General features: G+C 41.7%; 2 protein-coding genes across 3 annotated transcripts; both read right to left on the minus strand.

Moving 5' to 3' along the window:
• Positions 1–25,257: 25,257 nt before the first annotated feature.
• cpz (carboxypeptidase Z) lies at positions 25,258–99,579 on the minus strand. Of its 2 annotated transcripts, none has more exons than XM_059964885.1 (11): positions 99,406–99,579; positions 73,078–73,107; positions 71,990–72,364; positions 67,885–68,085; positions 66,484–66,680; positions 59,644–59,805; positions 30,720–30,875; positions 30,495–30,630; positions 29,212–29,351; positions 26,701–26,800; positions 25,258–25,925 (listed from the first exon to the last, which is right to left on the minus strand). In XM_059964885.1, exons 1-11 carry the CDS (start codon positions 99,491–99,493, stop codon positions 25,579–25,581), a joined length of 1,932 nt encoding a protein of 643 aa, XP_059820868.1. In that variant the 5' UTR covers positions 99,494–99,579; the 3' UTR covers positions 25,258–25,578. The 2 variants fall into 2 exon arrangements, with proteins under 2 accessions (XP_059820868.1, XP_059820866.1); XM_059964883.1 differs by having other exon boundaries at positions 67,885–68,088.
• Positions 99,580–100,268: 689 nt separating this feature from the next.
• Positions 100,269–107,707, minus strand: LOC132390803 (G-protein coupled receptor 26-like). Its single transcript, XM_059963349.1, has 3 exons — positions 107,040–107,707; positions 106,018–106,131; positions 100,269–100,737 (listed from the first exon to the last, which is right to left on the minus strand). Exons 1-3 carry the CDS (start codon positions 107,705–107,707, stop codon positions 100,503–100,505), a joined length of 1,017 nt encoding a protein of 338 aa, XP_059819332.1. The 3' UTR covers positions 100,269–100,502.
• Between the last annotated feature and the right edge of the window lie 26,770 nt (positions 107,708–134,477).

A 134,477-nucleotide genomic window follows, 5' to 3' on the forward strand; every position in this document is an offset into this window, starting at 1 on the left:
AGTCAACAGTATCATTTTGCGTGAAGCATCTAGAATAGATGATCACCTCTGCTTGTAACACAATGAAATCTTGAACGCCATCCTGAGCCTGTCAGTTTTACTTTACTTCTCCACCAATAAAAGCACAAAAATCATCATAGATATGCAGATTATTTGTCTTATGAAACTTTATATCTCCTTAATAATCCTCTGTATATCAATTCAATTTGTTTAATTGTCATTCAACCATACATGAATACCCATGAATGCAGCCACACAAATCAGCATTACTCCGGAGCCAAGATACAAAACACAGTACCAACAGTCACACACAGCACAAAGCACACATAGCACATACAAGATAGCAAACACATGTAATGTATCAGTAAAATACAGCCATGTAAAAAAAAGTCCAGTCCCTGCGTCCATGAATACTGCAAAAATCTGCAGTCAACCACAATACAGCTTGTCTTCTGCCAAGTGAACACGGGGGGGGGGGGGGTGGGGGGAGTTGGCGGCGGGCAGCACCGATTCCAGCCTGGACACAATGCCACACCGCCCACAGTGGAGCAAAGCCTGCCACCCAATTAGCAGTCACGATTCTAAAGTTTGCCTTACCCTGTCTCCTTTAAGTTAATATATTTTTTCCTAGGAGTTTCCTAATAGGGATTGTACAGCAGTGTAGTGGTTATCATAATGGTTTCCAGTGCTAGTTGTAAAATCAAGGTACAATTCCCACCAGTGTCTGAAAGGAACTTGTACATTCTCCCTGAGACCATTGGGTTTCCTCGCACCTTCCAAAGATGTATGGCTCAGGGTAGTGAGTTGAGGGAATGCCACGCTGGTACCAGAAACATGGCAACATTTGCCAGCTGCCCCAGCACATCCTCCGACTGCACTGGTTGTTGACGCAAACAATGCACTTCACTGCACGTTTCAATACTTCTGACGTACGTATGACAAATAAAGCTAATCTTTAGTTTTAACTTAATAAATTACTGTGAAATGTTCTGAAGTCTTATGGATATCCTACCCTGATTTTCACTGAACTATTATTCTGGATTAACGTTATTTACTCAATGTTTGATGCACTGTAGATAGGAAATCTAAACCAAATGCAGTCTCTGAGTGTGTAGACAAAATTCAACTCCCCTTTTTAAATTGATCTTATCTGTACTTCAAGTACAGTGCCATTAAACTTACATTTATACATACAATGGAAAGTGGTCATGAAAACTTAATAAGTCTGAATTGAATTGAACCACCTGTAAGTTCTGATGTGCACACACCTCCAATAGAAGGAGAGTTACATGTATTACATAGAGTCATAGAATAATATGAGAGGGAAACAGGACCTTTGGCCCATCTGGTCCATGCCACCCACTGTGTCCTCTCTGCTAGTCCCAGTTGTCCACATTCAGCCTATAACCCTTCAAGCCTTCCTCTCCATTTACCTGGGTAAAGAAACTGTCTCTCAGGTCTCTTTTAAATCTTCCCCCTCTTATCACATATCAAAGATATTGATCTTTGAAAAGATTAGTAATATTTAATTCCTCTTCACCCAGACCTGTTTTCAGTAACTTCAAACAATGGTTCCAATACACTCCCTATTCATTCCCCATAACGAGATATAACACATTCACATTTATGATGCAATTGTTATGATCATTCCAAGTCAAAACCTTTGCCAGCAAATACATGTAAATAAACTACTACTCCATTCCAAATGGCATTGAATTAAAATGACAAAAGTTACAGGGTCATTTTACAGGGCCAAACAGGCTGGAACATAAATGGAACATAAATAAAAGCTGGCAAAATGTATCGAAAGCTTGACCTAAAAACAGAGCAGCAGAGACAATTTAGCAGTAAACATTACTTTACTGATGGACCGCAAAATAATGAGCCACCAGGGGTAACCAAACACAAGACAACAGAAGTTAAACATAACAGGCAACAGGGTAAACTTAAGGCAGGAAGAGTGAAGGCTGAGAGCAACTGGTTGAGACTGGCTGGTTCAATGTGTGAACAAGGACTGTGGATGAAAACGGGGTTTAAATAGGTTGCAGGTGATGAGTCTGGAACAAGTAGCAGTTGAATCTTGACGAAGGGTCTTGGCCTGAAACATCAACAGTGCTTCTCCCTATGGATGCTGCGTGGCCTGCTGTGTTCCACCAGCATTTTGTGTGTGTTGTTGTTTGAATTTCCAGCATCTGCAGATTTCCTTGTGTTTGCAGTTGAAACCTATTAGGTGGGTGAAGTCTGGGAGATGCCTATATTTGCAGGCCTGGCAATGGAAAAATTTTGTTTTGAGGAGATAGAAAGCTTATTAGCTGGTGAGAAAGCTTAATCTAAAGAATTACAAATATACAACTGCAAGTTTATTTCTTACTAGATTGAGGTTTTTTAAACTTACAAGATTGAATAAATTTATCTTTGTATCTGGTGCTAACTGCATGCAAAGGCAATAGTGGCTGGATGTACTTGGCTCCAAAAATTCTCTTTGAGTAAAGTCAACCGAATCAATGATGGAATCTGAGTACAAATAACAACCAAATTGCTCATTTGATAATCTTTTCTTCTACTCTTCTCACACAGAGAAAAGGAAAGTTTTAAATATTGCTGTTAGACACAAGGTAATAATAATGACTGCTATATTTGCATAGCGCTTAATTTTCCTTTTTCCATTGCTGGTTTACGATCTCAGGTGCATGTTTTTTTTTAATTGTCTGGATGCTGCAGAAGTTGGCATGGTTTCAATCTAGTGTCTGATACACCTGTAACATGAGTATTTGTGAATGGTGTGAAAGATGGCAGCATGTGTGACGTTCTCACGGAATGTGGTGGGGGAAAGGAAGCCATAACGTCAAACATTGCTGGTCGCTCTGACAAATTAAATGTTAATAATGTAGCTCAAGTCAAGTATTCAGCACTTACAGAAGATCCATTGTTTAGCATGAAGGGTCACCTCATTTGTACATAGTGTAAATGTGGCATCAGTTACTTACAGATTATTATTAATTGATTTACTGTGTAGTGCCAACATTAAACTATTTTGTATTTCTAATCCTTGTAGATGTTAATGTTCACGGGGAATTGAATGGCACAAGAAAAGGTGTGAATTATATCTTTTTTTTGTGGCTTCTATAAACCACATTGTTCCAAAATAGCTGCCTTTTCTATTATGATTACGATATAAGAGGGAGAATGAGGAGGGCCGCATAGAGGAGGACAATCTCAAGATGAGGAGGGTGAGTGATGGTCAGTGAGGGACTTAACAGGAGGCCATTTCCATCAATGTTGGTAAGGGAGCAAACCTTCAACTTGTAAATCAGCAAGAAGCGACATGAGAGGAGAATCCACGTCAGAAATCAGGTCCTATCAGAATACAGCATGTGATACAATTACATATATACTGTACTTAAAAAGCAAGGCTACGTTGCCAGTGGATGCTAATGTCGAAGTCCAAAATATCTATTGCTGGCACTTTGCTTGGATTTTATGACTAAGAAGCCCATAGCCTTCTGAGGTGGTGAATTTTAAGATTCATAACTACATGAGGAATCTTCAGTTTCTCTAAGGATCTTTTACATATGTGGGCTCATGCTCTTTAACTGATATTACTCTTATCCCATGAATCAATCTGCTGTACTGGCTCACAGGTAGGGTATCCATCAGTGATTTTGACTGTTGTCCACCGTGTCCGACACTGACAGGAGACCTTAGCAGGAGAGTTTTTAAAGTGGAAAAGCCGTTGCACTGGGGCAGTTCCACACTCTCAACCGCAGAAGTCGCAGTCCAGTAGTACGATCAAATGTCACAAGCTGGAGTCTTCCTTGGTTGCAATGCCTTCTGTGCCTTGTCATACACTTCGCTCTCCGTGGAGCGTTGCAGAACCTCCTTCCTGCCCGTTGAGTCTCACTGTTGACCTCATTCACCCAGCCCACCAGAGCTGACTTCGCATGTGAGTCCCTGTCTCACTGGGATATGAGGCTGTTGGCTACCCTCACCTGGTTTCGTCCGCCTGTCGAAGCGGTGTATCGGGGTGTGGTTGCTGTCACATGCAAACGGCTACTTGGAGCCACAAGTGAGAGCTGAATGCCCAGAGGGCACCAGAGGTGAGTGAGTTGCCCTGGAATGGACATGACAAGTCCTTTCACCAGAAGTGCTTCCCCTCCCTAGACACTCCTGATATCCCCCCGTGGCTGGAATGAGGAAGTGAAGGAGGCTGGCATTGTCCACAAAGCAGCTGTTCATCCAGAAGGCTTGGCGTTGGACTGCAATATCACTAAGGAATGGAATAAATACCAAACTGGGCTGGGTGGATGGATGATGGAGAACAGAATGAGCATTGGCTACAAGTTCTGAGAAAGAAGAACAAGTGTATGACACCCCCACTTGCCACTCACTCCTGATGGGTCCCAGCAACCCAAGGAATATGGTGATGGACAGGCTGCAGGAATAACTTCATAACCCCTCTGAACACTGGTACTCAGCGCCACAATGGCAAATATCTGGGCTTGTATGGCAGAAGTCTGACCTGCCACCATATAATGCAGGAGGTGTACAGATTCTAACTGTACGGGCATGAAAGCTGAGTTATGATGCTTGGTTCAATGAGGGTTTTAATGCTGCTGGCTACCTCTGCCCTCTTGAAGAGTGTGGGCTTCAAATTCCATACAAGTTGTTGCTTGGTGTCCTCCTGCTCTGATGTGTACATTTGCTTGGACAGGCCTCAACTATACCAGGGATTTCACTGTGCATATCCAGCAGCTTCATAGTTCATGCTGTCTCTAATTGTTTGGTTGCAAATCCTCGGCAGAACTCTCGTGAGATTTTGCCTCCTTCAGAATTTGCAGATGGGCTATTATCTTCTGGCCTGACTACTGGCCATTCATGCCCAGTATCTTTCTGCTGCACTTTCAGCCTGCATCAGCCTCTAAAGTGCTTGTGTGTTTTCAGTCTCTGAGCTGTTAGCCATTGGTCTCAGATAAAGTGCCTTCTGGTTCTCTCTGAAAATGGAATTCAAATCGGTTTATTATTGTCACACGTACCAAGGACTAGTGGAAAGCTTGTCTTGCAAATCGTTCATGCAGATTGCTAGACAAGTGCTCGGTGCATTTCAGTAGAACAAGTAGAACAATGTCTTGTAAAAGTATTTTCCCCCAACCCTTTGTTCAAATAAATGAGAATTATAACCAGGGACTTTGATCAATTTAACTGAGAATTTTTATTTGTGAACCACACATTCCTTTTTCACAGTGAACCCCAAAAAACAGGGAAAATAGTGAAGCATGAAACACTAAAATTCCAAAACTGAAATGTCAGCATTTCAAAAGTACTCATCCCCATTTGCTCAGTACTTAGTTGAACCACCTCTCACCACTATCACAGCCAGTAGTCTTTTTGGATTAGTCTCTTTGCATAATGTGATGGAACCCATTCCTCTTTACAAAATTGCTCAAGTTGTGCTAGGTTAGCGGTGGTAGATCACAATCTACGTTAACAAATTTGGTGAGTTAGAAAGATAACATACAGTAGTGCACTTGAGGAAAGTTTGCATAGTAGTTTCAAAGGGGTTGAGTTATCAGCCTCACAATTTTGTTTTTTTTAGTTTTTAGTAATTTTAAGTAATTTTTTGACAGCTTTTGGGGTTTTTCTTTTGATTTGACATAATTCACAAAAATCCTACTTCAATATATTTTAAGTTCAGAAGATGAGACAGTAAAATGTGAAAATGGTTGTGGGGCTGAATATTTTTTCAAGGGGCTGTAAACAATAAAAGAGTGCAGAATACACTGCAATAGTCACAGAGAAGGTGCAGTACAGGTAGACAATAAGGGGCAAGCTCATGATGAGATAGGTTGTGAGGTCAAGATTCCATTTTATCAGATAAGATTCTAAAATCTTATAACAGTGCAATAGAACCTGATAGTGTGTGCTTTTATTGATTTCTCAAACTTCGAGTATTGCCTCCCCCACCTTCACCATTCCTCACCCCCCTGTCCCTCTCTCATGTTATTTCCTTACCTCCCTCTGGTGCTTTCCCCCCATCCACATTTTTCTTTCTGCCATGGCCTTCTGTCTCTTTCACCAATTAACTTCCTAGCTCTGCTTCATTCCCTCCCCCCAAGTTTCACCAATCACCTGGCATTGTTCTCTCCCCTCCCCCCACCTTTTAAATCTCCTCCTCAGCTTTTTCTTCTCCAGTCCTGCCGAAGGGTTTCAGCCCAAAACGCTGACTATACTCTTTTCCAAAGATGCTGCCTTGCCAGCTGAGTTTCTCCAGCATTTTGTGTGTGTTGCTTGGATTTCCAGCATCTGCAGATGTTATTTTATTTGTGATTGATTACTACTCTGCGAAGTCTCGTCCAGGGATGCCTACCCTAAAGTTTAAATCTTCCCTTTAACAGGAGTTCAGTGAAGCTCTCTCACTGCTGACCCATTGTGAACCCCGCTGCTCGCCAACTCTTTGAGCATGTGCTTACCCAGACCCACTATTACAGCCATGTATCCTTTCTGGGAACATGTCTTCACCGCCAGTTTATACCACACGTTTTCTAGAATCACTTTCAAGCTTTTGGATATGAACCCTATGTGGACCCCAGGTACTCACATTCCATTGACTGCTTCTCGCAGCCCATTCTACGCGCCATGCTTTCCACCATGAGGAGATACCTGGTGTCCCTATCCCAGTCACTTCCACAACTCCGGGATTCCCTCTCTGCAGCCTGTAATGGACTTGTACGTTTCTTTATCCTCTGCCGGATCCACGCTTTCAATTGCCGGCTCTTTGACTTCCTCACGTCCTGCAAGGATCAGAAGATTGACCCTCTATGAACCATGGAACCTGCTGACTCCAACGCCGGCTGGCCTGGATGTCTCCAGACCGTGACCACTTCTTCCAACCTCAATGGCCCCAACAGTCCAGAGCAGACCTGTAACCCGGACTCTGGCGCCAGCAATGCAGGTTCCAGCGACCTCGGACACCGCCAAAGTGCTGATCGCGCAACCTCCAACTCAGACTCCGACCTTAACCTCCAGACCGGGTCTTGACATGCTGCTGGTAAAATCCCCGTCTCCCCTTCCTCCACTGCCACTGCACAATACTGTCTCTCTCAGGTCCTGCCATCAGCTCCCGGGTCCTCTCACCCCTCCATCAGTGAACACTCCAAACCACTCTTCCCCTCAGACACTGCCAACCCCCTTCCCCCTTCCGATCCCGGCTCTCATCCATGCCAGGTTTTCACCATCCCCTCCAACCTTTCCTCTCTGAGACAGAACATTCCATCCTCAGTAAGGACCTTTGTCACCCTGCACCCACACTTCAGTGAGTTCCATGCCCACCACGACGCTGAGCTCTTCTTCTGCCACCTCCACCTCCGTGCCTACTTCTTGGGCAAGGACTCTCCAGTCCACACGATGACCCCTTCTCTCGTCTTCAACCCTCCTCTTCTTCCTGGACACCCTGACCTGGACCTTTTCATTGCCAACTGATGGGAAATAAACCGTCCAGACTTCAACACTCCTCTCTCCAATTCCAACCTCACTCCATTCGAACGTTTGACTCACCACTCCCTCTGTACCAATCCCAACCTCACCATCAATCCCGCAGATAAGTTAAGTAGTCTGGCGTACTGACCTGTACCTTGCTGAGGGCCAGTGCCAGCTCTCAAACACCTCCTCTTACTTGCCCCTCGACCAGGACCCCACTAAGAAACACCAGGCCATTGTGTCCCACAGTATCACCAACCATGACTCTGGGAATCTCTCATCCACTGCCTCTAACCTCATAGTTGTCACTCTGTGCCTCTGCCACCTCCCCCCCGCCATTTCCACCTCCCACCCAAAACCCATATACCTGCTTGTCCAGGTAGACCGATTGTTTCAGCTTGTTCCTGCCCCACTGAACTCATATCAGCATACCTCAACTCTGTTTTATCCTCCCTGCATCAGTCCCTTCCTAACTACATCCGTGCCACCTCACACACTTTTGATCTTCTCAGTGATTTCAGGTTCCCTGGGCCCCATCATCGTATTTTCACTATGGATGTCCAATCCCTATACACCTCCATCCCCCACCAGGAAGGCCTCAAAGCTCTCCCTTTCTATCTGTATACCAGACCTATCCAGTTCCCATCCACCACCACTCTCCACCTAAAAGAACTCATCCTCACTCTAAATAATTTCTCCTTTGGCTCCTCCCACTTTCTTCAAATAAAAGACATAGCCATGGACACTCGCATGGGCCCCAGCTATGCCTGCTTGTTTGTTGGCTATGTGGAACAGTCGATATTCCAAGCCTACACTGGTGACCGTCTTGCATATTTCCTGTGTTACATCAATGACTGTATTCATGCTGCTTCCTACTCGTGAAATTCATCCATTTCGCCTCCAATTTCCACCCTGCCCTCATTCACCTGGCCCATTTACGACACTTCCCTTTCTCGATTTCACTGTCTCTCTCTGGAGACAGCTTATCTACTGATGTCTATTATAAACCAACGGACTCTCACAGCTACCTGGACGATACCTCGTCCCACCCTGCTACTTGTAAAAATGCCATCCGCTTCTCTCAGTTCCTCGGTCTGTGCCGCATCTGCTCTCAGGATGAGGCTTTTAATTTTAGAATGGAGGTGATGTCCTCTTTTTTCAAAGAAAGGGGCTTCCATTCCTCCACCATCAATGCTGCCCTCAACTGTATTTCTTCCAGTTCACACACGTCTGCTCTTATCCCATCCTCCCGCCATGCTACCAGGGATAGGGTTCCTCTTGTCCTCACCTACCACCTCACCAGCCTCCGTGTACAGCACATAATTCTCTGAAATTTCTGCCACCACCAACGGGATCCCAACACCAAGCTTATCTTTTCCTCCCCACCGCTTCCTGTTTTCCGCAGGGATTGCTCCCTACGTGACTCTCTTGCCCATTCATCCCTCCCCACTGATCTCCATCCTGGCACTTAACCTTTCAAATGGAACAAGTGCTACATCTGCCCCTACACCTCCTCCCTCACTACCATTCAGGGCCCCAAACAGTCCTTCCAGGTGAGGCAACACTTCAGCTGTGAGTCTGTTGGGTTCATTTACTGTGTTTGGAGCTCCCAGTGTGGCCTCCTGTATATCAGTGAGACCCGACATAGACTGGGAGACTACTTTGCCAAGCACCTATGCTTGGTCCACTAGAAGAAGCAGGATCTCCCAGTGGCCACCCATTTTAATTCTATTTCTCAATCCCATTCCGATATGTCCATCCACTGCCTCTTCCACTGTCGGGATAAGGCCACACTTAGGTTGGAGGAACAACTCCTTATATTCTGTTTGGGTAGCCTCCAACACGACAGCTTGAACATTGATTTCTCAAACTTCCAGTAATGTCCCCAACACCATTTCCCATCCCCTTTTCCCTCCTTGATTTTTATCTCCTGGCCCGCTCATTGCCTCCCTGTGATGCTCCTCCCCCTCCCTCACCCCTTTTTTCTTTCTTCTTCCATGTTCTTCTGTATCTTTCACCGTCAACTTCCTAGCTCTTTGCTTCATCCCCCCCCCTCCTCCAGGTTTCACCTATTGCCTGGTGTTTCTCTCTCCCCTCCATCCACCTTTCAAATCTACTCCTCAGCTTTTTCTCCAGTCCTGCCAAAGGGTTACAGTCCAAAACATCAACTGTACTTTTTTCCATAGATGCTGCCTGGCCTGCTGAGTTCCTCTAGCATTTTGTGTGTGCTGTTCGGATTTCCAGCATCTGCAGATTTTCTCTAGCTTGTGCTTTCAGGCTTTTGTATGCTCTGTCTGATGGGAGTTTGCAGGTAAACCACATGCTGGGCTAAATGTCCCTCTGTGTCTGAAAAGAGAAAACCATGTGGGACTGTGATATGGGGTGGAAGGGAAAGTGAGAGGTACACGTTTACGTTGTCTGCAACTTGTAAAGCAGAAGCAGTTGTGGGTTAACAGGGAAGTGGGATTTGAGAATAAAGATTATGTCTGACGATATGACTCAGCCTACCACTTGGTCATGGGCTCTTAATTAGCCGCATCCATTCAGAGAGGCAGGCAACTCATTATTATTCTTAGCTGCTATCAACTAGTTTGGCCACACTTCATCCTAAGAGATGGAGGTGGATAGGGGTAGAGATAGGGGGATAGATAGGTAGACAGAGATATTGTAGATAGATAGGAGAGAGAGAGAAAGTGAAAGTAAATATGAAAATACAGTTCCAAGTATGTGAAGGTGTGATGGAGCACATGAATATTCATTTCAACTGCAAAAAGAAATATTGTTTGTAAGTGAATGATGAACATGGTGAATGGAACGTTATAATCCATAAGACATAGAAGCAGTATGAGGCCATTCAGCCAGTTGAGTATACTTTGCCATTTCATCATGGCTGATTTATTATCCCTCTCAACCCCATTCTTCTGCCTTCCCCACATAACCTTTGACGATGTTACTAATCAAGAATCTATCAACCACTGCTTTAAATACATTGCTTCAACAGCCGTCTGTGGCAATAATTTCTACAGATTTACCACCATGCTAAAGAAATTGGTTCTTATCTCTGTTCTAAAGGAATATCCTTCAATTCAGAGGCTGTGTCCTCTGGTCCTAGACTCCCCTGCTATCCAAAACATCCTTTTCACATCCACTCTATTTTGGCCTTTCAATATTCGATAGGTTCCCATGGGATCCCCTCGTTCTTCTAACCTCTGGCGAGTACACTCATTATCTGAGGCTCATGCTTCAGTCAGTGGGATATGGTATTTGACATTCCATGGAAATCAATGAACTGTATCCAGATTCCCAGGATCCAGTTCTGGCGCTTAACTCCACATCTCTCTGGTTAAATTTTCTTCAAATGGTGTTCACTTCATATGTACCTTGGCAACTAAGCTTCTCAGTACGGATCAGGAAGCAATGGATTCCACGTTTCTATCACAGTTTTGCATTGGAAAATGACTCCCAGGTCAAGGTCACTTGTAGAGTGACTGCCAACACCTGCAGGAGCCATAACACTGCAACTTGATGTAAACTGACTTTGGTTGATGTGAGTTAATTAATGGAACAGAGTCATTATAATGATTGATATACCATCCAATAAAAGAAACACTGTTAGTGATGGCTGCACACTGAAATCAAATCGGCAAACTTCACCAAGTTAACTCACTACTGGAGGAAATCGTGCAAGGAGGCTTAAGTAAGGGGTAAGGTGAATTGTTAATAGAACTTTTGTCCTCTTGATTCTGTGAAAGGTTATCTGAGGACATGCTAGCATCACACAACATGGAAATAGGGCCTTCAACCATACCCATCTCGTCCATGCGCCAACCCACGGTCATGCCATCTACACTAATTTTATTTTCCAATACTTGGTCCATGATTTTCCATTCCTTGCTAATTCAAGTGCTTGTCTAGATACATATTAAATTCTGCAGGAGTACATGACCTCAACATCTCCTGAGACAGTAAATTCAAATTCTAAATTGATCCTGTGTGAAAACATCCCTCTAAGTTTCAGCTCTTTGTAAAAATATTCCTCCCTAGTTCCATCTTGTGCCTTGCCTTAAATCCAAACATTCAAGTTTTTAGATTTCTCTCATTAGGGATAGTTTCACTTTCTACTCTATTTTATCACCCTCATAATTTTGTGTACCTCTGCATTAGGATGACCCCTCTGTCTTCTCTTCACCAAGGTAAACACACCCAACCTATCCACCTTTCCTTGTAACTGAGATCTTCCATCTCAGGCAACATCTTAGTGAATCTCCTCTACATGATCTCCATTGCATTCACATTCTTTCGAAAGTACAGTAACCAGAACTGCACACAGTAATCCAGTATGTGACCTAACCAGTATCGTTCAATGTTTGTATCCTAACCCCATGCTCTTACTCCATGTCCCTGATAATAAAGCAGTAATCCCTTATACCATTTTATCTATCTATTGTGGCATCTTCAGGGATCCTTGGACTTATACCCTAAGGTTCCTCTATCCCTCTGCTCATTCCACCAACGTCCTGTATCCTGTGACTACCCATTATTACACAATTGGTATGTCTCCTGGAAATTGCAATGCAGTTTCAACATTGGTTGAACTTACCACATTTAGACTTCAAAATCTCTCACTTTATTAATCACATGGCGGTTTCAGAGAATTAAAATTAGGATTGTTGTTTATTATATAAAGAATTTGGACATGAATGCACAAGGCATGGTTAGTAAGTTGGTGAATGATTATAAAATAGGTGGTATCATAGACAGTGAAACAGATTATCAAAATTTATAAGTGAATCTTGATCAGCTAGGCAAGTGGGTATACTTGTGAACTTAGCAGATGGATTTCATCCAGATAAGCGTGAAGTGTTGTATTTGAAAAGTCAAACCATTTTAGGACTTGGGCAGTGAATGGTCAGGGACTAGAGAATGTTAGTACCGAGGCACCAAGGGGTACAAAAACATAGTTCACTGAAAACAGTGTCACAGATAAACACAGTGGTGAAGAAGATGTTGCCATGTTGCAGTTGTACAAGAGGGTGAGACTTCGCATGAACTATTGTGTACAGATTTAGTTACCTTATTATAGGAAAGACACCATTAAACTGAAAAGAGTGCAGAGAAGGTTTACAAAGACTTAACAGATTAAGGAAAAGGGAAAGATTGGGCTTTGGAATACATGAGACGATAACAGCGGAGTATATAACTATGCGGAGTATTGACATAGTGAATGCACATAGCAGTTTTTGTCATGGTGAACGCTGTCAGAGTGAACGTTAGCAATGAGTGAACTCAGGTGCAGGGAAATGGCAAACTCCTATGTAGAGACAGGAATGAGAATTTATGCATAGGAATTCCAACAGATTGTCAGTGGCATGACTGGGAGACACCCTGAGAAAAATCACTCTTAACACAAGGACCCTGCGATGAGCGCTAATCGAGAGTCTACTATAAATGATCACAGAATGTGGAAAACCCGTGCCAGTAACAATTACCTTGACAACACTAAGTAGCAAGCACAGGTGCTCAAGAAGCCCAATGCTCTATGGCAGGCCACATGTCACTGGGCTTACAACTTTTCCTAGGGAAATAAAAAAAAAACTAGAGGACATAAGTTTAAGATGAGAGAAGGAAGATTTAAAAGGCAACTTGAGGGAAATCTCCATCAAGGGGATGGTTATATGTATTGGATGAGCTGTTAGAGAAACTGATATACCAGCAACCACTTGGATACGTACATGGATAGGAGAGTTTTAGAGGGAAGTGGACAAGCGGCACTGGCCTGGGCCAGCACTTTGGGCAGCATGTCGAGTTGTATTGAAGGGCTTGTTTTCATGCTGGTTTATTTTATGGCTCTACTTATTGATCATTTATGGTAGCTGTTCCAGATTATTAGAATTGTAACAAGTGCAACGAAGTCTTTTGAAGATCTACTTAGCTGTCGAAAATCATCTATTTTCAATGTGAACTCCTTTACAACAAACTCAATACAATAACAACAATATTCTTTCTTCTGTTTGAGAATTTCTGGCAGTCCCTGGATTCAGTTTTGATATTTTTTATACTTTAGTACATTTAGTTTGATTGACTTAATTCATTTTACTGGGTATTGTTAGACATAAACTCTTTATGTTTAAGATGATTTTGTCATTACACTTGAAGCAACTAAATAGATTATTATCACCCTTCAAACAGAAGGGTGGAAATAATTTTATCATTATGTGATTTTGCTTTTAGCTCTTCACTGAGGAATTCTTAGATAATTCTCCTAAGCCCTATTACAATTAATTACAATTAGATATTCTGCTTTTGATTGTCATGATAAAGAAGAGCCCATTATAGCTATGTCTTTGCAGAAATCAACATTTCAAATTTACCTCATGGCAAAGAAATATCTGATTAATTTGTCTTCAGAGGAGAACTATGGGTGGTACTACTGCTAAAGAAAGCAGGTTGTCAAGCTGTAAATCATAAAATTAATCCCCATGAGTAATTATTATTCTAATTCAAGCTGGTTCTGTCGACGTTGATCAAAAACTTGGATAGATGTGCTCCAATTTCACTTCCTGTCTGATGCTCATGAATGATGGTGCAATATGATCATTTTTATTCACTCTCCGATGGAAAGTGATTGAACTGACACTAGAAACATGAAGGTTAATATATTATAACAAGGATATAATCCACACAACAAAGCAAGGAGAGTTCTGTGTAAAGTAAGAATCAGGCTTTGACTTCTTAATGCTCATCACAATTGACAGTTCATTTAAAAATTATGGCTTCTTTCTTCTCACTGGCCCTTGCCAGTGATTTTTATCCTAAGTTTAAATTAAGATTAGAAGGAGCAATGTTGAGACAATTCCAGCAATTATTGTTGTCTTCCCACAACAAGAACTGAAACCATTCCCACATGCTTGATGACCTTTGTCTTGTAGGATCTGAGGCCTCTAGAAAGAATCAGTAATGCCCTCCCTTAACTTAATGGGATCAGAAGTTATTTCTTGGAAAGATACCGGGGTTAAAAAATGGTCCATTAACTTCCCTACAGACCACAAATGGCATTTGTGGAAATCTGAGCCGCAAGTGGAAATCTTGTGTCTCTGGTCCCAGAAAAGACCTGTGCTCACTCCTCATCCCCAGGCCCAACTTCAGCCTCAGCAAAACTGACTTGCTGCACTGGAATTCCTCCACTGTAAGCAGTAGGCCTGTAATTGTCACGATTGTGTTGGGTCTCCACAGTGGACTCTTCCAGCTTATATAGAAGGTCAGACTGTTGGTCAGTAATTCAATTAAAATGGCACGAAAACACAGTTGGAAAGTCATATCAAGGAGGCCCAACCAGTAAAATTGTCCTCTTGCCCACTGCATTGGAGTAGCATTTGCTAGGTTAAGTTCTTGTTCAGAAGCTGAGATTTAATATACTCAAAAACTATACGCACCAAACCTTTGCTAATAAAACAATTTAACAATGCACGAAGCTGTTTCAACACTTATAAAACTAGTTTGCATATGGATGCTATATAGTTTTGTATGAAATTATTTATCTTTCCATGTTAACCTCTAAGTAAAGGCTATTTAATTATCCTATGTAAGATAAACAATTAATATGATTACTATTGTTTCACTCCCCAGTGCTTATCCATTTGAGTTGCAATTAGATTTTGAAACTTAATCCAATTTTTCTTTATCCTGGAGATATATTGGTAAAGGTTATTGTGTGTATTCAAATTAGTCAGTAAAATCTGATTTTATTGTGCTTTTGCATGAGGTTTCAGAAAAAAAAGCAGATCGAAAACAGTCATGTGTCTCAGGCCATCGTCTTAAGCGGGAAATCTGATGCCAACTTACACTGACCAAATTAAAGCCTGGTTGTGGACCACCCTGGCTGAATCTTTGCACTTTAATCAGGCTCAAACATTTAGTCCAGTATCATTTTCACTTCTACCCTGTGTGTGTCCTTGATGCTGTTTCCAGATGCAGCAAGAGACATATTTCATTCTAAAGCATTTCACTTCAGCTTCATATAATTACATCTCCAACAGTTATCAGAAATAGTAGAATTAGAACTGTGTTGTTGAATTTGAGAAGAGAATTACAAATAATGAAAACACAATCATTAAATTAATATTTTTTAGAATTAACATATGAGCCTTGATTCCTATTTTCTATCTGAAAATCCTAACCAGACATTGTCACTGAACAATTATTTTTGAGTTCTAATACACTACAGATGTACATCTACTAGTTCTTTGTCTAGGAGGCATTTAAGGCTCTGATTGCTGTATTAAGTAGCCAATTGTAACTAATTAACTATGGCACAACATCAGTCTTTTTTACTGCTGTAACAAGCTTGTGAAGTCAACAGCTTGTCTCTTTATTGTATCTGATGTCTTCCAATTAACATAATTTCATCCCGAAGTAATCATGTCAAAGGACATTTAAAATTTAAAGCTTAAGCTACACAAATGGTAATATTTTATGCTAAATATATCATGTTCTACAATGATATAATAAAAAGAAGTTAAGAGCTATTTGCTACTGATGATTATATATTATGCATAAGATTTTCCTGACTTATAAAAATTACATTCCTTCTGGGTACCCTCCAACCTGATGATATGAATATTGATTTCTCCTTCTAGTGAACAAAACTCCTTCTCCCTCCTTCCTCTATTCCCCACACTAAACTTTTACTTCTTCTCACCTGCCTATTACTTCCTCCTGGGTCCCCTCCTCCTTGGCTTTCTCTGATTGTCCACTCTCCTCACCTATCAGATTCTTTCTCCTGTCCTTGATCTCTCACACCCACCTGGCTTCATCTATCACCTTCCTCTTTTCCCTCCCCTCCCCCCAACTTTTCTCTCAGTCTTGAAGAGGAATCTTGGCTCGAAATGTCAACTGTTCACTCTTTTCCACAGATGTTGGCTGACCTACTGAGTTCTTCCAGTGCTTTGCTTGTATTGTGCTGGTTTTCCAGCATCTGCAGATATTCTCATGTTTGTCATAAAATTTAATTTTATGATAGCCCCAGGCATTTGGGGGAAGTGCATGATGACCATACCTTATCTTCCAACCCATAAGAATATGCTGAAAGATAATATTACATTGGTTAATGGGTGAATATAAAGCTTCACCCCAGGCAAAGAACATCCCAGGCACTGTCGTGTTTCTCCTTTGAACCACCATAAATCCGTCTCCAGTCCATATCTGTTGGCAGAGAATGTTTCCATTAGATTCTAGTGGAATGGAAGTTTTGACTGAATGGTGAACATCAGAATGTAAGACATAGGCGCAGAAGTGGAGTCATTGGTCCCCATCCCTGCTCTATCACTAATATGATCATAGCTGATCCAATTGTGGCTTCAATATCACTTTTCTGCTCCATCCTCAACTCCGTTCACTCCCTACTCTCTGTTTTTTTTTTAATCTCTATCAACCTGTTTCTTCAAGATACCAGGACTGCTTCTTGATGTCTCTCTCAGGTATAGAATTTCAAAGGTTTATAGGCTAACTTTCCAAAAAATGAAATTCCTCCCCATCTCCATCTGAAATAGGTAAACCTTATTCTAAACTTGTCCTTTGCATTGGACAATGATGAAGTTGTACTTTCTTTTTATATTGCACTTTTCAGCAAATTATCCGTTGCTATCTAAGGACAAGAAAAAGATTCTTGCTGTGTGAGTATGATCTATCCTAGAGGGTTTCTCAGCAATGTAACAGAATATTTCCAATGATGCATCACTAGAAGTTAATATGAAGGAATTAAAATATAGAAGAAATTATTGAACTCAAATTGGTCAAGGACAGTAGAGGTAGACCATCCAGGTATTTTGCCATGTGCTTGAAGGAGGCTGCCATTTTGTAAAGCCGCTCTGTAACTTCCATCTTGTGAACTATTTGATGAAGTGATTCTTGTTCTGGGATACTCTAATCAGAGCAATTGAATGTGGACACAAGGAATTTCTGCTATTGATCTGCTAATCCTGAGATCATTCTCAGATAAGCTATTTATTGTGTACAATGCAGAAGTAATCTAGTTATCTCAGCCCAGGGTCTGAGTGACCTGGTTTGACTGATTTGAACCAGTGTGGAGTAGAACAACAAAGTTGTGTAGCCAGCCCTAGGACAAGATCCAATAGGAATCTGACACAGTTCAGTCAAATGACCTTGAGCCAACAAGATGAAAGCTCAACATTTGAACTGATGAGGAAAGAATTATAAGCATGAACGGCTTCTAATGCAAAGAGGCGAGAACTCTGGAGACTACCTATCACAAGGAAGAACCCCCATGCCAAGTGCTGGCAGAAGAAAGGATGATTGTCTGGTCATCGGGAGATTTCTATTTCGATGTTATAAATTGGAGAATTGGTCTGTGAGTATTGGTTACAGAAGGAACAATAGAATTAATGTTTTACGTTGTTGGCTTGGGGTCAACATAGTTACTTGAGACAATAAAGTGTGAGCTTTGATTAATTAAGAGTGGCATAGTGAGATGCCTAGCCTAGTTCAGTTGAAGAATAGTCAACGGTAACCAATTTACTTTCTCCAGATTCATCTTCATCTTTAAAAGGCAGCTATTGCTCAGAGCCACTCTACACATCTGACCTTTCAGTGAAGCAAACACTAACCATTCTTTCTAGCACACAAATAGGACAGTGACAATGAGCTTAACAGGATTCATCTGTGACAAAATAAGCAGCAGTTGCTGCGGATATTGTTTCTGATTATTCGATTTATAGCTCTCCAGTAAGAGTCACCACAGTATCCTTCCCCACCTCTTTGTTCACTGTTCATGCCAGAATGGAAGCAGTTTTGCAACTGGCTGAAGTTCCAGGTTTTGAGGATGAAAGGAGCTGCATAAGAACCTTGACTCTGCTTTCAATCAAGAAATTCTGATCACTCTTTATACAAACAAATTTTCTGTTATCTTCAGAAACTGCTTGTTTGAAATTATTAATTCCTCCAACAATCAATAATTCTCTTCTCATTAAATGACTTACTGAAGAGCAGTAACAGCATTTGAACTCTTCATAGGACTTCATTCCAAACAATTTTCCGGTCGACAGAAAATCTCTGAAATCACTTAGCAGTCAGTACCTCCTTAAGATGGGACCTATTTTCACTCTAATGAGAAGTGCCTGAAACAAGCATCATGTGGCACTAAAATACTTGAATGCTACTTTGAAGGTTTTGATGAAGGCCTGAAGTCGAAGGAGATAGGGACTCGACACCCACCAAGCATCAGCTGCACTAAGAAGGGAAGAAAATTACAGAATATATCAGTGCCTGGGATGTACAATCCAGATTTTATAGCAATGATGAAAAGTTCAATCACTAAAATATCCAGGATAAGAAAATTTCCTCTTAATCACTGCTTACTCTTTAGTACTACCTCCTCATATTTTACAAGACTTACGGTCATAACACCTGCTTGCACCCTTTAACCTCTATGGCTGTTAAACCACCATGCTTCCTTCATCTCTATATCAACCCAAATTGAACCCTTATACCAATGGCTCAGAGAAGTAAAATGGTGTGGAAGACAAGGAACAAAATGGAGGTGAAGGCAAGATCAGCCAGGATTTATTGAATGGCAATAAAGACTACTCCTCCTATCTCTTGCGATTATATCTCTGGCTCATGGATTACCTTGGCAGGCATGTCCTCATTACAAACTCTATTCTGGAGGTAGGTGACTGCACATAGCTCAAGGTCTCTTTCTTCCAGCCAAGTCCATTGCATTCTTTACAGGTATCTGCTGCAAACCTCCTCACTGCAAATTATTCATTACTTTGTTCCGTGATAGCGAACAGCAGGATGGATAGGGGCAGAACAAAGGGTTAGCCAGCCAAAAACTCTGAAAGAGACATCACACAGAACATCCAAAAACCTTATCCTCATTCATATGGAAGGAAGACGCACATTAGACAGAAGTGAACCAGTGGATATTATTCACCTGGGTTTTCAGAAGACCTTTGTCCAGTTGCCGCATGTGAGCCTGAGACACAAGAGCCCAAAGTGTTAAAGCAAGATATTAGCATGTTGTAAACAGGAAATCTGCAGATGCTGGCAATCTAGAGCAACACACACAAAATGCTGGAGGAATTCAGCAAGCCAGGCAGCATCTATGGAAAAAAGTACAGGCGACATTTCAGGCCAAAACCCTTCAGCAGGACCGCTCAAAACGTCAACTCTACTATTTTCCATCAATGCTGGCTGGCCTGCTGAACTCCTCCAGCATTTTGTGTGTGTTATTAGCATGTTGTGATGGAGCATGTTGAGTAAGTGCACTCCTCACACACACACAAACATTGCCTTGTCATTCTTCTGTTGTTGCATGAGGTGACTAAAGTGTGCACTTCAAAGGCTTCCCCATATATTCTCATAATGGGTTGGTGTATGATGCCTTTCCTGCTATACATGGTAGAATATTCCAGTTCTGCAGTAATAGAGATATATAAGTGTGTATATTTGGAGAAATTTGGAGCATTTGGAGAAGTACAGTCTACTCAAGGATAGTCAACATGACTTTGTGAAGGGAAGATCATGCCTCATGAGCCTGATTGAGTTTTTTGAAGAGGTAACAAAAGAAATTGATGAGGGTAGGGCAGTGGATGTGGTCTACATGGACTTTAACAAAGCATTTGACAAGGTCCCTCATGAGAGACTCATCCAGAAAATCATGAGGCATGGGATAAGTGGAACCTTGGCTGTTTGGATAAAAAATTGGCTTAAGGGAAGAAAGCAGAGGGTAGTTGTGAAAGGAAAGTATTCTGCCTGGAGGTCGGTGACTAGTGGAGTGCCACAGGGATCTGTCCTAGCATCCCTGCTATTTGTGATTTTTATAAATGACCTGGATGTAGAGGCGGAAGGATGTTTGAGTAAGTTTGTTGATGACACGAAGATTGGAGGAGTTGTGGATGGAGTTATAGGTGGTTGAAGGTTACAAGAGGACATAGGCAGGCTGCAGAGTTGGGTAGAAAAATGGCAGATGGAGTTCAATCCGGACAAGTGTGAGGTGATGTATTTTGGAAGGACAAACCAGAAGACTGAGTACAGGATTAATGGTCAATTACTTGAGTGTGGTTGAACAAAGGGACCCTGGGGTTCAAATCCATACATTCCTCAAGGTCGCTGCACAGGTTGATAGGGAAGCTAAGAAGGCCTATGGGATGCTAGGCTTCATTAATAGGGGGATTGAGTTCAAGAGTAGAGAGGTCATGTTGCAACTCTACAAATCTCGGGTGAGACCGCACTTAGAGTATTGTGTTCAATTCTGGTCACCTCATTTTAGGAAGGATGTGGAAGCTATGGAGAGAGTGCAGAGGAGATTCAACAGGATGTTGCCTGGTTTGGAGAACAAGTTATATGAAGCAAGGTTAGCAGAGCTGGGACTTTTCTCTTTGGAGTGTAGAAGAATGAGAGGGGACTTGATAGAGGTCTACAAGATTATGAGAGGCATAGATAGGGTGGATAGTCATTACCTGTTTCCCAGGGCACCAATAGCAAACACTAGAGGGCATATGTACAAAATTAAAGGAGGGAAGTTTAGGGGAGACTTCAGGGGTAAGTTTGTTACACAGAGAGTTGTGAGTGCCTGGAATGACTTGCCAGGGATGGTGGTGGAAGCTAAAACATTAGGGGTATTTAAGAGCCTCTTGGACAGGCACATGGATGAAAGAAAAATGGAGGGTTATGGGGTAGTGTGGGTTTAGTTCTTTTTTTTAAGGATTATATGGGTTGGCACAACATGGAGGGCTGAAGGGCCTGTACTGTGCTGTAGTGTTCTATGGCTCTATATGTTTTGTATACTGCATTTAGGGTAGGTACTTCTGTTTATTTTGTAATATGATTGTGGAATGCATCATATTCTAACTCCTGTGTAGTGTTAAGTTAACTTTGTGGGTATTAAAGATGGTATGTCCTGGTGCCTAAATGAGGCTGTTTGCTCTCAGTGGGAGAGAGCAACTGGAGCTGCCAAGAGTTCACACTAGACAAAATAGTGGGGAGCTATTATTGTGTTTTCTGCTAGATAACTTTTTGTAAATATTGGCAGTTTTCATTTACTATTTTCGCTCATTTCTGATAAATTTGATTTTTGATGCATCTAACGAACGTCCTTGCACTAACATGCTAAGTGACTCCTTTGGTCAAAACCGACTTATCTAACAATGGATAGGAGATGGCTGACTGACAGCAGTCAAAGAGTAGGGGTAAACCTTTTGTTAACCTTTCATTTCGGTAGTGTGTGGTACCGACTTCAAGCAGGCTTCAGTTATACCAGTGCTCAAGAAGAGAGGTAACCCGCCTCAATGACTATCGTCTAGTTACACTTATATTCATGGTGATGAAGTGTTTTGAGAGGCTGGTGATGAAACTTATCAGCTCCTGTCTGAGAGGCAACTTGGATCCAATTTGTCTACCGGCACATCAGGTCAACAGTGGATGCCATCTCATTGGCTCTTTACACAACCCTGGAACATCTGGACTGCAAAGACGCATACACAAGGATGCTCTTTATTGGCTACAGCTCAGCATTTAATGCCATCATCCTCTTATCTAATCAATAAACTCCAAAACCTTGGCCTCAATATCTCCTTGTACAAATGAAACAAAGGTGGTGATGAATCAGCGTACAGAAGGAAGAATGAAAATTTGGCTGAGTGGTGTCATAACAACCTTTCAGTCAACGTCAGAAAGAGTAAAGAATTTATCCTATACTTCAGGAGAGGGAAGCCAGAGGTCCATGAGCCAGTACTCATCAGAGGATCAGAGGCGAAGAGGGTTAGCAACTTGAAATTCCTTGGTGTTACTATTACAGAGGACTGTCCTGGACCCAGCATGTAAATGCAATTGTGAGGAAAGCAAACAATACCTCTACTTCCTTAGGTGTCTGTAGAGGATTGGTATGACATCAAAAACATCTATAAACTTTGATAGGTGTGCAGCAGACAATAATTTGGCTATATCATGGTCTGGTATGGAAGCACACATGCTTTGAATGGAAAATCCTACAAAAGGCAGTGGATTTGGCCCAGTACATCAAGGATAAAGCCCTCCCAACCATTGAACACATCTTCATGAAAGACTGTCATTGGAAAGCAGCATCCATCAACAAAGCCTCGTTCTCTTCTTGCTACTACCATCAGGTAGAAGGTACAGGAGCCTCAGGACTCACACCACCAACAGTTACTACCCAACAACCATCAGACTCTTGAACAATTACACTCAGTTGCCCATCCACTGAGATGATTCCACAACCAATGATCTCACTCTAAGGACTCTTTATTTTGTTATTTCATGTTCTTGTTATTTATTGCTATTTATTTATATGTGCATTTGCACAGTTTGTTGTCTTCTGCACTTTGGTTAATCTTTCATCGATCCTGTTATAGTTACTATTCAAAAGATTTGCTGAGCATGCCCACAGGAAAATGAATCTCAGGGTTGTATGAGGGACATATATGTACTTTGGATAATAAAATTTACTTTGAAGTTTTAACTTTTTCAGGATGGTTGCTGGTGACTAGTGAATTTCCGCAGATGATACAGAGATAGGTGAAGGAATAGATAAAGTGGCAGAGGTAGGGATTCTGCAAACTAACTTGGACAGTCTGGGAGAGTGGGCAAAGAAGAGGTAGTTGTAGTACAACACAGGAAGGATTGGGGTTTGGCACATTAGTAAAAAGAGTCAAGGCACAGAGAATGTTCTAATTGGTGAGAGAATTCGGAAACTTGAGGCTCTCAAAGCAGCTCTAAAGTCCTAGGTCAGATCCCCTTGAACTTGCAGCCTGCATCATTGGTAAGGAAGGCAAATGCAATGTCAGTATTCATTTTGAGAGGACTAGAATCTAACAGCTGGGATTGCTTTGGCTTTATAAGGCATTGGAAAGACTGCATTTGGAATATTGTGACAATTTTGGGACCCGTGTCTAAGAAAAAACCTGAAGGAGATTCACAAGAATGATCCCAGGATTGAAAGGCTTAATGTGTGATAAGTATTTGATTGCTCAGGGCCTGTATTTGATGGACTTAAGAAGGATTAAAGAGGATCTTATTGAAGCCTACTGAATATGAAAGCCCTGGATAGAGTGAACATGGAGAGGATGCTTCCATTAGAAGGAAAACTTGGGATCTGAGGGCACAAGCTCAAGACAAAAGGATGCCCTTTTAAAACTGGGGATATTTTTTAGCCGGAGGATGGAGAATCTGTGAAATTCATTGCCCAAATGGCTGTGGAAGTCATCTTTATCATATTTAATACAGAGATTGACAGCATTTTGATTAGTAAGGCAGTTAAGAGTTAAAGGGAGAAGGTGTGAGGATGGGGTTGAGAAAGTGGAGTTGACTTGATGGACTGAATGGCATAATTCTACTTCTTTGTTTATTAAGCAGTAAGGAAAAAGGTTGGTATAACTTAACTAAATTTACTCAGAACATGGTAAACTTTTTGTCCTGTGAGTTATTTTGATTCATTCAGCTGAATTGTGTACAGTGATGCAGCCTCCAGTACCGACTTCAACATCTTTGGCAGGCTGTTAGCGTGAGAATCAGAACAGTGTCACTGTTTGGTCTTACAGGTCTCCCTGATTCATTGCAGTGCTCCTATACTTAGCTCTTTCACAGATTCATACAAATGCCATGGTCCTGCTATTCCAGGACCATGGTCTTGTCTTCATGCGGAGACACCTGATATCCCATTTAGGATATGAACTTGATTTAGATGGCAAAGGCAAATGTAATAAGCGATTATTTCCCTCTAATTTTAATTAAGATTAATGTGTTATATCAATTTACATAATTTGAATTGCTTTTTAATAAATATTATTTCTTTTTTTAAAATGTTAATTATTTAAATCCACTTTAACTGTTTTAAATGCAACTGATAATCAAAGCCTTTAAAAACTATTGAAAAGGCCTTGGATTGCATGAGCCATTGTACAATCATCAATTATGCCTTAATGGGGGGTGATATTGATAATTTAAAGGAAGCAATTAGTTAGGATCCTCAAATGTTTCTGTTCAGTTTCACTTTGAACAATCAAAATTTTTGTCTAGTTTGGGACATCACCTCAGGATTTGCGACTTGAAGCCTAATTGCCGCTCATGGCCTGCTGAGCTTCCCGCAACCTGAACGGGTCCGAGAAGAGTTAGTGCAGTGACAACAATCCAACAGGAGTAGGGACAAGCATGAGGCATGAAACTCATCAAACAATGTTGCATTAATGGGAACTATTTTTTAAGAATATTGATCACTTAAAGAAAACAAGTAGTTAAAATCCTCCAATGCTTCCATTCAGTTTTACTTTAAATAATTAAAGATTTGTCAATAAACACTTTGTAATTAAAGCTATTCAAAATAAGAAAGCAATGTTACTAAGATGGTTGTTAGCCTTGAAAAGCTTAAAGTAATGTGATTTCTGGAGTAACATCGATAGTTTCATACAGCCAGTTTTTCTGTCTCTTAATGTTCCATTATATTGACTAAGCTTTTTTATTGTTTTTACATGGTTACAAAAATTATTGCTTATACTAAGTTGTAACACTATTTCTACATCTATTTTTGGGTGATTTAATCAGTTTCTCTTCCTACTGCAATTCATTCTTTTGGAAACTCTACCTTTAGTCAAAGCTGATAAGAACTATGGTGTATTATGGTGGAAGTTACTCAAGCAGAACAAGGTGATTATGGCTATTTATGCCATCCTTTATCTTATTATATTAATAAGAAAGTAATATAAGTTAAATATTTTGAGAGAAATATCTTTTAATAAAAAATTCTAAATGAAATATCTCCCAAAACCCTTTTATTTGATATAGACAATATGTTCTACAATATGCAAGCATACATTGGACATTATGATTCACAATGCACTAGTTTGCACTTATTACATAATACTGTGATCACAGATGCCCTCTTATGTTAGGAACACTGAATTACATTTGACTTCTCAGAATTAAATGATTAATGAAAGATGTTTGCAAAATTTATTTTGTTTCCCAGATCATATGGGGATTAAATTTGTTTTACTGAAGTAGAAATCACTGATGTATTTATTAATGCAAACTTGCTAGTGCAACCTCCATTTAATATAATACCCACATCAGAAGTTACATGTTTCTTAAAAGCCAGTCTGGTGAATTCTGTCCCAAAGAAGCAAAGAAGGACCACCACCAAGGCTTTCCTCCACGTGAATTTGAATATTCATCATCTTCATCTTCATGTCTCCTCTCAGTCCTCTCAAGATGATCTAACAAGTCCATTTCATCTATATCCTCTTCCAAATGTTCACTTTCAATATAGGGCTGCAGGCGACGCAGAACAAAGTCTACACGACCAGCTCCTTCCATCTTGGCAGGTAAATATACTTTCTTCAAAACCCGTGTGTGTCCTTGAGCATACGCACTTATATAGTATGTGCCTGGAGGGAGCAGTCTCCAGTACTCTCCATTGGCAACTGCAACCCAAAGGAAAAACACGTTTATGTGAATAATGCAAGTGAATATTTAGAAGTACTGAAGAGAAAATTCCCCAAATTGTATTTACATTGGGCTAAAATTTCCTGAAAAATGCTGCAATTTCACATCAGTCTGCTGGTATTTATTGGGGATTGTGAGCTCACTGGTGGGCTCTTCCAAAGGTTCCAAACTGTGCTCTGATATTCTTCCCAAGGACAGAAATGCTGGAGCAGCATCTTGCTGGGTTCCCCTGTTGTCATTGCCTCTGAGCTCAGCCAGACTACACCAGGGAGCAGATATAGAGGGCCCCATCATTTGAATGAAAAGCTCTTAGTAGAGACAGACAAATCTAAAGTGCTTCTTTTTTTTGAATTACATACATTTGCTTTAAAAGTGTTCAATAATTTTTTAAAATTATATTTTATGCTTAATCTTTCAGATGATGTTTCACAGTATTCAAAGTTTTTGAATGTGAATCAGAGACTAGGGTTGAGGCTCCACTATTGCCAATGTTTTTCTTATCCATTTTGTGGCTATGACTTGACTTGCACAAGTGATCAAATAACCACACACAAGATCTTACCAGAATGCAGGGCATTAACATCTTAGATGTAGGATTTATTGACTAATAAGCTGGTAACACAGTCCTACAAAAAATAATTTATACATTTTCTGTGTTAGAAGCAAGTGTGGGCACCTGAGTGGTATTTTTCAATATCAAAGTCAATGCAAACCAATGGAAACACTTTCCCAACAATTTGTTTCCATTTCTACCTGAAAGGATGTCATGACGGATCCCTCTAACTTTGATGCGTGCTCCTTTAATTTTCCTTCCTCTCTCATCCATTACAAGTCCTTTTATTCCTCGGTGCACCTGCAAGACCAACAAAGTACTGCAAATTAGTTTCTTCTCAGTAATAATAATTCTCATGTGTCGGGAAGTCCATGTGGTCAAGTTATAAATGGGCACCTGTTATGCTTTGTAACTTCAAAATGGTAAACTAATTCAAAGAAAATGCCGGAGTCTGGGCTTGCAGGTCTTCTACTTTAAGCAAGGTGTGCATGTGTCACGTGGTAGTGTGATTTCATAGGTAATTAACATTATTTTTACATATGACCCATAATTAATTATTTAAACTGACAAGAATGCTTAATCAACCAACATATATAAAGATTCCTCAAATATTATTGAAATATTAAATACATAACAACACCCACACAACATGACTGAGATATGGATGTTGGAAAACCAGGCCATAGCTTACACTCCAGTTTTGTACAACAGTGGACCACTGCAGAACCTTCAGTTCCATTTAAATTGAATTTATACGTATGAGTGTCTTTCGATTTCAACTTGCGGCACGGTCATTTTGTGTTGGCTGCTGTAGCTGATGTTTCACTTTCTCAACAACATATCTGACTGAGCCTAAATTAGAATTTTGGTCAAACTTCAAGCATTAATGAGTTTGGCGCAGATCTTTCGCAGAAGTACATTGTTATTTTTTGTGTTCGGGTTTTGGTGTTGCTGGTAAGGCCATTTCTACGTGCCCTTTCTTGGCTGGTAATGATCTATTTGAACCACTGAAGTTCTGCCACAGTGCTGTTAGGTATGGTATTCCAGGATTTAGAATCAGTAACAGAAGGATTGATGAATTTTCGAGTTAAGATGCCTAGTGGCATGGAGGGAGAACTGCTCCCTCCAGTTATCCTGCCCATCTTGGTGATAAAGGTCAGGGGTTTCAGAAGTGTTGTCAGAGTGGACAGCACAATAGTGTAACACTATTACAACACTGGTTCAATTCTGCTTCTGCCTGTAAGGAGTTTGTACTTCCCTCCGTGACCCTGTGGGTTTCCTCCAGGTGCTCTGGTTTCCTTCTACATTCCAAAGATGCATGGGTTAGTGGGCTAATTGATCACATAGTGTATTTGGACAGTGTGGGCCTGATGAGCCATGAAGAGTATGCTACCAAGATGGATCTCAAAATAAAAATTAAAAAATTAAAGTTTGATAAATACTGCAGTATGACAGTACTGAAGTAAGTAAGTGGGTAGGGTGGTGGATGAGATATTAATTATCCAAGCAAGTGATGGGTATTCCACCACGCTTTTGCCTTTTGCATTGAATATAGTGTTAAAGATTTGGGGTGCCAGGAGTAAGTCACTTGCTGAAGAATATTTGACCTCTGATCTTCTCTAGTAACCACTGAGTTTATATGGCTTGTTCAGCTGATAATCAATAGAAATCCTGACATTATTGATACTGGGGAATGTATTAATAAGTTGTCATTGAATGTAAAAGGGAGGTGATTATACTCCCTGTTATTGGAAGAGGTTATTGGCTGGTACTTCAGGAGCACAATGTTAACGTTTGCTCAACAGCATATGCCCAGCTATTATCTAGGTCTTGTTGCTTACAGACATGGATATATGCATTTTCTGAGGGCTTGCAACAGAATTGACCACAGTCAATCAGTGAACATTTCCACTTCTGACCTTATGATGGAAGGATGGTTATCAGTGTAGCAATGAAGACTTGGAATCAAGTTTTATATTAGAAGGGCAGAAACCCAGTCTAACTCAAGCAGCACACAATCCATAATTGTCTTTGGGTAGGCTCCATTAACCTTATTGGCAGGATCAGGATGATTACTATGCCTGCTACAATGGCAGCATTCTACCAAACAAGTAATATCTAGAGTCTCTAGTATTTCATTCAGGATCTCTGGATATATCCAATAACACCTTGGCACTTACTCCTCCTGTAGCTTTCTTTTCTTTTGTTTTCGTTAACTAATACACCTCACTATAATCAGTTTCGGTATGTATCTCTCTCCCAATACATTTCTTTTGTAAATTGAAAGGAAACTCCATGGAATTTCCAAATTGAAGTGTTTATTAAACTGACAACTTGAGGATCTTTCTAAATTATCAAAGACAATTCAACTGCTTTGCTAGTGCTGCTCAATGAATATTATAAAACCTCAGATCTGTTACCCTAGAATCTTTCCACAAAGCAATATGAAAAGCCATTAATAGACTTCCTTCTCAAACCCATTATTTCACCATGGCTAGAAATAAAGAGAAGATAGACAAGCAGAGCTTATAGGATATTATTATAAGTAAGTTAATATTGAAAAATAATATTTAAAAATAACTCACAAATAACACAGGTAAAGGTTAAAAGCAAATAAAAATGATTGTTTAGTTTTCATACAATGCTAAACTTTTGGCAAATAATCCCTCAGTATTTTTGCAGTATTCTCTAATTAAACTATAAAAAAGTACCATTTCCATGTAGGTCAAGAGGGCTTCCTTGTTTTCATTCCAAGCTGTAGGGAGATCCTCATCAGCAGGAAACTTCTCACAGCTGAGCTCCAGTGTAATCTCAAAACAGTTTGTGTGCAGGTAGCTAAAATCCTGCATCCCTGAAATTGTAAATTTAATATGACTGCTTTAAAGACTCATATCACACACAGAAGTTGCATCATTTTCTAAGAGTCCTATAACATTTACAGCGTGGCTACCCAGGAACAAAGGTTTTACAGATTAATTAGGTGTGAATTCAGATGCCAGAAGCTGAGGGTTAAATTCAGTAGGACAAGTATTTTGATCATCTAATTGTTGAAGTTTGGGGAGTCCAGAGTGGTAGAGCTTCAGGCGTACTTCGTTTGGCATTCGTCACCAAAAAAGGGTTTTGTAACTTGCCTTCTTTAACTGCGGTGACCTCCCAACAGCTATATCTGATGGGGTATTAGCAATAATTCTTTATTGGTACTGTTTTAAAATCACAGATACACTGGAAAGGGAACTGTTCCATTTTAACTGTTCTTTCACTATTAACTTGGGATGGTGAACATCTTCCACTGAACTTCTGCTTTATTAAGCATCTGAGAAAAATACTGTACTTTGCTTTTTATGATAGTCAAAGGTTTTTCTGAGGTCAAAAAGTGGCTGGGTAGAATGATTGTACTGCTCACTGCATTTCTTTTGGAGTTATCATGTAGTAGAGATCATATTCACTCAGCCTCTAGATGGACTCTGTGTTCTTTATTCCCCTGGAGAAATGACTAAGGCAGAAAAATAACTAGCTGCAGATATTCAAAATCTGAAATAAAAACAGAAAATGCTGAAGCCCTCAACAAGTCAGGAAAGAGAAACAAAGTTTTTTTTAGGTTGAAAATCATTTATCAGAACTAGGAAAGGAAGAAACCAAATGCTTTCAGTTGTTTTCTCTCCCAAGTTCAGGCGAAGGCTCAATATATGAGTTAACTCTGTTTCTTGTTCCACAGATAGTGCTTGATTTGCTTCATAATTGAGGGGGCCCATTGTTCTGTTAACAGAAACTAAAATTTTAATTGAAAATGGAATTTTCAGCTACCTAAATTGAAAGCAGAAAATAAGTGTGTTATTACTGGAGCAGATAAAACTGTGATACAACGAAATTCTAATCTTAAAATCTAAACAGTAATTGTGCTAATATAATTAACTGTCTAAGTTATTAATTCATAATGGAATGCCATAAACCTTTCTCATTCTGTTTTATACAAAGGCTTATGGAACTGTTCTACCTCCAGCAAAGCTGTACCACTGTGCTCCATTTATAATGCCTCCTTCTTCAGCAAAGTTCCCTCCACATCTATCTTTTGACGTATCTGACATAACAGGATGCAAATCTGCATAGGCCTTTGCCAACAACTTGAACATCTGAAATCATAAATTTTAAGATAATAATGAATAGATTAAATCAATTTAGTTATCATCAAAGAACGGCTCAAATGTGGTAAATAATGCACCTGATCATCTGGAGTGGGTGAAGAAAACTTGTCTTCTGGAAGTCTTGACATATCGAAAGGATAACTAGCCACTAAATCACCACCATGCAAACTTGCTGACAGAACAAAAGGTACTTTCTTCATCCATGTTAACACTGCTCGTGTTTCAGGTGCTACCTATACACATTACAAAGGAATAAAATCAGGCTTAATGCAAGATTTAAACATGTTTTTTCATTTCCATTAATATTACTCATAAATGGTCATAACTGCACATATTGGAAAGAAAATAACTGCCAGCCTGGAGGAAGAGGCATAGGCTTGGATCTTCAAGTCATAGAGTCATATAGTACAGAGGCTCTTCGGTCCATTAAGCACATGCCAACCACCAAGTAACCATCTATACTAATCACGTTTAATTAAGACTTTGTCTTTAAACTTCTATAGTTATAGTACTGATCTAGATGCCTCTTAAATGTTGTGACACAATTTGCCTCTTTAATCCTGCCATTCCAAATTTTAACCACTCTCTAAGTGAAAAAAATATTCCTTGCATCCCCTGTAAACTTCGTATTGCATTTGCTTTACCTAATCCTGTGCTAACTAGTCCAAGATGGCTCTGCTATGGGGAAAAGTTTACCATTGTCTTCATCATCTCTGATCTTCATAGTTTCGAAAGTCTCCATCAGGTGTCCCCTCAGCCTTGCCTGCTCGAAAGAAAACAAGCCCAGCCTCTCCATATAACTGAGAAACTCCATGCCAAGATACAAACTCTACATCCTTTCCACAGCAATCAGAAACTCTCCAGGCCGTAGAAACCAAAACTCTGTAAAATATCCTGATATGGCATCAACAATATTTTTTGTAAAGCCTGGGCAGAACCTCAGTGCTCTTATATTCAGTGCCCTGCTGATAAAGGTGAGCATCCCACGCATCTACTTTGCAATTCTGTTTGTCTATGCTGCCACTTACTGGAATCTTTGGACTTGCGCATCAAGTTTCCTCTTAATGCTCCCTAAGGCTTTACTAATCACTGTGTATGATGTACTTAGTTGACCTCCTAAGATTACTTTGCACTCATCAGAATAAAATTCCATTTACGTTGCTGTTAACATTGGATCAATATCTTTCAAAAGTCTTAGATTATCTTTCTCACTATCTCAACACCAACATTTTTGCTGCCTACAAACTTACTATCCATACTTTCCACATTGACACCTATGTTGTTCATACTTGTTCCTAATAGGAAGAGTCCCACCAGCATTCACTATGGTGCACCTCACTAACAACCCTTCCTCTCATCAGGTCAAGTTTGGATCTAATTTGCCATGGCTCTAACTTTTTGGACCAGTCTTCCAGGTGACACTTCAAAGTTCAAAGTAAATTTGTTATCAAAGTACATATGTATATGTCACCATATATAACATTGAGATTCGAGTTGTTGTGGGTATACATGGTAAATCCAAGAAACAATAGAAACCCTCAGCCAACAGGATGGACAAACAACCAATGTGGAAAATGCAGCAAACTGTGCAAAATCAAGATGTAAATACAGTACATATAATAATAAATATATAAGCAATAAATATCATGAAAGTGAGATGAAAAGTCCTTGAAATTAAGTTGTTAGGTTGTGGGAACATTTCAGTAAAGTTGAGTGAAGTTATCCCCTCTGGTTCCAGAGCCTGATGTTTGAGGGGTAATAACTGTTCCTGAACTTGATGGTGTGGGTCCTGAGGCTCCTGTACCTACTTCCTGAGAGCAGCGGTCAGAAGAGAGCATGGCCTGGATGGTGGGGTCCTCAATGATTGTTGTTGTTTTCCTGCGACAGCATGCTGAATAGATGTGCTCAGTGGTGGGGAAGGCTTTATTCAATGATGGATGGGGACGTATCCACTACTTTCTGTAGGATTTGCTGTTCAACAGCATTGGTGTTTTCATACCAGGCTGTGATGCAGCCAGTCATACTATTCTCTACTACACATCTGTAGAAGTTTGTCAAAATTTTAGGTGTCATACTATGTTGCTTCACAAACTTCTAAGAACATAGAGACACTGCTGTTCTTTCTTCGTAATTGTACTTAGGTGCTGAGCCCAGGACAGATCACACAAAATGATAACACTGTGGCAGCCCTCATACGCGGGACTCTAACTGCCATAGGGAGCTGCGGGCAGACTCGCGGTAGCGTGTTTGGAAGTACCCGCTTGGGACGGAACTTCCGGGGACAGACTGAGGTCATGTCCACCCCGTGGGTCACAGGGACCCATGGGAGAGGAGTTTTAAGCACACAATTTTGAATCTGTAAAGGCATTCTGAGTTGAGCTCTCTCTGCCTCTGTATTTCTTTAGTAACGTGTTGCGTGTGATGACATTGGTGACCCCGACATTCTAGACTGCATCTGGAGCCGGTGACTCAGCGACCAGCCATGAGTTCGAGCAACTCGCACAGCGCGGTCTCTCTGAAGCTCCCAATTTTCTGGGCCACTCAGCCCCACATTTGGTTTGAGCAGACCGAGGCCCAGCTCAGTATCAGAGACATTACAGCCAACACCATGCGGTATTACTACGTGGTCAGCGCACTCGACCAGGAGACGGCAGGATGGATCATCAGCTTCCTATGCCAGCCACCAACAAAGGACAGGTACACTAAGCTTAAGGCGCTCCTGATCCGTACCTTCGGACTCTCCCGCCGAGAACAGGCTGTGCGGCTCCTACACATGGACGGCTTGGGCGACAGCACACCATCCGGGCTCATGAATGATATGCTGGCGCTCATGGAGGGCCATAAGCCGTGCCTTTTATTTGAACAGTTGTTCCTCAAGCAAATGCCAGAGGACATTCACCTCCTCCTCGTGAGTGAGGATTTCAGCAACCCACAGATTTCAGCAACAGGGTCACAGCTAAAGCAGACGTCCTTTGGCAGAGCAAGAAACGTGGAGCAGCCTCCATTGGCCTAGCCACGATCATGCACCCCAAAGCACAGGCCCTGCAACCGGAGCTGTCGAGACCCACGGGGGAAAAAGATATAAGTTCGGAACACTGGTGTTTCTATCACCAAAGATGGGGCTCAGGCACGCGCTGCTGCCGTCCACCATGTGCTTTTCCGGGAAACGCCAGAGCCAGCTGTCACTAATGGCTAAGATGGCTGGCCACCGAGACAGCCTCCTGTACCTCTGGGACCGACACTCCAGGCAGTGTTTCCTGGTAGACACCGGGGCCGAAGTCAGCGTACTCCCCACCTCGAACATGGACACTTGTAACGTGGTCCCAGGCCCCAAACTCACAGCTGCAAATTGCACCAGTATTTGGACGTACTATCTCACTGCATTTCGGGTCCAGCCATTTCACTTGGACTTTCACGTTGGCAGCAGTGTCACAGCCACTACTAGGGGCAGATTTCCTATGAGCCAACTGCCTCCTAAAAGGCGGGGGTTTGGTCCACGCTGAGATGTTCCAGACTTTCCAGCTCGGAGGAACCAAACTATTGGCCCTCCAACTGGATTCCGTGACCCTCTCGGGTAACAAATTTGCCAGGGTGTTGCCTGAATTCCCCTCCACAGTCACTCCGCAGTTCTCCACGGCCGACCTCAAGCACGGAATGCAGCACCACATCCCCATGCAAGGACCGCTGCTGAACGCCCGAGCTCGCAGGCTCCCCCCCGACAAACTCCACCTTGCCAAGGAGGACTTCCATAAGATGGAAGAGGTGGGAATCGTACACTACTCAAACAGCCCGTGGGCATTCCCGCTGCACATAGTGCCCACATCTGCATGAGAATGGAGGTTCTGTGGAGACTACAGAAGGCTCAATGATGCCACAACCGCTGACAGATACCCGGTACCCCACATCCAGGACTTCATGACGAACCTATACGGAGTGACCATCTTCTCGAAAATCGATCTGGTCAGAGGATACCATCTGATCCCAGTGCACCTCAACGACGTGCCCAAGACAGCCCTTATCACCCCATTCAGCTTGTTCGAATTCCTGAGGATGCCTTTCAGTCTCAAGAATGCAGCCCAAACTTTCCAAAGGCTCATGGACTCGGTGGGACGTGGCCTGGATTTTGTTTTCATTTACTTGGACGATATCCTGGTGGCCAGCAGTTTGCACTGTTAGGGGTCACCCTAGTTTGGGAAAGGGCTCCAGAAAAGACCCTATGAACTGTGCTGCTATTAAGAGAGAGAGGGAGGCATCCAGTGCAATGAGAGAGAGAGAGAGAGAGAGAGAGAGAGAGAGAGAGAGAGAGAGAGAGAGAGAGAGAGAGAGAAACTGCTCGAAAGAATGATGCTATGGTTCCTCTGTTGATTGTTAACCTTTCTCCAAGGTCACATGCCTGCTTGTAGAGAATCTGCCGAAAGTGGTGGGCGGAGCAGGTTGATAGACAGTTGGTGTCCAATATGTGGAGATAAAAAGCAGATCCGCTGGGCCACAGACAGACACACCACGAGACATACACACTGTCGGACACTAACTGAGCTTTGTGCATCCACATGAAGGTGGGGTTTTGGAGGATCGATTCGGGTAAATTGATCCATGGCTCACAGTGATAAAAGGTGCAACTGATGGGGAATTATTTGTGTGTCCACCCTTGCCTGGGTGATAATTCCACCACTGAAGAACAGTCATATGTGCTATGGTTATAGTCAGTGACCACAACTGGATTTCTGAAGACAACGGTAAGATCAATGGCAATAGCTCACCTCTCACCTCCCTCTCTCTCTCCAACGTTACCCAACTACATACCATGAACTGAACTATCTTCATCATATCGTAAGACTGTACCTATTTACCCCTAGGATTGAAAGAGTCTAGTTTTGTTCCTATTTCCGTGTGTGTGTGGGTGTATATATATACGGAATATATTATATATATATAAAATTGCTAACCTGTTCAAAATATTTGCATTTATATTACTATATTGCTTAGTTACCAATAAAAACTAAGAATTTATAGTAATACCAGAGTCCAAAGTAGTTACCACTTCTGCTTGTTCTTTAATCCGGTCAAGGGGTACGTAACAAAATTGGGGGCTCATCCAGGATTATGAACAAAATTGTGTGGAGAGCTTGTTTGAATTGATTGGGGAAATTCCCTTATTTGATTTGGTTGTGTGGAAAAACAGCAAAAATTGGATGTTGATAAATTTCTGGAGGAGCCAACCTCTGAGGAATTAGAGGATGTCAGAAAGGGGGAGCTGTTGAGTATTGCAAAGAAGTTGAAACATACGAAGGTGAAATCGACAATGAGGATGTCACAGATGTAGAGGGTCATAGCCAATTATTTTGTATCTGAGGTGGTGTTTCAAGTAGAGGAGTTGGAGTTGTTTCCTGAAAGTAATCCTATCGGGGTTGAGACCCAGTTTCAGATGGAAAGATTAAGGCTTGAGACTGAAGAGAAGCAAAGGGAGTTTGAGTTATGAGTAAAATAGCCGGAGGCTGAAGAAGCAAAGGAACAGAGAGAAGAAGCAGAAAGACAGAGATAGTTTAAGAGGGAGATGTGGCAGCTGGGAGGTCCAGTGTGGGACCCTGGTGATTTTTATAGCTTGAAAGAGCTAGTTGTAATTGAAGAATTTAAGAAATGTGTTCCCGATGATGTAACGGCATTCCCAGATTAAACAGATGCCACTACCTTGTGGGAATCTGCTGGGTTAGCAGACAAAGTTGTTTTAACCCACAAGGTTGAGTTTACTCCGGATAGGAGTTGCCCAGAGAGTAGCTGGGCGGATCAGGGGAACCTGGAATTTGAAACTGGGACTGGTATTGAAAGCCTAGAAGAGGCAGCTGTCCCGTTTGCTTGTGTTCAGGTTGTTGAAGCACCTGTGAATTTCCAGCGTGTTGAATCTTGTGTTAAAACTCAGTTAAGGTCTGAGGTGTCAGAGGTGGTCAAAAAGGAATGCAGTTTTTTTTTATGTCAGATGGACTTGGTTCAATGAATAAAGGGTTAATCTTGGTGCCAGTGGAAATTGAGGATTCTCAGTCGTTAGTGTTAGACAGTGTTCTAAAAGTTGGTGATGTGAATTTTAAGGACAATAGTGAGAAAGGGGCTGTTTCTGGATTTTTAAATAAAGAACTTGTTAAGTTTGGGCTGGTTTCGGGACCTTTGACCCTGCTTGCAGGACAATGGTCTGTTGAAGAATGTGTAAACTTGTTAAGTTCTGTTTTAGAAGTTGGAAGTAAACCACTCCAAGGTTATGAAGCTGTTGTTCATGATTACAATGTAGAGGAAAAAGATTGTTGTGGTTCTGAGAAGCCAGCTGTCTGCATTACTAGGGAGAAGAATTGAAGTAAGGGTCAGAAAAACAGAATTGATGGATTGTTTGGGAACTTTCAGAATGTAAACATGGTCTTCACAAGCTTAATGATGGGATTGAGTTTGGTAAATATTAAATCGGCACCTAACCAGGGTGAAATTAAGTCAGCAGAACAGCTAACAAGCAAGCTTGTGGCTGCCAACCCACGCACTGATATTGACGCAGTTAGCAAAGACAGTGGTTTAATTTATGGAAGTTTGGCAGAGACTTTTCTACCTTTCATGCTACATCAGGATTTGGGAAGTAAAGCTGAGGAGAGGAAGAAGGATGAGAAAAGGTTGTCCTTGGTTAGGGATGGATTAATAGCAGAACAAAGTCAAGATTCTGATATTGCTGCATGAAAGGAGACAGCTCTCACAGAAGAGGAGGTTTAGAGAGAGTCAGTAGGGTATTACCTTAAGGACGGGGTGTTACTGAGGAAGTGGAGATCACCTACTGTGCCTACAAGTGAGGATTGGGCAACTGAACATCAAGTGGTGGTCCCGAAAGCTTACAGGGCTGTGATTTTAAATGTGGCTCATAGTATGTCTTTAGGTGGACACATTGAAGTGGAAAAGACAGTAAATGGAATTGTGAAGGAAGTCTACTGGCCTAATTTAAGGGAGGATGTTGTGAACTTGTGCAGGACTTGCCATGCCTGTTAGGGTGCAGGAAAACCTAATCAGGTGATACTAACAGTACCACTTAGGCAGATACCTATTTTTGGTGAACCATTTTCCAGGGTCATAGTGGATTGTGTAGGCCCATTGCCAAAGACTGCTGCTGGCTCCGTTAACCATCATGTGTGTTGCGTCTAGGTTCCATGGAAAGGTGCCCCTCTGGAACATCAAGGCAAAGACTGTAGTAAAAGCACTTATAAAATTTTCCACACTGGTAGGTTTATCCAACAAAATCTAATCTGACCAGGCTAACAACTCTACTTTGAAAACATTCCAGGGGATAGTTAAAGAGTTGAGAGCTAATCATATTGTGTCACCTTTGACCTTACTCAGTGAGCAATGGTCAGATCAGAATGTGAATATGATCAAGTGTTATCATGACCCCAATCCTGCACCAGTGAGTACTGTTATGACAACGGAGGAGATTGTAATCTCCGGAATTGAAATACCAGATCATTTTAATGAGCTCCCTGCAGTTTTCACAGGACGCCGAAAGTCTGATGTTTTGAAAAATATTGATGGGAAGATACAACATTTGCAGTCAAAACAGCAAAAACTACTGAAGAGCTTAATTAACAAGTATAAAGGTTTATTCCCTGACATTCTAAGGTCATGGACAGCTGCGCTGCATGATGTAATTGTAGATAAAGCTGATCCCATTAAACAGCATCCTTAAAGAATGAGCTTGGAGAAAAGCAAGTTAGTTGGAAAAGAAATTGAGTACATTCTAACAACCGGCATAATTAAACCAACCACTTTAGACTGGGCGTCACTGCGCGTGATTGTCCCTATGTTGGATGGGAGCATGAGATTCTGTACAGGAAAGTCAATGGCATCACAAAGACAGATGCTTATCCTATCCCGAGAGTAGATGATTGCATTGATAAAGTGGGGACAGCTAAGTACCTTACAAAAATTGACTTGCTGAAAGGATATTGGTGTGTTCCTCTGACTGAAAGGGCTAGAGAAATCTCAGCATTAGTCATACATTCAGGGTTGTATGAATATAATGTTTTACCTTTCGGAATGATAAATGCTCCCAGGACATTTCAAAGGATTATTGGCTTGGTAATTAGAGGTTTAGAAAACACAGGGGCTTATATCGATGATTTAGTGGTCTGGAGTGACATGTGGGAAGAGCACATTGTGGGTGTGGAAAAACTGTTCAAACGGCTGTCTGAGGCCAATCTAACAGTGAACCTCACTAAAAGTGTGTTTGGCCATGTTACTGTCATGTATCTGGGGTACGTAGTAGGTCAGGAGCAGCTGGCTCTTGTACAAGCCAAAGTACAGGCTATTGCTGAGGTTCCCATTCCGACTGACAAGAAAGCTTAGAGAAGGTTTTTAGGAACGGTGGGGTACTACCAAAAGTTCTGTAAAAAACTTTGCAGATATCACTCTCCCCCTTACAAAGGCTCCTGGGGAAGAATGAGAGATTTGTATGGACTGAACTTGGCCAGGAGGTGTTTAAACGACTAAAAACTATGCTGTGTCATCATCCCGTACTCAGAGCACCTGACTTTTCAAAACCATTCTCCATAGCAACAGACGCTAGTGACGAGGCTGCTGGAGCAGTATTATTGTGGTTGACATTGAGCACCCAGTGGCTTACTTCTCTAAGTAATTTAATGTGCACCAGAAAAACTATTGCACTGTGGAAAAAGAGTTACTGTCACTTATTCTGGCTTTGCAACACTTCAAAGTTTATATTTGTCCTGCCCAGAAGCCACTCATAGTTTACACAGATCATAGTCCATTAGTAATTCTGGCTAATATGAAAAATAAGAACAGAAGGTTGTTGAATTGGAGTCTGATATTGCAAGAATATGACCTAGAGATTAGTCATGTCAAAGGTACTGACATTATAGCTGATAGTTTATCTAGATGTTAAGTTTGAAATTGTACTCTGTTATCTGATGATACCTTATGTATTGTTTTAAACTCTGTAATACATATTTAACCTGAAATGTTTCCTTCATAAAAATTTCTTAAAAGGAGGGGGGTGTTAGGGGTCACCCTAGTTTTGGATAGGGGTCCAGAAGAGACCCTAAGAACTGTGCTGCTATTGAGAGAGAGAGGGAGGCGTCCAGCGCAATGAGAGAGAGAGAGAGAGAGAAACTGCTTGAAAGAATGATGTTATGGTTCCTCTGCTGATTGTTTACCTTTCTCCAAGGTCACATGCCTGCTTGTAGAGAGTCTGCAGAAAGCAGTGGGTGCAGCAGGTTGATGGACAGCTGGTGACCAACATGTGGAGATTAAAAAGCAGATCCACTGGGCCACAAACAGACACACCAACACACACCACGAGACACACACAGTGTTGGACACTGAACGAGCTTTGTGCACTCACAGTGTGAAAAGGTGCACCTGCCGGGGAATTATTTGTGTGTCCACCCGTGCCTGGGTGATAATTCCACCACTGAAGAATGGTCGTACGTGCTATGGCCATAGTTGGTGACCACTACAGGATTTCGGAAGACAACAGGAAAATCGACGGCAACAGCTCACCTCTCACCTCTCTCTCTCACTCCCTCTCTCTCTCTCTCTCTCTCTCTCTCCTCATTATTCAACTACATACCACGAACTGAACAGAACTCTCCTCATCATCGTAAGACTGTACCCGTTTACCCCTAGGTTTGAAAGAGCCTAGTTTTGTTCCTATTTCCACACACACACACACACACACACATCATTGCTAACCTGTTTGATATATTTGCATTTATATTCCTGTATTGCTTAGTTACTAATAAACACCATTAGTTTAGAGCAATACCAGACTCCACAAAGTGTTTTCCATTTCTGCTGGTTTTTTAACCAGGTCATGGGGTACGTGATAGCACCAAGAGCACGTGGCACATTTGTGCCGGCTCTGCCAACACCTGAGTGACTACAGACTGGCAATCAATCCGGAGAAGTGCCAGTTCGGGCCAACGGAGATCAACTTCTTGGGCCACAGAGTCAACTGACATGGCGCAGTTCCCCTACCGGACAAGGTCCAGGCCATCCGCCAGTTTCCCAAGCCCAGCCTGGTCAAGGGCCTGCAGGAGTTCGTAGGGATGGTCACCTTTTATCATTGGTTTGTGCCGGTGGCGGCCCGCATCATGAGACCCTCGTTCCGCCTGATGACCGGCAAGGGTAAGGAAGTGGCATGGGACGTGGAGTCCTCGGAGGCGTTTGAGCAGGCCAAGGAGGCACTGGCAAAGGTGGCCCTCCTAGTGCACCCGAGAGTCGATGTACCCACGGCACTCACAGTCGACACTTTCAACATGGCAGTCGGCGGAGTCCTGGAGCAGCTCGTCGAGGACCAGCGGCGACCACTCGCTTTCTTCAGCCGGCAACTACGGCCACCAGAGGTGAAGTACAGCGCCTTCGACAGAGAGTTGTTAGCGCTCTACCTGGCTGTCCGGCAGTTCCGGTACTTCCTCAAGGGAAGGGAGTTCACCGTGTATACGGACCACAAGCCCCTCACCCTCGCACTGGCCAAGGTATCGGACCCATGGTCAGCTCGGCAGCAGAGGCACCTGTCCTTTATTTCAGAATTTACCACATTGCAGGGAAGAGCAACGTCGTCGCCGACACACTGTCTCGCCCCCTGCCTCCACTCAGTAGGCATATCATCCTCAGAAATAGACTACGCAGCACTGGCGGAAGCACAACGGTTAGACCCCGATATTCTGGCCTACCGCACCGCCGTTTCGGGGATCCAGTTGGAGGAAGTCTCCATTGACCCGGCAGTGGATCGACTCCTGTGCGACGTGTCTACTGGCAAACCCCGATCTGTGGTACCAGCGGCATGAAGGTGCCAGGTATTCGACACGCTGCACGACCTGGCCCACCCGTCCATCCGGGTGTCCATCACGCTGGTAGCGGACAGATTCATCTGGCACAGTTTGCGCAAACAGGTCAGACACTGGGCCAGGACCTGCTACACTGCCAGACTGCCAAAGTCCAGCACCTCCAGCAGTTCCAGCTGACACAAAGGAGGTTCCAACACATCCACATGGACATCGTCGGCCCCTGCCAGTCTCCCGGGGTGCCAGCTATATCTTTACCATGGTAGACAGGTTCACCAGGTGGCTGGAAGCCACACCGCTTGCAGACACATCCACTGAGTCCTGCACCAGGATGCTCATTGTAAACTGGATCGCCAGGTTCAGCCTCCCAATGGACATCACCTCTGACAGAGGGGCACAGTTCATGTCTGGTTTGTGGACAACGCTGGCGCAGCCCCTGGGCACCCAGCTGCATCACACCACAGCGCACCATCCCCAGTCCAACGGTTTGGTAGAGCAATTCCACCGGCATCTCAAGTTGGCCTGATGGCACGACTCAGGGGCCCCAACTGGACAGATGAGCTTCCCTGGGTCCTACTGGGCATCCGCACAGCCCCCAAGGAGGACCTGGACACCTCCTCGGCAGAATTGGTCTACAGCGGCCCCCTGATGGTCCCAGGTGAGTTCGTACCAGAGGCCCAAGGTTCGGAAGAAACTCTAGCAGAAGTGCTAATGGGCTGCGGGACAAGGTAGGGACCCTGGCACTGGTCCCGACCTCTAGGCAAGGTCCCGCACCATCTTTCACCACTAAAGACCTCCGAGACTGTGAGTACATTTTTATTCGCAGGGGCATGCACAGGTCACCTCTATAGCAGCCGTATGAGGCACCCTTCAAGGTGATCCGGCACAACGGAACCACGTGTGTCTTGGAAGTGGGTGGCTGGGAAGAGACTTTTACAGTGGACCGCCTCAAACTGGCACACTTGGACGTTGAGCAACCAGTGAGGGTACCCGCACCGCGATGGCGAGGCCGGACACCCAGGCTACCACACAGACTGGGGGCTCCACTCCCCTGATGGACATTTCTGGGGGGGGGGGGGTGGTGTGGCAGCCCGCACATGTGGGACTTGAACCGCCATCAGGAGCTGTGGGCAGACACGCGGTAGTGCGTTTGGAACTACCCGCTCAGGGCTGACCTTCCGGGTCGCAGGAGCCCATGGGAGGGGAGATTTAAGCGCGTGATTTTGAATCAGCAAAGGCATTCTGAGTTCAGCCCTCTCTGCCTCTGTGTGTTTCTTTAGTAGCGCGTTGCGCGTGACTACAACACTAAGAAATTTAAGGTTGTTGACCCTCTCCATTTTCGATCCCCTGAAGAGGACTGGCTCATGGACCAAATTGACTTGTGTCTGCAAATCAGGAAATCGAAAATCCAATTGCACAAGCCAGTATTAAGGCCAGGACCTTGAAGCTTATTGATTAATTTTGAGGACATGATGGTATTGAAACCTGAGCTGTAGCCAATATCGAGCATATTGTTTTACGCATCTATGCTGTCCAGATGTTCCAGGGTTGAGTGACAAGCCAATGAAATGGCATCTGCTGTGGACCCAGTCACTTTTCAGGCAGGAGTTGATATATTTCATCACCAATCTCTCAGAGCATTTCATCACAGTGGGTGTAAGAGCTACCGGGTGATAGCCATTGAGGCATATACCATGTTCCTCTAGAGCAATAGTATAACTGAAGTCTGCTTGAAGCAGGTGGGCACCTCATATTGCCAAAGTGAAAGGCTACAGATATCAGTGAACACTCCAGCCAGCTGATCAGCACAGGTCTTTAGTACTCAGCCAGGTACCCCCTCCCCCCCTGAGCTGGATGCTTTTCATGGATTCACCCTCCTGAACAATGCTTCTTCATCAACCTCAGAGTCTGAAATAACAGACTCAACAGGGGCTGTGGGAATTTGAGAAAATTCCTGTATGTTTTGATAGTCAAAGTGAGCATAGAGGGCATTCTGTTCATTTGGAAGTGAAGCCTTGTTATCATCTATATCACATGTGAGATGGCTTTCTGGAAATTGTACCTTGACTTCTTGTACTGCAGTTTAGCTAGATCCGGATACCACTGATCTGGCTCTCAGCAGATTGTGGATCTCATGGTTCCACCAGAGCTTCTGTTTGGTGAAAACGGAATGATTTTGTGCAGAAACACTCATCTACAGCTGTTTATAAAAATCACCGTGTAGTGTCATATTTCAATGTCATTAGAAATGGGGATGGTGCCGGAGGATTGGCATATTGCACATGTGATTCCATTGTTTAAAAAGGGTTTTAAGAGTAAACCTAACAATAATAGGCCTGTCAGTTTGACGTCAGTGGTGGGTAAATTAATAGAAATTATTCTTAGAGATGGTATATATAATTTTCTGGATAGACAGGGTCTGATTAGGAACAGTCAACATGGATTTGTGCGTGGAAGGTCATGTTTGACAAATCTTATTGAATTTTTTGAAAGTTGAAATTGAGGAAAGTTGACGAGGGTAAAGCAGTGGATGTTGTTTATATGGACTTCAGTAAGGCCTTTGACAATGTTCCGCATGGAAGGTTAGTTAGGAAGGTTCAATCGTTAGGTATTAATATTGAAGTAGTAAAATGGATTCAACAGTGGCTGGATGGGAGATGCCAGAGAGTAGTGGTGGATAACTGTTTGTCAGGTTAGAGGCCGGTGACTAGTGGTGTGCCTCAGGGATCGGTACTGGGTCCAATGTTGTTTGTCATATACATTAATGATCTGGATGATGGGGTGGTAAATTGGATTAGTAAGTATGCAGATGATACTAAGGTAGGTGGTGTTGTGGATAATGAAGTAGATTTTCAAAGTTTGCGGAGAGATTTAGGCCAGTTAGAAGAGTGGGCTGAACGATGGCAGATGGAACTTAATGTTGATAAGTGTGAGGTGCTACATTTTGGTAGGAATAATCCAAATAGGACATACATGTTAAATGGTAGGGCATTGAAGAATGCAGTAGAACAGAGTGATCTAGGAATAATGGTGCATAGTTCCCTGAAGGTGGAATCTCATGTGGATAGGGTGATGAAGAAAGCTTTTGGTATGTTGGCCTTTATAGATCAGAGCATTGAGTATAGGAGTTGGCATGTAATGTTAAAATTGTACAAGGCATTGGTAAGGTCAAATTTGGAGTATTATGTACAGTTCTGGTCACCAAATTATAGGAAAGATGTTAACAAAAGAGAGAGTTCAGAGAAGATTTACTGGAATGTTACCTGGGTTTCAGCACCTAAGCTACAGGAAAGATTGAACAAGTTAGGTCTTTATTCTTTGGAGCGAAGAAGGTTGAAGGGGGACTTGATAGAGGAATTTAAAATTATGAGGGGGATAGATTGAGTTGATGTGGATAGGCTTTTTCCATTGAGAATAGGGCAGATTCATACAAGAGGACATGTGTTGAAAGTTAGGGGGCAAAAGTTTAAGGGTAACACGAGGGGGAATTTCTTTTCTCAGAGAGTGGTAGCTGTGTGGAATGAGCTTCCAGTAGAAGTAGTAGAGGCAGGGTCAGTATTGTCATTTAAAGTAAAATTGGATAGATATATGGACAGGAAAGGAATAGATGGTTATGGGCTGAGTGCAGGTCAGTGGGACTAGGTGAGAGTAAGCGTTCGGCACAGACTAGAAGGGCCAAGATGGCCTGCTTCCGTGCTGTAATTGTTATATGGTTATAGTCTTTCAGATCTCTAGTAAGTCCTTGAATTTGGCCCAGTCAACTGACTTAAAGGAATCCCATAGCCACTCATTTGCCTCCAACAATCACCTCTTTGTTGTCCCTAACTCTGGAGCATTGCTCTTTAACATCTGCCTGTATGCAGGTAATCATGGAATGGTAGGCTTTCCTAATGGTGGTATAACAGTGTTCAAGTCTGCTGGGACCCTTGATGTTGCAGGTTAAATGCTGATGATAAATGGGAATTTCTTCAAACAAGTCTGATTGAATTCCCTGACTATGATTTGAAATGCGTCAGGGTAGGCTGTTTCTTATCTGGTGATAAGAAACTTCAACCTTTTGAGTCCTGATTAATTGGACTTTGGCCATTTATAAACTGTGGTCAGGATTACACAGGAGAATCCTCTTGGTAAGTAGAATGGTTGGCAAATAATCATTAGATGTTCAAGTTTTGGGAAAGAAGGGTGCGACAAAAATGCCACATCTGAGCACCACAGGAATTTCATTGTGAAATGCAGATCCCACCTTTTACCTTCTGCAAGTCATCAGACCAGTCCATTCTGTGTATCCTGAAGCCCTTGTGTCATATCAACATATCCAACTTGTCCAGTGTGAGCCACGTCTCCATGAAACACAGTACACAACAATTGCTCATTTCCCTCCAATACAGAAATCTTGCCCTTTGGTCCCCAATCTTGTTCTCCAGCTAACAAGATGATGGATAGAGGAACTTACATTCCTTGGTGTGTCATTCTGGCTTGGGAGTCCTCCCCTCTTCCCTCTCTTCCAACCATTGTGATATATCTTTGTTTTCTTAAAGGTGCTGCATGTACCTGAATGTTTGAGAGTTACTTCCACTGTGTCTTTCAGAAGATTATGAAATCGCTAGTTCATTAAGATGGCTTAAGGTGAGTTGCTTAAAGGGAAAATACGGGCTGCAGATTGCAGTCAGAGAAGTTCAGCAGGGTATATTTAGAAGTTTTGTAAGTAGCCAGCAACATGTCGCCATTGTTCACCAGCACTGTCTTGGCTGAAAAGTAAACTTGCCAAATACTGAAGTCTGTGTAGACTATCTCAAGCACACTGTCTTTATCTGTAACTCATATAAAATGCTGCAGAAACTCAGCGGGCCAGGAAGCATCTATGGAAAAGAGTACAGTTGATGTTTCAGGCTGAGACCCTTTAGATGCTGCCTGACCTGCTGAGTTCCTCAAGCATTTTGTGTGTGTTGCTTGGATTTCCAGCATCTGCAGATTTTCTCTTGTCTTCATCTGTAAACTTGGTTACATCTTGTGTAGTGTTAAATCTATCAGTCAGGTTTGTTTCCATTACAAAAATGACACTCCTCTCCATGGACTCTGTCAACATCGCTAACTCCCTTGGGAATCAGCTAACATAATCAAAGATCCCTCCAACCCCAGTCATTTTTATCTCTTCCACTGGTCAAAAAATACAAAAAGTTGAAAATATACACCTCAAGGACAGCACACTTGTACAATAATACACTTGTACAATAAAACTGAACTCTTGATCTTATAACCTACCTGGTTATGACTTTGTACCTTACTGTCTACCGGCACTGTACTTTCTCTGTAACAGTAACACTATATTGTGCATTTTGTTATTGCTTTTCCCTTTTTACAACCTCAATGAACTAATGTTTTGAAATAATCTCTATAGAGTGCATTCAAAAAAAGTTTTTAATACTTGGTACATGTGACAATATGTACTGTACTACCAATGGAATAGATCGGTCAACAACTTCTGCCATTTGCACATATACAATAAGTCACAGGACTGCCAACCAGATGATCTCAAATAGCAGAATGTCAATAGGTTGAAAGTTAAAGTTTCAATGTATATTTACTACCAAAGTATGTATGCCGAATATAACATTGAGATTTGTCTTCTCCAGACAGCCACGAAACAAAGTAAACCATGGCAGACGTTCAAAAGAAAAGCATTCATGCAAATGGCAACAAGAACATCAAACACCACCCCCACAAGCAATAAACAAACTTAGGAAAGGGTTGAATAATTCTGGTCAAGCGAACATTGAAATGATCAGTGACAGTGGAAAGGAAATTAAAAAAAAAACAAAGTTCAATCAGAAAATATGGATGTTGCAATTCTCAGTTTCCCCTGAAGAGGTGGCACTGGGATTTCTCCAAACTATTGCAGTCTCAATGGTAAAAAGAAACTTCCTGAAAAACTTTCAAGAGATTAATACTGCTATCTCCAAGTCAGGTTAAAGTGTTGTGTGCAGGAGTTGACTTGTTGACTTCCTGCTCCTGTCCTTCTGGGACTTGCTGATTTTGCGAATGCATTTGAAGTAGCCTTAGAGGGTTGCTGCTGGAAGCTTCATGTACTATGGGCACTGCAGACGTGGTGCTTACATGGTAGAATGAGTAAAGACTTAATGCGTTGGGGGGAATCAAACTAACAGTATGATGGATGTTATAATGTCTCCAGACAAGTTTCATGACCCAGGCATTAGTGGCTATTCCTTATCCTCAAGTAACAACCTTTTGGCCTGGCACAGTAATACCAATTGGCTGATTAGTTCTAATTCCTAATCATTCCTAATTCACTGATATGCTGAAATGTTAGGACAGAAATGTTCCTTATGTTTCCAGCAGCAATCTGGAAAATGATAGAGATTGCAGCCACTATTACCTTCAATCCTGCTCATTGTTTGTGTATGGCATGAGTTTAGCAAATGGCAAAAGCTTGAGCATTTCCTTCAAGAAATGGGTTCCCCCACACTGCTTCACTCAGATAATTTGCATCAACCCACAGTGCTCCATGTTAATCTTTATCTGCTCGGCTCTTTATTTGCCCATTCAACACAACCTCCTTCTCTCTGTTGCTTCGCCGACCTAGCAATAATGAGGTATAAATTACAGAGAACAGAGATAAGAAGGAATTTTTTTAGCCAGGTGTTGAACTTGTGGAATTCATTGCCATGGGTGGCTGTGCAGGCTAGGTCATTGGGTATGTTCAAAGAAGAGGTTGATAGGGTCTTGATTAGTAAGGGTATCAAACATTACAGGGGGAAATCAAAAGAATGGGGTTGAGAGGGATAATAATCGAGAGAAAATTCAAAAATCTGACATGCAGAGTGACTTGAGAGTCCTCGTGCAGGATTTCAGAAAGACTAATTTGCAGTCGGTGATGAGGAAGCTAAATGCAATATTCACAATCATTTCAAGAGGACTAGGACATAAAGCAAAGATCCAATGTTGAGGCTTTATAAGGCACTGGTGAGGCCTCACTTGGAGTATTGAGAGCAGTTTTGTGACCCTTAAGAAAGGATGACTGACACTGGAGAGGATTCAAAGAAGGTACAGAAAAATGATTCCAGGATTGATGAGGAATGTTTGATCCTCTGGGCCTGTACTCACTGGAGTTTGGAAGAATGCGAGGGGATCTCATTGAAACATATCAAATATTGAAAGGCCTCAATAGAGTGCATGTGGAGAAGATGTTTCCTATGGTGGGAAAATCTAAGACCAGAAGCTACAGCCTCAGAATAGAAGGGTGTCCTTTAGGACAGCAATGAAGAGGAATTTCTTCTGCCAGAAAGTGATGAATCTATGGAATTTGTTGCCATGGGTAGCTATGGAGGCCAAGACATTGGGTATGTGTGGTAGATAGATTTTTGATTTGTCAGGGCAAGAAGGGATATATAGAGAAAAGGCAGGGGATTGGAGCTAAGAGGGCAATAGATCAGCCATGATGAAATGGCGGAGCAGATTCAATGGGCCAAATGGCCTAATTCTCCTCCTATATCCTATGTTCTTATATCAATTTCCTTTTGATAGCATGTGCTTCAACATTGTCCCTTCAAATTAGGAATCAATCTTGTTGACCCTTTCTGCACTATGCTCAGGCAAGTACATGCTTCAGTGAAAAATGTTGCCTGCATTTCCTAGTTTTAAAATAGAACATAGAATAGTACGACACAGTACAGGCCCTTCGGTCCATAATGTTTTGCTGACCCTTAAACCCTGCCTCCCATATAACCCCCACCTTAAATTCCTCCATATCCATCATTTTCTGTTTTTTATCTTATTTCTTATGCATGTTTTGTCTGTTGGACAATTCCCAGCATCTTACCATGAACAACAAATTACACAGGGCCAGTAGATGATGCACTGATAACTATCCTTATTAAGCCATTTCAATGCATCTCATCACTGACACTTGTTCTAGCCCTAATCCAGTCCCACCCTCCCCCATTACTTCTATGCTGCTTCTATTTGCTTCTATTACTTTCTAATGCTGATGTAGGGCTGCCAACCTGTTGTTTTACCTTCTTTCTTTTGATGCTGCCTAATCACCTGAAAATTCCAGTCTTTTTTGCATATAATCCTATTCTTCATTTTTTGCTAATTAACTAGTGCTTTTGCCATTTTAATATATTGTCCTCCATACTCTGATTATTACCAATTTATTTATTACCCTTTTACTTGTCACATCATCAAACACTTTTGGAAATCCAAGTACACCACAACAACAGCAAGTCTGTTATTACACCATTTACGATCTTCAGTAATTTTGACAAGCTTACTTCAGACAAAATTTGTCAATCTATAATTTCATCAAACGAAAGTATATTGAAAATACCTAATCATAAGTTGTTTTTTTAGATGTCACATAACCACTTTCTAAGTTTTAAACTGCAACATTGGCAGATGTCAAGATAAATTTGGGTAAATCCAGTCTTTATCTAGCGGCTCAGAGCATCAGTGTCAGAATCTTCCTGAAGGTCGGAAGAGAGAAAGGGACAGAGGGATTAAGGGATTAAGATGCATTAAGGGAGCATATTCTGGTAAGACCGTTTTTTTTGGCTGCGTAGCTGCGGTAAATGTCTGCATCAGATGCCGAAACTCAGCTGCAAATAAAAGGAAGGTATGGTCGAGCAGTGTGGCCATTGTCAAACTCTCATCATCATCACCATCAGCGATCGCTCGCAGTCGGGTATGATTCTTCCCCTGCTGGTTGAGCTGGTCACTTGTGGCTCTTGAGATGACTGAAGAGCCTGATCTGTGATCCACAAGTCCGCTTTCAGTGTTGGCAGGTGGAGGTCATTGAAGTGCTGGTGGATGTAGCTGACTGGGCCTTTTGCAATCTGTCCTTATGTTGAAGCTGCTTAGTCTGAGCGATAGACTGGAAGTATTCTTGGAGCTGTGCAATCCCCTCATTGACAGTCCTTCTCCAGCTTTTCCTGTCCTGTGCTGATTTTTCCCATCCATTCATGTTGATGTGGCATTTCCTCAGGTGGGTCTTGATATTGTCCTTGAACCCCTTTTTCTGCCCTCCTGGAGTGCACTTTGCATCCTTGAGTTGGTTGAACAGGAATTGTTTAGGAAGGTGGGAGTTCGGCACACGGATGATGTGGCTGACCCATCGCAATTGGTGTTGAGTCACGATTGTGGTGATGGAGTTAATGTTAGTTTCCTCTGGGATGCTGGAGTTAGTAGGCCTGTTCTTCCAGCTAACTCTCAGAATCCTTTGGAGGCTTGTTACATACACCTGTTAGGGTGCATTCTTCAAATACTTTATCAAGTTCAAGTTACCGCCTACTGGTAACCGTAGACTTCAGCCAGGAGCAGATGTCATCAGGTGGTTCCCAACCTTCACAGAGTGCTTCGACCCTTAACCACGACACTCCGGATCTGGTTGTTGGGCCAGCAGTGGTGGCCAAATCACTGCCCACCTGCTCTTGGCTTCCAGCTTCCCTCCTCTCGCTTACTTCAAATCCAACATGAGGCTCGTTCTGCCTCTTCCCTCATCCTACGAGCTGCTTGTGTTTTGCTCCTTTTGTCCAGGCCTAGAGCTGACAACAACCGCCATGCTGATTTGGCTGGGAAACCTCTGCAGCCGATCTTCACAGGGAACTACCATGCCTGCCATCCCTTGTCTTTGCACTCTTGCACTAAGGACTGGTACTTCAAGGCCTTTCTCTCGTGGGCCTCTTCCCAATCCTACCTCCCAAGGCACTGTCAGCTCAACCAGAATTATTTTCCAGTCTTCAGTTGACCACAATACAATGTCCAGGCGAAGGGTTGTGTGCACCACCTCCAGGAACTGCAACCTCCTTCCCACATTGACCCTCAACCCCAGGACCCGGCCGTTAGCAGCAGATTTAGCTTTGGTTGTTTGGTTACGATAGGCCTAGCTCCCTCTTTGATGAAGGTGATGGCCTGACTCAAATCTGTGCCAGCCGTCCTCTTCTTGCATCTCTCTCGCTCTAGTGTGTCAGCAAGAGCCAGCAGCACCTTATCATGACGCCACCTATGCTGTCCTTGAATTAGAGCTGTTTTACACCCAGACAGTAAATGAGTCAGTGTCCCCTCTTGACCACAGAGCTTACAGCTCAGGTCCTCTCTTATCGCCCATGTGTACAGATGTAATGGCGAAGGAAGGGTGTCATACACTGATCGCAAGAGGAAGGAAATACGGAAGAGCTCCAGTCTCCATACCTCTGCCCATGAGATCTTGTGCTTGGGCAGATCCCATTTTGTCCAGGCACCCTGGGACACTTGTTCCACTGTCTTTGACATCCACTTCTCTTCCTCACGGATCCGTTCTTCTGCCTGTACCATGTCTCGGCTGATCCTTATGCTTGCGTTTCCTCACTGCCAGAAGTGAACTGAGCCGAGGCCTTGCTGCCCGACGCAGGGCTTGCCGATGCTATCTCGCAGCTTCAGAGAACACACTGCCTGCTCTACTGCTGCATTGGCTGCCCACTTGCACCCAGATCTAGTTGTAACGCCTGCTTGCTTTACCAGGTCGTCATTGGAATCTCTCAAGCTTATTAAGTCTGCATTTAGCCACCTTGAATTCCTCCACGACAGAAGACAGGGGAAGCTGCAACTGCCCGGATCGAATATAGAGGCCCACTGAAGAGAAGCCTGGGGGAACTCCTAACCATCTCTGCAGGTGCTTGTTGATTTTCCTCTCAATGCCCTCTATGGCAGTCATGGGGAACTCGTAAAGTGTGAAGAGCCAGAGAAGCCTGGGCAGAAGGCTGTGTTGGTACAGCCAGGTCTTGAATTTACCTGGAAGTCCAGATTTGTCGATCTTCTTCAGCCATTTGTCTGTCTACTTCACAGCGTTGGTGACATTGGCCCCATCTGTCAGTGACGCATTGAACCACTTCCCCAAGCATCTTATATGGTTATCTTTGAGGGAAGGGATGACCTCACCCTGAACTTGGAGGCTAAACTTTCTAGTTACTTTCCCCTTTCTGATCATCATACACCTGGATTTCTTGGCCTTGAAGGACATGCTCACCCAAGTGGCTATATTATCCAAGGTTTCCAATACCCATCTGGCTTGGACATGTGACATAGTTGTTTCAGTGATGTCATCCATGAGCCCTCGTAGAGCCATCTGGGCAATGCCTGACTCCAATGTCAGGCTGCAGGTTACATCTTCTGCTGCTGATATTAGAAAGTTCATTCCCATAATAAATAGGGTGGGGGAGATGGTGCACCCTGTTGGAATCCCCTGCTAGAGGTCCTGCCAACTAGTTGTGAAATGGGCTGACGTAAATCTGAGTTTGAATCCTCCTAGTCAACTGGTGATCATGTCTTGAATAGCCACTGGTATATAGTAGTGGTCAAATTGTTCTAGGATGAGGTCATGTGGAATAGACCCATAGGCGATCGCAAGGTCTAACCAGACAACTGTTAGGTCGCCTTTTTTCTGCCTGGCCTCAGGGATCAAATGGTTAATCATTGAGGTGTGGGTGTGTCCAGACACCCCGAAAAGCCTGGAATACCGCCTTTCTAGACGGATGTGTTGATATGGCAGTTCTGCGTCACGTATGAATTCAGCCTTCTTGCAAGCACAGAAAAGAAAATCTTACATTCCGCATCCAGGAGAGAAATTGTCCTAAACTGGGCAATTGTGGAAGAGTCCTCCTCCTTTGGAACAAAGCACCCCTCTGCCAATCTCCAACTTGATGGAATAGTACCTTTGGCCCAGATCTTTCTCATGACCTTCCACAGCCTCCGAAGAAGTTTTGGGCATTTCTTACACACCTTATAAGGTATGCCGCTTGGGCGCGGGGCAGCTGATACTTAGCTTTCCGGATGATGTCCTGGATTTCCTGCCATGTAGGCTCCTTCACATTCAGCTGAATTGATAGTTTTTTCGGTCTACACACAGCCCGATTGGTTCCTAGTCCCTGACTCCTCCGTGGGTCACCGTGTGTGCCTCCCACAGGAACTCCTCTGGCTTCGAGTTGGATTGTATACCAGATTTTTGTTGGCAGACAACAGCCCTGGTGAAGCTGAATGGATCTCTCACAAACTGTGCTCGCCTTTTCTCTTTCTTCCGTCTTTGCTGTCGAAGATGTTCCGCCCTCCGGAGTTTACACAGCTGTACCCACAGCATTCTGGTTAAGTCCTTGATACCTTCTTTGATGGTGTTTCCAGGGATATGATGTGCTTTCTATATGTTGTTCTTGACTCCACTCCATATAGCAAGGAGGGGAGGACTATAGCTTTATAGAGCAGAAGCTTAGTGTTGGTCTTGACTTTATGATCTTCAAAACCACTCTTTCTCAGCCTGGCAAAAGCTCCACTTGCATAGCCTAGATTGTGACTTATTTCAAGGTTAACGTTGGCTGTTGAAGAAAGAAATCTACCAATATATCAAAAATAATCAGTGTTCTCCAAAGGGATATTGTCAACTTGGATGGATGGAGGTTTGTTCTGGAGCAGGTTGGTGCAGGACTTGAGTTTTCTGGCTGTTTACGTCAAGTACCAGAAGCTTGTAAGCTCTGGCAAAATCATCCACTATGCACCACAGATCTCCTCAGAGTGAGCTACAATGGCGTTGTCCTCTGCATATTGGAGCTCTATGATGGAAGTGTTTGATTCCTCGCTCTTTACCTTGAATCTGTTAAGGTTAAAGAACACCAAACCCCCCCCCCCCACTTGTCTGACAGAGAATCTGGACTCCTTGTGGGAGGTCTTGGCCTGTGAGGTAAAGAATGTTTGCAACGAAAACGGCAATCACATTTGGGGCAATGATGCACCCCTGTTTGACCCCAGTCTCAACCTTAAAAGGTGCTGTTTCAGAGCTGCTGTTGCTGATGACTGTTGCACTCATATCATTGTGTGAGAGCTGCAGGATCTTGAGGTATTTCTCTGGACACACGATTTTGGACAGTACCTGCCAAAGGGCAGGATGATTTACAGAGTCAAATGCTTTTGTAAGGTCTATGAAGGCCATATAAAGTGGGCTTTCTCCTGCAATTGATATGCTGTAAAATTCATGTACGATGTTCCTTTGACTGGACAAGAAACCACACTGAGACTCAGGCAGGAGATCTTCTGCCAGAGGTGAAAGCTAGTCACATAAAATTTGGGGGAGTACCTTTCCTGTTGTAGAGAGGAGGGAGATGCCTCTATAGGTTCCAGTCAGCTTTGTCACCCCTTTTGAAGAGTGTGACAATCAGGGCATCCTTGAGTTCAGCTGGAACCTTCTTGTCCCAGATCTTGACATGCAGGACACAAATATAATTTAAAAGTTCTGTGCCACCTTCCTTGAGGATTTGATTTTGAATTCCATCAGGCCCAGTGGGCTTGTTCCTCAATTTCTTGTAAGTTGTATGCACCTCTTTGAGGCTTGCTCATGTTCACCTTCATGGATCGTTGTGGGAGCTGGTTGTTGACTTCAATGTCAACGATGATGTTACAATTAAGTAGCTCCTTTAAGTGTTTCTTCCACTGAGAATTGATGACATCATTGTCCATTAGTAGCCTTCATCCATCTTTGGAATGAAGAGGGCTTAGGCCATGATGGCTTGGGCCATACATTACCTTGGTGGCAACAAAGAAACCCCTCATATCACCAGAGGCAGCAAGCTACTGTATTTCTAGTGCCTCCTCTTTTCTTTATTTCCTTTACTCCACGCTGGATTATGGCCTTTGCTGTGGAGTGGGCTTCTCTTTTAGCCTTGCAGTTGATGACCTTCTGCCAGGGACAGAACATTTTCCTTTTGTTGTTGACTTGCTCTTCTATTTCATTGTCACTTTCATCAAACCAGTCTTGTTTTGCCTGGTCTTGTATCCAATGAAGCTTTTATAAGTATCAAGGATGGTGGTCTTCAGTGTGGTCCAGTGTGCTTCAATGTCCTCCAGACACTGCTTTGTGATTCTTTCAGAAAGGGTGGTCTGAAAATGTTATAACTTCAGTTTGTCTTTTATGCTTTCAAAGTTGAACACGGGACAGCTCAGCTTCCTTTACACTCTACTCCTCCACATGATTTTGATGGTCATTTCTCAGTGAATTAGCTGATGGTCTGTCCAGCCATCATCAACACTGATTATGGTCCTTGTATTCTTTATGTCTCTACGATCCTTCCTCTGAACAACGACAAAATCTATAAGGTACCAAGTCCTTGAACGGGGAAAGTTTTGACCTTATTTCTCCTGTGGAACAGAGTGTAGGTGATGGTCAGGTCATGTTCGGCACACTTAGACATTAAGAGCACTCTGCTGGAGTTGATGTTGCCAACACCTTCCTTCCCAATTGTACTTTTCCAGGAGTTGCTGTCCCTGCCAACTCTAGCATTGAAGTTTCCAAGAAGAACAATCTTATCTTCCTTGAGAATATCTGACAGTGTGCAGTGCAGGCCAGTGTAGAGGTCTCCTTACCATCATCTGGTGAGTCTAGGTTTGGCACATAGGCACTCACAGCAGTGGCCATTTGGTTGTTGGTGAGCTGAAGGTGCATGGTCATGAGGCATTCACTGATGCTAACTGGCATTTCGGAGAGGTGACTGACAATGCTGTTTTTTATGGTGAATCCAATGCCATGGATTCTGGATTCATCTGCTGATGTCTCCTTCCAGAAAAAGGTGTATCCACCTTCTGCTCCTTCAATTGTCCTTCCTCAGCCAATCGCAGTTCAGAGGTCAATTTGGAATCTTCTCAGCTCTCTTGAGATGAAGGCAGTACATCTTTCAGGATGTCCGCTGGTTTCACTCTCTGTAAGTGCCAGTACATTCCAGGCTCCATAATTCACATGCTTTTGTTTCAGACCACAGTCTGCAGATCCCAGTGGACAGGGTAAGCCAGTCAGGAGTGAGGAGGCATAATATTTTTAGGGAAACTTTCATAGCCCCTTCCCCATGTGGGGTGAGCAAAGCGGGTCCTGAAAAGGGCTGCTCAGTCATGGGGGAAGCTGCCAAAAACTCCTATCTCCCTCAGTCCAAGAGCAAGACAACTGTATCTAACAACCACCAACTGTGTGCCAGGTTGTGGTTGGGAGCTCCCAGACTTCACTGTACTGCTCCTGTCACACTTCCTGATCACCACAGGACTTTTTCCAGGTTGGTAGATAGGATTACCAAATCAGAAGAGAATGCCTATCTGTCGGGTCTTTCAACCTGGGGAGACTGATGCAAGAGCAGCCACCACATAGTCCTTGACAGAGAAAGGGCCAAAATCCAATGGCATGGAGACCAAGACAACTGGGGGCCCTCTTCTGCTGCAGCCTTCCTCCACCTTCACAACAGTTGTGGTTCCTCATTGTTCCGAGATTCCAGAGACTCTGATTTGTCATCATCTTCCACCTACTCCGCCATTGAGGTCTTGATTGGACCACACTTCATCCGAATCCTTCCCTTTGACCTCACCGCCATGGGTGACCCTACCAGGAGCTTAGCATAGGGGGTCATCACTCTCAGATTCCCAGGATCACACCACAACACGGCGGTGGTCTCCCAGAGTGACAGAGTGGGAAGACCTTAGCTGAACAGGCAGTGGTACAGATAAGAAGAGGTAAGCCTTTTTTCTGTACAGAGCAGTCAGGATAGAATGCCCTTCCTGTCAGATGTGGGAATTCAGGATGCCTGTTGACCAGGTCAAGGAGATGGAGCTGGAGTTGGACATACTGGGGATCATTCAGGAGGCTGAAGGTATTATAGTGAGACCTTTGAAGAGGTGGTCACACCCAGAGTACAAGCTTTGGACAGTGGATGGATGACCACCAAGAGGGTTCAGTGAATTAATACGTCAGTGCAGGCTTTCCCAGTGGCTCTCCCCTTCAGCAAACTAGACCTCTTTGGATACTGCTGGGGGGTGGGGGGAGAATAACTCATCAGATCGTGACCGCAGCAGCCAGGCTAGTGGCTTTGTGGCTTGACATGAAGTCAGACAGAGTGGTAGTTATAGGGGATTTGATAGTGAGAGGGACAAAAGGAAGATTCTGTGGCTGCAACAGAGACACCAGGATGGCTCCTGCTTGCTGGGGTGCAGGATGTATCAGACTGGCTTCAGGATATCCTCAAAGGGAGGGCGAAGAGCCAGAGTTGTTGACACCAATGACATAGGCAGAAAAGGGGAAGAGGCCCTATGCTGTGAGTATGTTGAGTTAGGAAAGAAGCTGAAGAGAAGGAACTCCAAGGTAGTAATCTTCAGATTACTCCCAGCACTATGGGCTAGTGCAGGTAGGAATGGGGTGATGATGGCTGAGGAGATGGTGCAAGGAACTGGAGGGGATCCAATCTCCTGGCCAGGAGGATTGCTATTGTTACTTCAGACCAGTCACCTGGCCTGGTGACTGACCTTTAGTGGATGAACAGTTAGGGAACAGTAAATGTCAGGGAAAGTATTGAAAGGTAAATTCAAAATAACAGGTATGATGAGTTGGATAGATTGGGGTATGTATATTTTAATGCTAGGAGTATTATGGGTGGAGGTGATGAACTTAGAGCATGGATCAGAACATGGAACTGCAATGTTGTGACCATTATTGAAATTTGGTTGAGAGTGATGCAAAAATAGATGATTAATGTACCAGGTTTTCAAAGGAGGGGGAACGTTAAAGAGGGAGAGGGCTGGAGTAGCACTACTAATCGGGGCAATAGGGGAGACAAAATGAAGGTTCAGGTACTGAGTCCATTTGGGAAGAGCTCAGAATGGGAAGGATGGAATTGCACTGATGGGAGCATATACAGACTGCCCAATAGCCACTGCAACATTGAAGAACAGCTATGCAATTAGATTAAGGAAATCTGTAAACACAATAGGATTGTCGTCTTGGCGGATCAACTCTCCTAACATAAACTGGGACCTTCTTAGTACAAGGGGTTTAAATAGGGCAGACTTTTATTAAGTGAATCGAGGAGGGTTAATCAAATCAGTATGTTGACAGCCCAATGAAAAGCACTGTTCCATTATTGGGTAATGAGCCTGGCCTGGTGACTGACCTTTAGTGGATGAACAGTTAGGGAACAGTGACCAAAATGCTTTAACTCTCAGGACAGCTATTTTAAGGATAGGTATGGTTCTTGTGGAAAAGTTTTAAATTGGAGTAGGGAAAATTATGAGGGCATTAGGCAGGAACTAAAAAGAGTGAATTAGGAAGATCTTTTGTCTGGAAAATCCACATCAGACATGTGGATGGTGTTTAAAGATCAATTGCACAGGGTACAGGAAAGATGTGTTTCTGTTAGAAAGAAGGACGGGGATGGAAAGAACCTTGGATGTCCAGAGAGGTGATGAATTTAGTCAAGAAGAGAATGGAAAAGTATGCAAAGCTTCAGAAGTTAGGATCAAACGGAGCACATGAGGATTATAAAGAAGCCAAAAAGAACTAAGGAAGGGAATTAGGAAAGCTCGGAGGGGCCACTTCCTTGCCAAGTCCTTGGCAAGTAGGATTAAGGTGAATCCCAAGACATTCTATATTTACATCAAGAGCAAGAGGATAACGAGGGAGAGGGTAGGATCACTTAAGGATAAAGGGGGAACATTTGCTTGGATGCAGAGAATGTGAGTGAGGTACTTAGTGAGTACTTTACCAAGGAAAAGGACAGGGAGAACAGGGCTGAGTGTATAAATATAATAGGGCATTTAGAGATCAATGAGAAAGTGTTGAACTTCCTAATGAGTATTAAGGAAGATTAAGGTGGCTAATTTGCTGGTTGAGTTGGTGGCGAAGAAGGCAAATGTGATGCTAGCATTCATTTTGAGAGACTAGAATATAAGAGTAAGGATGTAATGCTGAGGCTTTATAGAGCACTGGCGAAGCCTCATGGAGAATTGCAAGCAGGTTTGGGCCCCTTATCTAATAAAGGACGTGATGACATTGGAGAGGGTTAAGAGGAGGTTCATAAAAGTGATTCTGGGATTGAAAGGCTTGTCATATGAAGAGCACTTGATGACTCTGGGCCTCTGCTCACTGGAATTCTGAAGAATGAGAGTTGACTTTATTGAAACCTATCAAACATTGAAGGGCCTTAAGAGAGTGGATGGAAATATCCTGTACAGTCTTAACAAGCAACTTGATAGCAGTGTATGAAAGCAGTAAGAGTGGAAACGTCAGGAAAAGGACAGTTGATTTTATCCAGTAAATGAAAATCCCATAACTTGTCATATATTACAGTATAGACTAAGCAAGTCTAATTTTTAACAATATGTTAACAGCTCATACCTTACCCTTCCAGTATGACCTTGGAATTGGTATGTGATCAACACGGCCTCCCCTTTTTCTTCTTTCTCGATAAAACTCTGTTGTTAAGTCTGGGAAGTTTCTGTTCAAGTCGATGCTTTGCATATTTGGCCGTCCAGTAATCCATCCATTGTACCCAGGCCCCTGTATTATTAGAAAAAATAAATAAATGTTTCCTTGGAATAGTGATAAGTGAGTTTCATCAATAGTACTTTTCACTGAACAATGTTATTCACTGAAGTGTTATTTTGATTGCTCTTTTTTCCCTCAATCCTTCATAAACTTCAGGTCATACGAAATACTAATCAAAGCCAAGCTAAATCCTACTCAACCATTACATAGTTCTCCTGCTTATCTTTTCTCCAGTCCTTAATTCTCTTGATTTAAATGTAAAATCCTCATTTGTGCCTTCATAAAAAAAATTCCTCTTCAACATCACCAGCAGCTACAGACCATTATATTTCTATAACATAAAAGAAAAACATGATTATTATTAATATTGAAAAGAAGATCATATGTTACGCATAATGGAATGCAAATCCTCTTCTAATAGTTCAATGCCTTTATCAGGGTTATTATTTTATTCTACAATGGTAAGTTCCATTAGCTCTAAAGACTCCCATTTATATTTTATTTTATTCCATTAAAGTCATTACTAAAATATCCCCCAATGATGCAAACTTCCAGTCTGCCCTTCATCTAAAAATAATTTATTCTTCCTAAGAAGTGCTTTATTGCCCAAGTCTTGAGACAGCATCTCTACATCATGAATAATTTTTATAGCTTCAAAATTGTGTGTCATTGTTTTATGCATTTTTGTGTTATCCATATAAAATTAAAAATAATGGTGTGAATAATGAATGGAGATAAAGAACATTGTATTTAAATAAGGCATGTCTTTCTCTGTCACACCAAACTTCCTTTAGGTCCTTTTAGATATTCACATGTCAGTGAAGATGTTGACTATATCAGCATTTTTAATACCATTGACTTCTTTTCAGAATGTCAGAATCAGAATCATGTGAGTCTAAAATATTTGCACAGTATTGTACTGTACACTACATCATGAAATTTGTTGTTTTGCAGCAGCAGTAGAATATATAAAAGGTACTATAAATTATATTGCAATATACAGTATATATATGTATGTGTGTATATAAATATATATAATGAAAATCACTTAAGAAGTGCAAAAACGGAGCAAAAATAAAAAGGTAGTGATCATAGATTACTTGTCTATTCAGAAACCTAATGACAGAAGGGAAGAAGCAGTTTCTAAAATATTGAGTGTGGGTCTACAGGCTCCTGTACCTCCACCTTGTTGGTAGTAATGAGAAGAGGGCATTTCCTGGGTGGTGAGGGTTCGTAATGATGGATGGTGCATTGTACAATGAGGCATTGTCTCAAAAGGTTGTTTCAAAGTATTTTACTGTTAATCTATTTTATTACACATCAGAGCTACACATCTTTATAATTTATTCTTAAGTAATTATTTTAACTCAAGTAATCTGGTAATTACTCTTTTTTATGCTCAGTCACTTCTGGATTGGTGATATATCATGCAGAAAATGAGAATAATGAGCCATAAACTAAATAGTGCAGAAATTACAGAGTGTGCAATGCAATACAGGACAAACACAATGATTAACAGATTTTCTTTGAAGTCTTGGAATAATATTTTGACATTTAATACAAAAATAGGCATTTCTGACCACTATTTTGATTTAATCACCAGTTCAGAGAAAAAGCTACTCCAGTATCAACGATTTATTTAAAATTGTTTTCAAGATCAGTGCTTTAATCTAGCTGCACTGCTAATACGCTTTTCCCTATAGTCTTCTCTTAATCATCAATGATGGCATGACCTTGTAGAAAATGTAAGCATTGCTGGCAAGTCTAGTATTTAACTGTCTGTTTGTTGTGTGCCATGGGCGATCATGGTCTTTCCATGACCATGATTGTTCTTGGCAAATGTTTCTACAGAAGTGGTTTGTCAGTGCCTTCTTCTGGGCAGTGTCTTTACAAGACAGGTGACCCCAGCCATTATCAATACTCTTCAGAGGTTGTATGCCTGACACCACGTCTTATGATATGCACCAACTGCTCATACAACCATCCATCACCTGCTCCCATGGTTTTACATGACCCTGATCACTGGGCTAGACAGGTGCTACACCTTGCCCAAGGGTGACCTGCAGGCTAGTAGAGGGAAGGAGCACCTTACACCCCCTTTGGTAGAGACATATCTCCACCCCACCACCCACAAGCATATAATATCCAACTTTAAATGCCCTTGATAGCATGGTGGTGAACAGCAGCCCTGCATACTCGCCATCAGAACTGCTTTTAAGGAGCAAGTTCCAGATTTTCGCCCAGCACCAAAAAGGAATGTCAATGTGCTTCCCAACTACTTGCAGGGTGGTTGCATTCCCATGCACTTGCTGTTCATGTCCTTCAAGGTCATTGATTTGGCAGATGCTGCTAAGCAATAGCTAGTGAATTATTACTGGACAATTTCTAGATGGTGACAACTGTAGCCATAATGCATCAGTGACGGTGTGCATAAACATTCATGAAAGTGAACAGAGATGGTAAGCCTCCTGAATATTGTAAGCATGATTTTCATTAAGTGAAGAGAGTCTTGTATTTGGTAGATATCTTTGTAAATCAGGAGGGGATCCACTTATTCCAGGATTAGCGGCCTCTGTCTGACCTGTTCTTAAATACACAGTGCATATTTGATTATCCAGTTAATTTTCTGGTCAGTGGTGACTCCAAGGATGGTAATGGTGAGGTACTAGTGGAGGGACACCAGAGGAAGGTGATGAGCATTGAAATTCAAGAGTAGATAGTTAAACACACTCTTGCTGAATATTGCAGAGTAACAAACACAAATTGCTGGAGAAACTCATCAGCTTAGGCATTACCTACAGAAAGGAATATCCAGTTGATGTTTCATGCCGAGATCTTTCATCGTCGCTCCCTCCTGGCATTTATCCTTGCCAACAGTATGGGTGCTATACCTGCCCATTCATCTCCTCTCTCACCATCATTTACAGCCCTAAACAACCTTTCACACTTCAGTATGGCCACACTTCACCTGCGAGTCCATTGGGGTTATCTACTGTATTTAATATGACCAGTGCGACCTCTTCTACATCAGCGAGACACAATTGGGGGATCACTTTGTTGAGGACCTTAGCTCTGTACACAACTGGCAGGATTTTCCAGTGGTCAACTATTTTAATTCCAATCCCCATTCCTTTTCGAAATGTCAGCCATGGCCTCCTGTACAGCAATGATGAGGCCACCCTCAGTTTGGAGGTGCAACTTATCATGTTCCTTCTGGGTGGCCTCCAACAAGACTACATGAATATCAATTTCTCTAACTTACAGTTATTTCTCCTCACCACCCCTTTTCTCTGTCACCATTTCAGCTTCCTGCTTACCCCTTCCCTTCTCTTCATTTGCCTATCACTTCACCTTAGTGCCCCTCCTCCTTCCCTTTATCCCATAACCCACTCTCCTGTCCTATCAGATTCCTTCTTCTTCACCTCGTTAAACATTTCTAACTAACACCTCTCAGATTCTCACTTCATAGCATCTATCTTCCACCTCACCTGGCTTCACTTATTACCTTCTATCTTGTCCACCTTCCCCTTCCTTCACCTTTTTATTCTGGCATCTTCCTTCTTCCTTTCCATCCCTGAAGAAGGGTCTCAGCCCAAAACATCAACAGTATATGCCTTTCCATAGATGGTGCCAAGACTTACTAGGTTCCTCCAGCACTTTGTGTGTGTTACTCTGGGTTTCCAGCATCTGCATAATCTCTTGTATTTATGATGTGCTGGATAGGTGGAGGCTCATGCAGAGATCATTGTCTCTTTTTTGCTTCCTGAGGAAGTGAAAGTGCTGGTGCACTTTCTTGGCCAGGATGTCAAAATTCAAAGTTCTAAATAAATTTATTATCAAAGTCTACATAGTTGGAGATTGAGGCAGGTGAGAGGCATTGCACTTCTGGAAATCAAAAGGGAAGGTACACAGATAATGTCAAGATTCTTAGCAGTTTTGGGAGGGATTTGGAGACTTTGGACGTGTTGCCTGGATTAGAGGGTTTTAGCTATAAGGAGAGAATTGTGTATTTCATCTTTCAATAATATTTGAGTAATCTGGTATATATTGTTTGTTTAAGCATTCTTTTTCATTGTAATAATTAATTACAGATTATGTGTAAAACATGTTAATTGCTTATGTCATCATGCTACTAATTGATATGTGCATGCCTTGCTTCAATTAAAGACAAATTCAGACCCATATTTTCGGACTCGCTTGAGTTTCTTTGAATTAATTTTATGTTTTTAAGAGAAAACAAAACAGACTGGTTGGAAAAATTAGAGTTGTTTTCTCTGGAGCAGTGAGGCTGAGGAGAGATCTAACAGTACTTTATGAAACTATGAGAGGCACAGATAAATGGAAATGCTGATGAATAAGCAGAAAAGAGGGGGATATGGATAATTGTGTAGGTAGGAAGCGATCAGTTTAGTTGTGCATTTAACTATTAGTTTAGTTCGTTCAGCACAACATTGTGAACCACACAACCACTGTTTCTGTGCTGTACTGTTCTATGTTCTAATGCCATCTTGCCATTGCTTATCTGCAGTCTTTGTTTTTCCTATACAGATACCTGCCAGCCTTACGATTCCTCTTACCAGCTGCACAACTTCACACTTCCCGACATTAAATTCTATTTGCCAAGTTGTGCCCACTCACTCAATTTATCTGTATCAGGTTACTGAGTCCAAAATGCCCATTAAAACATACTCTCCCACTTACTTTGTCTTATCAGCAAACTTGGTTTCCTCACCCGCTTGAATAACTGGAAATACTGAGCTTCCAGTCATGGCTCTGGTCATCCTGCAACCAGCTCTCTGTAAAAGCTGCTCTATCATACACCTACGTATGTTTCCATTTGTGCTGTTAACTTATGTACCTAGTCGCAAAAGCTATCTTCATTCAGATATGGAGCTTTAAGCTTTGAAAGTTTACACATTTGTACTTACTCCCAAGTTACTTTCTGCCATAGCACTTTGTGCTGAAGAGAGCTGGTCTATGCATATCAATACTCACCACCTTCTACAGATGCTCACAGGGGAACATCCTAACATGCTGTATCACGGAAAATACTCTGGTGTGCTCTACAACCGGTTGTTAAACTGCCCAATGCAACATAGGCACCAGCCGACCTGCCATCAAGGATATATATACAGAAAGATGCTGGAAGAAGACCAGCAATATCCAGGAGTCAACCCACCCTGCCTGTGGTCTGTTTGTCCTAGTCCCATCAGGGAAGAAGCTATTCAGCATCCATACCGGGGCCACTAAACTCAAAACCAAGTACTTCCCCAAGGAGTTAGACTGATCAACACCTCCACCAATCAACCCAGCCATCAACCTCACCACCACCACTAAATACACATCACCTCATGTACATACAATCTGTCTATGTATATAACAATTAATTTGTGCATAAGATTGCTTTTATATTTATAGTTACTGTTTTTATTTAATGCTGAAAGTAAATGAATTATCAAAGTACATATGCATCACCACATACAACTCTGAGATTAATTTTCCTTTGAGCATACTTTATGTCTTCCTTATGCTTTTTATGCTACATTGGATCTGGAGTAACAATCATTTCCTGAAGAATGGCAGTAAACAGTCTTAAACCTTGTACGTTGATTGGATCTTTACTTATGTTTGTGTTTATATATCTTATCTCAGTTTCTGTTCACACTGTACACCTCAGACTTTCAGTACAACTCTGTGTCTTGTCACTTGCAGAAGTTTTCTGATGACTCTGTGGTGGTTGGGTACATCAGAGATGGGCAGAAGTTCGAGTACAGAGGACAGCTGGACAAGCTTGTGGAGTGTGAGAGGAATCACTTGCTCCTGAATGTGACCAAAGCCAGGGAGATGATGATTGATTTTAGGAGGAGGAGGATGGTGATGTGTCCTATATACATTCTGGGAGAAGAAGTTGTTGTGGTGGAGGAGTACGAATACTTGGGTGTTCACCTTGTCAACAGACTTGACTGGAAAACCAGCACCAAGGCTGTTTACAAGAAGGAGATGAGCAAACTCTATTTTCTAAGGATTATGAGATTCTCCAAAGTGTGATCTTTCACCATCCTGTCACAGCAAATGCAATCTTCTTTTCAGCTTTAATTTGGGGAGCAGCATTGGTGCTGTTGATCAAAAAGACTAAATAAACTCACTGAAATGGCTGGATCTGTCCTTGGCTACAACCCAGACTCTTGAGTTACTGGTGGAGAGGAGGTCACTAACATACTGTTATCCTTTATGGATGATCAGGTACATCCTCTCCATGACCCACTGAATAAGCAGCAGAGCAACCTTTCAAACAGGCCCATTCAGCTCCACTGTCGCAACGATCGTTATAGAAAACCTTTCTTACCAAACGCAATAAGCATATACAACATTCATCTCTGCTGGACAGGAGAACACACATCATAGTACAATAGTCTCTGTTTTATTATTTTGTGCATTACTATTGCACATTGGTAAATTACTATTGTGTATATTACTATTCTATATTTTATTATTAGTTAATATTATTATATTTATTATTATTGATAAGTGTGTTTTTAAATGTTGCTGCCATAATGAAATAATTTCCCACTTGAGATCAATAAAGAATGTATTATTATTATATAATCCATTTATTGTGAGCAATTCCACAAGAAATCTGTTAGTACTTGTTACTAAGAGCAGAAAAAGTTGAAAAAAAGAAAGCAATACCTCTTCAGATGCTATTTCATAGCCGTCAGGATTCAAAGAAGGAAGAAGATGGATTCTGGTGGTATTGATCAAAGTCTGAATCCTTTGGTTTCCACTCAAGTACTCAGAGCACAAGTACTGTGCAAGGTAAATCAGAAGCTCTCTTCCCAATGCTTCATTGCCATGTATATTTGCAATGTATTTAAATTCTGGCTCAACTGAAAGGTAAAATGAGATTTATGGTTAGTGCACCATTTATAAACTTAGTTAGATTTCCTTTGTCAATGAAAGGGTTTCTTCGACCGAATTTCATAAGAGAAATGCACCATGGTACTGTAGTGGTTAGCGCAAAGCCATTACAGCTCGGGGTGTCAGTGCTTGTAGTTCAACCCTGGCATCCTCTATTAGGAGTCTCTGTATGTCCTTCCCATGGAATGCATGGGTTTCTCCGGTGCTCCAGGTTCCTCCCACGGCTGAAAAACATACTGGGTAGGTGAATTGGTCATGGTAAGTTGTCCTGTGATTAGGTTAAGGCTAAAATGGAGTAACTACTCCGCACGGTATCGCTAAAATAAAGTCTGGACTTCTGTTTGTACTAAAAGTCAAAGTAAAGTAAAATCACACTTGACATGATCCATTAGTTTCTAGCCTGGCGGGTTGATTCACTTTGTCCAAAGTGATCTAAATAATTGCATTTTATACAGAGCCTAAATTACCTCATGTAAATTTTCTCTTTAATCTCCCCATCCTGCTTGAGTATAATCAGAGTTTTAAAAAAGTACTGGATCCAGGTTCCAAAATATCACCTTCCAAGCTATTTAGTTATTATTTCCCTCAAGACTAGCCCTTGACAGCCTCACTCAAAACATGGGTGAAGGGTCAGGCCAGTGTTCAAATGTTGCGTAAGTTTAACTGAGTGATAGGGGAGTTGTGGCTCACAGCTAATGTAAATCAAAATAGATGTCCAACCTTGAAAACTTCATATGGTTCATATACCTGGAAGCAACAGAGCTCTCCTTGGCAGAGACTTGTTGGGTTTATTCACATCCAGCAGCTCCTCGGATCCTGCTGGAGCTCTGATCCCCTGCAAAGTCTTTCACAAACTGACTGCCCAGGACCCCTTTCATAAGTTCTTCACTGTAGCCTGCTGACTATACTTTCTACTCCACAGCCTCTTTGCTGTGAATACAAGTGGATACCAGACAGGAGTCATTTAACTGATGCACAACTTCAGCATTAGTGTTAACTCCTGGTGCTGGGCTCCAGACCCAAATGCTTGACTCTCAGGTCCAGTTTAGTAAAATCTATCAGTAAAAAAAAATGCTGTTGCCTCTTCTCAGGTTCCAGTAATATTATTCCAAACAAAGATACTGAAAATAAATGGTGGGAAGAGAATTGACAAGATTAACATGAGCTACTTACGCTCTTCATGTTCACCAGGATTGTCTGAGAATTCAATTACGTAAAGGTCTTTGCCTTCATAGCTACGGCCCAGAGTGTACAATAACGATATATCTGCACAGATTGACGCAGTCTGCTTCAGCAACCTTTTCATTTCCACATAACTGTGGTGTCTGAACTCCAGTGAGATAGGGAAGACATCAGGCTCATCTATCATACTTTCTTCTGTCAAAGAAAATGACCGTGGCTTAAACTCCAAATGCAAATCTATGTGTAAGTTTGACAGATTGAACAAATAGTTCTTAAATATATAGTGAGTCAGATATGCTTCACTCTACCATCCTTGCTTTATTTTCCTTTAGTTACTGTTCAGTTTCTTTCACATATGAGAGAAAGGTCTGTTCCTGATTTTCTTTAAATGAAAAATCTAGAGAACTCTACAGTGATGCCTAATCTGGCATTGTCCCACTTGTAGCTTGGTTCAAGTTAAAACAAACTCCAAACGCAATCAGATCATTCGGCTAGAAGAAATATGAGACAACGTCATTGGCAGCTTGACCTACTGACCCACAGTCTACACCTGAGAAGCTCAAAAGTGATTACTTAAATGTGAACAACTTTTATTTTTAGAATAAATTAACTTGGAGGTTTATGTTCGGCTTGATGTTATTTGGTGGTAGCAGGCATGAGGAGCCAAAGGTATTACAGGAAAATTGTGAGCATGGATAGAAGACCAGCTAAACTAACAGAAGGCAAATAGTGAGTATAAAGAGGCCATTTGCTGGCTGGTTGCTAGTGTCTGGTCGTGTTCTGCCAGGATCACTGGTGGATCCACTTCCTTTCACATTATGTATTAATGACCTGGATGACGGAATTGATGGCTTTGTGGCCAAGTTTGCAGATGACGCAATGATAGGTGAAGGAACAGATAGTGTTGAGGAAGCAGGGAGTCAGGAGAAGGTCTAGGTCAGGTTGCTTAGGTTGGCAATGAAATGGCAGATAAAATGCTGTGGAAGGAAGTGCACTTTGGTTTAAGGAATAAAGGTATGATAATTTTCTAAACAGGGACAGAATTCAGAAATTGGATGTGCAAGTGGACTTGGGAGTCCTAGTCATAAACACAAGAGATTCTGCAGATGGTGAAACTCTTGAGCAACACACAAAACATTGGAGGAAATCAGCAAGTTAAACAGCAACTATGGACAATCAAAAGTTTTGTGCTGAGATCCGACATCAGGACTAGACAAAGAGGGGGCAGAAGACAGAATAAGAGGGAAAGGGGAAGGGGGAAAGAGTTCATGCTGGCAGGTGGTAGGTGAGACCAGGTTTAGCAGGGGAGTGGTGATAAACAGGGAGGTGATAGGTGGAAGAGGTAAAGGGCTGAAGAAGAAGGAATCTAATAGTAGAGCACAGAAGACTATGGAAAAGAGGGAAGGATGAGGGGAATCAGAGGAAGGTGATGGGCAGGTGAGGAGAAGGGGTGAGATGATAACCAGAATGGGAATGGAAAAAGAGAAAGGGGAGGGGAAAATAATTACTGGAAGTTAGAGAAATCGGTGTTCGTGCTCTCACCTTGGAAGCAGCCCAAATGAAATATGAGGTGTTACTCCTCCACTCTTCAACCAGCAGCATGGGTAACTTCACTCACCCCAACACTGCACTGATTCCACAAACTATGGACTCACCTACAAGGGCTCTACAACTCATGTTCTCATATTCATAGATATATTTATGTATTTGTCTATCTATTTATTTATTTGTTTGTATTTGCACGCTGGTTATTTGTGTATAGTTTTTCACTGATTCTACCGTATTGCTTTGTTCTACTGTGAATGCCTGCAAGAAAATGAATCTCAGGGTAGTATATGGTGACATACAGGTACTTCGATAACAAGTTTACTTTGATCTTTGAGTGTGGCCTCATCATGGTGATAGAAGATGCCAGAAACAGATATGTCAGAATAGGAATGGGAAGTCGGATTGAAACATAGCCATCAGGAGATCCTTACTTTTGTGGTGGGTAGAGTGCAGGTGCTCAACAAAATGGCTGTCCATTCTGCATTAGGTCTCATTGATGTACAGGAGGCCACACTGGGAGCATAAGATACAATAGTCACCCTCACAGATTCGCAGATGAAGTATTGCCTCACCTAGACAGATCACCCAACAATCTGGACTCCACAGCTGCATGTGGTAATAAATTCCACAAATATACCACTCTCTGGCTAAATAAATTTCTCTGAACCTGTGTTTTTTAAATGGGCACCCCTCTATCCTGAGGCTGTGCCTTCTTGTCCAGACTCACCCACCATGGGAAACATCCTTTCTATATATATTCTGCGTAGGCCTTTCAACATTCGAAAGGTTTCAATGAGATTCCCCCTCATCCTTCCAGCAAGTACAGACCCAGAGCCATCAACCATTCCTCGTATGATACCCCTTTCATTCCCTGAATCATCCTTGTCAACCTCCTCTGGACCCTCTCCAATGCCAACCTATCTTTTCTAAGTGAGGAGCCCAAAACTGTTCACAATACTCAGGGTGAGGCCTCATGCATTGATAAGTTCCAGGAGTGAAATCAGTGGAAGGAATGAGTGGAAAAGAGAGTCACATCAAAATCAATCTCAATGAAAAGCAGGGAGTTGGGGGATGGAGGGACAGACGTGCTTGGTGGTAGGATCCTGTTAGAGATAGCACAAGTTACAGGGAATGTGTGCTGGATACAGAGATTCCAGGGTGCTATGTAGGACATCTCCTATCAGGTTTCTTCATCTTCATCCTTTTACCTCTTCCACCTTATTACTTCCTAACTTCTTACTTCATCCCCACTGCCCATCCATGCTTACTGACCTTCCCCATCACCTGGCCTTGTCTACAAGCTGCCAGCTTGTGCCCCTTCCCCTCCCTTGTTCTAGCTACTGGCTCTTTCCTTTCCAGCCCCGATGAAAGGTCTTAGCCTGAAACGTTGACTGTTTAATCCTCTCCATAGATGATGCCTGACTTGCTGAGTTCCTCCAGCATCTTGGGAGATCTAGTGCAGGATTCCCTAAGAAAAAACCTGCAGATTGATTTGTAGTAAGGAAGGCAAATACAATGTTAGCATTCAATTCAAGAGACCTAGAATGTAAAAGCAAGGATGTAATACAGATGCTTTATAAAGCATTTGTCAGTCCACATTTGAGAGCAGTTTTGAGCTTCATATCTAAGGAAGAATGTGGTAATATAGGAGAAGATCCAGGGGAGATTTACAGAATAATCCCAGGGATAAAAGGGTTAACTTTTGAGGAGTGTTTAGTGGTTTTAGTCCTGTTTTCCCTGGAGTTTAGAAAGATAAGGGGGCATCTCATTGAAATCTACCTAAATTGAAAGGCTAGACAGAAAGGACATGGTGAGGACCATTTCATTAGTGGAAGAATCTAGGACCAGCGGGCATAGTCTCAGAATAAAAGTACTTCCCCTTTGAACAGAAATGTGGAGGAATTTCTTCAGCCAAAAGGTGCTGAAGTTGTGGACTTCATTGCTACAGACAGAGTATATTTAAAATAGAGGCTGGTAAGTTCTTATTAGTAAGGGTATCAAAGGTTATGGGGAGGAGGCAGCACGAGGCAGGGGAAAATAAGTCAGTTATGTCTGAATAGCAGAGCAGACTTGATGTCTGGTGACAAATGTTCTAAATCAGCTCCTATATTTCTTCATCTAGCAAGGGAATAAGTTGGCATTTTACTGGAACAGGCTGTACATGGGTGGCAAAGTGGTGTAGTAGTTGGCATAACGCTTTACAGTACCAGCGACCAGGGTTCAATTCCAGCTGCTGCCTGTTGTAATTCTTGCCTGTTGCCTGTATAATTCTTGTTCATACAATGCAAACTCGGGGAGATGAATGACAGGTGGCTGAATCAATAAATTTAGGTTTGCATTTCCACCCAAGTCAAAATTTCATCAAGGGATCAGATCTATTTTTTTCACATCTCCTTTGCATGACACACGCTTGTTCAGATGCCAGCTGACGTGTTAAGCATTTCTGGAATTTTCTGTTTTTAATTCAACTTTTTAACATGTTCTGTGGAAGCTGAAAACAAATGCTAATACATAATCAATTATCCCACCAAAATGGAAATGTACCTACCTGTGTATCTTCCTACTGGATCGTAGCAACCCTCTTCCTCACTTACAAAGAACCGATCACAGTCCATGAAATATGGCCATGCCATTTCTATCATTTTAAATGTATGCTGGCAGTCTCTTTTAAGTGCTTCACAAGAATGTCTGCAGGGTTTCAGAATCACGTTGTTCTCACATCGTGGTGCTATGATGGAACAGCCCAGCAATTTGAGGTCCAAAGTACATTCCCCATTCAGCAGGTTGTCCAAGACACTAATAAGAACATACTCTGGGCTCATCTCTGCTTCTAATCTCGACACTTGACCAATCAGGTTGGGAAACATAATCTTTGAGTAGGACGCAACAGTACAGTAACTTAGGTGATTGTTTATACATTGTGCTGCAGAAACAGAAAATGGAATATGTTACTAATGTTAGCTGTTCAATGCCAAGCTCTGAGAAAAAGAATGGAAAGTGATTGACTTAATTAGATCAAAATGGTAATATTAAAATTAATAATTTAGACACGTACAGAATTTATTAAACAAAACAAAAAAAATCAGAACAAGCAGCACTTCACTTGGTTTTGTGACTTTTAACATTAGCTGCCGACTATTTCAAAAGAACTTCACATCATCAAGTTTGCCAGCATTTGCAAAGGTATGTTGTGCTGTCAATAAAGCTCAGAGGCAAGGAGTGAGCCTGCATCCAAAGCTTCAGATCAGATACGTTAAGCGATTCTGAGAAGTTCCATTCTACTAGCTTGCTCCCCACGAGAGTATGTCCTGTTCTGCATATTATTTACTTATCATGAAGGCCCAATGTAATTAGGAATGAAAAACAGCTTAGGAAATTAAATAACTGGCAATATCACTAATTGAGTAGAATTTCTTACACACACACACTGAATAGAATTATAATAATATTCCTTAAGGGGTTAAACATCAAGATGCTTCTCTCACCAATATGGAACTATAACAGAACTTTCTTCTGAGTTTTCAGCAAAGCATCTGGAGCAGGATTGTGATTTTTTTAGAGTTACATGACTAATTTATGTTTCACTGAAAGTTTAAAATCCATCAAAGTTGATAAGATAAAAATGTGTGCCCTTACCTGTCTCGACAGGCTGAGTCTGACAATAGCCTGAAAGAAATAAAGCAGTGGTTAATATAAATATATAAAAGCTGGCTGCCACACATGGGAAGGGCTACTTCTGATTGGAGTCCTGCATCATAAAGCAAGGGTATCTGCTTTAATTACCCTGCAGAGTGTAATTAAGCTCCAACCTTTGATTTTCCTTAGTTCAAATAAAACAGGTTACTGCTCATGCAAACATGAGTTAAACATCCGGGCTGAATGTTCTTCCTTGCAGACTGCCACTGCTCTGCCCCCTGCAGGCCGGCTTGTCTTCAGCTTCCATTTCTCTGCACAGATGCAGCCCCTCGCAAGCGGTCGTGAGGGTATGCAGGTGTCAGCAAAGATCAAGATGCTGGAAGCGCTTTGATATCTCACCAAAGACTCTCGCAGATTTATACAGATGTACGGCAGAGCGCATCAATGCCAGGTATGGAGGCTTTGGAGCACGGGATGGAAAGAGGCTGGGGAGGATAGTGGGCTCAGCCAGTTCCAAGATGGACACAACCCCTCCCCATCATTGGAGAGATCTTCAAAAGACAGCGCCTCAAGAATGCTGCATGCATCATTAAAGACCCTCACCATCCAGTGCATGCTCTCTTCTCATTACAACCATCAGTGAGAAGATACCACAAGCTGCAAACCCTCACTCAATGTGAAGTACAGCTTCTTCCATTCCACTGCTGAGATCAGAACAGTCTACTAACCTACAAATATCACCTTGCGATTCCTCATATGCACTTTTTTTGTGATGTATAGTAATTTTTATGTCTTGCACTGTAACTGCAGCCACAAAACCACAACTTCCACAACAGATGTCAGCCATAGTAAGCCTGATTATGATTATGACTCTCAACATCACAGGTGGGTCATGGACCATTTATGAAGACTAATGATTGGTCAATGATACAGGTTGGTCTACATTTCAGGACTGTGAATGGAGAGAGAAGAGAGCCTTTGCATAGAGGTGTAGGGGAAAGAGGGAACGGTCAGACAAAGGCTCATAGGTAATAAGTTGAGCCAAATGAAGGGGTTCATATTGTGCAGATGGAGTCAGGTGAGAGGGAGGAGAGGGAAGAGCAGATAACAGCAGGGTCCAATAATGCAGGGGTGATGGGCAGATGGAGTCAGGTGAGAGGGAGGAGAGGGAAGAGCAGATAACAGCAGGGTCCAATAATGCAGGGGTGATGGGCAGATGGAGTCAGGTGAGAGGGAGGAGAGGGAAGAGCAGATAACAGCAGGGTCCAATAATGCAGGGGTGATGGGCAGATGGAGTCAGGTGAGAGGGAGGAGAGGGAAGAGCAGATAACAGCAGGGTCCAATAATGCAGGGGTGATGGGCAGATGGAGTCAGGTGAGAGGGAGGAGAGGGAAGAGCAGATAATAGCAGGGTCCAATAATGCAGGGATGAGGGCAGAGGGAACTAGATGGGGGAGGATAAAGACACTAAGTAAGGAAGAGGAAGGGATGGAAAAAGTGAGCAAAGGAGACACGGGATGCTGGGTGGACCCAGGAATGTGAAGGGAGCACAGAGGATCTAGGTTTCCTGAAATCGGAAAATTTAATGGTCATACCCTACTAGGACATCTGAGTGGAAAATGAAGTGCTGCTCTAGTTTGCATTTGGCCTCATTGTGTCAGTGGAGAAGGCTGTGTACTGAAAGCTCAGCATGGGGATGGGAATGGGACAGAAACTGAAATGACTTGCAAGCAGAAGCCCAAAATTACCATTAGGAACAGAGTACTGGTGCTTTATAAAACTGTTCCTAGTCAGTGCTTGATCCCACCATTCATGCAACATTGCAAGTGTCAAATGCCTTAGACCAGGTTGGAGGAAGTGCTTGTGACTCTCTGCCTCACCAGGAAGGGCTGTTTAGTTCCTTGGATTATGGTGAGGCAGGAAGTGTTAGAACATCCTGTTCTTGTGGGGGAGAAACTTTCTGCTCTTGGTATATCCATATTTGTTCACCATCTATTTATGTTGCTCATTAACAGTAATGTAATGAGATTTTGATTAAGCATATTACTTTTTAATTAGTAATTAATAGGTAGTGGAGAGCATATTGACTGGTTGCATCACAGCCTGGTAGGGAAACATCAATGCCCTTGAACGGAAAATCCTACAAAAGTTTGTGGATTTGGCCATCATGGTAAACCCTCTCAACCATTGAGCACATCTACATGAAGCACTACTGTGATCAGGTAGAAAGCAGAAAACCCTCAGACTCACATCACCAGGTTCAAGAACAGTTACTACCCCTCAACCCTTAGGCTCTTGAATAAAAGAGGATAACAGCACTCACTTACCCACCCATTGAGATGTTTGCACAACCAGTGATCTCACTTTAAAGACTCTTTATCTCATTATCTCATGTTCTTGTTATTTATTGCTGTTTATGTTTGGATTTGCACAGCTTGTTGCCTTCTGCACTCTGGTTGATCTTTCATTGATTCTGTTATAGGTACTATTCTATCAATTTGCTGAATTTGCCCACATGGAAATGAATCTCAGGGTTGTATATTGCGACATTTATGTAATTTGATAATAAAATTTTCTTTGAACTTTGAATTTGGAATTATTTAATTATTTTAATCAATTGTTTTAATTGCCTCTGACAAAACAATGTAAGGCACTTTGATAATAGTGAGCTGAGGGCAGAGCCTTGGTTTCCCCAGTCAAAACCTGGATAATGCTGAGAGCCAGTTCCGCTCTGCACAATGGCCATATCTCGTGTATGCCACAGCAGAGAGGTGTAGCTAAAAGACTGGCTTATGGCCTAAATGCAGCTCAAAATCTTGCTGAACAATTATACTTTCAACATTGGCCAATAATGCTGTCAACTCTCTGCTAAAGGAAGTGATACAATATATACTATGCCACCACTTTGTGAAGTACGTCCTGTGGCCACTGAGTGTATGCCCATGGTGATCTGCTGCTTTAACCTATCAACTTCAAGGTTAGATATGCCGTTGTTCAGAGATGCTCTTCTCACCACCACTGCATTACTGTCACCTTCCTCTCAGCTTGAACCAGTCTGGCCTTTCTCTCTCATTAACAAATGTTTTCACCCATGGAACTGCTGCTCACTGGCTGTTTTTTAGTTTTTCTCACCGTTCTCTGTAAACTCGAGAGACTGTTGAGCATGAAAATCCCAGGAGATCAGCAGTTTCTGAGATAATCAAACTGTACCAACAATCAGTCACTTTGATCACATATCTTCCCCTTTCTGATGTTTGGTCTGAACATCAACTGAACCGCTTGGCCATGTCAGCATGCTTTTATACATTGATGTGTTGCCACATTATTGGCTGACAAGATATTTGCATTAACAGAAGGTGTACAGGTGTAAGTGTATATATTCACTTCTCAAGTAGGGTTCTAGTTAGGAATGTATGCAGACACTTAAATGTGGTTATTTTGACAGAGCACATTAAACACACATTTTGCAGAAGTTTACACAAACATTCCTATTGTAATCCTGGTTACGAATAGCTATTTTTTGGTCACCCACCTCTATATTGTCTTCTGGTTGAAAGCAGCCTCTACATAGCATTGGTTTTGCTTTTGACACTGGGGTATTAAATGGGTGTGCTGGTGAAGATTCAATAAATAATCTTGCTTTCCTAGAGCTTCAGTGAGGAGTGTTAAACAGTAATCTCTCTCTTCCTGCTAGAAGTTCATTTTGCAGGATGCTGGCTGGGATCACAGAGTCATGTATCACTTGGTACCGATAGATAATAGGGCAAACCCAGGGATCAGAATGTCTTCCTGTACTTCATGCAAGATTAAAATGTGTTATTTCCAGTAGTCATACAGACTGAAGAACTGGATGGTGCATTGGGGTAAGAATTTAGCAGCAGGAACCTGCCCCACTAGGAGTTCCCAAACAGACTGCTCATCTGTCAGAGCAGGAGAAAAGCTGCAGGCATAATATTGATAGGGAAAGACCAAATAAAATTAGCTGAAAGACAAGGCTGGAGAGCACGGAGATGTTTAATGGCAAGCAGAGTTTGGTGGGTAGTGGTCGGTTGCTCCAGACTCATTTTTACTTCCACACATTGGATTCATCAATGCTCTGCTAGTTGAGATGTTAATACATATATGGGGTTGAAGGTATAGTCACGTAACAACATATGAATCTTAACGAGGTTCCAATTCAAGCAGATGTCTCATCCTTTTTCTGTGAAGCTGCTGATAACTGGAGTCCAATTTTACATTCTCCTTTCTCCATCACAGCTGTCTTTGATCTCAACCTGTCCATCAAAGAGGTCTTGGAGGCAATAGATTCAAAGTTTTATTGTTTGGGTTTGAATATCATTACTCAGGTAAAATATTAGAAGACACCCAAGTCCAAGAAACTTCAGACCTCTTTCAGAATCAATAACAAACAAAGTGGTAGTTCAAGAGAAATTTTTTTAATGTATTTTCCTATTTTTTTGATATTGGAAAAAAATAAGTCAGACAATATGACTGGTTACTGTACAGCTGACTAAAGAGAAATGAGGCATCTTGTGAAATTAGCTACAATTTTAGATTCGAGTTACACAATTCACTTTGCAGAATTGTTGCTTTATGACATTTATGTATGAGGCTTTGAGAAATAATGAGACTTTCAAGTCAAACTATAATAATGAAAACCCTTAAAGAAGCAAACAGCTTATTAAGTTCAATGCTGTTGTAAGATTTATATTTTTGTTAAATTTTGTTGAAAGCTTCATTTTAGGCTTTAATTATTCTGAGACCAAAGTAACAATTTGGTGCTAATTTTCAGAATGCATTATGGATTGTAAACAGATTTACACAATGTCAGTAGGAACACCTTCATAATGGTCGTACCAAACTATCAAACGTGCCAGTACATTGAAGCCAATGTGATTTCTACATTTCAACAGTGTGTACATTTCAGAAGAACCTCAATGGCCATAATACACTGTGGATGTTCTCAGATTGTGGAAGACCACAAGGCCATAAGGTATAGGAGCAGAGTCAGGTCACCTGGCCCATTGAGTCTGCTCCGCCATTCAGTTATGGATGATCCTTTTTTCTATCTCCTCCTCAACCCCAGTTCTCAGCCTTCTCCCTGTAACCTTTGATGCCATGTCCAATCGAGAACCTTTCAATCTCTGCCTTAAATACTCCCAATGACCTGGCGTCCACAGTTGCATGTGGCAACAAATTCAGCAAATTCACCATCCTTTGGCTAAAGAAATTTTTCTGCATCTCTGTTTTGAAAGGACACCCCTCTATCCTGAGGCTATGCCCTCTGGTCCTGGACTCTCCCACCATGGGAAACATCCTTTCCACAACTACTCTGTCTAGGCCTTTCAAGATTCAAAAGGTTTCAATGAGATCTCCCCTGATCCTTCTAATTTCCTGTGAGTACAGAGCTCGAGCCATCAAACATTCCTATATAAGAACCCTTTCGTTCCTGGAATCATCCTTGTGAACCTCCTCTGGACCTTCTCCAGGCCATGATACAGTGACACTAGAACCACTAGCTCACAATTTCAGAAATAATCTTCATTTGCAATGCTATCTGTGTAGAATTCCCACATTCTCCCTGTGAGCCTGTATATTTCTCTCTAATGTTCCAGTTGTTACGAATGTGCCACAACTCTGAGGGGCTGAAGGGCACAAAGTAGCCCCTCCTTTTTGAGAATCGTAAGATCGCCATTAATTTGGGTCTGGGACCCAGGAAATGAGAGAGAGACACGCAGAATCCACAAGGGTTTGGAATGTGTGTCCTGGCCTCAGCGATACAAAGCCATGGATAACAGCTATTGTCTCTTGGAGACGGAATTGTGTATTGAGTACTGTACTATTCATTGACGCCCTCAGGGGATGACCAGAGTGGGCTGGTTGAGGGATTGCATCATCCCAACCTGATTGACATCTGAGACCCCGTGAGTAAGGATAAAAGAGGGTCTGGGGAACAACCCCTTCAGACGCATCAGGAGAAACGTATGAGACCGGTGGGGACTTGTGTGTGTCCATCCTTGCTCAGATGAAAAGTCTTCCATGGAACGGCCTCGCTAAAGGACAAATGCGGATCAAGATCGGATGAAAGGAAAGGCCGGCAAGTTTCAAAAATCTGTCTTTCTCTCCAACCAAAAAGCTGCAGCCTGAATAAACTGAGTGACTTTTATATTTCCATCGGACAATACATTATCCCCAGACAACGATAGAGCTTATTTCTTATTGATTACTATTATACCCGCACTTTTAGATTTAGTATTGACGATGTATATTATCTGTATGTTTGCATTGATATTATTTTTGTGTATTTTTATCAATAAATACTGTTAAAAGTAGTACCATCAGACTTCAACAGACCTCTCTATCTTTGCTGGTAAGTGACCCAGTTACGGGGTACGTAACACAGTTTTCAAACAGGTGGCAGTGCTGTGCTGGCTGGTAATCATCTGCAACTGTAAATTGGCCCCAGTGTAGGTCAAATGAATCAGACTTGATGAAATGTGGTATGTGGACTCTGAAAGGTGAGTGCGTGAAGACTGGTGTGGACATGGTGCCTGAAGGCCTGTTTCTGTGCTGTATAACTCAGTAGATGAGAGAATTCCCTTTACTTTTCCGAAGTTAACAAGTCAGCTTTGCACAGGATGATAAAGTTCTTAAAGAAATTCCCAAGGAAGACCACAAGATTGGGTGTCATTGTTAGATTCATGAATCAAGCTGTTACAGTGCAATGGGATCGACTGGGAAGACAGGCAACTTGAGATAAATCTCCTTTTCTGTACCTGTATTATTTTGTACATATGTGCTAATAATGATCATGTTAACTTATGGCCATGAATCTTATTAAGTCTAGCTCCTACACTGGCAAAAGCTTATTAGCTTTAATGAAAACACACATAAAGTTCTTTTTATTACTGTGAATTCTCTGAACTTGTGATTTAATTATCATTTCTATATTTCCTTATGATAAAGAATGAGGCCATTTCAGACCATTGAAATTATCACATAGCAGTCTCATTTGTCCAGCAATATATTCTAATAAGTAAATTTGTGGCTGACACAAACTTTGGTTGAGTTGTGTGTACAGTATAAATATTAGAGATTCCAGCTCTGATCCCTTTGGAACACCACTCATAACTGACTTGCAGTCAGCCTGTGGAAAGCGGCCAGAGAGTGAGTGGGCCAGTGAAGGAGTGGAGATTTGAGACTTTGACTCGAGAGATTCTGGCAGTTTTGGTAGTTGGACTGTGCAATCAAATCAATCAAAATTTGAATAGCTCAGCAGAAAGCCGTTGATTAGACAATCAAGATTTGAATAACTCAGACTCAGCAGAAAGCAGCTGATTGGGCAATCGAGGTCAGGTGACCAAGCAGTTTGAAAAGCTCAAGCAAATAAATAGAGGGTTACCTCAAGTGGAGTGGCCTGTGGAAAGTGGCCATTGAGTAAATGAGCCAGTGAAGGAGTGGAGACTTGAGGGTTTGACTCGAGAAGCTTCGACGAGAAGAGGCAGAGGACGAGCTTCACTCCAAGTGAGGTAAAGCTGGGTAAGGTCCTTTCAAAGGAGAAAGTTTCAAAAGTTGAGGCAAGTATTGGGTAGGTCATGGCAGCTGAGATCAGACCCATGGTTTGTTCATCCTGCAGCATGTGGGAAATCAGGGATACTTCCTGATCAGGAATATGTGCAGGAAGTGTGTCCAACTGCAGCTTCTGGCAGACTGCATTGAGCGTCTGGAGCTGCGATTGGATTCATACTGGAGCATCCGCGATGCTGAGAAAGTTGTGAACAGCATGTTCAGTGAGTTGGCCACACCATAGGTAAAGGCTACACAGGCAGAAAGGGAAGGGGTGGCCATTAGACAGCGTAGCAGTAGACAGGTAGTGTAGGAGTCCCCTGAGGTCATCTCCTTCCTAAACAGATATACTGTTTTGGATACTGTTGGGGGAGATGTCTTATCAGGGGAAGGCAGCAGCAACCGAGTTCATGGCACCATGGGTGGCTCTGCGACTCAGGAGGGAAGGAAAAGGAGTGGGAGAGCTATAGTGATAGGGGATTTGATTGCAAGGGGAATAGATTGGCGTTTTTGCGGCCACAAATGAGACTCCAGGATGGTATGTTGCCTCCCTGGTGCAAGGGTCAAGGATGTCTCTGAGCAGCTGCAGGACACTCTGGAATGGGAGGGTGAACAGCCAGTGGTCATGGTGCACATAGCTACCAACGATATAGGTAAAAAATGGGATGAGGTCCTACAAGGTGAATTTAGGGAGTTAGGAGATAAACTAAAAAGTAGGACCACAAAGGCAATAATCTCTGGATTACTACCAGTGCCACGTGCTAGTCAGAGTAGAAATAGGAGGATTGGAACAAGTTCTGGGGGAGGTGGGACCGGTATAAACAGGACGGTCTGCACCTGGGCTGGACTGGATCCAATGTCCTAGGGGGAGCGTTTGCTACTGCTGTTCAGGAGGCTTTAAACTAATGTGGCAGGGGGATGGGAACAAGTGCAGAGATAGAAGGGCGTAAAATGAGGGTAGAAGCAAAAAGTAGTAAGGTGAAAAGTAAAAGTGGCAGACAGGCAAATCCAGGGCAAAAAGAGCCACTTTTCAATATAATTGTATAAGGGCTAAGAGTGTTGTAAAAACAAGCCTGAAGGCTTTGTGTGTCAATGCGAGCAGCATTCGTAACAAGGTGGATGAATTAAATGTGCAGATAGTTATTAATGAATATGATATAGTTGGGATCACAGAGATGTGGCTCCAGGGTGACCAAGGATGGGAGCTCAACATCCAGGGGTATTCAATATTCAGGAGGGAAAGACAGGAAAGAAAAGGAGGTGGGGTAGCATTGCTGGTTAGAGAGGAGATTAACACAATAGAAAGGAAGGACATAAGCCTGGAGGAGGTGGAATCACTATGGGTAGAGCTGCATAACACTAAGGGGCAAAAAATGCTGGTGGGAGTTGTGTACAGGCCACCTAACAGTAATAGTGAGGTTGGGGATGGCACTAAACAGGAAATTAGAGATGTGTGCAATAAAGGAACAGTTATAATGGATGACTTCAATCTACATATAGATTGGGTGAACCAAATTGGTAAGGGTGCTGAGGAAGAGGATTTCTTGGAATGTATGCGGGATGGTTTTCTGAACCAACATGTTGAGGAACCAACTAGAGAGCAGGCCATTCTAGATTGGGCATTGAGCAATGAGGAAGGGTTAGTTAGCAATCTTGTCGTGCGAGGCCCCTTGGGTAAGAATGACCATAATATGGTGGAATTCTTCTTTAAGATGGAGAGTGACATAGTTAATTCAGAAACAAAGGTTCTGAACTTAAAGAAGGGTAATTTTGAAGGTATGATAAGTGAATTAGCTAAAATAGACTGGCAAATGGTACTTAAAGGGTTGACGGTGGATATGCAATGGCAAGCATTTAAAGATCGCATGGATGAACTACAACAATTGTTCATCTCAGTTTGGCAAAAGAATAAACCAGGGAAGGTAGTGCACCCATGGCTGACAAGGGAAATTAGGGATAGTATCAAGTCCAAAGAAGAAACATATAAATTAGCAAAAAAATGCGGCACACCTGAGGACTGGGAGAAATTCAGAGACCAGCAGAGGAGGACAAAGGACTTAATTAGGAAAGGGAAAAAAGATTATGAGAGAAAGCTGGCAGGGAACATAAAAACTGACTGTAAAAGCTTTTATAGATATGTGAAAAGAAAAAGATTGGTCAAGACGAATACAGGTCCTTTACAGTCAGAAACAGGTGAATTGATCATAGGGAACAAGGACATGGCAGACCAATTGAATAACTACTTTTGTTCTGTCTTCACTAAGGAGGACATAAATAATCTTCCGGAAATAGTAAGGGACCGAGGGTCTAGTGAGATGGAGGAACTGAGGGAAATACATGTTAGTAGGGAAATGGTGTTAGATAAATTGAAGGGATTAAAGGCAGATAAATCCCCAGGGCCAGATGGTCTGCATCCCAGAGTGCTTAAGGAAGTAGCCCAAGAACTAGTGGATGCATTAGTGATAATTTTTCAAACCTCCTTAGATTCCGGATTAGTTCCTGAGGGTTGGAGGATGGCTAATGTAACCCCACTTTTTAAAAAAGGCAGGAGAGAGAAACCGGGGAATTATAGACCAGTTAGTCTGACATCGGTGGTGGGGAAAATGCTAGAGACGGTTATCAAAATGTGATAACAGCACATTTGGAAAGAAGTGAAATCATCAGACAAAGTCAGCATGGATTTGTGAAAGGAAAATCATGTCTGACAAATCTTATAGAATTTTTTGAAGATGTAACTAGTAGAGTGGATAGGGGAGAAATGTGGTATATTTAGATTTTCAAAAGGCTTTTGACAAGGTCCCACACAGGAGATTAGTGTGCAAACAAAGCACACGGTATTGGGGATATGGTATTGATGTGGATAGAGAATTGGTTGGCAGACAGGAAACAAAGAGTGGGAGTAAACGGGACCTTTTCAGAATGGCAGGCAGTCACTAGTGGGGTACCGCAAGGCTCAGGGCTGAGACCCCAGTTGTTTACAATATATATTAATAATTTAGATGACAGAATTAAATGCAGCATCTCCAAGTTTGCGGATGACTCGAAGCTGGGCGGCGGTGTTAGCTTTGAGGAGGATGCTAAGAGGACGCAGGGTGACTTGGATAGGTTAGGTGAGTGGGTAAATTCATGGCAGATGCAATTTAATGTGGATAAATGTGAGGTTATCCACTTTGGTTGCAAGAACAGGAAAACAGATTATTATCTGAACGGTGGCCGATTAGGAAAAGGGGAGAGCAATGAGATCTGGGTGTCATTGTACACCAGTCATTGAAGGTGGGCATGCAGGTACAGCAGGCGGTGAAAAAGGCAAATGGTATGTTGGCATTCATAGTAAAAGGATTTGAGTACAGGAGCAGGGTTCTACTGCAGTTGTACAAGGCCTTGTGGTGAGACCGCACCTAGACTAGTGTGTGCAGTTTTGGTCCCCTAATCTGAGGAAAGATATTCTTGCCATAGAGGGAGTACAGAGAAGGTTCACCAGATTGATTCCTGGGATGGCAGGACTTTCATATGAAGAATGACTGGATCGACTAGGTTTATACTCACTGGAATTTAGAAGATTGAGGGGGGATCTTATTGAAATGTATAAAATTCTAAAGGGCTTGGACAGGCTAGATGCAGGAAGGTTGTTTCTGATGTTGGGGAAGTCCAGAACGAGGGGTCACAGTTTAAGGATAAAGGGGAAGCCTTTTAGGACTGAGATGAGGAAAAACTTTTTCACACAGAGAGTGGTGAATCTGTGGAATTCTCTGCCACAGGAAATAGTTGAGGCCAGTTCAATGGCTATATTTAAGAGGAAGTTAGATAGGGCCCTTGTGGCTAAAGGGATCAGGGAGTATGGAGAGAAAGCAGGTACAGGGTTCTGAGTTGGGTGATCAGCCATGATTATACTGAATGGTGGTGCAGGCTCGAATGGCCGAATGGCCTACTCCTGCACCTAGTTTCTATGTTTCTATAACACCCCTCTACAACTACCTTCTGTCTTCCATGGACAGGCCAATTTTGAACCTAATCTATCAAGTCACCATTGATCCTATGCCTGTAATCTTCTACATCAACTGACCATGAAAGACCTTGTTAAATGCCTTACAGTGCAGAATGTGTTAGTGTGTGAACACAAAGAAATCTTATGGTCACTCAAATCCCAACAGATTTCCTGACTGATTCTCTAAGTTCCAGAATGAAAGCTCAGAATCCACTCTGAAGGCTGTGCCAGAAAGTATAGCGATTACTGCAGAAGGTCCTGCAGTGTTATAGAAAAGCCAGAATATCTGACCTGTAATGACAATGAAAATACAGTCTGAGCCATATTCATTTGCCTTTAACTGTTAATATTCATGGTGTTAATTGTCATTGATAAAAATGACTTCATTACTTACAGCAGTTATAAATTTTACAAAAAAATGTCTTGCATTCTAGCCTTAATTTTGCCTGTTTCAGAATGAATCTCATAGCAATCACTATAGCAATAACAATTTCTGTAAACATAGTTGGTATATTATTCAAATAATTTAAAAGAAAATTAGATAGTTATTGAATTGGTGTTAAAAGTCTTTATATCAGAAACTATACTGCCACTCTATTCATCCTTTCTGCATGAAATGCTGTCATAGGAAAGCAGTGTCCATTATCAGAGATCCCCACCACCCAGGTCACACTCTCTTCTTGCTGCTTCCATCAGGTAGAAAGTACAAGAGCCTCAAGACTCACAGCACCAGGTTCAAGAACGGTTCCTACCCCTCAACTATCAGGCTCTTGAATAAAAGGGGATAACTACACTCTCTTGCCCCATCATTGAGATTTTTCCCATAGCTGATGATTTCACTTTTAAGGACTCTTCATCTCAAGTTCTCTTTATTTATTTGTAGTTATTCATACTTGCATTTGCACTGCTGTTGTCTTCTGCACTCTGGTTGATCTTTCATTGATCCTGTTTTAGTTACAATTCTATAGATTTGTTGAGTATGCCTGCAGGAAATGAATATCAGGGATGTATATGGTGACATATTTGCACTGCGATAATAAAATTTACTTTGAACATAAAACTTAAAACTTAGTTATTTTTGAAGCCATGGATGAATACCAACTCACTATCCAAACATTGTTTACATTAATTATAGAAGATGCCCGATATGTGTATGAACAAATCACTAAAAGGTAGCAGGCAGGTTCAACAAATGGTTAAAAAAGCAAGCAACGTTTCTGGCTTCATTGAAAAGGAGCTGGAGCTTCAAAATGGGTATGTTTTGTTGCATTCCTATGGAATGCTGGTGAAATACCGTGTAACACACACAAAATTGCTGAAGGACTCAGCAGGCCAGGCAGCATCTATGGGAAAAAGTAGTCGATGTCTCAGGCTGAAACCCTTTGGCAGAACTGGAGCAAAAAAGGCTGAGGAGTAGATTTAAAAGTTGGGACGAGGGGACAGAGAAACGCAAGGTGATAGGTGAAACCTGGACGGCGAAGGATGAAGTAAAGAGCTGGGAAGTTGATTGGTGAAAGAGACAGAAGGCCTTGGAAGAAAGAAACGGAGGGAGGAACACCAGAGGGAGGTGATGGACAGGCAAGGAGATAAGGTGAGAGCAGGAAAAGGGGATGGGAAATGATGAAGCAGAAGGGGGCATAGGGGGGCATTACCGGATGTTCGCGAAATCGATGTTCATGCCATCAGGTTGGAGGCTACCCATACAGAGTATGGATGGCCACTGGGAGACCCTGCTTTTCCTCGCAGATGGAGTGTAAGTGCTCGGTGAGGCAGTCTCCCAATCTACGCCGGGTCTCACCGATATATAAGAGGCCATACGGGAGAACCCATCTCAGTATATGACCCCAACAGACTCTCAAGTGAAGTGTTGCCTCACATTGACGGACTGTTTAGGACCCTGAATGGTAGTGAGGGAGCAGGTATAGGGGCAGGTATAGCACTTGTTCCACTTGCAAGGACGAGTGCCAGGAGGGAGATCAGTGGGGAAGGATGAATGAACAAAGGAGTTGAACAGGGAGTGATCCCTGCACAAAGCAAAGAGCAGGTAGAAGGGGAAGATGTGGTTGGTGGTGGGATCCCATTGAAGATGGTGGAATTTTCAGAGAATTATGTGCTGGATGCGGAGGCTGGTGGGGTGGTAGGTGAGGACAAGAGGAATCCTATCCCTGGTAGGGTGGTGGGAGGATGGGGTGAGAGCAGACATGCGTGAAATGGAAGGGATGTGGTTGAGAGCAGCGTTAATGTGGAGGAAGGAAAGCCCCTTTTATTTAAAAAGGAAGACATCTCCTTCATTCTAGAATAAAAAGCCTCATCTTGAGAGCAGATGTGGTGGAGTCGGAGGAACTGAGAGAAGGGGATGTCATTTTCACAAGTTGCAGGGTGGGACAAGATATAGTCCGGGTAGCTGTGAGAATCAGATGGTTTATAATAGACATCAGTAGATAAGCTGTCTCCAGAGATAGAGACAGTGAGATAAAGAAAGTGTATGGAGGTGCCAGAAATGTGACAGGTAAATTTGAGGGCAGGGTAGAAGTCAGAGGGAAAGTTGACAAGGTCAATGAGCTTAGCATCGGTGCAGGAAGCAGCACCAAAGCAGTCATTGATGTAGCATAGGAAAGATGAAGGACAGACACCAGTATAGGCTTGGAACATGGACTGTTTCACGTAACTGACAAAAAGACAGGCATAGCTCAGACCCATGCGAGTACCCATGACTACACCTTTTGTTTGAAGGAAGCAGGAGAAGCCAAAGACGAAATTAATTAGCATGAGGACAAGTTCTGATAGGTGGAGAAGAGTAGTGGTGGAGGGGAACTGGTTGGGTCTGGTGTCCTGAAAGAAACAGACAGCTTTGCAGCCTTCCTGGTTGGGGATGGAGGTGTATAGGGACTGGGCATCCAGTGTGAAAATACGATGATGGGGCTCAGGGAACCTGAAATCATTGAAAAGATCCAGACCATGTGAAGTGTCACCGATGTCGGTAGGAAGGGACTGAACTAGGGGGGATAAAACAGAGCCGAGGTATGATATTGTGTACAGCTTTTGTCCTCTTAACTAAAGAAAAGATATGGTCATTCTGGAGGCAGTGTATTCACCAAGCTAATTTTTGGGATACAAGGGTTGACCTACCAAGAAAGCCCAAGTACTTTGGGCCTGTATTCTTTAGTGTTTAGAAGAATGAGGAGGGGCGGTATTTAAACATGTAAGATCCTATTGGGATTAACAGAGGGTAGGTGTTAAAATTTTTACACATATGGATGAAAACCAAACAAAGGCACATTACTATAAGGTGGGAGGTGGTGTGTGCAATGTTATTACTGCACCAGTGACCAAGTTCAATTCACCGTCGATTCTCTCCACACCCACGGGGATTTCCTCTGTGATCACAGATAAAACACATTCTAGGTGAGGGTCTGCTCTTGCAGGGCGATCTTGTAACCAATATTGAACTAAGCAGAACTGTAGGATGAGGGAAGCAACTTGGATGAAAAGCCAAAACAAAGAATGTGGAAGTGGTGGATAACTGACAAATGGACGAGGGAAGTACAGGCAGCAATAACTGAAAAAGTACACAGCAGTGAGAATGTAAAGCAATTCCCAGGAAATGGTGATGATTGTTTAAAACTAAGATTAATAGGGATTTCTTCTAAAGTATAGAGGGTGTGTGTTAAAGCAGAGAGGGCTGTGGAGGCTAGATGATTAGAGGCACTAGAAGAAGAGGAAGATACAATTCTGAAAGATTAGTAAACAGGAAATCATGGAATCTGGCACAGGAGTTACAGTCTGCAACAACTCAATTATGATTATCTTGAATGATGGAACAGGTTTGAGGGACAAAATGGCCTACTCCTTCTCCTATTTTATCTTTGTTCTTGGAATCTGCTGGGAGCTGTGACTGTGAAATGGTAGTATATTAAATACCAGACATTTAAGTCAGTTATTCTCAGTGGCAGACATGTGTTAATACATAATAGGTTGGTATTTTTTCCTCAGGGGTCATAAAACCAATGGGATTTCTCCTGCAGCCTCAGCGCTTTTCTCCTTCTCCTGACCAGATATATGGAGCCTGAAGTCAGGCTTCCACAAAAGTAGGCAGTTAAGGTATTAACCTTTTCCTGGGTCTCAGAGTGCACATGATCCCTCGGTACCACCTGTTTGTTCAAGAAAACACATCAGCATTTCCACTGCTTGAGGAGATTGAGGTGAGTGAGGCTCCCCCCTCCCCTTCACTAACCAGCTCTTACAGGAACTCCATCAAGACCGGATACATTACCATCTGGTACAGGAGTTGCAAGGCATCTGACTGCAAGTCCCTACAGATGATTGTGAGGACTGCTGAGAGGATCAGAGGGGTCTCTCATTCATCCACCAGAGATACATATTAGGAGTGTTGCATACAGAGGCCACTTAGCATTTTCAGTGATCCACCCCATTCATTCACCTATCTCTTTGATCTCCTACTGTTGTATATTTAATATTTCAGTAATATTCAAGTAATATTGTAAATATATTGTTTGAGTAAGCATTCTTTGTTTGCTTCCATAATTTATTGAGGGTTATATGTAAAAGTACGTGAAAGGCATACGTCATCACACCACCATATCATCTCGTTAAAGTGAAAACTAAATGTACATGAGTTATCCCTGGCTGTGTGTTTTTCTTTCAATTAGTTTTATGTTTTGGAGTTACAAAACAATACCTATCATCAGGCAGGAGGTACTGTAGCATTAGGACAACAACTGTTAGGATGGGAAACTCGTCCTTTCCCCAGGTTGTAAGAATACTGAACTCCCTGCCACCATCCAGATCTCATCATATAGGAAAAGCCAGTAGTGTTATACTGTTTACTTTTTGACTTGTGTCATAAATACCCCTTATCATTTGTTAATTTCCTAGTGGTACTATTATTTTATGTGTTGTGTATGTACTGTGTTCTGCACGTTGGTCTGCAGGAATGTTACTTCATTTGGCAGTATACATGTGCATGGTTGAATGATAATAAACTGAACTCAAACTTGAACTTCATGCAAAGGTGTCTGTCCATTTTGTCAGTGATCAATTCTGCTCTCCCCACTGTTCATCTGGGGGCTTGTGAAAGGGATGTGTAATACAGGAAATTACTTCCATTAATTTTCCCATCAATCAATATGGGATTAGAAAGTTGAGGTAAAACAAACCTTCCAGCAATTTTCTCAATTACACTCGTAGGTGAAAACCAAACAAAGGCATGTTACTATAAGCTGGGTGGTGGTGTGTGTAACAATATTACTGTATCGAGATTCAATCCTGATAAATTCACCACTCTTTAACTATGCTACAAGTACTTCCTGGTTTAAGCCAGTGTCATGTTTTGCACCATTCAGGTGTCATGCCTTAGTTACTTGGGGCATTGGATGATGAGAAAGGCGTAATATCTTTGGAGAAGAAATTTGTGTCTGGTCACCAACCGCTTACACATGAGTGAGAATGGCCACTGATTGTACTCACTTCCATGCATTTAGACCCACTGAAATCAATGAACTTCAGAACTTAAGGAGAAGCAGTGCTGAATTTTCATTTGGATGAAGAATGATTTCTTTACAAATTATTTAATTTCCTTTGAAATCCAATAAAAGAAGACAGGCAAATTAGCACAACATCTCAGACAAATATTTTGATGGTCAGGCATCACCTTTGGAAAAATGTTTCACCTATCACCTGGTGGTTCTGTCTCCCCTCCCCTTCCTTTTATATCTACTCCTCAGCTTTTTTTCTCCAGTCCTGCCACAGAGTTTCGGCCCGAAACGTCGACTACTTTTTTCCATAGATGCTGCTTGGCCTGCCGAGTTCCTCCAGCATTTTGTGTGTGTTGCTCAGATTTCCAGCATCTGCAGATTTTCTCTTCTTTGTAAATATTTTGATGAATGTTTTATATACAACAATGTCTCCTATGTGTTATTGTGGGCTACATATACCCGGTATGAATTTTCTGATTTAATTACATTATGTTTTCTGTTTCTTTATTTTGCTAATGCACACTATAATCATATCCAACTGGTGTCTCTAATTATTTTAATTTAACCATTAATCTATGTAAATAAGTTCAGTAATAAAAAATATTTTTTAATGATTCACTTAGTAAATTACTTTCAGGATACCATCATCTGCAATTGTGTTAAAATTCTTTTCTACCAAATCTGTATGGTGCAAAGCATGAGGATGGTTAAAACCACAGAGTACTTGTAGCAGAGCTAAAGAAATGATTTTCTATGGCATTTACAAATGGCAGAATTTAAGTAGCTGATTGGTGCCAAGTTTATAAATAGCATAGCTGACAAGCAAAAATTGTGTTCTATTACTGTTTTATAGGGTGTGTAAATGCCTGCTTTCATTAGGAGTGTTTAGTCAGGATGCTTTAGCCATCATGGTATGAAGCAAACTTGATGGGGTGGCTGCCTCTAAAAATTTCTTTGTCCTTATGCTCAGTTTCAAGGGCAAAAATAGTCAAACCAACAGAAGTAAAATTTTACAAAGTGTAGTCAAAGAAATAAAGGCAAAGGCAGGATGTATGTGAGGAAACAATGGGTATAAAAACTATAACTATGAAATATTGAATATAAATATTATCAATTTTCTGCACATGGCACAAAAGATAGCAGGAGAACTGATAAATATACAGTACATATTGTTACCAGAATATATAATACACTTTTGCAATCCTAATAGTGGAAATGGAATGGAAAACGCTGAGGCAGTAAATTGTCCTTTGCTTTAAAGTACTAATTAGAAATTAATTTTTTTTCTATATTCAGTTCACTGCTGATGTATGTTTGGTTTATGATCACAGAACTGCACAGTGTGAGCCTTGAGGCAATATTGTGCTTGTCCTTGAGAGAAGAATGTTGTTGAAGTTGGGGAACATATTGAAGGGAAAGTCATTGAACATAATGGGTAGGGTTAGAAAAAGAACGCAAAATGTGGTGCTGAACCACCCACAGAATTTTTACTGTAAAATCTATAAACGATAAAACATGGTATATCTGTTGAATAGTATAAAATATTCATAAAGATTGGCTTCAGCTTGTGTGACACACATTTGGAGCTTAATATGCATGAATTTTTAAAATAGAAAGTGTTTTATTTGTCTCCACAGGAAATTGGGTAGTGTCTTTAAAACGCTACAATGTATATACAGTTTAAATGGATTACTTATTGGACAAACCTCAGAATGGACCCACATCATTGATCAAACAACAAATTGCTGGATTACATTTCCCAGAATTTATCTTTAGCCATTTTGTATTCAACATGGATTTGTAATGCTTCTCAAAGGCCAACCCTCTGTCCCCATCGTGAGAGGTGGAAACGGGTAAGGCTTGCCAACAGGGCTCTGTTGAAGCTGTGTAGACCAATTCTCTGTACCGTGGATACAATGGATTACAGAAATATTAATGAATTCCAACCATACCATCGACATTGGCTGATGGAAATGGGAGGTCATCAATAACCTATACTCCACTGGGACCTAAGGGTCCAACAAGAAGATGAACTTCTAACAGACAAGTAATTGGGTCTTTTTATTCAGGTGGGATACAGTATTAACTGAACACATTACGATTACTTTTAATTCACAGAGAATATAATTTTCCAGAATATTTTTAACATATATAACTTAAGTTATGATTTTAATCAATGTCAGTATGCTCTATGTTATATAGTGGGCATTTGGTTCATTGCACATCTGTACGCAGAATGAAGCCACTGGCTGCTTGCCATACTGTTTGATATTTGGACACAAACTGAGATTACCTGTAGATTTCTGTTTTGGGACCAGCCATAAAAACTTGTTGCAGTTGACATTTCTCAAGTATGTGTCGGACATGAGGAAAAATTGCAAAAAGCTAGCCGCTGCCTCTGCTACTGAGCAAGACCAAAGAAACAAGAAGAGATAGTATCAAAAGATTGGGTTCCTGTCAAAATTCTCCATCAGCATGATCTTTTGCCCATAGGACAGGAAGTAGGTGTTGACCCAGAGCCTGACATGGAGCCTACACCTAGTAGTTGAACTCTGTACAGAAAAGAGGAGAACAGAAAGGCAACCAGCTGGCAATTGTGTGATTTCAGTGGAAAGACCAGAAGAGAGACCAGCCACTGAGTACTGTACAGACTCAGAGGATGAGGAAATGGGAGTATGGTATGCTTTCCATTAAGCAAACTCACCAAGAGCTGATGGAAGAGATACCTGAATCTCCCAGCCCTGACCTGGATATAGAAGGGAGGATTACCACTGGACAGTCAGGTGTGATTATGGCCAGTGAAGGGAAACTGGTCTCCAATATAATTAGGGATGAAGCCAAGTTCAGTTAGGTTGCAGGGAGACCTGAGCTGTTGGAAGATATCAGTGATAGACAGGGTGAGGCATCCCAAAATAGACAGGAACAGTCACATGGAGTGGCTGAAGATGCAGAAGCCAAGGATGAAGTAAGAAGGTCTCAGAGAGTCAGGAAACCCCCAGATAGGCTGGCATATAATGCACGGAGGATAACAAAGTGTTGCATCCATCCCAATAGTGAGATATGTTACCTCCATTTACAAATGGATTGGGGGTCCTGAAATCATGAAATTCATTTAAACACTGTGTTATTAATAATGGTTTAATAAGTTCCAAAGTCATGAGGACACGCTTATTTTTGGTGGGGGGAGAATGTAATGCCCTGGGTAAGATTTCTACTACTATGCTGTGAGGTATTTTATTTTAGATGTTTCCAGTAAAATCAGCATGTTATGCTGGAAGAGTGTTTTGGCTTGAGCTAAAGATAAGGAGCTATGTAGCCCAACTTAGGAATCTTGTGTCAACTAACCAGGACTGTCAAAGTACGCATTGTAACTTTCTGCCAGTGGGATGTGAGAGAAGATTCTAGAGAGCTTGGTGGGATGAGATTTCAGAGTATAATAGTCTGGTTTGGGGGCTTTTGGTGACAAGTGTGGCGAGGAGACCACCAGGGAAGACATCTGGATGATCCCTCTGAAAGGGAGAACAAAATGCAAGATGTGCTCCGTGAGAAAAGGATTCCAAGAAGGGAAGTTCTGTTTGTGGTTGGTGATGAGAATTCAGTGCCGTGAGTAAAGCGGTACACCCAGCTACTACAGAAACGAGCTCCAGCACCTATGTGCACAATTCGATTGATTAACTTTTTTTCTTTGTTTTCCTACTAATTGCTTGATAAAGCTGAAAATTCAAAAAGATACTTCCTTTGTCATTTTATACTGATGTGCAATCTGTCATTTCTTGGCAACCGATAATTGTGTATGGACAGTATATACACAACATTCATTACAATCAATATTCCTTAATTGGAATAACCAACTTTCTGGTTTGGTTTAACCCAAAATCATCCCAACCCTGGACATATTTTGGTTCTAAGTTCACGGCTGAGACACATGGCTGTTAGTAGAGCTAGCTAGCAAACCAAGGTGGTATACGAGCCCTGGTGAGAGGGTTGCATATATATTCATATGGATAGTAAACCCTTCATTCTGACTGACAACATAACTATTAGCAAAATACAATAATTCATCAAAACGATTTAGAGCATATAAGATTTTTTAATAAGATAAACTTAATTGAATATCACATTCTGATTTAAAGTATGATTTTCCAGGTGCACACAAGTTTCAATTAAAGAGATACAGGTTTATTTTATCATACAAGCCAAATGCATACAAGATGGTTGAAATACAATTGCTTGCTTGTCAAGACTCACAATCAAAATGACATTTTTAGGGTTTTGGGCCTAAAGCCCTTAATGTGGTACACATTCCCAACATTCAATGGAATCTGATATTTAAGGGAAAATATGTAAACACCAGAAACCACAGTAAAGCTGATTTAGTTGAAATTATATTGTTTAGATAGCAGAGTGTTGTTCTGTATCTGCTTATATTAGAAACTATTTGCACAAGTACTGGAGATGGAATTTAATTCCCAATAGCAAGGGAGTTGGGAAACAATTTTAAAAAAATGAAAAAATTCCATTACTTGGTTGGAACTAGCAAAATTTCTTCCTTAATGAGGGAATAAACTAAGTTTGTAAGACTTATGTTGTAAGAAAATGAACAAAAATAAACTTTGTTCCTCCCATCTCATAAATATTTACAACAAAGCAATTTCATACTTTTTGAAGAGTTCACCTCTTTTTGTACATTAGCCTCACTTTCTGCTTCACAACATTTGAAAGCATATATTCCTTTCCTAAAACCAGATAGAAGTAATGTCCCAATGTCAATGTTGCTTTCGAGATGTTTGCTTTTTATTTCTTTTTCAGCTTGACTGCTTACACCTTCAAATAAATCTTGAGTCACAATAAGACTTTGATTTTGGTTCCACAATTGGAAAAGCTATTTTAGCAATTTTCTTGTACTCTTGCGTGTTTTATGAGAACAAATAATCAAATAGGGGCCCTTCACTCTCATGTATTTTCCAATTTCTTCTCCCTACTGTACTTTATTCTTGACTATATAGATAGATAGATAGATATTTATTTATTTCCATTTACTCCATCTCAGGTGTGAAGAATAATGTCTTATTTCTCAGCATCTTATCTCTGTTGCATTGTTTCCTTCTCAAATCCCTCCCTTCCCAAGATAGCAAATATTTAAAATATTTATATTTCACATCTTTGTCTTTTCTTATTGTGGCTATTGTTCCTATTTTTATAGCAACAGTGACAACTCGTATTTATTAAGTAGTTTTACCACAGCACATTTCACATGCTGCTTTCTACACATGAATATTAATCACTGCAAAATCACACTTTGCATATCAGACTTTTAAGAGTTACACTTTGCTTCATAACAAAATATCTAAGAAGTGAGGGAGAAGGACAGTTATGTCTTACTGCTTTTACTTACCTGAAAAAAAACTTCTAACTGGCCCCAGAATGTTCTGATGCAGCAATAAACAAGCAACCTTAAAAGAATATGGCAGAAGAGCACTTCATTGCACTTCTAGTGTGGTGGGACTGCACCACATCAAAAACAAGTCAAGTGAAGCTTATTGTCATTTAACTACACACATGTATATAGCATATACACTGTAAATAGAAATGAGACAAAGTTCCTTTGAACCAGAGTGTAAAACACATAAAATACATAATACATGAGAACTTATGAAGGCAAGAATAAAATCTAGGGATGAATCACACATAAATAACAAACTAAAGTGCATTCCTATTAAATATTATAAGGTATGGAGCAGGTTAACCAGTGGCACGTCAAATGCGATATGGCAGGGAATAGAGAAGCTCTACTGCTCCCTTACCAGACGTAGGTACAACTTGCCAGGATGCTCTCAATGGTGCTCCTGTTAAATGCAGTTAAGATGGCCGGAGGGAGAGGAATGGGGTTGCGGGGGGCAGTAGGGGCCTTGCTTGTCTCAACCTCTTCAGGAAGAGAAGGCACTGCTGTGCCTTTTCATTCAGGAGGTCATTCATGATGTGACCTCCTAGAAACTTGGTGCATTTAAATCTCTGTACAGAGGAACCATGTATTCACAGAGAAGGATGGTTTGTCTGCACCTTCCTGAAGTCCATAATGATATGCTTTGTCTTCCCCACGTTCAGGGTTAGGTTGTTCTTCTTACACCAATCCTACCAGCTGCCACACTGCCTCTCGATACTCCATCACTTCATTGACCTTAATAAGGCCACCCGCTGCTGAGTCTCCCACAAACTCAATGGCACAGCTCGGGCTGGATACTGTGAGACAGTCATGCATCAGCAGTGTGAAAGTAGTGGGCTGAGCACACAGCCTTGGGAGTGCCCGTGCTCAGCGTAATGGGATTAGAGACGTTACTGCCCACATGGACTGATTGTTGCCTTATTGTAAAGAAGTCTAGTATCCAATTGCAGAGGGAGGTGTTCAGACCCAGTGAGGACAATTTCCACACCACTTTCTGGGGTATGATGGTGTTGAATGCCATAATGAATTCTGGAAAGTCTGGCATATGAGACCCCATTCTCCAGATGGAATAGGACAGAGTGGAGGGGAGACGATATTGCATCAATAGCGGATTGATTTGAGCAATAAGTGAACTGGAAAGGCTCCAGCGTAGCCAGGAGAAAGGCTTTAATGTGCTCCAAAATTCAGTTGTGATTTAATTCCTCATTCAAAAATAAAACCTCCAGAAAACTGATTATGTTTCCAGATGGGCCTATGATGGGATTTGTTGGAAGTTTGTGAATTAACTGAAACAGGTGACACAGCAACTCGTCCTGTGAAGGGTAGCCAAATGGAGATTGGAAACAACACCTGGTATGTTGGGGGTGGGGCGGTGGAGATTCAGAGGCTGGGAGGCTGGCTAAGAAAGAATTCCAATGGTGTAGAGTTGAGGATGGGGTGGTGGTTGGAGTGGGGGGGGGGGGTATTCACAGTTTGGGTCTTACAGATTGGAATGAAGAGCTGTCTGAAAATTAGGATTGTTTTTGAGGCCTGGTTTTCATGTGTGAACTGAGGGAGGCTTCGGATGTTGTAAAGAATTTAAGCGTGTATTTTACTTACTATGAGTTTTGTGTAGGTTTGCACCACATGATTAAAGTTGTCCCAGTATTGACCAAAGATGAACGCTCCCTGAACAAAGTCCAAACTGTACTGCAATGCTCCAAAATGCGAGCAACATCCATTACAATGTCCTCATCAGGGTTTCAAGGATTTGATCATCACAAGTGTCTGTTTGAATTTTCTAAGTGACATGAATAATCCAGGAATGGTTACTATCATGCTTCACGGATGGAAAAACTGATTTTCACTTGTATTTGTTTAAACAGAAAGTGTTAACAAATTGAATTTTCAGGTTTGTGTACAATAGTGTATAACACTTTCTGCATAGCTTTGAGCTTCACAATTTCCCACGTTCACTGCGATGATGGTATAACCCAGAAAAAATAACAAAAGTACATATATTTCCTTTTAATTTATTCCTTGCTGATCTCCTCTCCAAAAATCACAACAGAAATACTAGCTTTGCATTTGTACTGGCAACCCAGACTGTAATTGAAGTTTTTGGTTTACTGGGTTTACAACCTAAAGCATTAACTCAGTTCTTCTACCTCTCCAAGATGCTGGCAAAGTTTTATAGTTTTATATTCCTTTTTGTTTTTTTTCTTTCAGATTTCCAGCATCTGGTACGGGGGGGGGGGGGGGGGTGTTAATTAAAACTGCTCTTCAATTTTTATATTTAAAAAAAATTAAAAATCTAATAGCTGAACATTTAGTGGCCTAAATTTACATAAGAGACAGGATCGCGTGGACTGGCAGAAGAGATGGTGAGCAGCAGCTCTTTCCTCTGGAGAGCTAGAGCCAGCTGCAATAGTCTCAAGATTATACTGTAAATTGTCTATTTAAGGACAGTGGTAGGTAAAATCTTTACTTTGAAGGTGTGCGATTCTATGGGCGCTCAGTCAAGGAGTATATTCTAGGCTGGGATCGTCGGAAAGAGTTTAAAGGTGGTTGACTTGAAGATTGGGTGCAGCCCTGAACGGGGGCTTTAGCGCAGCTTCTTTTCTGCTTCTCGACTTCTGTAACGATGGGCCAAGCATGTACATTACACAGACACCAGGTGGCAGCAGAGACTATGCCCGCTTTGCAAAAACAAAATCGGCAAGTTCCGAAAGCCGACAACAAAAAGTAACTTCATAATAATTTAAATGAACTTTTCGAACTAGTCTTTAGTGAATAAAACGGGAGAACGGTGCTTAATATTGATTTAATGTCAAAAGCGCCTCGATGTGTCATCTGGCCGTTTCATTTTCTTCCCTCGATTTAAAAATCAACTCTGCCTTTGAATAGACGAAGGAACAAACATCTGCTGAAAAATGTGATAGAATTCGCACAGGACCCGGTGGGAGCTTTCATTGCACCCTGAGCATGATGTGCGTTTAGCCTGGGTGCAATTAATTCGGAAATAATATCTTACACATTTCCATAACATACTTCACTCTAAAGGAATGAAAGAATGATCGCCTCCAGGGTTTAATACAGATAGGACGTGGGCAGTTCGGTCATTCTCAATAGATTGCAAAGCATTGCTGATGGAATCCTGAAGGCACTCTCAAACTGTTGATATTCAAGTGCATGGGGCGGATGTTTCAATATTTCCCCCAGATGAATTTGAAAATACCCCAGCAAGACGTGTTTGCGAATATCAGCAGATACCAGTCGGCAACCACGGTAATAATTAAATGCTGACGCGAATTTGGAACACGGGCTATCTTAGCTACAAACATCGCCCATTCAAAATGAACAAAAACATTTGGACCATAGTTAAAACTATGAGAATCACATTCCTCTCTCGTGCGATAAGGGCACGTTGCATCGTCCTGTTAGTATGGAACAAATGGTTTATTTTTCTACCTGTGTCATCGCGGTTTATGTGCAAACCTCTCGTATTTTAAAACAATAAAGCAGATTGCACACAGAACCGTGTAACCTGGCCGTCGACGTATGGTTCCCATGGGGTGTAGAAAAGTTTCGTATTCGGTGTTGCTTGATTGATGGGAACAGAGGCAATCCTTGTTTTAGATTACTCACGCTAGTGCAGAAAGGCAGGGTCTAGTGAGAATTGTTTTCTAATCCATCAAAACATAAACTGAAGTTATATAAATACGCCTACATTTTTTTGTGTTAAACTTAAGCATTCAGCAGTATCGAGGTACTGTACAGGGTAGCACGTAAAATGGCCAGTCTTTACTCCCGGACTGCGGCGCTAAATCAGACATGTATACATTTGTTTCCGTTTCTTACCTAGTGCTTGATCGACGGGTTCACACCGCGGAGCACAATGCCCTATTGTGACAAGCAGGGCGTGCAAAACAAACGGGGCCAGGTTCATTTTTGCACCGTTTGTCTGCACAGATCTTTGAAAACGCCGCTAGACGACTGGCTTCTATTATGTATGCGTGCAGCTTTGCGAAATAGGATCTGAAAGGCAACGTGCATGTTTTATAAGAAATACGGTGGGATATCATGTTACCGTATTGCCACGTGGAAGTCCAATTACAATGGTGACATTACAAGGGGAAAGCAGCCGATGGGAAAAGCTTGTACAGTAATTGCAAACATTTGCGCTAAGTTTGCACTCACACTAACGTGTAAAAAACTCGTATGAATGATTATCTTATCCACGTGACATGTTTCATTTGAGGTTGAATCTTTTCCTCAAACGGCCGACGAGTGTTTAAATAAAATTCTGTGCGACACAATGTTTTCGTGAAAATTTATTGTTGATTCGGTTATCTGTCGTGAAGCATACACCATAAACACATCCAGTATCAAATCACACGCCTCCGCTGATCTCTCACACTCCCACTCACCCTGAAACCTTGTCTAAAAATCAGCTTTGACTTTAAACGTTCATTGCGGACTCCATTCAATTCCGATATTTGGTGGAGCTTCCCTGACTGATGAAAAAAAGTTACTTTTTTTTTGTTTTAGCTTTTGTTTTACCCTTTTGGCACAGGACCTGGACAAGTTAATGAACATTTTCTTCTTCAGGGAGTTTATTAATCCCACAACAGCTCTACAGAAAGCCTTAATGAAGCTTAAGTGACACAGTGCAAACAGTTGCAATTTCAATTCCCCTCCCCAATATACAAATACTTAAGCTTGATAATAATTTGCACAAAAACTGCGAAAATACAAATATTTACGGAAAAAGACAAAGAATTGACCATGTTACATTATTTCAATAAAATATTTATCATAAAAAGACGCTTGCCTTTGGCTCGAGTTTTCCTCATAACACTGGAATGATGAAAAAGTGCATGTCGTCTCGCGTGCTTCCGGGTGGCCAGATTTCACTCACAGTTGGTGAAAGGGTCACAGCCCGGCTGAGGGGGTTCTCATACTCTCTGTAGGCAGTAGTCGTTCTCTGTATCTAAGGAGCTGTTGTGTCCAGAAGAGGGGTACAAATCTCTTTTAAATATCCGGTTGACAATGTTGACGAGAGCCCTCTTGTACTGTTGGCGCAGGAGTGAGTAGACGAAGGGGTCGGCGGCTGCTTTGCAGTATGCGAGGCACTTAGTCAGAACTCCCCAGTGATAGTTCACAGACACAAACGACAGTAGCTCTATCAACCTGCGTGGGGGTCGGGGGTGGCAGAATCGTATAAATGTTATTAGTATTATTTCATTTTAATACCATGTAATTTACCTGTGGTCAAAACAGCGGCGAGTCGTTAAGTGCCCCTCTTCCCATTGCATAGACGTGACAGCAAAGAAACAGACCGTTCGGCCCACATACAATATTCTGCACAAATGTTCCCCCTGCCTATCTCTATCAAACAATTCTTAGCTGGGGGACTGGGTGCTTGTCTGGCCTGCACAAACACGTTTTGCTAGGGATAAACGCGTTCCCAGTTTGGCAAGCTTTGATTCAAATGCAACATGTACAGACACGTAAAACTTGCAGCTGTGTGTGTGCTTTGTTTTGCTTTGATTTTAGGGGAGAGAGTGATGCCTGATGGTTCACTTGGACCCCACTGGTACATCTGCTGTGCTTGTCCCGCTGTGCCCCGCCCGGCGCAAAGAACCTGGCATTCGTCAACATCATTTTCAACTGTTTCACTCTGTGCACATTGCACAGGCCTGTTTCATGTACTTCCGGCTCAGAGGTACCACTTTGGGCACAAGGCCTACCTAAATGATCAACTTGCATTTTGCTCATGGATCCCGCATCGTAAAGAAGAGTCTGTGCTCTCTTTGATGACAAGTCTTTCAGAAAGAATGCCAAACAAGGGATAATCTACAGATGCTGGAAATCAATGTAATGCACAAAGTGCGGGTAGGCAGTATCTATGGAAACGGGAAAACAATCAATTTTTTCGGGCAGAGACCCTGCATCAGGACTGGAAAAATGAGATGGAAGTCAGGTTAAGCAGGTGGGGGAGGGGAGGAAGACGTACAAGGTAGCAGGTGATTGGTGAAACTGAGAGAAGGGGAGGGGTGAAGAGCTGGGAAGCTGATAGGTGAAAGAGGTAAAGGGCTGGAGAAGGGGGAATTAGACAGGAGAGAACAGAAGAAAGGTCAGTGAAGAGCACCAGAAGGAAGGAGAAAAGGTGAGAGAGTAACATTGGAATGAGGAATGGTGAAGGTGGGGGGCAATTACCAGAAGTTCGAGAAATCGATATTCATGCCATCAGGTTTGAGGCTACCGAGACGGAATATAAGGTGTTTCTCCTCCAGCCTGGGTGTGGCCTCTTCGTAGCACTAGAGGAGGCCATAGACAGATATGACGGACTAAGATGGGATGTAGAATTGAATATGGTGGCCTCCAGGAGATTGCACTGCTTTCTGAGCGGGTGGGGGGAGATTGGTGCTCGGCAAATCAGTCCCTCAATCTACTTCGAGTCTCACCGATATACAGGAAGTCATACCGGGAGCACCAGATACAGTAGATGACCCCAACAGACTCACAGATGAAGTGTCGCCTCAATTGAAAGGACAGTTTGGGGCCCTGAATGGCAGTGAGCGAGGAGGTGTAGGGGCAGGCGTGGTATTTGTTCCACTCGCAAGGTAAAGTATCAGGTGTAAGAGATTGAGACATTTCCTCCAACTCCTTTAATGGTTTAAGAGATTTTTCCTCAGCATTCTGAATAGAAGGAAAGGGGTGGTACTTCCTGTGAAATTTCCCTGTTGTGGGCCATAACCCAAAATGAAGAATTCTAACTGCAAACTCGGGTAATTCAGGTATAAAGTTCCTCGGATGTTCTGCATTGGTTTAAAAGCACTGATGAGAAACTCTGCATCTCAACACTTCCACAAACACACTAACTCGCAAAACTGCTTCCAGGAAAAAAACCACTATGATGAGTTTCCGAGTAAAATCCGCCCATTCATTAACATTTGATATATTTCTGACATCTCATATCACATTCAAGGGCCCCAACATGTGGCTATTAAATTCTGAAGTATCAAACTTATTAAGAAACCTACCAGTATATTGGTATATGGCTTTTTTCTTAAGCCAACCTTCTACTAACAACAAGCTTACTGTACATTTTCTGTGAGGTCTCTATTTTCAACCTTAATAAAACTATGAAAGTTTACCACTCAGTTACTATAGGCATTTGTTAAGGCAGCAGAAAAGAGATCAGTGTACTAAAACACTGCACTGGTCCAGGGTTATGCTCACGGTTTTATTTTGGAATGTGCAATTAAAGCGTTAAATTTATAAAACCAGTACATTTCGAGCATAGTACTTGAATCGAAAGAAGGAACTTTTTATCCATTATTCTTGCCTGACCAGATAAGTATTGTCATTATTATTATTAGGTTCTTTTTGGGGGGGTTTTCTTGTCCAGTCAGATAACCACACACAATAAATAGCTTGCCTTCCCACTTGATGTTAAACTTTTATTCCCAGGCCTCCTCTCATTTTTATGCTGTTTGTGGGATATTACATGAGGACACATTGGCAACATCTTCCAAACATCCCACCTCCCACTAACCCCATTCAACCAAAATGGCGTTGGACCACTTGCTACTAATCCCATCAATCCCAAGGTCCCCTGTCCGCCGGGGGATCTACGTTGAAGTGGGGAGAAATACAACCTCCGTTTAAAATCGGGCACCCTATCTTTCAATCTTGACGAAGGGTCTCGGCCCGAAACGTCGACGGTGCTTCTCCTTATAGATGCTGCCTGGCCTGATATGTTCCACCAGCATTTTGTGTGTATTGCTTGCATTTCCAGCATCTGCAGATTTCCTCGTGTGTACCCTATTTTTCAAGTCCTCGCATGGCTTTCCCCACTCATCGCCACTCATGACAGGGCAACATTTAAGCCCTTTATTTTTAAGACTTCCAGTTGTGTTCCGAGGGAACTTACAATCACTCCAGAACTTTCAGTCACGCTTCCAATTGTCGGTACCTCCATAGAATTTCCTCACTAAACCTCTTCGCGTTCTTTTCCGACTTGAAAACAATCTTAAATCTTATTTTGATCATAAATGAATATATTATTCCTGATCCTGTGAAACCCAGTATATTTTCGCTACTCTAACGAGTATAAAGAAAAGTATTTACATGTAAGCAATTCTATAATGTCGTTTCCTCTTCTATTTTAGTTTACTCCCCAATCGTTGTCAGCTTGGTGAGGTAGAGTGTAAGGTGCGAAGTGTTAATAATGCAAGTCCTATGGATGTCCCACTTCATATTTTTCACTGAATTCAATGAGGTACATTTCCAAATCTCACGTTGGAGCAAAACTCTCGTTTTTAGTTAAGGAAGTAGAAGTCTGCACAATAGAAACCCGAAAACTTGGCAGACTAGAATTGAGTAGGGTGATAGAGGAGGAGAGGCCAGTTTCCACCTCAGTAATGAAGATTTTCATGTGGAGAGAAGGACAGTTTTGAAAATATTGTCATCGGCCCATGTCTGCTTGGCACCGGAAACAGTTTTGCCATCTCCCTGTCTCTATTATTTCAACAAGGAAACTAGCCCCGTTCATTCAAAAACAGAGGATCCACGTGCAAATAATGGTTACTTTTCTAAAGACCTGTCACCGTTTCATTGATAACTCCTTTTATTGGGCGGTTAGAGCCATTGAGCTCTATAGCGCAGGAACAGAACCTTCTTTCGAGGCATCGAGTCTGTGCGGAACCGTTATTCTGACCTAGTCCCATCGACCCGCACCTGGACCACAGCTCTTCACACCCTTCCCATCCACCTACTTAATGGAGCCGTAGGGTACTACAGAAAACATTTTGTGAATACATGGAGTTTATGGAGAACACTTCCTAAATTCCAGAGAGGTAAAAATAGATTCGAGATTGCAGGCCTGGTAAAACTGCCCATGTTATTACTGTACTTCCGGGCGCTTCATTCTTAAACTGACGTTTACGAGACTGAAACTGAATGTCGATATAAAGTGGGCCACATAGCTTTGCCCCATCAATAGTACATCGTCTTTTGACCAACAGCCGGTGCTTGTCACCAACGCCCTGTGTTTTATGTACAAGATCCCTTTCAATATTAGGAATTAAAACCTAGTAATAAAACCAGTGGCCATACTCAAATGATCGATCCCCGACACACCCTACTTTAGTAGCAAAATAGTTTGATATTAATACGCGAAACTGCATTATAATTAGTGTTCAAGATTTTTACGTTTAATACACACTCTTCGAACAAGAAGCGATTGTGATATAATGGATTTTTACTAAGTGGTCTAACTAAGACTTGGCGAAGTTTTCACATCGCCTCAGACTCCAACTTTTCCCCCAAAGCTTACAAGTGTGGGAGTGCTTCTTTCCGCTGAACTCACATGATCAGTTTCGCATCAATTGAACTGTGTGTGCCCGGGTGCTGGGTGGCGGTGGCGGTGGAAGTGCGATGGTGAATCAAAATAGATCACGACGCACATCGATAACCAGTTCAGCCGTTTCCGGGCGGCTGTCACCACTTGCTTGGTAGGATATAATGATCTATGGCGCAGTTTGAAGAGCACACTTGCTTGTGTAAGATATTGATGCAATCAATCTTTATGGATTCAGGGCGTCATCTCAAATACACGCGCATTATCACCTTATAGAAAAATGCCCAGCGCCTTCTGCCCATAAGAGGTAGCGGGAAATTTCTCCTTTAAGAGCCAACGCGGTAAACTTGAAACGCACACTTCTTTCCCAAGCGCCCTTTCATCTCAATGTGAGCCAATAAACTCTAAACGTTGTATTTGTACCTTTCATAAAAATATGTAACATTCATCATATAATCTCGCTGGATTTCTGTTGGTAGATTGCTGTTTGCGAGTTGTTAGGGTGCGGATCGTTTAACAATTGATGCAATCCACGCTTGACAGAGAGTCTACCGGCCAATGAATAATAGATACTAACAGAACGAGAAAAAAGCCCTTCAGTATTTCACCATTACGTTAGAGTAGCGAGGTGCTACCTTTGGTACCTCCAGAGTGAGGGTGTGAAGGGGGAGGGGGAGGATTGAACTGTTAACACCCAGAGGAAATGATTTGCTCACCCACGCCTGGGACCCAATAGTACTGTTATGTGAAAAAGTATTGCACTTAAACTGAATGGACTTTAAGTTGGTGGACATGTACAACTGTTAGACCATCCATAGTTTGAGGAGCATCTGCGATTTCAACCTTTGATTCTGTTCTTTCAGTCGAAACTACCCCATGACTACCCTCTCCTAAACTATACCACAGTTAGCAGTGCAAACAAAACAGATATTTCATATTACAAGAGATCTTTCAATAAAATAGCGAATGCTTCTGATTTTGGTTTAAGATACTCTGTTAGTTATTGGAACGTCGTTCCCTTAATGAAATACAAAATAAAGGCCAACTAATTTACTTGGCAAACCACCAAAACCCATGGAAGCTGGATGGTTGAGGTACATTACCTGGTTATCACATAAGGAGCAAAACAGACAATAAACGACCCTATGAAAATGCTGATCTTCTTGGTTGCACGCTGTCTTCTGCTCTTTTGCTCCGCAATGCAACGCTGTTTAACACTGAAATGAGAAATCCGACAATTAATTCCATGGCGTAGCAATGAGGTTAGGTCTTATCAGCCAGGAATATAACTACTGAGTAAATGTTATCCGTGGAGAATGATTGAGTAGACTGGGGTACTCTGGTTTCAAAGAAGTTGGGCGAGACTTAGTTTACACGCATAAGATTCAGAGGGGACTGGAAAAATAGCAGAACACATTTCTCTTATACCGAGTGACCATGTATCGGGAGGCAGAGATTTAAAGTAATTGATAAAAAAGATTGTGAGATGCCGAGGGTTAAACGTACTGTTTGAAAGAACTCTTTCATCACATTTTACAAAAAACTTCGGTGTCAACTTAAAAAGATCTGATTCAATGCTAGGCCATTCCATAGTGCCGGAAAGATGAATGGAATTAGGTTCTGCTCGTTACAGATACACATATGATGGACCGAATGGCCTCCTTTGTCGAAGTTTTCCTACGATAGGCCTAGTTACTTAATTGATTAAAACAATTATTACAGCAAACATATAAATGAACTTATAATGATGTTATTATTTAACCGTTTACCTCTGCTGCACTAATATAACATGACTTTGTTTTCAAACAGGTCATTTTTGCAAAGTAACATTGCTCATATAATGACCTAGAGACCAACGTAAATGCTTCATGTTTTCCAAGTTTCTAATATTAAACTAATGGTTTCTAAAGCTAAACTTTCTAAAAAAAAAACAGAAAGAGTAAATCATATTGATGTGCTGGCTGTAAACTGCAATTAGCATACATGTTAATGATCAGTTCATACAAATGGCGTTCATATCACTCAGAATATGCTTAGTAATACTCACACCGTGCACTGGTATTCAATAGTTAGGATAGAAACAGAGTTGAAAACCTGTTGCAACAAACTTAAAACAAGACATTACCTGGGGTGGATATCCACCAGCAAAACCAAAGTCTGCATTGTGATAATGTCTATTCTTTTGCAATGAAATCGAGCGACCTTCAAAACCTTCAGGTATGTAAAGCACAGTATAACAAGGGAGAGCATAAAGCTGGTGAAGTGAAAGACGACGGTGAATATTGTGAATTGCCTTCGCCCCGTCTCTTCCTGTAGGTGCAAAGTACACGATGCATAAATGTTATTGAAGCCGACCCAGGTGAAGAACATCGCGACGGCGGGGAAAGAGAGAGAATGGAGCCAAGTGTAGCTCATCATGAGTACGGCGTCCTTGTATCTCATCTTACTAACATAACTTAAGGGGAACACAATGGCAATCCACTTGTCTATGCTTAACGCTGCCATGCTCAGCATTGTGTTCGCGGCGAGAAAGGTCTCCAAAAACCCAACCGTCTGGCAGATGCAATCACCAAATGGCTGTTGTTTTCTGACAATCCCCAGTAATGTCGCTGGCATATTCAGAACCGTGAGAAGCAGATTGCAGAAAGACAAGTTAACTATAAATATACCCGGCACCTGCTTACGGATGTCGGAACTGTAGATGAAGCAGATCAACACCAACAAGTTAGAGAGCAAGGAGACTATCAGCACTACAACGATGAACAGCACCAGAAGTACGTCTGCCAAGTCCATCTCTTAAAGGGTGGCCTTATAGCAGTTGGTCAGAGCCCATCCTTTTGCATTGAGAAAGATTCAAAGGGAGCATCCGTCCTGCCGGTGAGAATTTTTTTTTTTTGCTATCTATTTGCCTTGTTCTCAGCAGTCGCACTCAGACGACACCCCTCGCAAAAAGAAAAATACCGAAAGTGGAGCTGTCCAAAGTCCCGTAGCCGACGCGGAGAGAAGACTGGGAAAGTTCAGAAGGTCTAGGTGGTGTTCGAATGAAGAAGCACGAACCTCGGATCTGGCACTATTCGCCCGAGCTGCCGGATGCCTCGAATGATGGCTTCGGAACTACAGGACCGACCGGCCCCTTTTTCCACAAATACTCCACCCCTCCCAACCCCCGCCCTCAGCTGTGCTTAACCTCGCAGACTGGCAACGCCGACCTCTCTCTTAAATAGACCCTGCTTGTCACCACCACAGAACCAGCTCCATCCCAACAACAGCAACCGAGTCATGCGCACAGGGAGCCCTGGCAGAAAGGAAGGCCACGCTGAATGGCGTTATAGGGATCGAAAAGAGGCAGCGAGTGAGAGCCCCGTGTCACCTGTCCCAGTGCAAAGCACTGGAAGGAATCTTCCGAAGGCAGTGAACCGGTCACCAGGGCGTTGTGTTGTTTCTATTTGCTGAAGTGTGTTTTTTATTTTAGCACCGTCTCCATCTATGCCCTCCTATAGATTTTGTAAATGGTTAAGTCCTCAGAGCAGGACGCGCTTCGCAGTCCGAGACCGCCGGGGAAGTACCGTGCCCTGCTGTTTAGCGATCAGTTTGTGTGGACTGCAACTCAAGCGGAGTTCAGTCTCAAAGCCTCTTTTAAAAGTAAAAACCCAGAACTCGCAGCTCAGTCGAAGTGAAAGGAATACAAGCTTACAATGCCCACCTGCTTCTGCTGCCTCTGAAACCGGCCGAGAAAGATGAACACTAAACTGCTCTATAATTGAACGCAGTCTACATTCTCACAACAATCCCTGACATGTGTGGTGCCACCTAATTGACTGTAACATGGTTGCTGCTTTAAAATATTTGAAAATAAACCACGGAGTGGCATTCCATATATCCGACTCCGGTTATTTATACACCCATGAAAATATTCTGCTTTGTATGACCGTACTCTGGGCAATATCGATTTCATTTGACTAACATTGTTTCACTCTGGGATTAGCGGTCTCGTTTAGGGACTCGTTTAGTGGCTGCCTACTCTGAAATCCAGAGGAAGGTCATATCAGAAAGTTTGACTGTACCGGTTGATGCAAAAGTATATCAGAACCATTTTATTCCACCCCCCCCCCCCTCCTTAAACTTCTATATTGTGACATATATTTCTAAATAAATTAATGGTCAGATGGGAGAACCTTAAAATTTCTGTCTCGACTGGTAATTGGGCCAAGCTGGTCGACTAGTTTGTTGTTTAATGTGTGAAATGCAACATTGCCAAATGAATTTGATCCAGGAGAAATCACAATTCAGTTGAAGTTTTAATGGGAAAATATAATTGAAATGAACGAATTTAATGAACAAATTAATTAAAATTGCTCTGAATTTCTGAAATAGTAAGTGAGCAATAAATATATCATAGCCAGCAAAACTATTTTTAGGTGAATGACCTTTTTTTCATTTTTGCCACAGATGAGAGAGAAATTAAGGTGGAGTTATAGGGAACAAGTTCCTCAGCCTGGGGTCTAAACACCTGAAAGTATAATGAAACGGAGTGGGTGGTATAACAAATGTGAATGTGGTTGGAATTGAAGGATCACAGAGAAAAGTTCCATATATACATGCATACATGTATGTACTATCCTTGTGTGACAAGGAAAATGTTTGGGTCAGTACATCTATAATGATCTAACTACTTATGTATTAATTTCTTATATTAAAATTTTACCCTTAGCAAGCAATTTGTGTGCACATGTTACTTTAATAATTTCTCGACACTCCATAATGTTTCCTTTTTCAGCTGCATTTATTTGCCTTATTTACGTGGTAACCAGAATTCAAGAGAAAAATGATAAAGATATAAATGTTGGAGATGGATTAATTCTTAAAACATGGAATTAGCCTGCATTTAGACCCCCACTGCCATTTTCACAGTGGGAAGTTTCATGGTGTGCGAGTATCTTGCTGTTGACAGAACACTTCACTATGTTAACTGATTCAGAGTCCAGGTGTCCAGTTTGCAGCCTATTATAATTGCATAGTTAACTGCAGGGGGTCGGTGGGGGATGGTTCAGACACTATAGTCATGGTTAACCAGTAGTGGAGGGTGTAAACACTTTGGGTGCCAGCTAAGCGGGTTACTTTGCCTTGTTTCAAGTTAAGATTCCATTATGCTATTGGAGCTGGATCATTCAGCATCATCCCTCCACCAGACACTTGTGTCTGATAGATGAAAGGTTAGAGAAGAGTCAGAGGTCTAATTACTCACTGAAAGATATCTAGCCTCTGACCTACTGTTGCAGTCACAGGACTTAACATGGTTGGCAATTTAGTTTATAATCCAAGTTGATTCCAAGGATATTTGTAGCTAGGGATTCATTGGCAGTTTTGCTGTTGAATATCAATGTTCAAGGTTAATTCATTACCGAAGTATGCATGGTGTATACAATTCTGAGGTTTATCTTCTTCATATAGCTATGAACCAAAGAAAATCATGGAACCGTTAAAAGAAGAACATCAAATCCCTCATGCGCCAAAAATAAATTGTACAAATGGGAACAAGCACATCATAACCCAAACACCCTTCATGCAAAACAAACAAATTGCAGAAACATCAAAAATAACATGAAATCTGAAACACCCTTCATGCAAACTAACAAACAAATCATGCAAGCGGCAACAAGAACGTCAAACCTGAACACACCTTTGTGAAATGAAATACAAATGGCAAAAACACTAACTTCCCCCACACAAAAAACAAGTTGTGCAAATAGCAACAAGAACATCAAACACCAAGACCCATGTAAAAGAACCAACAAATTGCACAAATGGCAACAAGAAAGAATGGGCAAAAACACAGAATATAAAGCATAAAACTGTAGTCTAAGTGAACTACAGTCCAATCCATAGGTTATAGACCGAGAAGTTCAGTATCATCCTCTGAAAGTATTGAAGGTAATGCAAGGGTAAATGATGGTTTTTGTTGAAACATGTCATTATTTGGCTCTTGTGTGTTATGAACGTTACTTCCATGTCAATCATTTGACGCTTTGCTGCACATAGTCTACTTCATTTTGAGTTATTATGAAAAGGAGTATAAAGCAATCACCTCTGTTTGAAGGATGCTTATTGATGAAGCCACTGAAGACACTTTGGCCTTAGAGTTTTTGTAAGAGATTTTGGTAACAATGCTCTGGGCTTCAGGTAATTGACTCCAAAACTACAATCACCATTGTCTGATTCTGTGACCCTCTGACTTGATGACATAGTTCAATAAGTTTCCATATTGTTAGATAGATAGGCAAATTGTAACTTTACTTGAATGTTTAGCTACAAATACGATTAACTCTGGATTAAAACACTTACATGCTGCAGCACTACATTAAGTGCAAATCACATATTACAGTTTATAATCATTAAAATCAGAAAATATTCAATGAAATTAATGAATATGTTTCCATCTCTTTACTGCCTATCATTTGTTCTCAAAATATTGAATGTTTATTGTACTTTATCTATTTTAAAATGTATATATCAAATTAACATGTTCATATCTAAAGTATTTTTAGAAATATGGTTGACTATAAGAGGGTACTTTGCAGGAACATTCTTGCATTAAATAGAACAACTGTTTGAAAATATAAAGTATTATTTCTCAAGAAAATTTGAAAACTTGCATAATGATGTTTGAATCTAACAAATTGTTTCAAGCATTTCAATCAAAATGATTTTCAAAGGTCTTCTGGCTTTGTTGATAAAGAATGTTATAATAGATACTGGCCTAGTGGGTGAAGTAGGTGTTCAATTTGTCTATTATTTATTTCAGCCAGAATTTAAAAACAATAATTATTTATATAAATATTTGGATGTAGAATTTTAGCTACTAAGAAATATAATTTAATTTGCAGAAGCCAAACACAGTGTCAATTTACTGAATTAATTCTTGGCCAAAGTCTTCAGTAACTATTTCTAAAATAATCTACCATTGATACTGCTTCCACGTCCAGCACCAAGAAGACAGCAGCTTTCTTTTCATGCGGTTTCACTGTGGCAGTCACACTGATGCATCTTGTGGAGTTTCTGATTATTAGAATAACACATGTCTCTTGTGTGCAAATGCCTGCAGAAATGGATCCATTCTTTTCCAAAAATTATTTCTCAAATTATTTCTCCCTGTGTGTGTTTCACCAGAACTTTCAGTCATACAAGGTTGTTATTTTTGAGTGGCAGGTCCTTCTCATCTCCTCTCTAACCCAGCTTTTCACGCACTTACAGTCATGGGCACTTATGCAAGCCACCACAAACACGTACATATATGCAGTAGGCTCACACAGAAATGTGCAGGCTCCTGAACATTACACAGATTTCCATTCTATATTGTAGCTGACCTATGTAATTTCTCTGCAACGAGCATTAAAACTCAGGATTTCTCATACTCTTAAACATTAGTGCAGGGTCCAGTAAATTAATAATATCAAACTCCACAATATCTATCTCATGCTATCAGAGTCAATGCCAATACTGATAAATCTCAGAATGATGTTATAAAGCAGAAGTATAAACACAAGGAAGTCTGCAGATGTTGGAAATCCAAAGCAATTCACATCAAATGCTGGAGGAACCCAACAGGTCAGGCTGCATTTATGGAAGTGAATAAACAGTTAGCATTTTGGGCCAGGACCTTTCTTCAGGACTGAGAAAGAAGAGAGGGAAATAAAGAAGAGTCTCTGTCAGAAACATTGACTGTTTATTCATTTCCATAGATGCTGCCTGACCTGCTGAGTTTCTCCAGCATTTTGCATTTGTTGCTTTATAAAGCAAAAGACTTGACCTCATTCTAAACACCATGACTCCTTGTACTGCTGTGTTAACAAAGTCCAGGTACTTATCCTAAATCTAATAGATAATAATTGTTTTCTTGTAGGTAAATAGATTATTTTTTCAGAAAAAATACCTACAGAAAGCATAAGTAAAGTATTTTAATAAAACTGAGGACAGGAATTAAGGCTTTCATTATGAAATCATCGAGATTGTTGTCAGTATTACTAAAACATACATCTTAGAATACTGCAAAATGCTACCTTAATTTTAAATCATCACAAGTCAGTGACATTTGTGCTGCATTGTGTTGCATGAGATTGATACCAAAGAAAAGAACTTCAGTGAATGTGCAGCTGAGGCAAGTAGCAAGCAATGAAGAAGAACAGAAAGGTTAAAACAATTGAAAAAAATAGTGATTACAACTATTGCCACTACATGAGATATGGTATAATCAATCAAAACAATCAAAATATGTTCTTAAAAATACCTTTAGCAGCATTAGGCAAAAAAGTCACTGAAAATAAGAGTTGCACATAATTAGACATTAAAAATGTATATTCACCCAATAGATTAATTACATTTGTTGTTAGTATCTTGAGCTGCTGAGTGTGAAGAGATTGAAGGGGCATTTATTTCAGACCCTAGCAGCTGAGAGCATTTAACAAATAAAATCTCAGCAAACATCTGTTTCCAGCATTCCCAATGTGTCACAGTCTGAGTGTCTGCACTGTGGAGCAATTCTCAGCATGCAGTGGGTTCATTTTCAGCAGCTAAATTGTGATATTGTACGGGAAGTCTGACACTTTGCAGCAATAAAAATGTGTTTGTTTTTGTCATTCAAACAAACACAGGTATAAATTTCAGAACTTTTTCTAAGGCAAGTTTTAACAATAGAGCGTTTTAGTAAAATATATAATTTTACCTTTAACCGACCAATTCAGTTGATGAATGAGGAAAGAGGTGGAAATTATAAGTAAAAATGGAAATGGAGCAGAAATAAGCAAGTCAAATGATGGAAGCAGCAAGGGAAATAAACAGCAGTCTGGAGAAAACATGTTTCATACATGAGTGTGCAGGCTCATTGTTTGTTGATGCTTCATGAGAGACTTTGGAGAGCAGGTAGGAGGGAGGAATGACACAGCTTGCCCTTGGAAGCCAGGACTGTTGCATTGTTGCTTCTCAACAATCACTAGAAAATGATATCCTCCTAGATACAGCAAACTGATGAGCATCAGCCACCTTTAGCATTGTACACCAGCTAGTCAAACCCCTTTTCATTGTGGTACTTCTCCATGTTGATACAATGTACCCTCAAAGTGTTACTTGCATTCTGCCCCATTGCGAAGCTCATCAACCCAGCAAAGCTGAATTATCCTCTTGCTTCATTCTGGAGAAACTCTACCAGAATTTTTAACTTCCTTTAAAGAATTTCAGTATCCCATTCACTAAGGTTTGAAATCTGGTCTCAACTGCACAGAAGTAAATAATGAAATGAGATTAATGCAAATCGAATCACTTGATGGGTTGCTAAGGTCCAGATTTAAAGAGAAAATATTTTTATTCAATTGGCTTATTCATCAAATATTGTGCTTCATATGATCCAAACCACAAAATTCCACCATATCCTTTGGTCATGTCTCGACCATAAGACAATAAGGGATAAGAGCAGAATTGGGCCATTTGGCCCATCAAGCCTGCTCCACCATTTCATCGTGGCTGATCCATTTTCCTTCTCAACCTGTTCTCCTACTTTATTCCGTAACCTTTCATGCCCTGACTAATCAAGTACTTACCAAGTTCTGCCTTAAATACACCCAATGACCTGGTCTCCAAAGCTACCTAACGATTTCCACAGATTACCAACCTTTGTCTAAAGGAAGTCCTTCTCATCTCTGTTCTAAATGGACACCACTCTGTGTCTTCTGGTTCTAGACTCCCCATTACAGGAAACATCCTCTCCACATCCACTCCATCATGGTTTCAATGAGATACTTGCTTCCCCACTGTTCATTCTTCTAAATTCCAGTGAGTACAGGGCTCAGAGGCACTCCTCATATGATAACCCTTTCATTTCTGAATCATTCTTGTGAACCTCCTCTGAATCCTCTCTAATGTCAGCACATCCTTTCTTAGATAAGGGGCCTTAAACTGCTCACAATTCTCAAGTGAGTCCTCACCAGTGCTTTATAAACCCCCACCAACAATATGCAGAGCAGTATACTTATTATTGAGGTGAATACTCAGTCTTGGCCATCCATTTCTGGGTGGTTACCCCTGGTACCTGCCTCTTGCAACTCTGGGGTAACTACTTCTCTGCAGACCCTATCTATCACCTCCTCAGTTTCTCAGGTAAGCCAAAGGTCATTGATCTACAGCTCCATTTCCTAACATGTTCTCTGAGGAGCTGAGGCTTGGTGCACCTGATGCAAATGTGGTTATCCAGGAGGCTGGAGGTCTCCCAAAATTCCCACTTCTCACACAAAGAAAACAACATGGCCCCTGGATCTGTTCTCACTATACTAACTGTGCCCTAACATACAAAGAATGATGAAAAATCTTATCTTGTCCAAGCCTGTTTAGCAAAAGCCTTCCCACTCTGACACTGGTCCACTCCAACAATGGTCACACACTTTGTCTAGGCCATATTTTTTATTTGCCTTTGCTAATGAATCATGATTTGATTGGGCCACTGGAAAAAGCTAAAAGCCTGTGAAGGCTCCTTTTTAGATCTCTCACTCTGACTTATGTATAGCCTTCTCTCTCGATTTGATTGGGCTGCCAGTAAAAAAGACTTGTCATAAAGCTGGAAAATTTTGAATGAGATATGCAACAAACAGATTCAAACATCTCTGACTCTGTTCAACTCAGCTGTTATTGGATTTCCTATGCAAATCTTTTGTAATATCTAGATATGATAACAGAACCACTCCACAGCATCATAATTTCTATCCTCACAGGTAATCTGAAACTTTTCCTCTGTGTCCTATCTTTCCCTAAATCCCCTTTGCCCTTGTTCATGTGCTCGCTAAGATACTCTGGTATCTGGGTTACAACAGTATTTGGCCATTTCCCTTTACAATACAAAAGGAGATCAGATTATCCCTCTGAGTTAATGCCAGCTCACAGACCACTAATATTCTCCATATCTTGTTCTCATCAGCTGCCCCCAGATTCTAGCACTCAACTACATATTCAAGCCTATTTGCAATGATCAGTCAACCTACCATCCATCTGTTTAATTGTTCTTATCCTTGTTTTTAGATCCTTCTATGCTTTGCCTCCTCAGTTACAATATATCTCCTAAGTAGCTATGCAACCTGAAAGATATCTTCACGCTTCTAACTTCATACTTCTGAGCATCTCTGATTTTAGACACTCCATATCAGTGGCCCCTAGTCTTTCTATTTTCTTGTCATCCTTTTAGGCATTTCTTAAAGCCTACTTACCTCTTTGTGTGGTGTGGTGGAGTTAAGTCCTTACAAAGGGAAGTATATGGCATTCCTTCCCTCTGCTAATCTACAGTGCAAGGTGTAGCACTGCTCAGCATCACATGAAGCCATAGGAACAGGAGGTGGATGGTTGAGTGAATAGCTGGTGCATATCACAAGTCCTGGCAGACTATCTTTGAAGAGTATTGAGAAAGGCTGGGGTCATGTGTCTTGTAAAAACAATGCTCAGAAGAAAGCAACAGCAAATCACTTCTGTAGAAAAAATTGCTAAGAACAATCATGGTCATGAGATCATGGTATGATCTCAGGATGTAGTATGATTGCCTGCATCATACACCATGGCACATAATGATGATGATGATAATGATGTTCTACCTCTTGAAAAAAGACCATAAAGCCAGCAAGTGGGTTGGTCATAGAGCCATAGAAAAGTACAGCACAGAAACAGGTCCTTTGGCCCAACTAGTCCATGCCGAACCATTTAAATTGCACCACACCCATTGACCTGCTCTGGGACCATAGCCCTACCATTCGTGTGCCTATCCAAACTTTTCTTCACTGTTGAAATCAAACTCGCAAGCACCACTTGTGCTGGCAGCTTGATTCACACTCTCATGGTCTTCTGATTGTAGAAATTTCCCCTCATATTCCCTTTAAACTTTTCACCTTTCACCCTTAACCCATGACCTCCCAACCAATATCAGGGGAAAAACCCTGCTTGCATTTACTCAATCTATACCCCTCATGATTTTGCACACCTCTATCAAATCTTCTCTCAATCTTTTGTATTCCAAAGAATAAAGTCCTAACCTATTCAATCTTTCCATATAACCCAGGTCTACTCGACCTGGCAACATCCTTGTAATTTTTTCTGCACTCTTTCAACCTTATTTACATCTTTCCTGTTGGGGGTGACCAAAACTGCATACAATACTCCAAATTAAACCTCATAATTATCTTATACAACTTGAACATAACATCTCATCTCCTGTACTCAATACTTTGATTTATGTAGGCCAATGTGCAAAAAACTTTCAACAAAATATGGATCTATAGACCCAGATCCCTTTATTCTACAGGATTTTTCAGCGCCCTACCATTCACTGTGACAGACCTACCCAGGTTGACCATACCGAAATGTAAGACCTGCCCTGGTTGGTCTAACCTTGCACTTGTCTGCATTAAATTCCATCTGCCATTTTTTAGCCCATTTTTCCAGTTGGCCCAGATCCTGCCACAAGTCTTACTTGTGTCCACTACACTCCCAGTCTTGTAGTCATCTGTAAATTTGCTGTTTCAGTTAACCACATTATAATCTATGTTTTGCTAAATTTTGTTTAACAATGCACCAAGTTTTCAATGAAGCAGTTTCTGATGTACTACTTAATTAATACCATTTTACAAATGCAGATTACTGTTACAGCGTCATAATCATAGAATTGTAGAGCATTGTCGAGCACTGCCTGTTGACAGTGCAGAGTCACAGAACTGTAGAGCACAGATGCAAGCCCATTGGCCCACCACACCTGTGCTGACTGTCATGACTATCTGTACACATGGATACACAAATGTGTCTGAATTACTTCCATGTCCCATTTGTGCATGCTTCTAAGAAAGTAGAGGTACTGCCATGCCCTCTTTGTAATGGCAATTACATGTTGGACCCAGGACAGATAATTTGAAATGATAACATTGAAGAATTTGCTGATCCTCTCCAGCCCTCATCCCCTCATGATGACTAGCTCATGTTCCTCTGCTTTCTTGTATTCAATAATCAGCTCCTTGTTCTTGCTGACTTTGAGTAAGAGGTTGTGCTGTGACACACTCAGCCAGATTTTCAATCTCTCCACTATATGCTGATTTCTTGCCACATTTGATTTGGCTGGTAACGGCAGTGTTGGCAGAAAACTTAAATTCGGCATTGGTGCTGTGCTTGGCTTCACAGTCATTAGTGTAAAGTGTGCAGAGCAGGGACTGAGCACACTGCCTTGTGGTGCTCCTGTGCTGATGCTGATTGTGGAGGAAATTTTGTTGTCAATCCAAATGGACTCAGGTCTACAGGTGAGGAAATTGAGGATCCAATTGCAAAGGAGATCTTGAGGCCTCAGTCTTGAAGCTTATTCATTGGTTTTGAGGGGGTGATGGTATTGGATGCCGAACTGTAGTCAAAAAAGAGCATCCTGATGTATGCATCTTCACTCTACAGATTTTCCATGGTTGAGTGAAAAGCCAGTGACATGGCATCTGCTATTACCCATTGTCATAATAGTTTCATTGGATTGAATGCAAATCACTCCTCAGGCAGGAGTTGATGTATTTTGTCATCAACCTCTCAAAACTTCATCACGGTGGATGGAACTGCTACTTGGAATAACTCCCGTTATTGTTACTCCATAAGAGGCTTCCCTTCAGAAACCAACCTTTATCCTGAATGCTTATGTATTAACATCACATCACTTTAAAAGAGCATTATTTGGTGTATTTGAAGTTATGAGAGATCAGAAATGATCTCAACATTTCTAAAGGTCACTCTACCAGAGTTTGAAATGTTAGTCTTTTGTGTGGGTAGTTCTTACTGGAAAAAGGTGGAGTTTTCAGAAGTGTCAAATTCAGTTTAAATATCATTTAAATTTGAAGCTTGATGACAATAATTGCGGTAGAAATATGTATTTGAGCTGATTGCTATGTAGGTTGTACATGTTATTGGGTTGTTCGCTCTGGAGCATTGAACACTGAGGGGAGATCTGACAGAGATTTACAGGATTATGAGAGGCATAGATAGAGTGGACTGAGAGTATCTGTTTCCCAGAGTTGAAATGTCTAATATCAGAAGGCATGCACTGAAGGTGAGAAGGGGTAAGTTCAAGGGGGATTTGAGGGGTCAGTTTTCTACTCAGAGAGTGGTGATTACCTGTTGTGGTGGTAGAGGCAAATACATTAGGAGCTTTTAAATACATTTGGATGGGTTCATGGATGTAAGGAAGATGGAGGGATTAGTGCTTGGGTGCTTCTGATTTGCTTTTGAGTTGTTTTGGCACAGCATTGTGGGCTGAATGGCCCTGTTGCTGTGTTGTATGATTCTATGTCTATGTTCTATGTTAGTTCATGGACTGATGCTCAGAACTCTGCACCTCAGTGCTTGGGTATATTGCATATTATTGTGCAATTTGTACAATATGTAAATTATCTGAGACACCACAGACCTGGAGGATTGGAATTATTTCATGGAAATAAATTCAAAATTATGCATCATGAATTCAGCAAAAACCCGGTCCATGATGGAAATAAACCAGAATCTCTGGTAATATTTAAATCTCAATTTTAATCTTTCAATTTCACATAACAATACTATTATCATTTATTGTTTTTAATTTGCAATATTTGGTATTTGACTCATCTATGTTTGGTCTATAATCAGCCATCAATTTTCTAAGCAAAAGTGAATTTACAATCTAACTTTGTTTTCCCTTTTCAATGTTGCTTAAAAACTTTATCTATGACCAAAACACCCAGTCATTGGTTTTATAGATTTCTTTTTGAATAATGCTCCTGATAATGCAGTCAAATAACATGGGATGTGTAACTGCATTAAAGGTGCTGTATACAGTAAATCCAAGTATCATTCTCAGTGAGTGAAAATGATGGAACTATAGTCAATGTGTCCAAGAAATTTTTGAATTTAAATCAGGAAGATAGAGCTTGCAAGCCTCATTACCAATTGAAATAAATGATAACAGTAATACTTAAAATGCTAGATTAAACTGAAATTACACTCAAGTATCTATATTTCCTTCACAAAACAATGACTGGAAGAGTGAAAATCATGAAATTAATAATAAATAGCAGCATGACATGGGGCTTGCTTCGTCTTTAGAGCTGTAGCATGCTTGATGTCTACTAAGGTCAAGCACCTAAGAAGTATTGGCTGAAGAGCTAAAAATAGTTGTTGATATTTTTCAGAATTAACCATCTGCTGATATGAGACTTCAGTTGTGGTACCAGTGAGGAACTTGAGAGGGGCTCAAGCTGCAAAACAGCTGAAAAGATTTTATTTCACACATCAAATTTAGCTGCAAAGGTATAATTACTGTACTGTAGAATGGTTCTGGGCATTAGTAGGGATTATGGGTTTAGACAAAGAGTAACAAGGAGCTTTTATAGTGTCTCTGAAGCTTGAAATACTATGTTGAACCTACGCTCTTCATTTTTATAGTGCTCACATTTCCTCTGCTTCCCTGACAAGCCACGGACAATGTTGGGCAGCTTTATATCACCAAATATAAGACCATAAGTCAGAGGAGACAAATTAAGCCACTTGGCCCATCAATACTGCTCTGCCATTCCACTATGGCTGATTATTAATCTTTTCAGCTCCATTCTCCTGCTTGCTCCCCTTAAACTTTGATGCCCTGGTTAATCAAGAACCTATCAATCTCAACTTTTAATATACTCAGTGACTTGACCCAAAGCTATCAAATGCTCCTCATACATAATTGAACCTTTCATTCCCAGAATCATTCTCGTGAACCTCCTCTGGATCCTCTCCAATGCCAGCACATTTTTTCATTGATATGGGGCCCAAAACTGCTCATAATACTCCAAGTATGGTCTGACCAATGCTTTTTAAAGCCTCAGCATTACATTTTTGCTCTTGTCTTCTCAAAAGTAATGCTAACATCACTGGACTACCTTCAAAGACGCTTTGCAACCTTCTGCTTCCACTTGAGGATCACAGCGCCTCCTCATCCTCATGCTTGAGCTATCACCTGGCCCAGTATTGGATCAGCTGGTTTTCATATTTTACACTTATGTTTACACAGAAAGAGGTTACTTGACTGAGATGGCCCCTGCTGTTAGCATTAACCCATTCCTTCTCTCCTTTATTCCCTACACATTTCAAATTTGTTCCTTCTCACGCCTGGGCCATCACTTTCCCTTCGACCCCGTAATCCTTTTACCTATTTCAATAAGTAACAATATTTACCAGCATCTCTTTCGGATATGGGAGGAAGCAGATAAAGGAAGCCCATAAAGTCATGGAGAGACCATGTAAATTCTGCACAGGCACCATCCAATGTCAAGATCAAGCTGGAATTGTGCGACAACAGTTATACTAATTGCTGTGTCACTCAGCCACACCAAAATGGCACATTAGTTTCATAAGCAGCACTTCAGGCTTGGGTCTCCTATGTCCACTTGAGTGCTAGCACTGCCAATACATTAATAACAATATTAAAGAGGTTACCAAAAGTTTCTTCAGATGCGTAAATTGCTAGCGAGGTGAGATTGTATATCGGACCACTGGAAAATGATGGTAGAGAGGTAGTAACGGGGCATAATGAAATGGCGGATGAATTGAATATGTATTTTGTATCAGTCTTCACTGTGGACGACACTAGCAGTATGGAGAAAGTTCCTGGTGTCAGGGGACATGAAGTGTGTGAAGTTACCATTACTAGGGAGAAGGTTCCTGGGAATCTGAAAGGTCTGAAGGTAAATTAGTCACCTGGATCAGTGTACAACCCAGAATTTTGAAACTGCTGGCAGGAGAGACTGTGGAGGCATTAGTAATGATCTTTGAAGAATCACAAGATTCTGGAATGGTTCCAGAAGACTGGAAAATTATAAATGTCACTTCATTCTTCGTGTAGGGAGAGAGACAGGAGAAAGGAAATTATAGGCCAGTTAGTCTGACATCACTGGTTGGGAAGATGTTGGAGTCAATTATTAAGGATAAAGTCTCAGGGTACTTGGAGTCACATGATAAAATAGCCCGTAATCAGCATGGTTTCCTCATGGGAAAATCTCTGTCTAATCTGTTGGAATTCTTTGAAGAAGATAGACAAAGGAGAATTGGTTCATGTTGTGTACTTGAATTTTCAGAAGACCTTTGATAAGGTGCCACACACGAGGCGGCTTAGCAAGATACAAGACCATGTTATTACAGGGAAGATTCTAGCATGGATAAAGCAGTGGGTCATTGGCAGGAGGCTAAGACTTGGAATAAAGGGAGCCTTTTCTGATTGGCTGCCAATGACTCGATGATGTTCCACAGGGGTCTGTGTGGGGATCGATTCCTTTTACATTTTATGTCAATGATTTGGATGATGGAACTTCTGGCTTTGTAGCAAAGTTTGCAGATGATATGAAGATAGCTGGAGGGACAGGTAGTTTTGAGGAAGATGAGAAGCTACAGAAGGACTTAGACAGATTAGGAGAATGAGGAAAGAAATAGCAGATGGAATACAGTGCTGGGAAGTGTACAGTAATGAACTTTGGTCGAAGAAATGAAAAGGTTGACTGTTTTCTAAATGGAGAGAAAATACAAAAAACCAAGGCACAAAGGCACTTGAAAATCCTTGTTCAGGATTCCCTAAATGTTAATTTGTAGGCTGAGTCTGTGGTGAGGAAGGCAAATGTAATTTTAACATTCATTTCAAGAAAACTAGCATATAAAGCCAGAATGTAATGCTGAGTCTTTATAAAGCACTGGTGAGGCCTCATTTGGGGCATTGTGAGCAGTTTTGGGCCTCTTATCTTAGAAAGGATGTGCTGAAACTGGAGAGGTTCACAAAAATGATTTCAGGATTGAATGGATTGTCATATGAAGAATGATTGGTTGGTCTGGTCCTGGAATTCAGAAAAGTGAGGAGTGACTTCATTGAAACCCATTGAATGGTGAAAGGCCTCTATCTAGGAATCTAGAGTGGAATCTAGAGGGGATGTTTCCTATGGCAGGAGAGTCTAAGACTAGAGGACATAACAGAATAGAAGGGTGTGCTTTTAGAACAGAAATGAGGAGGAATTTCTTTAGACAGAGAGTGGTGAATCTGTGGAATTTTTTTGCCACTATCATCTGTGGAGGCCAAGCCTTTATGTATATTTAAGGCAGAAGTTGATATATTCTTGATTGGTCAGTGCATGAGGGGATATGGGGAGAAAGCAGGAGATTGGAGCTGAGAGGACAGTCGATTTGGCTATGATGAATTGGCAGAGCAGATTCAATGGGCCAAATAGCCTAACTCCGCCCCAATACCCCTAAGATCCTTTGGTATTATTAACACTATTCCAATTTTAAATAGAACCATGAGTGAGCCAAGTATCTCCTAATAATAATATCATTGACCCATTGGGTGTCTTTATTACAAAATATTAATTGTGTATTAATTACAGAGATGTATTAGTTCAAAAACCATCCAGCTTTTGACAATTCTCTGTATTGTATTGTTGAAACATTGAGTGTTAATACTTCCACTTTCTTTTGGAATATCCATTGTCTCTCAGTGTAGCCCAAGCATCTGCTTGTCCTGCTCTCCTGCATTTTCATTATCTAATTGTCTATTCTGGAATTTCCTCCCAAATAATACCAAAAAAATTATTGAAACTTTAGTGACAGGGGAGAGAATTTGAAGCAGAACATGGCTACCCTGGAACGCTGCCTCTCAGCCACCCGTAAAACACTCCAGCTCTTTCAGGACAGTCACATGATGCCTGAGCACATATGGGCGAATGCATTCTGATGATATGCAAATGATGGAAAATCAACATTCTCTCAGTCTAAATGCAAGATCTGAAATGCTCAGTAGGGCAGTAATTGTACCTTTCAGTTAAATGTGATGTGTGAAATTGAATCTTTTCAGCTGTTTTGCAGACTGAGCCCCCTCTCAAATTCCTTACTTGTACCACAACTGAAGTCTAATATCAGCAGATATGTATCTTAGTTCCTCAACAGTTTGGCCTGGACATTTATGTCTGCTTGACATGTATATCTACAATACCATCTTAAACGTGTGCTGTTATTCATCTTTTTGGATTGTAAAATGTCAATCATTGCATTGCAAGTCAAGAAAGCAAACAGAAGATTAAATGGTGATGGTGTTAATTATGAAGCTGTTAAAACCATTTATTTTCATATTGATTTGTAAAACTTTCTTAGCATCCCTTTCTCCTTAATCTATTTTACATAATAGCCTGGATGTCCTGCATTGGACTGCTCATTTTTCATGAGTACTGCTTTTGAGATCAGGAGTCAAATTAAGCAAAAGTAATGTTACTTCTGAAGAACAATTGCCATGCTAATTGCCCTGGGTTAAATTGTCAGCTTGGCTCATTGTAGCATTCAGTGTCAGTTGTCCCATTCCAGTTGACAACTGTTATGACACTGAGTAGAAAGCATTGGCTTTATGAACAAGATGTTAAATTGTTTTTCTGGGGTGGGTTTTAAAGATCACATGACAGAAGTTAGAGCAATGAGGTGATTTTCTGCTTCCCTATGCAGTAGTTACCTGTCAGCCAAAATCAGCTTAATTGAACATTTATCACATTTATGAGGCTTTAGTGTAGAAAATGATTACTTGAAGTTACAAAGTTGAAAGCCTTTATTGGCTGCGGAGAGTTTTGGGATACCTTGAAACTGTATAACTCCAATTGCAAACACTTTATTTGCATTTGACAACTGTTCTATTTCACTTCTCAACATCTGAGGCCTGGAATGTGGCCTTAGCAGCAGATGTCAGAGTGATTTCCTCTTTTCCAGAAACGGCAACCCATGTTGAATCTAATGAAAATATGGGCACCTAGCTGAAACATTTGCATTCCCCTGCTTCCAGGAAGAGAGGTCAATCTGAGGGTGCAACAAGTAGACTTTGTTTAATGTGGTGCAGCAGAATTAAAGGAAGTTCAATGTTTCATCTGAAAAAATTGAGATATTCCACCACTTTATTGGTGCAAAGCAATACAATTTATGATTTTCTTTTCATTAGGAGACTATGGATTAATTCTGTTTAGTTACTTCCTCTTTGATAAAAAATAAATTCTTCCCCCCAAAAAAAGAAAAAAATATTTAATCTGTGGAATTCTGTGCCACAGGAAACAGTTGAGGCCAGTTCATTGGCTATATTTAAGAGGAAGTTAGATATGGTCCTTGTGGCTAAAGGGATCGGGGGTATGGAGAGAAAGCAGGTACAGGGTTATGAGTTGGATGATCAGCCATGACCATACTGAATGGCGGTGCAGGCTCAAAGAGCCAAGTGGCCTACTCCTGCGCCTATTTTCTATATTTCTATGTTTCTATAATAACATCCTTTTTTCTCTTATTGGCCACTCCTTGATTAATCATTGATGATTCTCTTCAGTCAACTCAAATAATTCCATTAAAATGGACTGCTTTCAATTTTTCTTTGTCTCCTATACTAGTTTATGAGTAAGTAGATCCAACACACTTAAAGGTATCATTGCTGACTTTTCTCAAACTCGTCTAACAATCTTTGCTCAAGTATGATGCCTGATGCTCAAGGAAGAACAGCACCTGCCTGTCAACAGGAGCTATAGGAGATCATGTTAACTCGCAGGCATGAAGTGATCTTGAAGTACAAAATATCATCGACTGTTTACTGCTTCAAAGTAAACATGTCTTTCAGACATACAAATTACAGCTAATATTCAAATCTCAGTTTAATTTTCTGCCATTTCGTTTGTCTTATCTGCAGCTGTGCCACAAATGTTTTGAAGTTCATCTCATAGTTTCTAAACTTTGGGTTCAAACAAGCTGGTCTCAAATACAAACACCTGCAGGAGGAGCAACATCATTGCTACACCACCTCCCTTGCCTGCCATCCAGGGACTTCAACTGATGAGGCAGTGATTCTCTTGCACCACATTGTATTTTGTTTGCCTTGCTGATCACCCACCCACCAACTGCCTACGTTCCTCCCACTGCCCCCACCTCCCACCAGCCCAGCCTGCGCTCCGTCCTACCTCGGTAACATGTCCCATTTGAATCAGTTTTACCATCACTGATATACATAATATGTCGTGAAATCTTCTTCTGTGGTAGTAGTAAAGTGCAAAACATAAAATCATAGAATTACTGAAAGCTGTGTCATAAATAAATAGTGCAAACACAAATATCAAGATAGGTTTCATGAACTAATGGACTATTCAGATATATGATGGTAAGAGGGAAGAGGCTGTTCACAGAACATTGAATCAGCTCTTCTTCCCCACACCTGCCCAGGTCTGGTTACACTTATCACCTACCAACCTCTGTCCCTACCCTATTCCTCCTTATGTCCCACTTGACACTATCTGCATGTTGTTATTATTTTTCACCTGACACTCACTAGCTCTTGTCTTTAAAACTACCCCGTCTCCCTCCTCTACTTTGCTCTGTCAGCCCTTTGCCAACTACCCCAGCTGGTTCCACCTATTATCTACCAGGCCCTGTCTAACCCCTCACCCTCCCCTCTTTATACTGGCTAACTTTTCTCAACACTCTGAATTCTGGTGTAGAGTCTGCACCTGAAGTCTTGATCATTCCTTTTACTCTACAGGTACAGACTAACACACTGAATTCCTCCATAGTATCTTTTCTTTGGCTTCAGAAATAAACAGTGCAGTTGTGTAGTTAATTGAGGAGCTAAACCATGTCATAAGCTCCTGAAACAGCACTGGAACACTTATTATTAACTGCTGGAGCTCCCTTCCAGTCTGTTTATCATCCACTTGAGAGCCAGAATGTTCAACTTTTATCTGATCATAATTTTGGCAAAGTTAATAATATCTGCTTTTCTACTAGTGAAACATGGATCCAAATTTTAAACACATACTCTGTGTAATACTCTTCTGAATGTGCCCAAACTAATTTGTAAAAGGAGTTTCTTAAATAAACTTGGCAAGTGGAGATTGTATTAATAATAAAGTCCCAGAATTCTTTGGAGAGTTTCTCTTAACCTTGTTCCTTTTTGCATCGGTAGAAGGCTATTGCAAATTATCTGTTGTGGTATAGGTTAACAGTACGAAGTGCCAACTATCCCCCTGCTTGTACAGATGTTACCTGACCCATCTGCAAGTTCTTTTGATTGCAGTCTCTGGAAAAGATTGAGTTCTGACAGCAAAACTGGGAGAATTCCAACAGAGCCTCCAGGCTTGAATACCCAGGTACTCCAAAGTAATTTGACAAGATGCCATGAAGAAAAGTTTTCAAAATGGATATTGTTGGAATAATAGATGAATATAGCACATGCTAAATTGGTTAAAATGAGAAGGTAAATGATAGTGATTCATTGTAATTGTCTCCACAGTAAAGCAGTGGGGATCCTGGGGATTAGCTGTGGGCACAAGCTGATCACAATCAGCAAAAGTGATAAAATAGAGACATTTCTGGGATAAGCTGTTGTGCTCTGCTGGCTGAACCATGTATGCACAAATCTCAAGCAGTTTGTCTTGCCAGCATTGTCCTTATTCTACTCCCTATAAACTCGTGACTATGTTGCCAAATTGTTCATCCAAATGCTTGCAGGTGATAACACTGTACAAAGCCTTATCTCATATAATGATTCGGAGTACAGGAAGGAGATTAAAAACCTCCTGACAATGTACAATACAACAACTTTTCCCTCAATGTCAGCACAGCAAGAGGTGGAAGTTGACTGTGTGGTGGGTGGTGCACTGCACATCCTGTTTATTTCAATGGTGCTGAAGTTGAGAGCATCTTGTTTGAAGGAGTGAACGTCACACATTGCCTATCCTGGTCCAACCATGTAGACACCGCAGCCAAGAAAGCTCACCTATACCTTAGGAAGCTGAAGAAATTTGGCATATCCCCTTTAACCATCATAAACTTTTATCAATGCGTGATAGATTGGTGAAACCTGGCCAGCAGGAGCCATCTCTGCTCTTCAAGACTGCTTTGAGAACACTGACTGGCACATGTTCAGGGAGGCTGCAACCAATGGTGACTCCACCAACTTTGAGGAGTACACAGCATCAGTGACCAGCTACATCAGCAAGTGCATTGATGATGTTACTCTGTCCAAGACCATCACTATATGTGCCAACCAGAAGCCATGGATGACTGCAGTGTTGCGTGCGCTGCTGAGGTCCCGCGACTCCACCTTCAGAGCAGGCGACAAGGCAGCTTTAACAACAGCAAGGGCCAAACTGTCCTGAGCCATCAGAGGGGCAAAGCGTGCACACGCCCAGCTAATCCACAGTCACTTCCAGGGCAGCGGCAACACGTGGCACATGTGGAGTGGCATCCAGGACATCACCAATTACAGAACATCATCTGACTCTGCAGGTGCTGCCTCCCTCCCCGATGCGCTAAGTTCTCTGCCCAGTTTGAGGCGGAAAATGACGTGGTGGCGAGGAAGTCCACCCCTCCTACAAATGACCAGGTGCTGTGTCTCTCCGTGGCCGACGTGTGAAGAACCTTGTGCAGGGTCAACCCACGGAAGGCTGCTGGACCAGACAGCATCCCTGGTAGAGTGCTCAGAGGATGTGCAGACCAGCTAGCAGATGTTCTCACTGACATCTTCAACATCTCCCTGAGCAGCGCCACCATTCCAACGTGCTTCAAGGCCGCCACCATCGTCCCCGTGCCGAAGAAGTGTTTCGTGTCCTGCCTAAATGACTACCGTCCCGTTGCACTCACATCCATCATCATGAAGTGTTTCGAGAGGCTCGTCATGAGGCATATCAAGACCCTGCCACCCTCCTCACTGGACCCCCTGCAGTTTGCGTACCATCCCAACCGCTCAAAGGATGACACCATCGTCACCACCCTCCATCTGGCCCTAACCCATCTGGACAAAAAAGACACGTTTGGATGCTGTTCATAGACTTCATTTCAGCATTCAACACAATCATCCTTCAGAAACTGATTGGAAAGCTGAGCCTACTGGGCCTGAACACCTCCCTCTGCAACTGGATCCAAGACTACCTGACTGGGAGACATCAGTCAGTCTGGATCGGGAGCAGCATCTCCAACACCATCACACTGAGCACGGGGGCTCCCCAGGGCTGCGTGCTCAGTCCACTGCTGTTCATTCTGCTGACCCACAACGGTGCTGCCACACACAGCTCGAACCACATCATCAAGTGCGCCGATGACACGACCGTGGTGGGTCTCATCAGCAAGAACGACGAGTCAGCTTACAGAGGGGAGGTGCAGCGGTTAACGGACTGATGCAGAGCCAACATCCTGTCTCAGATTGTGAACAAAACAAAAGAGTTGGTTGTTGACATCAGGAGGGCACGGAGCGACCACTCCCCGCTGAATATCGATGGCTCCTCGGTAGAGATCGTAAAGAGCACCAAATTTCTTGGTGTTCACCTGACGGAGAATCTCACCTGGTCCCTCAACACCAGCTCCATAGCAAAGAAAGCCCAGCAGCGTCTCTGTGAAGGCTGAGGAAATTCCATCTCCTACCCCACATCCTCATCACATTCTACAGGGGTTGTATTGAGAGCGTCCTGAGCAACTGCATCACTGGTTCGGCAATTGTACCATCTCGGATCGCAAGACCCTGCAGCGGATAGTGAGGTCAGCTGAGAAGATCATCAGGGTCTCTCTTCCCACCATCACGGACATTTACACTACCCACTGCATCCGCAGAGGAAACAGCATTATGAAGGACCCCATGCACCCCTCATACAAGCACTTCTCCCTCCTGCCATCTAGGAAAAGGCTCTGAAGTATTCGGGCTCTCACAACCAGACTAGGTAACAGTTTCTTCCCCCAAGCTATCAGACTCCTCAATACCCGAAGCCTGGTCTGACACCTTGCCCTACTGTCCTGTTTATTATCTATTGTAATGCCTGCACTGTTTTTGTGCACTTTACGCAGTCCAGTGTAGGTCTGCAGTCTAGTGCAGTTTTCTCTGTGTTGTTTTTTTTTACGTAGTTCAGTCTAGTTTTTGTACTGTGTCATGTAACACCATGGTCCTGAAAAACGTTGTCTCATTTTTACTATGCACTGTACCAGCAGATATGGTCAAAATGGCAATAAAAATGACTTGACTTGACTTGAGAAGGCATCCTATCTGGAAGCACATGGCTTGATATAGCAAGTATTCTGCCTGTGACTGCAAGAAACTACAAGGAGTTGTGGGCACATCTCAGAAATCAGACTTCTTTCCATGGACACTGTCTACATTTCTACTTGGTGAAGCATCCAGTGTAATCGAAGACCCCACCTAACCCAAACACTTTCTCTTCTCCGCTCTCCATTGCGCAGGAGATGCAAAACTCTGAAAGCACATGCCGCCAGGATCAAGAACAGCTTCTAACTAATTGTCATAAGTCTATAGAATGTTTCCTTATTAAGAAAAGATGGATTCTTGACCTTACAATCTATCTTGTCTAGGTTTTGCTCCTTATTGTCTGCGCCACACTCTCTCTGTGACTGCAACACTTTATTCGAAATTGTTATTGTTTTACCTGGTACTACCACAATGCACTGTTGTAACAAATGGATCTGTAAGAACAGAATACAAGGTGATCTTTAAATGTGTGTGACAATAATAAACCAGTTTATCAATTTAGTAGTTTGCAAAGTAACAGCAGGAGTAGTAAGAGTTGGGAATCTAGTTGTATATGTGAAAATCCAATCTTTATAATATAAACAGGTGCGAAGTGGTAAGAGAACTTCAAATTCCGTCTGGGTAGCCTCCGAACTGATGACATAAATATTGATCGATTCTTCTGGAAAAAAAACTTTCCCTGGCCCTGGCCCTCTTACCCCTTCTCATCTGCCAATCACCCCCTTTCCCCTGGATCCCCTCCTCCTTCCCTTTCTCCTATGTTCCATTCTCCTCTCCTGTCAGATTCCTTCCTCTCCACCCTTTATCTTTCCCACACACCTGGTTTCACTTGTCACCTTCAAATATCCTCCTTCCCCTCTCCCCACCTTTTTATTCTGGTGTCTTGTTCCTTTCTTTCTGGTCCTGAAGATGAAAATTTAATGACATACGCCAGTGATCTTAAACTTGATTCTGATTCTGAGGGTACGTGCATAATTCTCAGAAAATGGTGAGTCATGTTGAAAGAAAGATTAGTAAATCATGTGGGATCCTCAGATTCGTGAATGTAAATATTGCAGTCAAAGCATGGAATTTCTTACTGAGCACAGATGAGCAACTAGAGTAGAGCATCCAGTTTGGATCACGCAACTTTGGGAAGCATTTGTAGATCTGATGGAGCAGCATGGATTGAAAATATTTGCAGAGTAGGTTTACTGGAATAATTACATTGATAATTGATATAGGTTGCAAGGTTAGACTCGAGAAACTGAGAGGGACTCCTTGAAGCAAAGACGTTTAAGAGGTGATTTAATAGAAATATACAAGGTTTATACAGAGAAAATAAAAGAAATACATTCCTATTAGCAGAAGCACCAGAAGACACAATTTAAAAATCTACATAGAAGATAAAAATGAAGATGTGATGTATATCTTCTGTGCAGATTTTCCTCAATTATTCTTTTTCAGAGAGAAAATGCTTAAGCTTGTTTTCTGACATCTGTTCTTAAAAAGCAGGATCAGACAAATTAGTTTGATCAGATTGACTGTAGGATAACTGAAACAGACTCAGTCTTGACTCTCAAGCTGAAAGTAGAAATGTATTCAGAATCAGAATCAGGCAGGCATACGTCATGAAATTTGCTTTCCTTGTGTCAGCAATGTATTATAATAGAAAAAAAAGTGAATCACAGTAAATACATATATAATAGTTAAATTTAATATGTAGTGCAAAATAGTGAGGTAGAGTTCATGGTTCAGTGTCCGTTCAGAAGTCGGTTGCCTGGGGGGGGGGGGGGTGGAGGGGTGTCCTGAATTGTTGAACTTGAGCTGCATGTTGGGGCTGAAGACAATGCTGCTGCCCAACTGCTCCAGGGATCCAAGTTCAAGCATTACTATCATTTTTACATCTTCCCAGTATCCATGTGGGTTTCTGCCCGGTTTTCCAGTTTCCTCTCACTTCCCAAAGAAGTGCATGGAGCTGACTTGGCTGCTGCTTGTAAATCGCTCTTTAGTGTGAGCAATTGGTAAAAGAGTCAAAGAGGAGTTGATGAGCATGGCAGAAGAGTAACTTCCAAGGCGACAGAGGAATGAGTAGAGACCGCAAAATTGGCCTGCTGGCACGGATCTGATAGGCCAAATGGCCCTCTTCTGGGTTGTAAAGAGAAATCTTGCCTGACAAATCTGTTAGAATTCTTCAGGAAGTAACAAGCATCGTGAACAAAGGAGAGCTAGTGGATGTCATTTACTTAGATTTTCAGAAGGCATTTGATAAGTTGCCTTACATGAGGCTGCTTAACAAGTAAAAATCCTATGGCCTTACAGGAAAGGTACTGGCATGGGTAAAGGAATGGCTGACAGGCAGGATGCAGTGAGTGAGAATACAAGTGGGCCTTTCTGGTTGGCTGCTGGTGACTAGTGTTGTTCCTCAGGGGTCAGTATTGAGACCACTGCTTTTCTCATTGTTTGTCAATGATTTAGACAGTGGAGTTGATGGCTTTGTGGCAAAGTTTGCAGATAATATGAAGACAGGTGGAGGGGTATGGAGTGCTGAGGAAGCAATGCAATTACAGGAAGACTTAAGACAAATTGGAAGAACGGGCAAAAAAGTGGCAGATGGAATACAGTGTTGGGAAATGTGTGATAATGCATTTTGGTAAAAGGAACAGAAGTGTGGACTATTATCTTGTCACCTGTCCTGTGAGCTTCTCGTAAGCATAATGTAAATATCTCGTGATATAGGCATGATGTAATTGTCTCGTGATAGTGGGGTGATGTGATGTCTCATGATGACATGTTCCAGCCGGTATAAAAGGGGAGACTACAGTTTGTTGTTTAGTTGTTTTGTTGGGGAGTCAGAGTCAGTGGTGACATATTCCTAGAAGGAGAGACAGGATGAAGAATTACCAGCTTCATATAAACCCAAAGAATTGGGTAGAAATAAACGGCGTTCTGTGTGTCTCAAACATGATTGACATGGATTGTGGCACACACTTTTGGTTAACCCCTGCATGGTGTCAGGAGTGTGGTGGCCACCTCCAGCAAAAGGTCTGTTACTTTGAAAAATCTTATTCTTCGTGATCTCTTTGGAAAAGGCATTTCTCAGCTGGGATCTGTGTCAACAGTTTTACCTTTTCTTTAAGAATCACTTCATCGCTGGTTCTGCAAGTTTCTCCTCTCACTTACTTTATGAATCATATGGATTTCTTAAACTAAAACTTTAAGGCTGTGCTTGAGTAAGATCTATTAAGAATTGTCTCTAAGTTTGACTATTGGAGAACTACAGATGCATAACACTATTAACTTCCGTTTAAGTTAGTCATTTATTTACTTTTAAAAACACAAAATGCTGGCAGAACTCTGAGTTCTGCCAGCATTATGTGTTTTTATTTATTTCCAGTATCTGCAGATTCACTCATGTTGCATTTATTTACTTTTCTATGTTTTTGAGTAGAGGTTAGTAAATTCTGCTGTTTATTTATAAAAACCCAACCCAATTTCATATCTATGCTGCTGGTACGTAACAATCTAAATGGGGAGAAGGTTCAAACATCAGAGGTGCACAGGGACTTAGGAGTCCTCATGCAAGACTGCCAGAAAGTTAATTCACAGGTTGAGTCTGGTAAAAGAAGGCAATGCAATGTTGGCATTCATTTCAAGGGGAGTAGAATATAACAACAAGCAGATAAAACTGAAGCTTGATAAGACTCTAGTCAGGCCGCACTCGAAGTATTGTCAACAGTTTTAGGCCCCTTATCTCAGAAAGGATGTGTTGTCATTGGAGAGGGTCCAGTGGGAGTTCACAAGGATGATTCCTGGAATGAAGGGGCTGACATATGAGGAGCTTTTGGCAGCTTTTGGCCTATACCACTGAAACCTCGAAGAAAGTGCAGGGATCTCATTGAAACCTACCGAATGCTGAAAGGCCTAGATGGGGTGGATGTGCAGAGGATGTTTCCTGTCATGGGGGGAGTCAGAACTACAGGGCAAAACCTCAAGATTGAGGGGAAGCCTTTTGAATCAGAAGTAAGGGGAATTTCTTTAGCCAAAGAGTGGTGTATCTGTGGAATTCTCTGCCACAGACCATGGTGGCGGCCAAGTCCGTGGGTATATTCAGATCAGAATTTGATAGATTTCTGATTGGTCAGGGCATCAAGGGATATGGTGAAGGAGCAGGTGTATGGGGTTGAATGGGATCTGAAATCAGCCATGATGAAATAGTGGAGCAGACTCAATGAACTGAATGGCCTAATTCTGTTCCTATGTCTTATGAACTTAATGAAGTCTTTCACGACTATTGGATATTTTAAATGCTCTACAGCCAGTGCAAAGCCAATAGAGTGTGGCTGCAACTATAATGGGTGAAATGCAACAACCGACTTGAACATCGCGAGGTTGCTCAATAGTAATGTGAAATCTACTTAAACAACCCCTGTGAATCAACAGAATCTTGGAGAAAAGCTAGACAAAAAACCTGACTTATGAATTAATGCATCAAATAACAAGGTGCAGTGGTTG

This window comes from Hypanus sabinus, chromosome 3, assembly GCF_030144855.1.
Source record: "Hypanus sabinus isolate sHypSab1 chromosome 3, sHypSab1.hap1, whole genome shotgun sequence".
NCBI lineage: Eukaryota > Metazoa > Chordata > Chondrichthyes > Myliobatiformes > Dasyatidae > Hypanus > Hypanus sabinus.

Bases quoted from the DNA above. Each gene is read 5' to 3' on its own strand.
- cpz (XM_059964883.1), bottom strand. From the start codon at position 99,493: ATGAACCTGGCCCCGTTTGTTTTGCACGCCCTGCTTGTCACAATAGGG. The intron at 66,681-67,884 runs GTAAGTAGCTCA...TTTACCTTTCAG, and splicing joins TCCTGGTGAACATGAAGAGC to TTGAGCCAGAATTTAAATAC. The intron at 26,801-29,211 runs GTACTTTTTTAT...TTGGTCTTGCAG, and splicing joins TCTTGACCTACATGGAAATG to GTGCACCGAGGAATAAAAGG.
- LOC132390803 (XM_059963349.1), bottom strand. From the start codon at position 107,707: ATGGACTTGGCAGACGTACTTCTGGTGCTGTTCATCGTTGTAGTGCTG. The intron at 106,132-107,039 runs GTAATGTCTTGT...TTCTCATTTCAG, and splicing joins CTGGTGGATATCCACCCCAG to TGTTAAACAGCGTTGCATTG. The intron at 100,738-106,017 runs GTAATGTACCTC...ACCCCCACGCAG, and splicing joins GCTCCTTATGTGATAACCAG to GTTGATAGAGCTACTGTCGT.